This window comes from Cibotium barometz, chromosome 38 (assembly GCF_041138505.1).
Source record: "Cibotium barometz isolate CiBa-2024 chromosome 38, ASM4113850v1, whole genome shotgun sequence".
In the NCBI taxonomy this organism is placed as follows: Eukaryota; Viridiplantae; Streptophyta; class Polypodiopsida; order Cyatheales; family Cibotiaceae; genus Cibotium; species Cibotium barometz.
Genome location: NC_141083.1, coordinates 1,379,431 through 1,523,609, shown reverse-complemented (window position 1 = coordinate 1,523,609; position 144,179 = coordinate 1,379,431). Strand labels below are relative to the sequence as shown.

Genomic DNA, 144,179 nt, shown 5'->3' with positions numbered 1-144,179 from the left:
GGCAGCGGCGCCATTGAAGAGCAGTTCTCTCTACCGTGCAATATAGTGCTCATAGAGTACTACCGATCAACAAATGTGTTGAGAAACATAGTGTCAATCCGAGGACTCGACCCGATTAGCACATGAAGTCTTATCCCTTGCGGGAGAGCTCACATACACGAACCACCACTTGACGATTCAACCATTCAACACCTCAATCAATCTCTCAATCCCTTAAACCCACTACACTAATCAAAAGAACAAGCAATGCATGGCAATCTCTTAATCCCATTCAAACATTGATTAAATCTTAGCTTTCCCTAATGCCAGCAAACCCATAAGCGTGCATCTACTAACCCACAAGCTTAAGCAAGCATAGAATGTAACATTCACAAACCCACAAGCTCATAGAGAGAGTCTATCCATGAATAACTCATTGTTGCCAATGAAGTGGGCAAGAGCTTTGCATCAATGGAGACTACACACACACACACACTACAAGCATGCATACACAAGAGAAAGAAAGAAGCATTCAACTAATCATAGATTAATCTACTTCAATGATGCTAAAATAGATTAAGAGAAAGAAGTGGAGCTATACTCATTGGAGCTTGATGCTCATTAGAGTACAATAGAGAGAGTTAGAGAGTTGCCATAGCTTGAGCCCTCAAGAGCTTCACTCAATAGCTTATGAGAATGGCCAAAAACGTCCTCTTTCTTTAGCTAACATCTCTTTTATAGAGATGTCACTAACCCTAACCCTAGGCCTCTTTCACACATGGGCGAACAACCCCATAAGTGAGCCTTGCTTAATACACTTAGAACTCTCATTTAGAACCCACATTGGCCTAAAACAATTTACATTGCACTTCGGCACAAAAATATGGAAAAATTATGTGCGTCTTTATGTTCCCATGGCTACAATCCCGCTCTCTCGCATTAATTTCTTCCGGCCTCCTTCCATAATCCGTGTTCCCGTGAGTGTTCCCACGGAACAGTCTTATGTCGGAGATCGACGAGGGACATGGTTCACGAGGCTCATCCTCTAATTGAGCTTGACAGTCCTTGACCAACTCTTGAGCCGCTTTTATCCTTTCCTTCTCTTCAATGGGATTAGGATATTGAGCTAACTTTCGAGATAGATGGTTTGGGTATATCTGTCCTGCTAAAGGTAGTACTTTCTCCCCTTCAGACGAGGAGATTGACTCATGGGTGGTTGTTCCATTCTCATACCCACTCTCTATGACCACACAACTATCACCCTTTCCTGTCTTTGTGACTTTCTTCTTTCACAGCACCTTGTCACGCATGCTTGTTCCGAGACATCCTTGGGGGATATAACTTTTGCGTGTCGAGGGTATCCTTGATTTTGCGAGGTCGACACCTTCGCTATAGCCACATAATCTGCATCCCTTCTTCTATTTTTCATTCTAGTAACTACATTAAGAGGGCCGTATGGATGAAGCCATCTCGTACACTTGGCAAATTAATACTTGTGCTAGGGTTCATTTCATGTGTTTTCCCCATTGTGCTAGTTCTTAGTGGATAGTCCTTGTAAATATAGTCTATTCCACAACCTGTGTAGCATAAGGGAGTTAAGGTGGAGGTACTCATAAGAGTACTAGCCATTCTTTTTTTTATCAGACACTCAGCTACTCGGTGAGGTCCTATGCAATGATAGCATTGCATGGGTGGTCATTTGGCTATGTTATTCAAGTCCCATTCGCACAGAGTTGGGGTCGCTAGGTACATAGGGTACATCTGGTCTCCCTCCATCACATAGTGACTTAGGATCTGGGAGGGTGAATTGTTTGATTTGAAGGGCTTGAAGGTAGCCCCTTCTGTGGCTTCCCCCTCATCACCCTCTTCAAAGATTTTAGTATTGCAGCATAAGCAGCCATGGAGGGTAGTGCATCTTTGTCGAGGAGAAGGCCAAGAGACACAATAGAGTCTATGCTCTTGCACAATGTGAGGAGGGATGAGCATGACACTTGGCTTGGGATGCAATTTCATAAGGGATATTGGGTTTATTTGAAACCCAGTGCCACTGGACCCCATCGAGTTCCATGTCAAGATGTGGTTGAACACCATTGGAAGGGGTGTCTAAACTACTAGGTTTCAAGGAATCAAGGCATGATGGGTTGGTGGCCCTTGTACAACATGCGTACTCAGCAATGGATATTTCATTGTGGCCCCAATAGCACACTCCTCTTTTTCCTTTGTAATTGTATGGATTTATCTCTAGTAGGTTGGTTTACATGGGCTCTTGTTTTCAACCTCATTTTATTGATTTGTTTGTTCCCAAATATTTTCCCTTCCAACTTCATTGAGGAGCAGCTTGTACGAAGCCTAACAGGGACATTCTATGACGTTCATGTTCATATAGTGGATGGAATACTCTCCAACATTTCCCCTTCTTCTAACCTTGCTCGTCTCAGAAAGTTTTCTACTACGCACACAACTATGTAGTGCCCACTCCGACCAACAGGTTTGGTAAGCTTGAAGAAATCCCCTCCCCTCGCACTGAATGGACAATGCCTGATGTTTGGACTACGATTACTCTTAATAAGGAAAATATGGCTAGTGATATACAAGCCTCTTTGAAGTACATCAAGGCCTCAAGATCAATGGGTCTTACTTGGGCATGCCCTATGCATGTGTTTGCCCACATGTTTTAGGCCTTTGAGTGCACACAAACGCCCACCATGTACATGTGCAAGGTTGTGGGTGTTGAAGAGATGGTCAATTTACTTAGCCAAGGGTGGGACCTTGTGGAGAGGAAGCACAAATGGCAGAATGTAGTATAGTCCAGTGTCTTCTTTTGATTCTTGTGAGCGGTGGATGAGGAAGAAGGGAGCATGGTTTCCCTTACAAGATCAAGAGAAGGTTGCGGAGCCCATAGCTCTCTCAATATTCTTACCAAGTGTGGGGGTGGAGATTGTCCAAGCAAGCAAGCGTGGGAGCCTATTGAATGTTCATCACATCACCTACGTATCTTGGGGTATACGAGGGAATCAGCAATGCTTAGTTCAAATTGTAAGACAGGAAGGTAAGGGTTGTTTGCTCTTTAAACAAATGTATTTGCTCATAACTATCATAATTCACTCACAATGATGTGTGTTTTAATCGGTTGTTGGAAGGAGGCTAGAAGCAAGCACCAAGGTGTCCTCGGATTGGGGGTAGGATGATGTCACTTTGGCTCAAAGGACCTATGCTAAAAGTGTCCATTTTGTAATCTCACTCCATTTTGGGCAGATGTTTTGTAATCTCACTCCATTTTGGGCAGATGTTTTTGTTGCTTGCAAATGAAGATCAATACCAGGATGCAACAAAAACGATACTTAGGGCTCTTGAAAAGAGTTCCACTTTGTAGATGAATGTGGGAGAGGGTTTGATAATAATCCCACATGGGGACTTATGGGAGTCCTAGAATTTTTGTATAAAAGGTGGCTCATTTGAGAGCTTAGACACACTTTGGGCTTAGTTCATGCAAGAGCTCCTTTGAGAGACCTACTCTCCCTCTTCTCCATAGAGGTGAAGACTCTTCTCTCACCCCATCTACATCATTGTATGAGGTAAATCTCTTCATTGAATCATTAGCAATGTCATGAGTCTTTCTCATCCTCTTCTCTAATCATTTTACTCTTATGCATGCTTTTAGTATTTCATTTTTGAGTACATGGATTGATTTGAAGCTTTCATGGAAGCTTGATGCTTGAATGTATGCATGCTTGTAGGAAGATAGGAGTGGAGTGAGGTCTTTCTCTTTGCTTGAGTGCATAGTGATTGTATTCCTCTTGCTTGTATTTGTGAATGAATGGGTGTGTAGGAATGAGGACAAGTTGAGCTTGTGTGTATGCTTAGTCTAGTGTCAAGTGATGGTAGCCATGAGCATTCTCTCCATTTGTGGATAAGCTCTTGTGCACCGGTACGGGTCGAATCCCTAGCTCCGAAAGGGATGCAAATCCCATTGGAGTGAGCTTAGTGTGGATCGTACTCCTCTTACTACAAGAGAGAGAGTTTTCCGTCTCTCCATTGGCGCCGCTGCCGGGGAGAAGACTCAAAACCGGTTGAGAAGCTTGCATTACTACCACTATTTCTTTTTATTTTGAGGTTTAGGGCATTGAGTGTGTGATCTCAAAGGCGCCTTGTGTGTTTTTATTTTTTTTATGAGAAGCAAGAAAAAAAATTTTAACCCCATTGCGGTAGAGAAATCCCGCCATTATTCAGATTTAAGTACTTTCAGTTTTTTGCATCTTTGACGAGGTTGGCAAGAGGTAGGTAGTGTTGGAGGCGGTTTTTTTTTTTGGTTTTGTTTTTATTTTTTTTATTTTGTTGTTTTGTTATTGGTGGGGAGGCATCTCCATCAAGTGCAGCAAAGAAAAGAATAGGTATATATATATATATATATACTTGCAACCGTGGGCGGCCAGCTGAAAGTCTGCATAGAAGGCGGCCTTTTTCTTTTTAAAAAAACAAAAAAATAATAATTTAATCTATATATATATATATATATATATATATATATATATATTTGCAGCGAAAGACGGCAGCAAGAAGACGTCGTCGGCAGCGTGAAGACGTTGACGGCAGCGTTGACGGCGGCAGCAAGAGGACGTCGTCGGCAGCCGAGAGGCGGGTGGCTGGCGAGAGACGGCCAGCACTCTGGAGTAGGCCTGGCGAGAGGCGGCTACGTCAACTGGTCGTCAGCCAAGCGAAGGCGGCTGTTCTCTGCAGGCGGCTGTTCTCTGCAAGCGCTCAGGCGTCGGGTGGCAAGAGACGGTGAAAGAGAAGCTGCGTGGCTGGCGAGATAAGGTTGCGGCTGGCTACGCAAGCAGGCGGCGTCGGCAGCTGAAGGGAGGGCGAAGGCAGTGTAGTGAAGTCGCCTGCAGCAGTAGCTGTTGGCGTGTGAGAGGTGGTCGACAGCAGAAGACAGTGCGGCTGTTGACTAGCCGGTTGAAAGCGAGGCGCAGAGGAGGTGGAAGCGGCTGCAGAAAGAGTGGCCAGTGAGAGTGCGAAGGAGAAGGCGGCCAGTTGCAGGGTGGCTGAGCGAAGACGTTGGCAGGCGAGCACAGCAAAAACAAAAAAAAAAAAAAGACAGGCAGCGGAGCTACAAGGAGGCGTTGCAGGGCAGCTGTTGGCGTGGGGAGGCACAGCTCTTGTGAAGGCACCAGCAGGCGAGTCGAAGAGAAGCACGTGGGCGCATTGAACGCGAGCGGTGCGAGTGCGGTGCGGCAGCAACGAATCCGGAGAAGATAACGCAGGTTAGTATTTTCTGATTTTTTGATTTTTTTTAATATTTTTTTGTTATTTTGTTTTTATTTTTTTAATCATAAAAAAAACTATAATATATTAAATTTTAAAAAAAAACATTAAGTTCAAAAAAAAAACCATAAAACATTAAATACCAAAAAAAGGAAAGGGAGATTTTTTTTTAATTATTATTTTTTTTTTAAAAAAAAAATACAAAAATCATGAAAGTTTAAAAACAAAACAAAACAAAACAAAACAAAACAAAACAAAAGAAAAAAAAAGAAAAAGAAAAAAAGAAGAAAAAACAATTTTTATTTTGAAGTCATTGTTTATCATTTAAAATCTTGCATAATTAATGTAGCTTGCATTTTTTATTTTTTATTTTTTGTAATTACGTGCATAATTAGTAGATTTATAATTTTTATATTTGGCACGAAATTCATTCATTTTATTAAATAAAAAAAAACAAACAAACAAACCAACAAACAATAAAAACCAACAAAAGGAGGAAAAAACAAACAAAAGAAAATTTTTTGATTTTTTAGGAGTCAATTATTTTTTGCATATTTTGTAGTTCTTCATTTTTTTTAAAAAAAATTTTTGCATAATTAGTGTAACCTGCATTTTTTCATTTTTGTAACTTTGTGCATAGTTAGTATTCATAATTTTGTGTAAATTAGAAGAAAAAAAAAAGAGGTAAAAATCTTAAAAACATAAAATCATTTAAAAAAAACATTTAAAAAACAAACAATTAAAAAATAGGATAGATAGTTACGCCACACATTTTCTTTTTAGTTGCCGTTAGTGATTAGGTAGGGAAAAATATATATATATATATACATATATATATATATTTTTATCAAAAAAACAAAACACAAAAACCAAAACAAAAACACATAAAAACCCAAAAACCAAAACAAAATTTGACCTTATGCACTTACGGTCAAGACGTTGTGTAGATTCTGCCATAGGACCTAGGGCACCTTCTAGAGTACCTACGCAAGAAAGTGGGACCCAATCGGTAGGCAATTTGGCAGATATTGCTGAAACCCTATCTGAATCCCAATCCGATACCCTTTCTTCCAGAACAACTAGTTCATTGTCCATGGACAATCTAGTGCCGACAAATAGTCATCCCGTAGCCCCAAATAGAACACCCTCAAGATCCTTTAATCCATTTGAGGCTGACACCATGGGGTTAACACTCAATGTGCGACTCCAATATGTCTACACAAATGCTCAAGGAGCTGAGATCTTTAGGGACCCACAACAAAGGTACCTTGTTAAGATCGCCGACATATTCTCAGAACTTGATAGAGCACCTCTAGTCAATGACCAGGGTAACATGTACATGGGTGGAGATGGTGTTCGCTATGAAGTCACCTACCATCCAGAAAAGGTAGACAAATTAGGGGAGCTCTCTAAAACTGAGTTGTTAGACTATTCACAACTTTCCAGAGCAAAGGAGTCTAGAGATGACTGGCTCATCGAGCCGGACATGCCTGGACCTTCCAATGCCCAATCCTCAAAGCCATCCATAGATGATTTACTTCTTGTAGATCTCAATTTGGAAAGGGATAGGAAAGGCAAGTGTAAAATGGATCAAGGGGCTGAATGCCAATGGGAGTTTGTACGACAAATTCCTGTGACTAAGGTCTTACAGGATGACCCACTTCAAGAGGTCTATAAGGACTCGTTAGAGGGATATTATGCCACAACTAAATCGCCAGAGCTGGATCTTCCTCTAGCTTATGTAGTGGTAGTTGAGAAGTGTGCAGGACACATGAACAGAATAGTTGATAAATGGGCCAATGAATATCGAACGTTAGATTGGAAAGAGATTAGGGAACTCACGTGGAAAGGACAACCATTATTTATGGAAGTGTTCTCAACACATACAGCCAAACCAGGAGAGACAGCCTTTCTTGGAGAAACTGTTGCTCCTCCCCTACGAGAGTTCACTAGAGAGGGACCTTCAACATCTAAGTGGACCTCAGCTAGTAGCCCAACTCTGGCTCCACGATATCGTCCTACACCAAATGTGCGACCACAGGTCACACCACCACAACAACATCTTTCCCACTATGACAATCGGATGAGAGAGGAGCCAACTCGGCCTCATGCACCTCCTGAAATGAGGGTGACAAGATCTTTAGAGGGGTTTGGTGAGGCTGGTAATAGGGTACCCACACCAATTTTGGAAACATGTGGACCATCTTTCCAAAGAGAGGAACAATTCCCACTAAGGGTAAGAGGCCGTAGGCCTTACGATGAGTATTCACGACAAGTAAGGCCATCAACTCTTCAGAAATTGGTAAAGAAATATGAAGGGTCGGGAGACCCATACGACCATGTAGCAGCTTTTAGGCAAGCAGTTCGAGCTGAGCAAGTTGCTGATAAGCATACTCAAATAGAAGGGTTTGGACTCACTCTTGAAGGAAAAGCCCTTGCTTGGTTTCAGGCATTAGAGGCTTCAGACAAAACTTCTTTACGAGTTTTGGAAGAGAGATTCATTGCAGTTTTTTCCTTGATGGGAATTCAACATGACACGGTAGCACACATCTACTCTTTCAAGCAAGGTGAGAATGAGAGTGTTAGAGACTGTGTAAATAGAATGAAGCAGTACATTAATCGTTGCCCAGAAGATGAGAAGCCCGCCCAAAGTCGATTAATTTCTCTCTTCTTAAAAGGCCTCAAAAATTCGACACTGCATACACATCTCTATGCGAAGAAACATACAAGTTTCAATGAGTGTTGCCATGATGCTATGGATTTCACCGATAACTTCAAGTTCCAAGATGGTTCTGGCCCTGAGATGAAACCTAGAAATCAATGGGGTGATGACCAAAGTTCAGGGTCTAGCGCGCTGGTAAATCCAGATCAGATAGCCAACCTAGTACTAAGGAGATTAGGACAAACCTATCGTCCACCCATGCAGCCACAACAACAGCAGCAGAGAATGAGGAGTATACTTCCTACAGGTCCTCATCTTTGTGGAGCATGTGGCGGTGACCATAAAACAGAGGACTGTAATACCTTTTCTCCTCTAGTCACAAACCAACCCACAAAGAAGTGGTGCCAAGCCTGTGCTTGGAACTTTACTCATACCACCCAGGATTGTACTCGCATTGCGAGAATGAGACAGGAACGTGAGCAACCGAGGGGTGGAGTGGCTCCACAAATGTATCAACAATATACAAATTTTGAACGTAAGCCACCGATGACACAAGAACAAGCACGACCTGTTCTTGGTGCTCAACCTCCTGCTCCAGGGACTGCTCCTGTGAGGGTTGTCGACTACGACAATTCAAATATGTGTAGAGAATTGGTAAACCCAGGCTATGTGGAAGAAGAATATGTATCATATTCATCCAAAGAAAATATCTTTGAAAGTCCCGCATACCCAAGCCCAGCACTGGAGACTCAACCAGGGGAACAAAACTCTTTAATGTTGCTAGGCGGCTACCAACCTAGGACTCCAGGCCCCTCAGGTCAATGGCAGCCAAGGAAAGTAGAGACCAAACCAATGGGCCCCTGTTATGAGTGTGGAGAACCCCATTGGGCTCATGATTGTCCACATCGCTCAAGGCAAGCATCTAGATCCAATACAACAGTGCAACAGTTTCCACCAATAGAAAGATATTGTCTAGGGTGTTGTGTAGAACACTTCCCAAAAGACTGTCTGCTGAAACCACATGAGGAAGGCACCTCTCAACCAAAGGTTTCACTCAACCTTGTAGGTACAGTTCCATCCCCACCTTCATCTGAGAATGAGCATGTCGTGCCACTTAGAGTCATGACTAGATCACAGACACGACACGCTGAAATACAAACTGATGAGACACCTCGAACTAGGGACGCAAAGACAAATCTAGTGGACAAGACCCTACAGTCCAATAAGAAAAAAGACCACTAGGAGAAAGAAGAACCGAAACAAGCAAACTAAAAGTGCATCCACTTCTAGTTCTCAGGAGACCTCTAAACAAAACATACGGGATAAAACTTTTACATCCTAGGAAGTGCGTGAGGAACATCAACCTCAACCTGAGCCTAGTGCTAAACAAAATGAGGCTAGTACGACTGAGGATAGTTCTGGGGGTTCTATTTTTGTGGATAAAGTGAATGAGACTCTAGAGGCCATCATTGATGCTCATAGAAGTCGCATTGCAGCCTTATCTGAGCTACCCAAAAAGCTTCAAGAATACCCAAACCCTCGTGAGGAGAAGATCAATCTAGCTGTACATCAGCAACTCATTAGGGAAGCTCAGTCGATACTTGAGGGACCACCACCACCTATTCCTCGGGGCCCAACCTCTCTTAAGCCAACATTAGAAACTATACCGGAAGTGTCATCAAGTAGGGAAATGAAAAGTGAGTTCATTTCACAAGCTCAGAGCGAAAGGTCTGCACCAATTGACACTCCATTGAAAGAAGAAATTCTGCCATCACCCAGCCTTGTCTTCCCATGCAATGATGAAATTATTGATGCTAATGAGGACATGGCAAATGACATGTGGGCCGCTGTAAATGAGAAAATAAATGAAAACATGTCTTCTGTTAGTTCGCCTCCATTCTCTGAGGTGGATTTTACCAGAGACAGGGAAAACAACTTTGGACGCCCAAGCATCCAGGAGGAAGGTCAAACAATGGTTTCTCCTAGAAGTAAGCATACAATGAAAACCTTACCGTCCTATCTGGGAGAATATGAGAACTGTTCTCAAACCTTGAGGATACCCTCCATGCATAAAAGGTTGACTAAGGAGAAAGATATGAGTATGGTGCAAGCTATTTTGTCTGCACCAGTGGCTTGTAACTTACCTTTGCTTGAATTGATAAAGCTTAAACCTGAGTTGTGGAATGATATTGCCACATGTTTGTCAGAGCAGGTATTGCTACAAAAGGGTCACCATGAGTGTACTATACACCCTGAGACAAAGCATGTAATGCCAGTTCCTATCAACAAAGTAGGAAAATTTTGTGAAGACGATCAGGGAAATGCTACCCTCCCATTAGAAGTGCGAAAAGTATCTTCAACTGCAATACTTGATAGTGGAGCAGGAGTAGGCATTGTAACAAGGTCTATTTGGGAAAAATGGGGCAAACCAGCTATTAGGAGTACCAGGATGCGCTTGCAGCTAGCAGATGGAAGCTTAGAACATCCCCTTGGGCTGCTTGAGAACATATTGGTCACCACATGTGGGATTGAATATGAGCATACCTTTGCAGTAGTGGATTTTGGAAAGCATCCAAACTACGAAGTGATATTGGGTAGACCATTCATGCGACAATTTCAAATGATTCAAGATTGGGGATACAACTACTTGTACCTCCGACATGATTCTGTCATCACAAGGGTCAACCTATGTAATCACTCATATCGTGATGTAACAAGGTCTCCGATAGATGAGTTTGATTCTGCTTCATCCGAGGGCTCAAGAGTTACATTGTCAGATGGGCGAGAAGATCTGTGGATGTGTGGAGCCTCATGTAGGGATTTCAACACTGAGAGACTTAAGGGTAATCGAAGTGTATCAGACGAGGCATACATTCCACAACCCTTCCCTGAGCATTTAATTGATCCATTAGAATGGAGTCATGTCCTTGCAACATTATCGACATGTGCTTTACCGAAGCCAATTCAATTCTGTGACTCAGATGGATATGATATTGTTCCTATACGAATGGTACAACCACATAACCTTCGAGATGATTTGTACTATAGGAATGCATCCACAACAGCTATGCATGTCGAGGAAGTCTCAGTTGAGAATTTAACACTCAAATCTGTTAATGATGCTGATAAGAAAGAGACACAAGCTCCAAAACAAATGATGTGGATAATTGATGAGTACTCAAGTGAGGGCCATGGCTGGTATGTTCCAACTCATCTAGTTGCTGCTCAAAGAAGGCCAGGCAAAAAGGAATTATCAATGTGGCTACCCAAAGCTGCGTACAAACTTGTACCATCTAGTCCAGTTGCTAAGCCTCTTAAGAAGCACATCATTTCCAAGCCCAAATCTCGCATTGTTACTCGATGGATCCCAAAACGGGTTCTTAAAGCACAAGGTTATTATGAGGGTGCAACAACAATTTGGCTTCCAAAATGCCATGGATTGCTAAAGGTAAAAGAGTGTTTCAGAAAGGTTCCAAGAGCCTCCCTTAATTTTCCATATCAGTGGGTACAAAAGAAATCAACACAAACTCTTCAAGATAGGAAAGGTGGCTGTGATAGCACCTACAAAACTACTTGTGTTGATCTTCCTAAAACATGTATTGAAACACCTGTTGTCCCGATTTCTCCTTGTTACATAATTCAACCATCAACTGGTGTACTTAAGACCCATCCAACTCCAAAGGAGTCTCATTTGAGCATAGATTCTAGCATTTCAATGCCTAAATCCTCTTATCTTGCTCAAATTCCAAAACAATTGATAAAATTCGCACCCAAGAAGGACATACCTAAAACCAAAGATAAGGCATTAACACTACAAATGAAGCTCTTTGGTCGATCAATGTTTGAATAGTGTGGTTCCTTATGCCTTTAAAGGATTATGTTCTTTTTGAGATAATCTTCACCACCAGCGCAAGGGTAAGTTCAACGACTCCACAATAAGATCGACAAGCCAGGGCACTTTTCTCCCATTGGGTTTTTTCCCCTCGGCTATATTTGGTGATTGGCACCACTAACAAATTTTATTCTTTTGTTTTTTCTTTGTTTGTTAATAAAACTTTGTGCAGAGATCTCAGCTTAAGAAGAGCATCAGATACGCCCCTACAGTCCACCTATCGTGCACACAAATTAGGAAGGGGGGAGATATGCTATGCCTACAGGGATCAAGGAAAAGCAATCTGCACAAGATCAGCAATTATTCAAGGCAAACGAACAACATCAACAGGGCACTAAATCAGGTGTATGCAAATCTTAATCTTTATTTCTTTAAGTGCTCTTATCTTTCGAATATATGGTTTGCATGTACACAATATTGGCTGGTTTGAGTTTTTGATTTGTAGTTAAAATACGGTGAGTGAATTCTAGAGTCTTAGAAGACTTAGTAAAAGATATGTCTATCCAAAGACAATGTAGGATATATACCAAGGGAGTATGCCAAGTACTTATGTCTTCAAGGTATATTAGTTATCCCTAGTGGTAGTTATCTCTTAGATATGAGCTAGGTGCTACGAGTAATAAAAATTTATGAAAATATACCCTACAAAAATATATATACAAGGTGAATTGCGACATGAAGTGTCTACCGCCATGCGAAGTGCTTGGTAGGACCTGGGGATGTCTCAGCACCTTGGGGCCGATGCCTTGGTTTCCATGGGGTGAACACTGATGTCTAGAAGCTTCAATAGAGGACCTTTGAGGAATCTATCGCCTTGATAGATGTTGGTAGGACTCGGGGGTACACTATGGGCCCTCAAGACCGATGCCCTCATCTTCAAGGGGTACTCCTTAGGTCATAAAAGAAAGAAAAAGGGTCTGTCGCCCTTGAGATACTTAGCGGTCTTTAGATTCTCTTGGCGGAGGTCTCTTGGCCATTGCTTGGGTCTCATGGGGATAGAAACTTAATCTTTATCACCTTCCACACACATATCAAAAAAAAAAAAAAAAGAAACAACAACAAGAGAGAGCTCCAATCACCTTTGCTCATACTTAGAAGTAGGGTTGCCACTTAGGAGTAACTTACATACTGATAGGACATTGAGACTACGGTCATAACCGGTGGTGTACAAAGCACACTTGCCTTTACGTAGCACTATCTACTACTTAAGTCTCACTTTGACCAGTCTTTACTCACCAATTTTAGTACTCATTAAAACTTTAATCAGCCCTGCACTTGTATGCTCACGTGTGAAAATTATCATTGCTGATTTTTCTTTTCTTTTCTTTTCTTTTCAATAAAAGACTTCAATGTATCAATTGTTTTTGTTGCAGCTCTTGCTACTACCGCGCTCGAGGACGTGCGCAAAATAGGAAGGGGGGAGTGTTGCTTGCAAATGAAGATCAATACCAGGATGCAACAAAAACGATACTTAGGGCTCTTGAAAAGAGTTCCACTTTGTAGATGAATGTGGGAGAGGGTTTGATAATAATCCCACATGGGGACTTATGGGAGTCCTAGAATTTTTGTATAAAAGGTGGCTCATTTGAGAGCTTAGACACACTTTGGGCTTAGTTCATGCAAGAGCTCCTTTGAGAGACCTACTCTCCCTCTTCTCCATAGAGGTGAAGACTCTTCTCTCACCCCATCTACATCATTGTATGAGGTAAATCTCTTCATTGAATCATTAGCAATGTCATGAGTCTTTCTCATCCTCTTCTCTAATCATTTTACTCTTATGCATGCTTTTAGTATTTCATTTTTGAGTACATGGATTGATTTGAAGCTTTCATGGAAGCTTGATGCTTGAATGTATGCATGCTTGTAGGAAGATAGGAGTGGAGTGAGGTCTTTCTCTTTGCTTGAGTGCATAGTGATTGTATTCCTCTTGCTTGTATTTGTGAATGAATGGGTGTGTAGGAATGAGGACAAGTTGAGCTTGTGTGTATGCTTAGTCTAGTGTCAAGTGATGGTAGCCATGAGCATTCTCTCCATTTGTGGATAAGCTCTTGTGCACCGGTACGGGTCGAATCCCTAGCTCCGAAAGGGATGCAAATCCCATTGGAGTGAGCTTAGTGTGGATCGTACTCCTCTTACTACAAGAGAGAGAGTTTTCCGTCTCTCCAGTTTTGTAATCTCACTCCATTTTGGAGTTGTTTTGTAATCTCGCTCCATTACAGAGTTTTATAAATATATTTATTTTCTACAGTACTTTGGTTTGTTAAATAAGCATTTTGGTTTATTGAAATTATCATTTTGTGGTATGGTTGGCTTATTTTCATACTTGGTTTTTTTGTGTGCTTGGTCTCGCTCAACCTAGTTTTCAACTCATGCAATTAATCTCTACAAAAGAGAGGTTAGCTAAAGAAAGTGGACGTTTTTTGCCATTCTCATAAGCTATTGAGTGAAGCTCTTAAGCTCTCAAGCTATGGCAACTCTCTAACTCTCTCTCTATTGTACTCTAATGAGCATCAAGCTCCAATGAGTATAGCTCCACTTCATTCTCTTAATCTGTTTTAGCATCATTGAAGTAGATTAATCTATGATTAGTTGAATGCTTCTTTCTTTCTCTTGTGTATGCTGCATGCTTGTAGTGTGTGTGTGTGTAGTCTCCATTGATGCAAGCTCTTGCCCACTTCATTGACAATGAGTTATTCATGGACAGACTCTCTCTATGAGCTTGTGGGTTTGTGAATGTTACATTCTATGCTTGCTTAAGCTTGTGGATTAGTAGATACACGCTTATGGGTTTGTTGGCATTAGGGAAAGCTAAGATTTAATCAATGTTTGAATGGGATTAAGAGATTGTAGAACGGTTCTCTCTACCATGCAATATAGTGCTCATAGAGTACTACCGATCAACAAATGTGTTAAGAAACACAATGTCAATCCACAGAATCGACCCGATTAGTGCATGAAGGCTTATCCCATGAGGGAGAGTTCACATACACAAACCACCACTTGACGATTCAACCATTCAACACCTCAATCAATCTCTCAATCCCTTAAATCCACTACACTAATCAAGGCAACAAGCAATGAATAGCAATCTCTTAATCCCATTCAAACATTGATTAAATCTTAGCTTTCCCTAATGCCTGCAAATCCATAAGCGTGCATCTACTAACCCACAAGCTCATAGAGAGAGTCTATCCATGAATAACTCATTGCCAAAGAAGTGGGCAAGAGCTTGCATCAATGGAGACTACACACACACACTACAAGCATGCAGCATACACAAGAGAAAGAAAGAAGCATTCAACTAATCATAGACTAATCTACTTCAATGATGCTAAAACAGATTAAGAGAATGAAGTGGAGCTTCATGCTCATTAGAGTACAATAGAGAGAGAGTTAGAGAGCTACCATAGCTTGAGAGCTCAAGAGCTTCACTCAATAGCTTATGGGAATGGCAAAAAACGTCCACTTTCTTTAGCTAACATCTCTTTTGTAGAGATGCCACTAACCCTAACCCTAGGCCTCTTTCACACATGGACGGACAACCCCATAAGTGAGCCTTGCTTAATACACTTAGAACTCTCATTTAGAACCCACATTGGCCTAAAACGATTTACATTGCACTTCGGCACAAAAATATGGAAAAATTATGTGCGTCTTTATGTTTCCATGGCTACAATCCCGCTCTCTCGCATTAATTGCTTCCGGCCTCCTTCCATAATCTGTGTTCCCGTGAGTGTTCCCGTGGAACATTCCCCCTTCCTAAATCACACACGTCCTCGGGCGCGGTAGAAGCAAAAGCTGCAAAAAACAATGGAAGACAAGTAAAGCCTTTTATTGAAAAAAAAACCAGCAATGATAATCTCACACGTGAGCATACAAGTGAAAGGCCGATTAGAGTTTTAATAAAGAGTGCTAAAAGAGGTGAGTAAAGACTAGTCAAAGTGAGACTAAGTGGAATAGCGCTATGCAAAGGCAAGTGTGCTTGTACACCGTAGGTTATGACCGCAGTCTCAATGTCCTACAAGTGTTTAAGTTATTCCTAAGTGGCAACCCGGCTCTTAAATATGAGCAATGGTGATTGGACCTTTTTTTCTTCTTCTTTTTTCTTTTTTCTTTTTTTCTCCTTTTTTTTGTGTGTGTGTGTAAAAGATGAATAAAGAGGAAGGTTCCATCCCAATGAGACCCAAGCAATGGCCAAGAGACCTCCGCCAAGAGAATCTAAAGGCCGCTAAGTATCTCAAGGGCGACAAACCCTTTTCTTTCTTTTTGACATAAGGAGTACCCCACGAAGATGAGGGCATCGGTCTCGAGGGCCCATAATGTACCCCAGAGTCCTACCAACATCTATCAAGGCGATAGAGTCCTTGAAGGTCTTTTTTTGAATCTTTTAGACGTCAGTGTTCACCCCATGGAAACCAAGGCATCGGCCCCAAGGTGCTAAGACAACTCAAGGTCCTACCAAGCATTCCACATGGCTGTAGACACGTCATGTCTCGATTCACTTGCATATATTTTTTAGGGCATGATTTTTCGTAAATTTACCTTTGGTTTTGGGTATGTCCTTCTTAAGAGGTGGGAAGGATAGCAATTGTCAAGAAATTTGAGCAAGATAAGAGGATTTAGGCAGTGAAGTGCTAGAATCTATGCTCAAAGGAGACTCATGTAAAGTTGGATTTGTCTTAGGTACACAAGTTGATGGTGGAATTGTGTAACAAGGAGAAACTGGGACAACTGGTGATTCAATACATGTTTTGGGAAGGTCAACACAAGGAGATTTGTAGGTGCTATCACAACCACCTATCCTATCTGGATGAAGAGGTTGTGTTTAATTCCTTTGCACCCACTGATATGGAAAACCAAGGGTGGCTTCTGGAATCTTTTTGATACACTCTTTTACCTCTAGCAAACCATGACATTTGGGAAGCCAAAGTGCTCTTGTACCCTCATAATAGCCTTGTGCTTTAAGAACATGCTTTGGGACCCAATGAGTAACAATCTGAGGTTTAGGCTTGGAAAAGATGTGCTTTTTAGGAGGTTTAGCAACTAGGCTAGATAGTACAAGTTTGTACGCATCTTTGGGTAGCCAAATTGATAATTCCTTCTTGCCTGGCCTTCTTTGAGCAGTGACTACAGTAGTTGGAACATGCCAGCCATGGCCCTCACTTGAGGACTCATCCATTATCCACATCATTTGTCTTGGAGCTTGAAGAGCAGATGTTGAAAGTGGGTTGTGTAAGGTAGAACTACCACCCTTTTGACATGATAAAACTCGTGGAGCAGCAGATCCCAAGATGCAATCAGAATCAATTTGTAATTTGTATTGTCTATTCTTCCAATCTAATGAACAATTGGTAGCACTTAACCATGAACGACCAAGAACAACCTCTACCACTGCCTTGGCCTTACTAGCCACATAAAAGGGAGCTGACATTTGGTGATCCTGAATGGACATCATAATGACACATTTTCCCTCTATAGGGTTATCTTCACCTGAGAAGCTTCGTAAGTCAATAGGAATGTGCACAAGTGTTGGTTGTCCCAAGGCTATCCATGTGTCAAACGAGCATTATAATCTGCACCAGAGTCAATTAAGGCAGAGACAAAGTAGGTAGTCTCATGAAGATGAAGACACACTTGAATATTGAAAGGATCGACATATTGTTCATCAGTAGCCAACTGTAAGGCCAACATAGAAGCCTTGCGACGCTCCTTGGCTTTTGCAACTCTAGCTTTAGCCTCTTCTTGAGCCTGACGTTTAAGTAGGTCATGTGCTTGTTTCCGTGTGTGTACAGCATGCATTTGTTAAAGCATGGCTTCAGTTAATGGTTCATTGTATTTCTTGAGACGACTTCCATTAATGAAGTTAGGCATTTGCTCTCCTTCTAGTGTCTCTAAACGAATTGCACCACTTGGAGTAAGCTCATTTATCACAAACGGTCCTAAGCCACGTTTCTTGAGCTTTCGCTTATGCTTCTTAAGTGTGTACAAGAGCACAAGGTCCCCTTTTTTGAATCGGCCAGTTGTTACATTTCGATCATGCCATTACTTTTGTCTCCTCTTCTCGGCATACATCCCCATTACCGCCAAAATCGGGTCTCATCAAGATTTTCCAATTCATCAATGCATTGAGAAAGCTCATGACCAGTCCAGTCCAATTGTTTAGCAACTCTTAGAGTAGGTACAAGAAATTCAATGGGAAGAATTGCATCTAGCCCAAAAGCAAGCTCAAATGGAGTTGTGCCCACCACAGATGTTTTATAGGCTGTTCTATATGCCCAAAGAACAGAGTGCAACTTTTGCTCCCAATCAGTCCTATGTCCCTCAACAATCTTTGTGAATGCTGTGCAGAGAATCTTGTTAGTACTCTCAGCTTATCCATTGGTCTGGGGATGATAGGGTGCAAAATGCTTGTGAATTACCATAAATTCTTGAAGCAAAAACTCTATGACCTCATTCACAAAGTGCACACCTTGATCACTAATGATTTCAATAGGTAAGCCATAGCATGTAAACACGTACTCATACAAGAACTTGGTTGTGGTTCTGGCATCATTTTTAACTGTAGCCTTTGCCTCTACCCATTTGGTCAAATAGTCAGTTGTTGCGACTATAATATATTCGGCATGCGTGTGACGAGCTGGAGGTTTAATGGGACCGACAAAATCTATACCCCATTTGGCGAACGCACGTGTGCTTAACATAGGCCGCAATGGCATATTGTCCTTTGTGATGGGAGGTTTGGTCCTTTGACAATCGTTACAACGTTTCACATATTCTTCGGCATCCATTTGTAAGGTTGGCCACCACCAAAGCCCAGACCACCTAATCAACTTAGCTGTGGTATTGCCCGAAAAGTGTCCACCCCCAACACCTGCATGTGCATGAGTCAAGATTTTCAAGTAGTCAGCTTCACATACACACATGCGTAAGTTGCCATCCTTGCCCCTCTTGTAGAGTTGGCCCTCTATCAGCATATAGTTCACCGCTTCAACTTCAATAGCACACTTTCGATGTTTAGGAATTGTTTGATCTATATGACCATGCTTAAGATAGTCCACAATATACTTACTCCAACTTGGTGTAGTTGAAATTTGGAATAATGTGACATTATGAATTGGTTGTTGAATATGACAAGAAGCACAGTTACGAACAAATTTTTCAGCATCCGCAAGCATGGTAGACCACAATTGCCCATCCTGAGATATACGTCGCACACAAGTAGTAGCTGATGCATGGATTCCACCGATACCCTCATGTGCCCATTCCAAGATCTCCTCATATTGGTCAGGGTTAGGTATAAGCCGCAACACTCCATCCTTACCTTGACGATATAATCTCCCTAAGATTAACTTGAATGGTCGCCATAGGTCCACATTAGGACCCGCTAGTTGTATCTGTCCACTTGTCAAAATTTCTAAGATGATAGGAACTAGCATAACATGCTTTGTTTTAGTGTGTATAGTACAATGATGGTGACCCTTTTGTAGCAATACCTGCTCTGACAAACATATGGCAATATCATTCCACAACTCTGACGAAGCTTTATCAAATCAAGCAAAGGTATGGTACAAGCCACTGGTGCTGACAAAATAGCTTGCATGATACCCATATCCATCTCTTTTGTCAACCTTCTATGCATGGAGGGTATCCTCAAGGTTTGAGAACAGTTCTCATATTCTCCCAAATAAGATGGTAAGGTTTTCATTATATGCTTACTTCTAGGAGAAACAATTGTTTGAACTTCCTCCTGGATGCTTGGGCATCTAAAGTTGTTTTCTGTGCCCCTGGTAAAATCCACCTCATAGAATGGAGGTGAGATAATAGAGGACATATTCTCATTAACTTTCTCATGAACTGCTGCCTACATCTCATTTGCCATGTCCTCGTTAGCATCAATAACTTCATCATTGCATGGGAAGGCAAGACTAGGTGGCGGCAGAATGTCTTCTTTCAATGGGGTGTCAATTGGTGCAGACTTTTCGCTACTATGAGCTTGTGAGATCAGCTCACTTTTCATTTCCCAACTTGATCACACTTCTGGTATGGTTTCTAATGTTGGCTTAAGAGAGGTTGGGCCTCGAGGGATAGGTGGAGGTGGGCCCTCAAGTATTGATTGAGCTTCCCTAATGAGTTGCTGATGTACAGCTAGATTGATCTTCTCCTCACGAGGGTTTGGGTATTCTTGAAGCTTCTTGGGTAGCTCAGATAAATCTGCAATGCAACTTCTATGAGCATCAATGATGGCATCTAGAGTCTAGTTCACCTTATCCACAAAAACAGAACCCCCTAAACTGGTTGTACTGGCCTCATCTTGTTTAGCACTAGGCCCAGGTTGAGGTTGATGCTCCTCATGCACTTCTTAGGACGTAAAAGCTTAATCCTTCATGTTTTGTTTAAAGACTTCTTGTTGAGAACTACTGGATGCACTCTTAGTTTGCTTGTTGCGGTTCTTTTTCCTCCTAGTGGTCCTTTTTCTATTGGAATGTAGGGTCTTGTCCACTAGATTTGCCTTTGCATCCCTAGTTCGAGGTGTCTCATCAGTTTGCATTTTGGCATTTTGTGTCTGTGATCTAGTCATGACTCTAAGTGGCACGACATCCCCATTCTCTGATGAAGGTGGCGATGGAACTGCCCCTAAAAAGTTGAGTGAGACCTTTGGTTGAGAGGTGCCTTCCTCATGTGATTTCAGTAAACAATCCTTTGGAAAGTGTTCTACACAACACCCTAGACAATATCTTTCAATTGGTGGAAACTGTGGTACTGTTGTATTAGATCGAGCTGCTTGCCTTGGGCGATGTGGACAATCACGAGCCCAATGGGGTTCTCCGCACTCATAACAGGGGCCCATTAGTTTGGCTTCTACTTTCCTTTGCTGTCATTGCCCATTAGTTTGGCTTCTACTTTCCTTTGTTTGCTGTCATTGACTTGAGGGGCCTGGAGTCCAAGTTGGTAGCCGCCTAGCAACATCAAAGAATTTTGTTCCCCCGGTTGAGGCTCCAGTGCTTGGCTTGTATATGCGGGACTTTCAAAGAGATTTTTCTTGGATGAATATGATGCATATTCCTCCTCAACATAGCCTGGGTTTACCAAGTCTCTACACATATTTGAATTGTCATAGTCAACAACCCTCACAGGAGCAGTCCCAGGAGCAGGAGGTTGAGCTCCAAGTACAGGTTGTGCTTGCTCTTGTGCCATCGGTGGCTTACGTTCAAAATTAGTATACTGTTGATGCATTTGTGGAGCCACTCCACCCCTTTGCTGCTCACGCTCCTGTCTCATTCTTGCAATGCGAGTACATTCCTGTGTGGTGTGGGTAAAGTTCCAAGCACAGGCTTGGCACTTCTTTGTGGGTTGGTTTGTGACTAGAGGAGAAAAGGTATTACATTCTTTGGTTTTATGGTTACCGCCACATGCTCCACAAAGATGAGGACCTGTAGATAGTACACTCCTCATTCGCTGCTGCCGCTGTTGTGGTTGCATGGGTGGGCGATAGGTTTGTCCCAATCTCCTTAGTACTAGGTTAGCTATCTGGTCTGGATTTACTAGCGCACTAGACCCTAAACTTTGGTCATCACCCCACTGATCCCTAGGTTGCACCTCAGGGCCAGAACCATCTTGGAATTTGAAGTTATCTGTGAAATCCATAGCATCATGGCAACACTCATTGAAATTTGTATGCTTCTTTGCATAGAGATGTGTGTGCAGTGTTGAATTTTTGAGTCCTTTTAAGAAGAGAGAAATTAATCGGCTCTGGGTGGGCTTCTCATCTTCTGGGCAATGATTAATGTATTGCTTCATCCTATTTACACAGTCTCTAACACTCTCAGTCTCGCCTTGCTTGAAAGAGTAGATGTTTGCTACTGTGTCATGCTGAATCCCCATCAAGGAAAAAGCAGCAATGAATCTCTCATCCAAAACTCGTAAAGAAGTCTGAAGCCTCTAGTGCCTGAAACCAAGCAAGGGCCTTTCCCTCGAGAGTGAGCCCAAATCCTTCAATTTGAGTATGCTTGTCATTCACTTGCTCAACTCGAACTACTTGCCTAAATGCTGCTACATGGTCATATGGATCTCCTGACCCTTCGTACTTCTTTACCAATTTCTGAAGAGCTGATGGCCTTACTTGTCTTAAATACTCATCATAGGGCCTACGGCCTCTCACTCTCAATGGGAACTGTTCCTCTCTTTGGTAAGATGGTCCACATGCATCCCAAATTGGTGTGGGTCCCCTATTACCTACCTCACCAACCCCCTCCAAAGATCTTGTTACCCGCATTTCAGGAGGTGCATTTATGGGAGGCCGAGTTGGCTCCCCTACCCTTCGGTTGTCATAGTGAGAGAAATGTTGTTGTGGTGTGATCTGTGGTCGCACTTTTGGTGTAGGATAATATCTTGGTGCTAGAGTTGGGCTACTTGCAGTGGTCCAGTTTGATGTTGAGGGTCCCTCTCTAGTGAACTCTCTTAGGGGAGGAGCAACAGTTTCTCCAAGAAAGGCTGTCTCTCCTGGTTTAGCTGTATTAGTTGAGAACACTTCCATGAATAATGGTTGTCCTCTCCACATGAGCTCACGAATTTCCTTCCAATCTAAGGTTCGATATTCATTGGCCCATTTATCTCAACGATTCGGTTCTTGTATCCTGCAAGCTTCTCGACTACCACCACAAGTGCTAGAGGAAGATCTAGCTCTGGCGATCTAGTTGTGGCATAATATCCTTCTAAAGAGTCCTTATAGACTTCTTGAAGTGGGTCATCCTGAAAGACCTTTGTCACTGGAATTTGTCGTACAAACTCCCATTGGTTCTCAGCCCCCTGATCCATTTTGCTTTTGCTTTTCCTGTCCCTTTCCAAATTTAGATCTACACAAAGTAAATCATCTACGGATGGCTTTGAGGACTGGGCATTGGATGGTCCAGGCATGTCCAGCTCAATGAGCCAATCATCTCTAGACTCCCTTGCTCTGGAAGGCTTTGATAAGTCTAAGAACTCACTTTTAGAGAGCTCCCCTAATTTGTCCACATTCTCTGGATGATAGGTGACTTCGTAGCGAACACCATCTCCACCCATGTACATGTTACCCTGGTCATTGACTAGAGGTGCTCTATCAAGCTCTGAGAAAAAGTTTGCGATCTTAACGAGATATCGTTGTTGTGGATCCCTAAAGATCTCAGCTCCCTGAGCATTCGTGTAGACATATTGAAGTCTCACATTGAGTGGTAACCCCATGGTGTCAGCTTCAAATGGATTAAAAGATCTTGTGGGTGTCCTATTTGGGGCTAAGGGATGACTATTTGACAGCCCTAGATTGTCCATAGACAATGAGCTAGTTGTCCTGGAAAGGGTATCAGATTGGGATTCGGAAAAGGTTTCTACAATATCTGCCAAATTTTCTACCAATTGGGTCCCACTTTCTTGCGTAGGTACTCTAGAAGGTGCCCTAGGCCCTATGGCAGTGTCTATATGACGTCCCGACCGCAAGTGCATAAGGTCAAATTTTAAGGTTTTTTTTTAATAAATTTTTTTTTCAAAAAAATCCAAAAATTTTCAAGTTGGCTCAAACTTTGCCAGAACCCATTTTGAACCCCCTCGAACACATTTGGCCAAAAAAATAGCGTATTTTTTCAGATTGAAAATCGCCTAAAATTTACCGGTTTCCCATACTGACTCACTATGGGAAAATGGTTCCAAGACCGAAATTTCGACGATGGGTGTCATCTAACTCCTCTCGAAAAGTTAGATAACCTCCCAAATTTTTGCGGCAGAAAATGAAAAAATTTTCCAGACTTTTTTTTTTGCACCCCGTTATCCGGTGCGGTGGCAGTCTTTATGGTGTGGTGTGTGGGTCTCTCCGCGCGGTGTGCTGTTCACACACAACCGTCTTCTTTTTTATTATTATTATTATTATTTTTTGAAGTGCGTGTGCAGTGAACTAAATGCGTGTATAGCTGTGAGATTTGCAGCGAATTCAATACGTGTGCAGTGAACTAAATGCATGTGCAGCAAATTCGAAATGTTCAATCTTCATGTGTGTTTGCAGATTTCAGTTTCTCTACAGGTGCAAGTTTAACAGAGAACTAAAATGTAGGTTTAACAGAGAACTAAAATGCAAAAAATTAATGATGCAGAAAACTGAACTAAGCTAAGAATAGAAAATAAAACAAACATGCAGAAAACTGAAACTCTAAAAATTTTCCTTAAACAGAATGACAGAAATGCAAAAAATAGGCCTCTCTTTTTCGTACACAAATTCAAATTTGCAGGTTTAGCACCTACCTCCAATCCTTCCCGTGTGTTGAATCCTTGTCCTGACCTCGAGAGAGAAGTGTAGCCAGCCAATCGCACTCAAATTACAAGACAAATAAAGAGAATTTAACAGCAGATTAGTCTTAAATAAGTACCAAAATTAGTCCCAAAGCCTGCTCTCCTATCCAACAGTTTTGCAACCGATTGGAGTTTAATAAGGAGTGGTAGTGTGTGTACGGTGCCCAACTAATGTAGGCACTCGCTCCCCGGCAATGGCGCCATTGTAGAACGGTTCTCTCTACCGCATAATATAGTGCTCATAGAGTACTACCGATCAACAAATGTGTTAAGAAACACAATGTCAATCCGCAGAATCGACCCGATTAGTGCATGAAGGCTTATCCCATGAGGGAGAGTTCACATGCACAAACCACCACTTGACGATTCAACCATTCAACACCTCAATCAATCTCTCAATCCCTTAAATCCACTACACTAATCAAGGCAACAAGCAATGAATAGCAATCTCTTAATCCCATTCAAACATTGATTAAATCTTAGCTTTCCCTAATGCCTGCAAATCCATAAGCGTGCATCTACTAACCCACAAGCTCATAGAGAGAGTCTATCCATGAATAACTCATTGCCAAAGAAGTGGGCAAGAGCTTGCATCAATGGAGACTACACACACACACTACAAGCATGCAGCATACACAAGAGAAAGAAAGAAGCATTCAACTAATCATAGACTAATCTACTTCAATGATGCTAAAACAGATTAAGAGAATGAAGTGGAGCTATACTCATTGGAGCTTCATGCTCATTAGAGTACAATAGAGAGAGAGTTAGAGAGCTGCCATAGCTTGAGAGCTCAAGAGCTTCACTCAATAGCTTATGGGAATGGCAAAAAACGTCCACTTTCTTTAGCTAACATCTCTTTTGTAGAGATGCCACTAACCCTAACCCTAGGCCTCTTTCACACATGGACGGACAACCCCATAAGTGAGTCTTGCTTAATACACTTAGAACTCTCATTTAGAACCCACATTGGCCTTAAACGATTTACATTGCACTTCGGCACAAAAATATGGAAAAACTATGTGCGTCTTTATGTTCCCATGGCTACAATCCCGCTCTCTCGCATTAATTGCTTCCGGCCTCCTTCCATAATCTGTGTTCCCGTGAGTGTTCCCGTGGAATAGAGAGTGCTATGCATTGCTTGTTCTCTTGATTAGTGTAGTGGATTTAAGGGATTGAGAGATTGATTGAGGTGTTGAATGGCTGAATCGTCAAGTGGTGGTTTGTGTATGTGAGCTCTCCCTCATGGGATAAGCCTTCATGCACTAATCGGGTCGAGTCCTCGGATTGACATTGTGTTTCTTAACACATTTGTTGATCGGTAGTACTCTATGAGCACTATATTGCACGGTAGAGAGAACCGCTCTACAATGGCGCCACTGCCGGGAAGCAAGTGCCTACATTAGTTGAGCACCATACACACACTACCACTCCTTGTTAAGCTCCAATCAGTTGCAAAATTGTTAGATAGGAGAGCAGGCTTTGGGACTAATTTTGGTATTTATTTAAGACTAATCTGTTGTTAAATTCTCTTTATTTGTCTTGTAATTTGAGTGCAATTGGCGAGCGACGCTTCTCCCTTGAGGTCAGGACAAGGATTCAACACACGGGAAGGATTGGAGGTAGGTGCTAAACCTGCAAATTTCAATTTGTGTGCGAAAGAGAAAGGCCTGTTTTTGCATCTCTATCATTCTGTTTGAGGATAATTTTTACAATTTCAATTTTCTGCATGTTCGTTTTATTTTCTGTTCTTAGCTTAGTTTAGTTTTCTGCATCTTTAATTTTGTGCATTTTAGTTCTCTGTTAAACCTGCACCTGTAGAGAAACTGAAATCTATACACACACATGAAGATTGAACATTTCGAATTCGCTGTAAATCTCACAGCTGCACATGCATTGAGTTCCCTGCACATATATTGAATTCGCTGTAAATCTCACAGCTGCACACGCATTGAGTTCACTGCACACGCACTTCAAAAAAGAAAAAATAATAATAATAAAAAGAAGGCGGTTGTGCATGAATAGCGCACCGTGCGGAGAGACCCACACACCGCACCATAAAGACCGCCACCGCACCCGGATAAGGGGGTGCAAAAAAAAAAGTCTGGAAATTTTTTTCATCTTCTGTCGCAAAAATTTGGGAGGTTATCTAACTCTTCGAGAGGAGTTAGAAAACACCCATCGTCGAAATTTCGGTCCCGGAACCATTTTCCCATAGTGAGCTCAGGATGGAAAACTGGTAAATTTTGGGCGATTTTTGATCCTGAAAAATACGCTATTTTTTTGGCCTAATGTGTTCGAGGGGGTTCAAAATGGGTTCTGGCAAAGTTTGAGCCAACTTGAAAATTTTTGGATTTTTTTTGAAAAAATAAAATTAAATTAAAAAAATAATTAAAAAAAACCTTAAAATTTGACCTTATGCACTTGCGGTCGGGACATCATATAGACACTACCATAGGGTCTAGGGCACCTTCTAGAGTGCCTACGCAGGAAAGTGGGACCCAATCAGTAGGAAATTTGACAAATATTGCTGAAACCTTTTCTGAATCCTAATCTGATACCCTTTCCAGGATAACTAGCTAGCTCATTGTCTATGGACAATCTAGGGCCGTCAAATAGTTATCCCTTAGCCCCAAATCGGACACCCACAAGATCTTTAAATCCATTTGAAGCCGACACCATGGGGTTACCACTCAATGTGAGACTTCAATATGTCTACACGAATGCTCAAGGAGCTGAGATCTTTAGGGATCCACAACAACGGTATCTCGTTAAGATCACAGACTTTTTCTCAAAGCTTGATAGAGCATCTCTAGTCAATGACCAGGGTAACATGTACATGGGTGGAGATGGTGTTCGCTCTACGAAGTCACCTATCATCGAGAGAATGTAGACAAATTAGGGGAGCTCTCTAAAAGTGAGTTCTTAGACTTATCAAAACCTTCCAGAGCAAGGGAGTCTAGAGATGATTGGCTCATTGAGCCAGACATGCCTGGACCATCCAATGCCCAGTCCTCAAAGCCATCCATAGATTATTTAATTTTTGTAGATCTAAATTTGGAAAGGGATAGGAAAGGCAAGAGCAAAATGGATCAGGGGAAAGGCAAGAGCAAAAGGGATCAGGGGACTGAGAACCAACGGGAGTTTGTATGACAAATTCCAGTGACAAAGGTCTTACAGGATGACCCACTTCAAGAGGTCTATAAGGACTCTTTAGAAGGATATTATGCCACAACTAGATTGCCAGAGCTAGATCTTCCTCTAGCACTTGTGGTGGTAGTCGAGAAGCTTGCAGAATACAAGAACCGAATCGTGGATAAATGGGCCAATGAATACTGAACCTTAGATTGGAAGGAGATTCGGGAGCTCACGTGGAAAGGACAACCATTATTCATGGTAGTGTTCTCAACAAATACAGCTAAACTAGGAGAGACAGCCTTTCTTGGAGAAATTGTTGCTCCTCCCCTACGAGAGTTCACTAGAGAGGGACCCTCAACATCAAAGTGGACCACTGCAAGTAGCCCAACTCTAGCACCAAGATATTATCCTACACCAAAAGTGCGACCACAGATCACACCACAACGTTTCTGTCACTATGACAATCGGAGGGTAGGGGAGCCAACTCAGCCTTCCATAAATGCACCTCCTGAAATGTGGGTAACAAGATCTTGGGAGGGGGTTGGTGAGGCAGGTAATAGGGGACCCACACCAATTTGGGATGCATGTGGACCATCTTACCAAAGAGAGGAATAGTTCCCACTGAGAGTAAGAGGCCGTAGGCCCGATGATGAGTATTCAAGACGAGTAAGGCCATCAACTCTTCAGAAACTAGTAAAGAAGTACGAAGGGTCGGGAGATCCATATGACCATGTAGCAGCATTTAGGCAAGCAGTTCAAGCTGAGCAAATCTGACAAGCTACACAAATTGAAGGATTTGGGCTCACTCTTGAGGGAAAGGCCCTTGCTTGGTTTCAGGCACTAGAGGCTTTAGACAAATCTTCTTTACGAGTTTTAGAAAAGAGATTCATTGCTGCTTTTTCCTTGATGGGATTCAGCATGACACAGTAGCAAACATCTACTCTTTCAAGCAAGGCGAGACTGAGAGTATTAGAGACTGTGTAAATAGGATGAAGCAGTACATTAATCGTTGCCCAGAAGATGAGAAGCCCACCCAGAGTCGATTAATTTATCTCTTCTTAAAAGGACTCAAAAATTCAACACTGCACACACATCTCTATGCAAAGAAGCATACAAATTTCAATGAGTGTTGCCATGATGCTCTAGATTTCATAGATAACTTCAAATTCCAAGATGGTACTGGCCCTGAGGTGCAACCTAGGGATCAGTGGGGTGATGACCAAAGTTCAGGGTCTAGCGCACTAGTAAATCCAAACCACATAGCAAACCTAGTACTAAGGAGATTGGGACAAACCTATCGCCCACCCATGCAGCCACAACAACAACAGCAACAGCGAATGAGGAGTGTACTACCTACAGGTCCTCATCTTCGTGGAGCATGTGGCGGTAACCATAAAATCGAAGAATGTAATACCTTTTCTCCTCTAGTCACAAACCAACCCACAAAGAAGTGGTGCCAGGCCTGTGCTTGGAATTTTACCCACACCACACAGGAATATACTCGTATTACAAGAATGAGATAGGAGCGTGAGCAACAAAGGGGTGCAGTGGCTCCACAAATGCATCAACAGTATACTAATTTTGAACGTAAGCCACCGATGGCACAAGAGCAAGCACGACCTGTACTTGGAGCTCAACCTCCTGCTCCTGGGACTGCTCCTGTGAGGTTTATTGACTACGACAATTCAAATATGTGTAGAGACTTGGTAAACCCAAGCTTTGTGGAGGAGGAATATGCATCATATTCATCCAAGGAAAATCTCTTTGAAAGTCCCGCATATACAAGCCAAGCACTGGAGCCTCAACCGGGGGAACAAAATTCTTTGATGTTGCTAGGCGGCTACCAACTTGGACTCCAGGCCCCTCAGGTCAATGGCAGCAAAGGAAAGTAGAAGCCAAACTAATGGGCCCCTCTTATGAGTGCAGAGAACCCCATTGGGCTTGTGATTGTCCACATCGCCCAAGGCAAGCAGCTCAATCTAATACAACAGTACCACAGTTTCCACCAATTGAAAGATATTGTCTAGGGTGTTGTGTAGAACACTTTCCAAAGGATTGTTTGCTGAAATCACATGAGGAAGGCACCTCTCAACCAAAGGTCTCACTCAACTTTTTAGGGGCAGTTCCATCGCCACCTTCATCAGAGAATGAGGATGTCATGCCACTTAGAGTCATGACTAGATCACAGACACAAAATGCCAAAATGCAGACTGATGAGACACCTCGAACTAGGGATGCAAAGGCAAATCTAGTGGATGGGACCCTACATTCCAATAGAAAAAGGATCACTAGGAGGAAAAAGAACCGTAACAAGCAAACTAAGAGTGCATCCAGTAGTTCTCAAGAAGTCTCTAAACAAAACATGAAGGATCAAGCTTTTACATCCCAAGAAGTGCATGAGGAGCATCAACCTCAACCTGGGCCTAGTGCTAAACAAGATGAGGCCAGTAGGAGTTCTGTTTTTGTGGATAAGGTGAACTAGACTCTAGATACCATCATTGATGCTCATAGAAGTCGCATTGTAGATTTATCTGAGCTACCCAAGAAGCTTCAAGAATACCCAAACCCTCATGAGGAGAAGATCAATCTAGCTGTACATCAGCAACTCATTAGGGAAGCTCAATCAATACTTGAGGGCCCACCTCCACCTATCCCTCGAGGCCCAACCTCTCTTAAGCCAACATTAGAAACCATACCAGAAGTGTGATCAAGTTGGGAAATGAAAAGTGAGCAGATCTCACAAGCTCATAGAGCGAGAAGTCTGCACCAATCGACACGCCATTGAAAGAATCCATTCTGCCACCACCTAGTCTTGCCTTCCCATGCAATGATGAAGTTATTGATGCTAACGAGGACATGGCAAATGAGATGTGGGCACAGCAGTTCATGAGAAAGTTAATGAGAATATGTCCTCTATTATTTCACCCCCATTCTCTGAAGTGGATTTTACCAGGGGCACAGAAAACAACTTTAGACGCCCAAGCATCCAGGAGGAAGTTCAAACAATTGTTTCTCCTAGAAGTAAGCATACAATGAAAACCTTACCATCTTATTTGGGAGAATATGAGAACTATTCTCAAACCTTGAGGATACCCTCCATGCATAGAAGGTTGACAAAGGAGATGGATATGGGTATCGTGCAAGCTATTTTGTCAGCACCAGTGGCTTGTACCTTACCTTTGCTTGATTTGATAAAGCTTCGTGGAATGATATTGCCACATGTTTGTCAGAGCAGGTATTGCTACAAAAGAGTCACCATCATTGTACTATACACCCAGAGACAAAGCATGTTATGCCAGTTCTTATCAACAAAGTAGGAAAATTTTGTTAGGATGATCAGGGAAATGCTACCCTCCCATTAGAAGTGCGAAAAGTAGCTTCAACTGTAATACTTGACAGTGGTGCAGGAGTGGGCATTGTGACAAGGTCCATTTGGGAAAAGTGGGGCAAACCAGCTATTAGGAGTACCAAGATGCGCTTGCAGCTAGCAGATGGAAGCTTAGAACATCCCATTGGGCTACTAGAGAATATATTTGTCACCACATGTGGGATTGAATATGAGCACACATTTGCAGTAGTGGATTTTGGAAAGCATCCAAACTATGAAGTGATATTGGGTAGACCATTCATCAGACAATTTCAAATGATTCAAGATTGGGGATACAATTATTTGTACCTCCGACATGATTCAAGATTGGGGATACAATTATTTGTACCTCCGACATGATTCTGTCATCACAAGGGTCAACCTAAAGAATCACTCATATCGTGATGTAACAAGGTCTCCAATAGATGAGTTTGATTCTGCTTCTTCATCTGAGAGCTCAAGAGTTACATTGTTAGATGGGCGAGAAGATCTATGGATGTGTGGAGCCTCATGTAAGGATTTCAACACTGAGAGACTTAAGGGTAATCGAAGTGTATCACATAATGCATACATTCCACAACCCTTCCCTGAGCACTTAATTGATCCCCTAGAATGGAGTCATGTCCTTGCAACATTATCGACATGTGCTTTACCTAAGCCAATTCAATTTTGTGACTCAGATGGATATGACATTATTCCTATACGAATGGTACAACCACGTGACCTTCTAGATGATTTGTACTATGGGGATGCATCCACAACAGCACTGCATGTAGAGGAAGTCTCACTGGAGGATTTAACACTCGAATCTGCTAATGATGCTGATAAGGAAGATGGATGGGACTCTGATTTTGATAATGATGTGATAATCCCCGAGGAAGAGTTAGGAAAGGCACGCCTACTCTTGAGAGGAAGGGAGGTTCAAGTAGAGATCCCTTGAAGCCAACCTAAACATAAATGCTGTAAGAGCCATAAGAGAATTCGTAAACAAGATGAGAGGGAACGATGTGAGAGAATACAAAAAGAAGACGAGGAGTTTAAGAATGAACACTCTCGACCACCACCTCACTTCTCAAGAAAGAATGGATATCTATACTATGTCCAAGCACAAGATAAACGATCAGATGGATTCCAACCAGGAGAAAAGCTAAAAACTGTTAGCAAAATTCACAAAAAAAAAAAAGAAGAAACCAAAACCAAAACTCAAGTCTCAAACTGATTCAAAAGAGAGTGTCGGAAGTGCAAAGATAACGGTTGAACAAAAAACTCTGATGCAAAATTGCAAAAGAGAGCTCAAAACCACATGGTCTTCAATTAGTGATGACTCAAGTGGACAAGAACAAGGTCTCAATGTTCCCCCCAACTTCACACAGCACACTCTTCAAGATCGGAAGATTGTTCTTCATCAACAGTCCATGCGACAAAAGCCAAGCATGCCAGGGGTTTCATATGATGGTCCAGAAGATGCAAAAAAAATTGATATCGCTAAGCTAGGAGAAGAGCCTCACTATGTGTGGATTGCCACAGACTTGTCCTTAGATGAGGAGAAGTTATTAATTCAAACAATAAAGGAGTATCGCGATGTTTTTGCTTGGAGTTATAAAGACCTCAAAGGAGTTGATCCAAGCATATGTCAGCATACAATTCCATTGCGTGAGGATGCAAAGCCTTCCAAGCAACGTCCTTATACTTACAATGAGAATTTTGCACGAAAGATAAAATAAGAAATAGACAAGCTCTTAGAGGCAGAATTTATCTATGAGATTGAACACACTGAATGGGTCTCCCCTATTGTAGTGGTGCCCAAGAAAAATGGAAAACTTCGAGTATGTGTAAACCTCAAGAAGGTAAATGCAACTACTGTACATAATCATTACCCACTTCCAATCACGGATCATGTTTTGGAACGAGTTGCAGGGAAAAAGGCATATAGTTTCTTGGATGGATTCTCCGGTTACAATCAAGTGTCAATTGATCCAAAGGATCAACACAAGACAGCCTTTGCTACTAAAGATGGCATCTTTGCCTATCGTGTTATGCCATTTGGTCTAACAAATGCACCTGCAACCTTTCAGCGGTTGATGAGTCATGTATTCAAGGAGTACCTTAGGCTATTTCTTGAGATCTTCATGGATGATTTATGTGTTCACTCACAAGAGTGTGATGATCATATAGAACACCTCAGACTTGTGTTTCAAAAGTGTCAAGTTTATCGTATATGCTTGAATCTTGACAAGTGCAAATTCATGGTAAGACAAGGAAAAATTTTGGGCCATATTGTTTCTCCTAATGGGATTTCAACAGATATGGATAAAATTGATGTCATTGTCTCATTACCTCGGCCTATCAACCCTAAAGGGGTACAAATATTCATGGGACATTGTGGCTATTATCGTCGATTCATCTACATGTACGTTGTCCTAGCCAGACCATTATATGCTCTTCTTGTAAAGTTTAATTGGACTGACGAGTGTGAGGAATCCTTCAAAAAGTTGAAGCAAGCATGACTGCACCCATCTTACGGGCACCAGATTGGAACCAAATCTTTCATGTCCATATTGATGCTTTAAACTTTGCAATTGGATGTATTTTGGCTCAATCGGGAGAACATAATAAGGATTTCCCAATCTCATATGCTAGTCGACACTTGAACAATGCTAAGAAGAATTATACCACAATAGAAAGAGAAGGTTTGTCCATGATATATGCAGTGAAAAAGTTTTGCCATTACCTTTTGGTAAACAAATTTATATTTTCTGTGGACCATCAGCACTGCTATATTTGGTGAATAAGCCTTGTGCAACTGGAAGGATTGTGAGGTGGTTTGTCATCCTTCTTGAGTTTGATTTTGAAGTGGCAGTCCGAAAAGAAACAACTCATCTTAGGGCAGATCATTTGTCTCAAATCACCTCTGGCGAAGCTCTTGTGGGTGTGGATGATGATATGTTAGATTCAACACTTTTTCTTGTAGATAGCTCCTAAATGGTCTGAACCCATCTTAGAAATTTTGACAAGTGGGCAGATACAACTAGCGGGTCCTAATGTGGACCTATGGTGACAATTCAAGTTAATCTTAGGGAGATTATATCGTCAGGGTAATGATGGAGTGTTGCGGCTTATACCTAACCCTGACCAATATGAGGAGATCTTGGAATGGGCACATGAGGGTATTGGTGGAATCCATGCATCAGCTACTACTTGTGTGTGACGTATAACTCAGGATGGGCAATGGTGGCCTACCATGCATGCGGATGCTGAAAATTTTGTTTGTAACTGTGCTTCATGTCAAATTCAACAGCCAATTCATAATGTCACATTATTCCAAATTTTAACTACACCAAGTTGGAGTAAGTATATTGTGGACTATCTTCAGCATGGTCATACTGATCGAACAATTCCTAAATATCGAAAGCATGCTATTAAAGTTGAAGCGGCCAACTATATGCTGATAGAGGGCCAACTCTACAAGAGGGGAAAGGATGGCAACTTATGCATGTGTGTATGTGAAACTGACTACTTGAAAATCTTGACTCATGCACATGCAGGTGTTGGGGGTGGACACTTTTCGGGTAATACCGCAGCTAAGTTGATTAGGTGGTATGGGCTTTGGTGGCCAACCTTACAAATGGATGTCGAAGAATATGTAAAACATTGTGACGATTGTCAAAGGACCAAACCTCCCATCACAAAGGACAATATACCATTGCGGCCTATGTTAAGCACACGTGCTTTTGCCAAATGGGGTATTGATTTTGTCGGTCCCATTAAACCTCCAACTCGTCACATGCATGCCGAATATATTATAGTCGTAACTGACTATTTGACCAAATGGGTAGAGGCAAAGGCTACAATCAAAAATGATGCCAGAACCACAGCCAAGTTCTTATATGAGTACGTGTTTACACGCTATGGCTTACCTATTGAAATCATTAGTGATCAAGGTGTACACTTTGTGAATGAGGTCATAGAGTTTTTACTTCAAGAATTTATGGTAATTCATAAGCGTTCTGCACCCTATCATCCCAAGACCAATGGTCAAGCTGAGAGTACTAACAAGATTCTCTGCACAGCACTCACAAAGATTGTTGAGGGACATAGGACTGATTGGGAGAAAAAGTTGCACTCAGTTCTTTGGGCATATAGGACAGCCTATAAAACATCTGTGGGGGCACAACCCCATTTGAGCTTGCTTTTGGGCTAGATGCAATTCTTCCCATTGAATTTCTTGTACCTACTCTACGAGTTGCTAAACAATTGGATTGGACTGGTCATGAGCTTTCTCAACGCATTGATGAATTGGAAAAGCTTGATGAGACCCGCTTATTGGCAGTAATGTGGATGTATGCCGAGAAGAGGAGACAAAAGCAATGGTATGATAGAAATGTAACAACCGGCCGATTCAAAAAAGGGGACCTTGTGCTCTTGTACACTTAAGAAGCATAAGAGAAAGCTCAAGAAACGTGGCCTAGGACCGTTTGTGATTAATGAGCTTACTCCAAGTGGTGCAGTGCGTTTAGAGACACTAGAAGGTGAGCAAATGCCTAACTTCATTAATGGAAGTCGTCTCAAGAAATACAATGAACCGTTAACTGAAGTCATGCTTCAACAAATGCATGCTACCCACACAAAAAGAAGCACATGACCTACTTAAACGTCAGGCTCAAGAAGAAGCTAAAGCTAGAGTTGCAAAAGCCAAGGAGCGTCGCAAGGCTTCTGTGTTGACCTTACAGTTGGCTACTGATGAACAATATGTCGATCCTTTCAAAATTCACGTGTGTCTTCATCTTCATGAGACTACCTACTTTGTCTCTGTCTTAATTGGCTCCGGTGCAGATTATAATGTTCTCTCATTTGACACATGGGTAGCCTTGGGACAACTAACACGTGCACATTCCTATTGACTTACGAAGCTTCTCAGGTGAAGATAACCCTATAGAGGAAAAATATGTCATTATGATGTCCATTCAGGATACTCACCAGATGTCAGTTCCCTTTTATGTGGCTAGTAAGTCCAAGGCAGTGGTAGAGGTTGTTCTTGGTCGATCATGGTTAAGTGCTACCAATTGTTCATTAGATTGGAAGAATAGATAATACAAATTGCAAATTGATTCTGATTTCATCTTGGGATCTACTACTCCACGAGCTTTATCATGTCAAAAGGGTGGTATTTCTACCTTACACAACCCACTTTCAAAATCTTCTCTTGAAGCTCCAAGACAAATGATGTGGGTAATCGATGAGTCCTCAAGTGAGGGCCATGGCTGGCATGTTCCAACTACTCTAGTCACTGCTCAAAGAAGGTGCAGACTATAATGTTCTCTCATTTGACACATGGGTAGCCTTGGGACAAAAGCCTTGGGACAACCAACACGTGCACATTCCTATTGACTTACGAAGCTTCTCAGGTGAAGATAACCCTATAGAGGAAAAATGTGTCATTATGATGTCCATTCAGGATCACCAGATGTCAGTTCCCTTTTATGTGGCTAGGAAGTCCAAGGCAGTGGTAGAGGTTGTTCTTGGTCGATCATGGTTAAGTGCTACCAATTGTTCATTAGATTGAAAGAATAGACAATACAAATTGCAAATTGATTCTGATTGCATCTTGGGATCTGCTACTCCATGAGCTTTATATCATGTCAAAAGGGTGGTATTTCTACCTTACACAACCCACTTTCAAAATCTTCTCTTGAAGCTCCAAGACAAATGATGTGGGTAATCGATGAGTCCTCAAGTGAGGGCCATGGCTGGCATGTTCCAACTACTCTAGTCACTGCTCAAAGAAGGCCAGGCAAGAAGGAATTGTCAATTTGGCTACCCAAAGATGCGTACAAACTTGTACCATCTAGGCTAGTTGCTAAACCTCCAAAAAAGCACATCTTTTCCAAGCCTAAACCTCATATTATTACTCATTGGGTCCCAAAGCATGTTCTTAAAGCACAAGGCTATTATGAGGGTGCAACAGCACTTTGGCTTCCCAAATGTCATGGTTTGCTAGAGGCAGAAGAGTGTATCAATAAGATTCCAAAAGCCACTCTTGGTTTTTCATATCAATGGGTGCAAAGGAAATCAACACAACCTCTTCAAGATAGGATAGGCGGTTGTAATAGCACCTACAAATCTACTTGTGTTGACCTTCTCCAAACATGTATTGAATCACCGGTTGTCCCAATTTCTCCTTGTTACACAATTCCACCATCAACTTGTGTACCTAAGACAAATCCAACTTTACATGAGTCTCCTTTGAGCATAGATTCTAGCACTTCACTGCCTAAATCCTCTTATCTTGCTCAAATTCCTCGACAATTGCTATCCTTTCCACCTCTTAAGAAGGACATACCCAAAACCAAAGGTAAGGCATTAACACTACAATTGAAGCTCTTTGGTAGATCAGTGTTTGAATGATCTCACTTTTACTAATGTGGTTCCTTCTGCCATTACATGATTGTGTTCCTTCTTCCATTACAGGATTGTGTTCTTTTTGAGATGATCTTATCCACATTGTTTTTGATAGGGATTGTAATGATGGATATGAGTGTATAAAGTTTGAAGTCTCTAAATTTCTTTGTTCTACGTCCAGATACCTCCTGCTGATGGATACTTGGCGAGATACATGTCCACCATGCATTGACCCTGATAGTTCTCAACCTGAACATTGCGGGGGTTATAGTGCTCCTCCTTTTCAAACTCATTCTAGGTACTTTTATGCTCCCTTAGGTGAAAATTACTGTGGGCATCACTTTGTCACTTTATTCTATCAACAGCATCATCCATTTACACATTGTTGTCAAGAGTGTGCACGACTCGTATTAGGAGAAGCTTCACACATTTGCTAGCTATGCCGCTCTTACTTTCGACGATATGACACGGGTTTAATGAAACAAATTGTGGAAATTACACCCCAACGCCATAACCTTCTTGATGTGAGAGTACCAGACCGAGGACCAAATCAATGTAGATTATATGAGGAGGTTCAAGCACAACAATGGAGGGATACATACATAAATGACTTGCAACCACCTATCTTGCAAGCCCTTCTTCCCCCAGCCTCAACATGTCAATTTTGGATCACTATGAGCACCTATATTGAGCAATTCCAAAATCGGAATTGTCTGCTTAACCTTCCCATAGAACCAATGCCATATTTTAGCGAGGAAGCACTCCTTTCTCTACCACCTTCTCCAGAAGCCGGCTTTTGCACAGGGTTGTCCTTGCATCTTGAAGTGATTGATACCATCTTTCCAGCAGAAGTGGACACGGATCCACCACCAGTGCAAGGTTAAGCTCATCAACTCCACAATAAGATCAACAAGCCAGGGCACTTTTATCCCACTGGGTTTTTTCCCTCGGCTATATTCGGTGATTGGCACCAATAACAAATTTTATTCTTTTCTTTTCTTTTCTTTTCTTTTCTTGTTTGTTAATAAGACATTTTGCAGAGATCTCAGCTAAACAAGAGCATACAAACACGCCCCAATAGTCCACCTACTGTGCACACAAATTAGGAAGGGGGGAGACATGCAATGCCTACAAAGAGCAAAGAGAAGCAATTTGCACAACGAGCACTATAACAGGTGTATTCAAATCATAATCTTTTGTTCTTTATGTGCTTTTAACTTTTGCATATATTGTTTGCATGTTCACACACAGTTGGCTGGTTTAAGTTTTAAATTAGTTGTTACCATGTGGTGAGTGATTTCTAGATTCTTAGAGGACTTAGTAGAAGGTATTTCTACTAAGTTGTTACCATGTGGTGAGTGATTTCTAGATGCTTAGAGGACTTAGTAGAAGGTATTTCTATTTGAAGACGGTGTAGGATATATGCCAATGGAGTATGCCAAGTTCTTATGCTCTCAAAGTATATTAGTTATCCCTAGGGGTAGCTACCTCTTAGGTATGGGCTAGGTGCTACGATTAATAAAAAATTTAGAAAAATAATGCCCTAAAAAATATATACAAGTGAATCGAGACATGACATGTCTACAGCCATGTGGAATGCTTGGTAGGACCTTGGGTTATCTTAGCACCTTGGGGCCGATGCCTTGGTTTCCATGGGGTGAACACTGACGTCTAAAAGATTAAGAAGAAGACCTTCAAGGACTCTATCGCCTTGATAGATGTTGGTAGGATTCTGGGGTACATTATGGGCCCTCGAGACGGATGCCCTCATCTTCATGGGGTACTCCTTATGTCAAAAAAAGAGATATTTAGCGGCCTTTAGATTCTCTTGTTGGCAGAGGTCTCTTGATCATTGCTTGGGTCTTATTGGGATGGAACCTTCCTCTTTATTCATCTTTTACACACACACACACACCTAAAAAAAAAAGAGAAAAAAAGAAAGAAAGAAAGAAAAGGTCCAATCACCATTGCTCATATTTAGGAGTAGGGTTGCCACTTAGGAATAACTTAAATACTTGTAGGACATTGAGACTGTGGTCATAACCTATGGTGTACAAGCACACTTGCCTTTGCATAGCACTATCTACCACTTAGTCTCACTTTGACTAGTCTTTACTCACTTCTTTTAGCACTCTTTAAAACTCTAATCGACCTTTCACTTGCATGCTCACGTGTGAGATTGTCATTGCTGGGTTTTTTTCAATATAAGGCTTTACTTGTCTTTCATTGTTTTTTGCAGCTTTTGTTTCTACCGCACCCGAGGACGTGCGCAATTTAGGAAGGGGGGAATGTTCCACGGGAACACTCACGGGAACACGGATTATGGAAGGAGGCCGGAAGCAATTAATGCAAGAGAGAGGGATTGTAGCCATGGGAACATAAAGACGCACATAATTTTTCCATATTTTTGTGTCGAAGTGCAATGTAAATTGTTTTAGGCCAATGTGGGTTCTAAATAAGAGTTCTAAGTGTATTAAGCAAGGCTCACTTATGGGGTTGTCCGCCCATGTGTGAAAGAGGCCTAGGGTTAGGGTTAGTGACATCTCTATAAAAGAGAGGTTAGCTAAAGAAAGTGGACGTTTTTTGCCATTCTCATAAGCTATTGAGTGAAGCTCTTGAGCTCTCAAGCTATGGCAAGTCTCTAACTCTCTCTCTATTGTACTCTAATAAGCATCAAGCTCCAATGAGTATAGCTCCACTTCATTCTCTTAATTTGTTTTAGCATCATTGAAGTAGATTAATCTATGATTAGTTGAATGCTTCTTTCTTTCTCTTGTGTATGCTGCATGCTTGTAGTGAGTGTGTGTGTAGTCTCCATTGATGCAAGCTCTTGCCCACTTCATTGGCAATGAGTTATTCATGGATAGACTCTCTCTATGAGCTTGTGGGTTTGTGAATGTTACATTCTATGCTTGCTTAAGCTTGTGGATTAGTAGATGCACGCTTATGGGTTTGCTGGCATTAGGGAAAGCTAAGATTTAATCAATGTTTGAATGGGATTAAGAGATTGTTATGCATTGCTTGTTCTCTTGATTAGTGTAGTGGATTTAAGGGATTGAGAGATTGATTGAGGTGTTGAATGGTTGAATCGTCAAGTGGTGGTTTGTGTATGTGAGCTCTTCCTCATGGGATAAGCCTTCATGCACTAATCGGGTCGAGTTCTCGGATTGACATTGTGTTTCTTAACACATTTGTTGATCGGTAGTACTCTATGAGCACTATATTGCACGGTAGAGAGAACCACTCTACACCAACCTACTGACCTATCTAGTTCAGCTGAATGATCTGACTTAGATCTTTCCACTTATAAATCCTCTAAGGCTTAAAACCTTCCAAAACCTTAATCTCACAAAGATTTAGCTTTATAATCCTCAAACTGACATCAGCTATCTTCCAGTTGACTCTGTTAAATATCCTTCAGTCTCCACAAACTGTTTGACTAACTTCTGATTGTCAAACTAGACCCAAAATAGCTTCCTCTCAACTCAAAAAGACTGACTCTATTCTTCCACACCCTCTACTGGTTCTGACACACTCACCTGACCGTGTCAGGGACACTAATGACTCTCAGCTGGTATCTGACTCAACATACTTCAGATCTTCACTCACAAGTGTTTTTATGTTGAAATATATAAGTGAATGGGTGGGTGCAAGAACAAGCCCTTAGCAAGTGGCTGTAAAAGAGAGTCTATAAATGAGTGGGTAGCAGTGAAAAGGTGAGAGGCATCTACTGATGAGAGAATCAAGGGTAGCATGAGTGAATATAGGGGTGTGGAAAGATTCTAGGAAAAGGTGCCCCCATATGTGTAGGGGAGGTGGCACAAATCAAAAAGAAATCAGTGGGATTAGATGCTTGGCATCTTGTGGATGTAAATCCTATAAATTGAGGCATTGGCCTAATGAGTATTTGGTCTGGTTTTTGAGTATCCATGCCTACATTATCCTATTAGCTTAATTGCTCACTAATCTCATCTTAATCATCATCTTAATTACATGCTAATGATGTTGATTCTTGCATTTGATCTACCATAGCTCATCACCTTACTTGCATTTTATCATGGTATCACAGCTAAGCTTAGGATTCATCCAATTTTTGAGCCTAATTATCTTGCTAATCACCCTATTAATTATAATTACAAGATAATCACTTTTTTAGTCTATTTTCAACTAGTTTTTGTACCCCCGACGACTGGTGGAGGAGCTCTCTCTCACTCCAGCCATAACATTAGCCAAAACCCTCTTAGCCACACTTGAGTAGACTCCCCATGCTTTAGTCAGCCATCTCAAAACGCCAAACCGCCATGCAGGTATGCAAAAAATTGTGATTTCATCGGCACTCCATTTCTGAAGGAAAACCAAGATCTACACTTAGTCCCAGGGGTTTTCAAGGGTGCTCTACATGCTGGTGATCTCATACTTGTAAAATTCCTTAAGGAGAAGTGGCATCAAGCTCTACATCAAATATGAGTGACTTTGGTAAAACAGAGATTAAGCATTCAATGTTTGGTCAAATCTTTTGTTTCTTAGCTTAATCCTCTACTAGACTAACTGCTATTGATGCCTTTGAAAGGAGTTGAGCTCATTTGAACTCTAAGGCCCCAGATCTAGTCTCCCCATGGCACACTCTATTTTTTGCACACAAAACATGGGATTATTTCACTAATCAATGATTAATCAACACTAATCACTACATTTTGGTGCAATTGAGGGATAGATCGGCAAGTAGGGATGGAAAGCTAGTAAAGTGGAGAAGCAAATTGAACAAATAATTTACTGAGATAATCAATAGAGTAAAGACAATGGCTATAGAGGTGGTGCGAGAGAGCGTTGTAGTGGCCAAGAAAACCCATGTGTTAAAGAAAGAAGGCTCTACTTTGCAAGGATTTATTTATTCAATCACCATTTCGCAGTTTCCTTCATGTTCTTGTGAGAGGACTTCACACAATAGGATGCAAGTAAATTGGCTTACATGCCATGCAAACATTTATACTATGTGTTCATTAAGATCTTGGGACTCAATGAAATGGTGTATCAATTCATCCACTAGGTAAATTGGATTACATGCCATGCAAGCACCTATACTATGTGTTCATTAAGATCTTGGGACTCAATGAAATGGTGCATCAATTCATCCACCAGGTAGCTCTATCAAAGTTGGAGTTATCCTGCTAGGCATTGCTTCAAAGAAATATATGAGATGGAGTGCCACGTATCTCACTTGCAAAATGCAACCTTGCCTATTATGCCTTACTAGCTACATCGTATGCATCTTTTTGTGTTTTGAATACTAAAGTGTAGCTTGCTAGTGAGATTCAACTAGGTCAGTCCATCTTGGATGTTTTGCCTTCTACTTTCCTGTATCAAGAATGTGTTTTTGTATCAAGAATGTGTCATGTTCTTGGATAATAACATGTTAGATTTTAGTTCACAATACTAATATCTAAATAAAATTAAGGGTCCCCGATTAAGATGTGAGGTGCTCTCGGTAAAATTCCCATCAATATTTGATGCACATATCTAAATAAAATTAAGGGTCCCTGATTAAGATGTGAGGTGCTCTCGATAAAATTCCCATCAATATTTGATGCACATATCTAATAAAATTAAGGGTCCCCGATTAAGATGTGAGGTGCTCTCGGTAAAATTCCCATCAATATCTGATGCACATATCTAATAGCTAAATAAATTGTGAGTTATATATTTTCAAGTATTTTTTTGGTAAAGGTATCTTGCTCGTTTTTCTTTGCTCACTTTTTGGCCTCATTCAGTTTTCATCACTCGCCTTTTGGTAATCCTCCATTGTTATCCTCATAGCCATCCACTTTGAGACCATCTAAGTGCTTATAAAAAGCTCGCAAAAAGTGGTTTTTGTCCATCATTTCTCGGCTCTCCTATCCTAAAATCCCCTTGTATTGACTTGAGATTGTTTATCCCCTCCCACAAATCCCTCTTCTTTCTAAATTCGATGACATGTGGATAACTTGGCCAAAAGGGAGCTGAAACAAGGTACTAAGCTTGTTAAGTTCGATAGTCATGTTATTGCTACTATTAACAACAGATCATGGATAACATTACTTAAATTGCATTAATAAAAATATGATATGTAAAATAAATGAAATAGATTCAAGGAAAATGTGTTTGGATACACTCACATTTTGGAGAAAAAATAAAAAACTCATTATTCTTTTTATCTAGGTTCAACTATAAGTAGGATGAGATAGCTTCTTCACTTGTTAACCACTAAAAATAGAGGCAAATTCTCAAGCCAATGATAATTTACTAATTTAAACCAAAGACTTCATAGTAGACCTACACCATTATCAAATTTGGTCAACCGTGCCCTTATAAGATTTCATTGTCGTCAAATCTACCAAAATGCATGAAACCCACATATTTTCATTCAATTTTCCATATGGCATTTGCATTATTAACCCTCATGAGATTTGTAAGCACACACTTTGTAATTTGAAACCATGGATATTTTTGTAACATAAAAAGTTACTGAGCATAATTTACATAAGGTTGCTATAAACACATGACACTTAGTACTTCTTTGTAACTTTCTTGATGGGAGCTTGATGGTGGGTAGCACTTCTAGAGCTAGGTAAGATATATATGTATATATGTATATATACATGTATGTGTATATATATGTATATATATACATATATATATACATATATACATATATATATACCTATATACATATATATATACATATATACATATATATATATACATATATATATATACATATATACATATATATATACATATATATATATATATACAATATGTGTGTATATATATATGAATGTACATACATACATATACACACATACATATCTGTATATATGTATATATACAGATATATCTATATATATACATATATATATGTATATATGTATATATATGTATATATACATATATATATATATATATACAATATGTGTGTATATATATATGAATGTACATACATACATATACACACATACATATCTGTATATATGTATATATACAGATATATCTATATATATACATATATATATGTATATATGTATATATACATATGTATATGTATATGTGTGTGTGTGTGTGTATGTATATATGTATGTATGTATGTATGTATGCATATGTGTGTGTTGCTAGTTTAAAACATATACAATATCCACAGATGAATAGACAAAACTATTCATGAAGCCATACCATCTTGGTTTAAAGAAATGTTATAGATGAAACAAGTTCTACATGGTGAGGCTCATTTTGTTAGTTTCTATGACAAAAAATAAAGAAAATTGTTCATATTTGGTTATAAAAACTATTAGGTACATCTTATATCTTTACAGATCTTGCTATATTCCAACTCTATGTTCTACCTACTACTATGAAAAACTAGAGTTTTTTCTAGTTTTCTACAATGATGCAAATTTTGTCTATTCATCCATATAAGGCTTGTTTTGTTAGTTGTTATGATAGAGAAATAGGGAACATTGATCATATTTACTTAGCAAAATTCTTAGGTACATCTTTGATCTTTACCCAACTTGCTATATTTCTTTGTTCTACCATGAAAATCCAATGCTTTTTCTAGTTTTTCACAGTGATACAAATTCTATATATTCATCCATCTCGGCATGTTGTTAGTTAAATAAGTGTAGTAAAAGGTTACAAACTCATTTCAGACCCATTCTCTATATTGTGAAATTCTCTTTTTCATGTCATAAAAAACAATTAGTTTTTCAATGTGAAGTATTGATGGTGTTACACTTTTTTTTCACTTAGGGTCAGTAAACACCCCTATATACTGTTTAATGTTGATTTTCATGGACATGAAAAACACTAGTTTTTTATGGTTACCATGCATGATGTATTTCATCACATTGATGAGTACATATCATAAGTGGGCGGCACTAGGCATCTTTGTGAAAGTTGTTTTTGGTGAAGTTTGTTTTTTGATGTGAAAACGTAGGGTGTTTTTCATGGACATGAAAAACTACTCGAGTTTTTCACGGTTACGGATTCTTGGTTTCTTTGGTGGGTTAATAGATTAGCTAATATTACTGAATGTAATGAAATAATGCTAGTTGGCTAAAAGGCAATCAATTATGGACATGAAAAACTCACAATATTCACGACATGAAAAACCATGGATTTTTTTGAGAGTTAACATGAATTTTTTGATTATACACCCATGGGTTAGTGTGATATATATAAAAATAAGGGCTTTGGCTACATTTTAACAATTTGGGTCCATCGAATTCCTTAGGCATGAAAATAATTTAGGTTTTTAGGTCAAAAAATTGGCCTTAGAATGGTCAATTAGGTATTCTAATTAGAGTATGGTGCAATCAATTTTTCCATTGGGCCATTTTAAGAGAAAAATGTTGTGGGCATGGAAAAACAAGTCAAGGTTTCCATTGGGCATGAAAAACTTGACTGCTTTCATGACTGGTCATGTTTGTGCATTTTTAAACTTTTCTTGGGGGGGATATGGTACTTAGCTAAGTTATTGTATCCATGAAACTACAAAGATCATGTATACAAGTGATGACTTCTCAAGATGAGTGTTTCTTTTCTAGGGTAAAGTAGAGAAGAATGGAATACAATCATACAAGAGAAGATTAGAACACAAGAAATGGAATGGAAGAATTCTTAAACAAGAAGGAAATATTAAAACTATGTTTAATGTTTATTCTAGAATATCTATGTTGGTTTATCTTTCAACACTTTTGGCAATCCTACTATGATCAATTACTCGAGTTAATATTTTGAAAATGATGTGATGCCTGAGGGGGGTCACGACATGGTCCGGGCGGGTGGGGGTGACCTGTATGGATCTAGCTTGGGTGGATCATCTTGCCTTACCCTAGTTAACTTATGGATTTTTCACTATCTCCTAGGTTATCCTTTAGTTCCTCCTTGTTTCCAATCAAACCATGATGGTGTTCGTCATTCTATATTACACGTTGATGTGTTTTTTATGTGTGACAAAATGTCACCCATTTTGCATGTATTCATCTTGTTAGCCTATTTGTGGCATTGGATGATCAAGTCAAAGTGGTCACACTTTATAGGTGTTCCTCTTTGGGTATTTTGGAATGATTTCTATTTTCCTTATCAAGCCTATTTTCTCACTCATATGCATCTATTTGGTGCCTTTTTGAGTCAGTGTGCTTAATGTGGAGGATTTGCTTCTTTTAAAGGTGAGCATGGAAATGACTCGTATTAGGTTGACATCCGTTGTTTTACAATTCATGTATGATCAATCGAGAATGACATTACAATGCTTGCTAGGTCCGGAGAGTCTCTTGGAGGATGCGCCCATCGAAGAGGAATATATGGTTGTCAAAGAAGGCTATGAGCTAATGGAAGAGAAGGATGATCTTGCTAGTAAAATTGATGTCATAAAAAAGTTAGCAAAGCAGTGAGCATAGGAGAATCATTGACTGTAGTCGACCATTAATTAACTCAAACGCAGCTAGGAATATCTTGATTTCTAGACTTTTGGCCTGTCGGATTAGCTATGGATCTTCCTTTGACATGTCATTCGGTAGCTCCAGTCTAGTAGCTCCAAGTCTAGTTGGTTTTTCAACACCTTCATGTCCATCTAGTGTTGTAGGAGCATCTTTATCGTAATTTCTACCAATCATGGCTCAATGCGTATCCTTCAAATACCCAAAGTTTCATGGTAGGAAGAAGAAGGATCTAGACACACATATGTTGAATTTTAACAATATATGATTGGTTAATGGCATGCAATCTATAGTTCTGATAGTTTACAAGTGAAATGCATTAAGGGTCATGCGTAGTAGTATCACCCCAATCATCACTTCCCATCTTATGAGGCCTTGAATGATGTATTTCTACATCAATTCTCAAAGGATAAGACATCCTATCAGGTGCTGGAGAAATTACATTACTTGGGTTATAAAATGCTCTACAAAGTGGTTGCACTTGAGTCGTGGTTTCGACTAGGTCTGATCAAGCCAAAATCTAGAGCTTATAGAGCCAAATAATGGCATTGGTGAACACAACAGAATATGTCAAGGTTAACGAGCTCATAGCCAATGATGTAGATTTCTATGAAGCTAGGATGGAATAGCTCATGGAGGATTGCTATGTGACATCTACATAGAGTTGTTCCAATTTTTAATTGAATCCACATGCCAAGAAGATTCAAAGTTAGATGATACATCCATGGCAGGTAGATCTGGATGGGCAGGTGGATCCGAATAGTGGTAGTGGATGCAGAAAAATATCTAAAGGTTTATGAAATCATAGCCAATGATGTAGATTTCTTTGAGGGGCTAGGACGAAACAGCTCATGGAGGATTGCTATGTGACATCTACAAAGAGCTTTTCAAATTTTTAATTAAATTTGGATGCCAAGAAGATGAAAAGCTAGATGATACATCTAGAGCAAGTGAATCTAGAGGGGTAGGTCGATCTAGAGATATGTTAACAAAGGCCCTAGTGGCCCCAAATTTGCTAAATACACTTAATGCTAAATACACTAGAATTGAATCTTAATCATATGCAGGTTCAAGCAAGCAAGACAAAGGCAAAAAAGTAACCATCTAGCAAGATGATCTGTTAGCTCATACTCAATGGAAAAGTATAAGAGTATATCAAATCTTTCCACTATAATATAGTAATGTTGAGGTGGTAGCTTTAAAAATGTCTGACCAAGAGGTGGAGAGGAAGAATGTTGAGTTTCAAGATCAAGAAATTAAAGATGTAGAAAAGATTAATCAACTTAAAAAAGTGACAAAGCTTGACGAGTCTGAGGAGGACATTTGCAACCTTAAAGCAAACCATATAGAACATATTGAGATAATGAAGACCTAAGAGAGATACTTTTAGATGAAGAAGTTAAGGAAATAAAAAATTATGTTCATTTGCTGAAGAAGGAGATTGGATGAACAATTTAATGAAGTTATGTTCGTGTGCTAGAGAAGGGGATTGGAAAATGTGAAAATTTAATTGAACATGCAGATATTATAGGCCTACAATTCGTCCATTTCACCAAATTGGCATGTGGTGCAAATGATTGTAAAACATTTCAGTAGGGAAATTCCACCTCTCGCACCCACCATCAACCTCCCTTCCAACCTCCTCAGGTTTTGGATCATCCCTTTGGCTCTCGGCATCTTCCACTCAATAAAATTTTCTAGCTATTTGTGCTTCTCCACGTACTTGTACATAAATGCATGGCATAATTACTAGTCAGCATAAAACTTTAGAGATAGTATAGTGTAGAATGAAGATTCTATAGAATCTAGTAATTCAAGAGTATAATTTCTTTTCCCAATTATTTCTCTTCTCAATTAGATTCTTATAAGCAAATTTATCTTTATGCCCATGTAATAAATGTCAATTTTAAGCATCCATTAGACAAATCTAGACTTGATTGATCAAGATTCAAGTTCAGGCTTTGGATTGTCCCTCTGGCTCTTGACATTTGCCACTTCAGCCTCAACAAAACTTTTGAACTACTCATGCACAAAGACATGGCGTAGTTACCTTACTATATGGTCAACATAACAATTTGGATAACACAATATAGAATGAAGATTCTAAAAAATCTAAAAATTCAAAAGAACAATTTTTTCCCAATTATTTATCTTTTCAATTAGATTCTTATAGGCAAATTTATCTTTTTGCCCATGTAAATGTCAATTTTAAGCTTCCATTAGATGAATCTAGACTTGATTAAGTAAGATTCAAGTTTAAGTGTGTTTTCTCGCCAGGAACTTAAGCTCACCCTCTCCCTTGCATTCTTCTCAAATTCCCATAGAGTATAATGTAACAAGCTTGAAAACTACAATCAGTAAAGAATTAACCAAAAAATGAAATGGCTAAGAGGTTGATTGTGACCTCGAGAAATTGGATGAATCCAAATTGGTAACATTATATGGTTTGGTTGTTGTGTGAAGTTCCATTAGGAAAAAATGGTTCAATCAAAATGTTGAGGATAAGGAACTCAAGAAAGGGAACATAGTCCTTTTGTTTGGGGTTGGTTCAAATAATAAATGGTTCAATTAAATGGTTCAAATAATAAATGGTTCAATTAAAATGTCGAGGATAAGGAACTCAAGGAAGGGGACATAGTCAGGGTTGGTTCGAATAAGAAAAATTTTTGAAATATCAAGGTATGGGACCATTTAGAGTCTTGCAGAGATCACTCCACAAGGCTTGCTAATAAGTGAAACCCTTGATGGTGTGAAATTAGAAGGAGACATCAATGGAAGAAAATTGAAAAAGTATTCTTGTGACCTAGGACATGATGTTTGGTAGATAAACCAAAGTAAAGATTAGGGATTGAAAGTTAAACACTATTGTAATATAAAACATCAGTTAGGCATTCAAGATTATGCAATACACAGATTACTAAACATTGTAATATTTATGTAAGTATTACAATTCTGCACATAATACTTATGTAAGTATAATTCTACACATAATTGCAAAAGTAAATCACACATATGACTTTGTATTTCTATTTCTTCCTTTTATATATATTAACACTTAGAGCATTACATAAAATCTTGAATCAAGGAACAAAGCATCACCTTCGACCCTAGCATGACTATTCAAATCTTATTCCTAAGCTAACGTATAAATATAACAAGACTAAGGGTTATTTTCTCAGCTAGCACTTGGCACACTCGATGGGGTAGTCTACCCTATGGACAAAAGTCAAAACCACTTAATGATGAGTATTATTTAGATAAGTAAAAATAAATCTAGATTATGTAGCTTCTTGAATTTCTTCTATTGAAAAATGATAAGGCAATCCTTTGTCATTCATCAATGCATGAGAAACTTTTACAATATGGCTATTCTTTCTTTATATAACCCCATTTTGTTGCAGGGTATACCTATATGTATACTACCTTTTTATTCCATGCTCTCTTAAATAATCATTGAATTTATTTGACAAATATTATCCCCTGCCATTTAATTTAGGAATTTTATGTGCATGCCTTTATCTTTATTAACCATAGCCTTGAAGCTATGAAAGTGCATAAACACTTCAATTTTCTCTTTCATGAAGTACACCCACACCTTCCTATTGTGATCATCAATGAAAGATATATAATACACTTCATTTCCCCTCTTTCATAAAGTATAACGACACCTTCCTAGTTCGATCATCAATGAAAGATACATAATAGTGGCATCCTTTGATTAATGTCATCTTTGTTGGTACCTTAATATTAGAATGTAGCACATATAATGCTATGCTTAGACTGTTTCCCATTTGGCATGCTACACATACTTTGTGCATTCCATCCACTTTTACATTCTTATCATATGAAAATTCATGGTTTTATTTTAAAAAAAATTGGCATATTGCACATACTTTATTGCACATACTTTGTGCATCCCATCCACTTTGAACTTTGGCATAACAATACTTTGGGCTTGCATATTTTTCAATCTTCTGAATATTAATATTATAAATATATTTATGCCAAATGCCAATGTCTATAATTACACCTCTACCTTATGCAAGCATTAAAGCCTTCAATTTAGGCATATTTACATCCATTGTAAACATTCTTCTAATTTTGTTCCCCTTTGCAACCATGTGGCACTAATTATTGAAATCTTGTACATAACATCCATGAGGGTTAAACCTTACTTGTTGTAGACCCTACTTAACCATTTTTCCAAGAAAAACCATTTCCTTTTAGTAATGTTTAAAACATGAATTATATCAGCTAAATACTTTATTTTACCATCTTACATAGACAATAGCACCTTACCAACATGCACAATAGAATGCACAGTATCATCACTTGTTTTCATGTCCTTGGTTTCCATTTTTTGTATATTTCTAAACCACTCACTATGACTATCATGTGATTAGAAATACCTAAATCAATACACCATACATCTCCTAGATTCTATAAATCAATCATGGAAATAAGCATAGATAATGTATCATAAGCATAAAAAGGTGATCACTTTTATCTTGAGCTTGCTTGCTTGAAGATGCATAGTTCCCTTGTTGCTATAGCTTCCCACTTTTAATGTCAATCTACTTTTTATAGCACTCCTTTGCCATAGCACACAGTGATGGCACTCCACCTCTTCCACTTGTTTATGCATTTGATTCTCATTGTTATTGCTACCCATGCCTTTTTTTTCCAAAATAGCCTTTGCACCTTGACCTCTAGATGAAGTTCTACCTCTACCTCTACATGTGTTTGTGTAAAAAGCCTACTCATACATATTTTCAGAAGATGATTTACTCTTACATATTTTTAGAAGATGATGATTTACTCCTAACATTCATCTTGATCAAAAGGGATATAAGGTCTTCAAAGTTTGGGAAGTTTTACCAAGTTTGGATAGATATATGAAACTAATAATAGTGTTTTCTAAGCCCATTCAATGTGTCACTAAGTCATTGTTTGTGGCATTAACTAGAGGCTGACACCAAGTCATTGTTTGTGGCATCAACCAGAGGCTGACACCAAGTCATTGTTTGTGGCATCAACCAGAACTCCAATAGAGACGAGGGTGGCCCAAGGATATTACAAATGTAACACAAGAATTTGGATACCTAAAGTCATACCATCATTACCCCCAACTTTATCAGCCACCACCAAGGAAAGTACCACGGCAAAGTGGCAATGGCAAACCAAAAGCTACCAATGCTACTGGAACCTCATGCTCAGCCTTAGCAAACGGTAAGGAAAAGAGTGAGAATTTCATGGAACCACAAAACTATAGCCAAACACACTATTAATTCATGGAAAACAATAGCCAAACACATTATGAATTCATGGAGCCTTGAAACCATATCCAAACACACTATGAACAGGAGATTCACTCCACATCCACCTTAGAAGCTTATGTTGTAACAAAAAGCTATCGCTAGCTAGTGTCATTCTAAAGGCTATCTAGGTGGGCCAAACACAGTTACCTCACCCTTACAAGAGAAGAAGGGAACCACAAAACTATAGCCAAACACACTATTAATTCATGGAAAACGATAGCCAAACACGTTATAAATTCATGGAGCCTTGAAACCATATCCAAACGCACTATGAACAGGAGATTCACTCCACATCCACCTTAGAAGCTTATGTAACAAAAAGCTATCGCTAGCTAGTGTCATTCTAAAGGCTATCTAGGTGGGCCAAGCACAGTTACCTCACCCTTACTAGAGAAGAAGGGTACCCATCCCAAAAACCAATAAAAAATATCGAAGAAAGGAGTAAAATGAGTCGAAGAAAGCAGGAGTGACAAAGAACTATAAAGGAGAGTCCCCATGGAAGTTGAACTAATCATGTAAGTGGTTCTCCAATCATTATCATTCTAAGTACATCTCGAGATGGGGGGGCATGGTGGGTGAAAACCTAGTCCATGGCACAACCCATCTCTCGAATCACTAAATGATCAGAACACCACTAATTAATTGCACTTCCACAGGCATGGCCCAACATCACACCTACATATTCACTTAGGGCCTTTTGGCATGTAAATTTGAAAAAGTTTCTTGCATGCTTAAGTTGTTGCTTTCTATACATGCACGTTCCTTTCTATGCATGCATGTCCCTTTATATACATGAACATTCCTTGATATGTAGATACATAATTGTGTACTTTGTATGCACGTTCCAAGTGCATGCATGCACGTTCCATGATGTGCATGCACGTTCCAAGTTGTGCATGCATGTTCCTTGATGTGCATGCATGTTCCATGCTCTGCACACACATTCCATACTTTACATGCACTTACATCACTCTACGTATGCACATTCCCAAGAATGGTGTGTGTATGCATATGTTCCCACTCAAAAGCTATATAAGCTAGGGCCCTCCTCTCATTTTCCACTATTCACCCTATTTCTAGCAAAACTCTTGCTAATTTTATCTAGAAATTGCCCACACCTTCACAGCCCCCTTCAACTCTCTATCAATTCTGGCACAAACCACCATCATGGTAGTAGCAACATGTGCCTTAGAAACATCATCTGACATTGTTCTTCTCACACCCACCAAGAAGAGGAAGGCCACCAAGGTCAATAATCTCTTGGAGTATCAGGTTTCTACCATCATCAAGTTCTCCCCATAGCTCCACTAGGAGTAGAGCTACTGAGAGAAGTCAGATGGCATATGATTCACAACCAAATTCAGTCAGAGAAAAATATGGATCACCTACCACACCCAAGAATGCTGCCAAGTATCAAAAAGGCTTGAATTTATGGAGCATATGGAGAGACTGTGGGTCTTGATAGGTTGGTTTCTATCTTCCCACTTAGGGCACGGACTTGAGTACTTAATTCAGATTTATATCCTTGTACAACACCTATTCCTCTGTAGGCACTATTAGAGGTGCCACAAGTGTTGACTTGACATTGGCCCTCACTCTGAACAATGTCCCAGGAAGCCCTCTATCGAGAGCAACCAAACCATATCAAAAGCTTAGTGGTGTACAAGGGATGGTCAAAGATGTTATTAGATATCCTACCAAAATAAGGGATGGAGTGAAGTGGGGGGGGGCATCTCTCGCTTAGACTCAGCTCATTATGATCATAAACCTCATATGGATGGATAGATTTAACAGATGCAACCTCTCCCTTCTCGCCCTTCTTAAGTAAGAAATGGCAGTTAAGTGGAATTTCTTACTTCACCATGATCTGCACATCATCTACACCAACCCTAGGCTGACAACTTCCACCATGAGCTACACATCATATGTACCAATCCTGTAGGTGAATTCAGATCTGACATGATTCTCACCAAAGTCATATTTTATGCTATAGGTTTGGGAAGAGCTCCTTGAACCATACAACTACCGAGGTGCTATGAGCAAGCCCCTACCATAGCACACCTCTAGGCTCCCTCACCCCTATTGGATCTCCTCAACCCAAAAAGCCAAAGATGGATCAAGGGATGAAGGCCATTAACTCTTTTGTTGAACTCTTTTAGAGTCCAATCTCATTGACACACCCACAAGGCATGTGACAGGCCAAACCAAGTGGCACAGGCCCACAAGGAGCTTGCCCCATCATCAGGAGGAACCCGCTTTGACCATTTAACATTTATGAAGAGGTACCTGAAGGAGTCCATCATCACACATCCTACTTTTTTGGCACTAGATTCTTGATCCACTATGTAGCCACCTAAAAACTCATAGAAATCTATAGGTGGATTCATGAAGGCCACGCCACCTCAACGAAAAGTTTCTCACGAGAAATCCTCAACTCTCAAGGCTACCTCCTTAATTTCCTATAGCAGCATTCCATTCTCTATGTTCCACAACCTCATGGGAGTCAAGTTATAGCATTTATGGAAAGGCAAAAAGAGCAAATTGATGCGACCCAACACTCCTCCTTGACCAAGCTAACCATGCCCAGTTGGATACATATAGAGGAGTGCTACTATTGCACTTAATGACTAGTTATAGGTATAGGCTCTAGAGATTGAATTTAGGATTTTCCGCCTAGAGCAAGAGCTAGACCTTATGCACACAAAAGTGAGGGGGCTAGAGAGGCTAGGGGATAGACCCAAGAAGAGCTCATAAAACAAGGGCCACTATATCGTGCTAGCCAAAACCTTGGTGCACAACAAGCTCAAGCTCATGGATGAGTTCCAAAAAAGACTTTGTAAAGCAGTGCATGGATTTCAAGGGAGCTGTGGAATCCATAGATATGACCATTGTCAGAGCTAGAGCAACAAAACACATAGGCAAAATCCAGGCCAAAGTAGGAGCAAGTGTCCCTTGAAGCCAAAAGAAGGTTAATATCCTAATATAGTTCCCTTAATGAAATATTATTTTACTTTTGTTCTCCTTGTTGGGAGAAGCACCAGCTTGAATCTTTGTGAGTCCTATTGGATAGAGGGAGGGAAATTTTATGAGAATCACCATTATGGGTGTTGAACATTCTTGATACATAAGATAACTATGTAGATAGCTTAACTTAAAAGATGTGATTTGGTGTTTTAAGGGTTCAATATTGCAGGCACAAAAAAAATGTGTAAAAAATAGGATGTCTTTACCCTAGATGTGAGCTGCCTATATTGATTGTTTGAGCCACCTATGCTTATTGCTTTGAGCTGAGCTATTTGCTATTCTTAAATTCAATGTTGAGCTCACTTCATTTCAAGAAGAGCACTCAAAGACTCACTTGGTTTGAGCTAAGCTAGTTGATATCCTTAAATCCAATGTTAAGCTCACTTCATTTCAAGAAGGCCACTCAATGTTGAGCTCACTTCACTTAGAGAATCTTTAGATGCTTCAACTTACTAGTCTAAATTAATAAGAAAAAGTCACAGTCAACCTGGATGTCCAAGCCTATAAATGCCAAAGATTCACTGCTCTACTAGCCTCACTCAAAAAAGAGGATTGCACAAAATTAGTTTATTGATCATTTGGGATGAAGCTACACCCACCTAGAGCTATCTTTCAAGATTTGCAACTAGTTAAAATTAGTCCACTCTCACTCAAAGAATTAAATCTTACAGAGAGAAAAATGTTTGGTGGTAGCCTAGCTCCAAAAAACCAAGCTAGAGCTCCTCTTTACTCCCTCTCTTTCTCAAAAATATTATTAATGCAATGTTGACAATGTCCCTCTCCTAATCTCAATTAGTGCCATGGAATTGGAGATGTGAAATAATGAGAAATGCCTAACCTAAAAAACCCTCTAAGCTCTTCACAAATAAGGAATCCCTATCTCACCTGTCAAGACGCCTAACTAATGGAACCCACAAGTGCTTCACAAAATAAGGAATCCATATCTCATCTATCAAGGATGTTTAACACCCATAATGGTGATCCCATAAAATTTCCCTCTCTCAATAGTACCCAGTAGAGCTTCAAAAAGTAAGAAATCCCAGTGGGAGTGTGGGACCTTAGTGAGATCCATTGTCATGGGACCCTTTTGTACTTCTTGAAGAAATAATTAAAAACTCATAGAATATATTAAAAATTAAAACAAAGACTTGAATTATATTGAAATCACATAACATAGCATAACACAAGGCAAGAGAAATAGAATAACATCACCATTAAGACCAGATTGGGTGCACTCCCCCCCCATGTCGTGTAGCTCCACTTCCACGACATGAGTGTTTAGAGAATTTTATTCATAAAAATAGCCCAAGGAGCTAAGAATAGATGAGCATACAAATTGGGCTTGGTTTTCCCACTTTTGGGGGGTATTGCTTTACATATTTTTAATCATATCAAAATCCCTAAGGTTTGTACATATAAAAACCTTTGCCCAAATATAATTACTAATGGGCCTTGTTACATAAAATAAATATGTGTACATTTGCACATATGATAATCTTGTACATATTTGCACATTCCAGTAAACTGAATCTTGTACAAATTAAATTAAGTATATTAACTCTACGATTATTAATTCATCAAAAATATTATAAATATATAACCTGTAAACAGTCCTCCTATTTGAGGAAGCAACTATTCTCAGTTGTGTAATAAAAATGTCGAGAGAACAAGATTATTGATGTCATAACCTACAAGGTAAACTCAAAGGTTCGAACATGGCTCAGAGGTTCTTATAGAATACCAACAAAAAAAACTTGTGTGACACCAAAATTGGTGATCTTCACATTAATCATCAAATAAAAAATAACATGCATAAAAAGTCTAATGCATGATTCACAAAAGAAAAATGATCATCATCTTCACACCACCACTCAATCCACCAACCATACAACACCTCAATCGGTACCCTCGTATAGTGCGACACCTCAATTGGTACCCTCGCACTTCTCGTTGCTATACCAAACGCTATCCACATTAGTTAAATAATTAATTGAACACATCAATTAATCCCAACGTCATCTTGAGATATGGATAGCCCATAAGTATTCAAATAACAGCCACACACATGTTTGCCAAGCGTAAGTACCCCCCAGGAATCACCCCTCCATATACGAACCAAATTGAAACAAACAGTGGAGGCCCACAAGCATGCCATATATGAGCGTCCCCGATACACAGTTGCATAAACGCATGAGATGATGGTTTCATGATTGGTGTGGAAGACTAGATCGACACAAAATACATATGCAATGAACCAATCAAAATGAATGTATGTAAGACGAGTCTAAGTGTCCCATACCACATAGGCGCGTTGTACATTCATGCATCAGATGGTAGAAGATAGAAGACATAAATGTGTCTAGAATAAGTATATGAAACCAATCTGATGTCCCATACCACCAGATTAATCCCATACCACCATAAATGTGTCTGGAATAAGTATATAAAACCAATCTGATGTCCCATACCACCAGATTAATTACATACCACTTCCTTCATAATAGAAGTTTGAGGCGGAGTGGCCAGCTCCCTCTGAAACTTAAATTCCAACACAAATTTTCTCTATCTAGAAATTTTATTTAAGTTACTATTCTTAAACTAATCTTAATATTGAATCTATGGTTTATTAATTAGGTTCTTAGGTTAGAAAAATATTATAGAAATAGTTATGAAAAAGTTGTATAAAAGGAAGTGAATATATACATACCTCCATCGTTGTGGTATAATTGAAATAATCTGTGAAAAAAAGTAGAGGCATGAGAAAAATCTTTGTTGATCATTTCTATATTCACATGTAGAGAATGGCCCTAGGGACCATTTAAGAATTCCACAAATGTTGACACAAGAGGGTGATCAAGATCTTTTTGTATAAACCTTTATTTAGAAAGTGTTAGCTCAATAAAAAAAGCTCTCGTGAGAAATTTTAGGTAACATAAACACAAACACATGGGATAGGTTTGATGGTTCCAAGTACCATACTTGGGCCATCAAAATGAGAATAACACTAGAAGACAAGGTGTTCTAAGGTATTGTGAACGGTATGAAAAAAAATCCCTCAAGCAAGAACCAAGGCTTGGTGAGTAATTGGGAACAAGTGATTCAAAAGCACTTTCCTACATTATCAATGGCCTAAGTGATAATTAAATTCATCAACTAAGCTCATTTCCTAGTTTCAATGAGGCTTGGGTGTGGCTCAAAGACATCTTTGGATAGATCAATGTAGCAACAAGGCTCTTCTTAAGGAAGAAGAAGCTTTATAGGTTTGAGAAAGATGAAAATATATATGTTGCTTAATGGACCAACGTAGTGTAGAAGAGATCACTATCTTAATCGACCGACTTAGGGGAGGAGATGTCATTTAGAGAAGGAAGAAATGTATGTTCTCCTTTGTAGCATGCCTTCATCATTTGAGTAATTTGTAAACCAACCCAACTTAACTCTAATATTTGTATCCTCTTACCTCATTCAAGGAGATAAGGTTATATGGATCCAAGTCCTCTACTTTAGTAGGACTAGTAACCCTAGCTCTTAGTGAGCAAGAACTTGTCATGGACCACAACAAGAAGAACAAGACCCCGTGGTCTTGTTACTATTACAAGAAGAAAGGGTACCTTATCAAAGACTCCTTCAAGTAAAAAAAAGGATGAGGAAGAGAAGAGGACTCTTCTTCCAAGCATGAAGTATACTTAGATGACCATTCATTTTAGTAACGATGTGCTGATTATAGCCTAAACGGCTCATTGTACCTTTGTGGTTTATAACAAGGGTAATTTTTTTATGTGTGGATTTATTAGCACACTATATTTTTATGTGTATATATCAAGAGAGGGTGTTATGAAAATGGATCTACATACATGAGTTGTATGTTCATATATAATAATTTGTGATAGATTATAATAAATTACAGGCTAAGGTCTAAGGTACACACAATTGTGATTTGCTACCATGCAAGGGCATGGTTAACTTTGTTGAGATATCAAACTCAACTACTATGGGCATTGAGAACCACATGGGTGATAGCTTCCACACTTATGTCCAGGCCAAATTTGTTGAGATATCAAGCTCAAATAGTGTTATAGGACATTGATGACCCATTTAGGTGATAGATTCCACACTCGTTCCATTGGCATGGTTGGTGAGATTATAGGTGAGATGTCATAAGTGGTTTATAGTGCTGTGCGACAACCACTTTGGTGTATTAGAGTTATGGCATAGTTATTGTGTCATAGTAGTTAGATTTACACTATGAAATGAAGTTTGTATGTTATAGTAGAAGAGTACTTTACCTTGTAATATGTAATCTTATCTCTCTATGTTACGGTTGGAGAAGGGAAGAAAATTTTAAACCCTTGCTGAAGACCTCTATGGTGTCAATGCCGGCCTCGTATCATTTTCATCACCTTTGGGCCATAGGCATCGAAATGGCCAAAATTCACTTGAAAACCTTGTATTGTATATTTTACGTATGTTCTTGCTGCTTTTCTATTAAAGATGCACCACGGGATTATAGGTAGAGAGTACTATTCGTGGATTAGGTGTTTACATAAGCTAGAGTGGCCGAATGAGTCCTAGGTCCTAATTATTAACTTTGGCTGCTGCCAAGAGTGTAAACCCTAGCAGTAGCCACACATAAGAGACAAAATGTAATGTAACTCTCACAACTCATTCTTTTATGCTAATTCAATAGAGTGCTCTTTTTCTCTATCTCCTATCTTATGTTATTGCTTACTTACTTGTTTGAGCTCTTATGTGTGCTTGCTTGCTTATATGTGAGAGATTAAGCTGTGCAGAGGTTCAAGCTTCCATTGGAGTGCAACGAGACAAAGTGTGGAGGTTTTGGGTGCGGATACGTGGAAACATCATCTCCTACGAGAATCCCAGGAAATAAGCTTTCACGAGGTGAGTGACACACCCTGACTATGTATTTGTGTGCTAGGCCATGGTAAATTGGTTTCTCGGTTGAGCTGTTTGTGCTCAACCGAGAGTGGTTGGTTTCTTGGTTGAGCTGTTTCTCGGTTGAGCTGTTTGTGCTCCAGAGTGTGGTTGGGAAAAGCCCCATGACATTGGAATGTTCTTTGTGTTCTTTCTATGGCACACGGGCTTCCCATAAGTGGCATTGCTGTTAGGGAATATCCCCATCGCATAGCAACAATGCATTTTGAAAGCTAGTGAATGGTTAAATTAATCAAATTTCTAGTTTTTGCAAGAAAAGAGTAGATAGGAAATCTCAAAGGAACTTTGATTTTTCTATTCTTACTTTTGTTACATTCTTTTGTTATCTTAGGAATTGTGTGTTCAGTTTTTCATGTTGTCTTGAAATTGTGTGTTCTTTTATTTATGCAATTCAAGTTTTTTGTTCAATTTTTGCATTTCCTATTTTTTGTATTTTTTTTAATTTTGCACATAAAAATAGTAAATTGGGCTTTAAATTTAAAGAATTAGGTGTGAAATAGACCTTAAAATTGGTTTCGGTGAAATGAGAATAGAGGGGAGCACAAGAGACACACCTAAATCCTACTTGCTCTCATTTCATCAACATACGCCAAGTAGAGAAGCTCCGTAACTTTCCTTCATTGTAGTCCATAAAACACAATACATTTCCTAATGATAAGTTCACACTAAAATAAACCTAATGCTAATATCCACGCACTTGACCAGTTGGGCATGTCCATTACTATCCACACACATTGCTAGACTAGTGTCCACACACTACCGCTATCCCACCAATTCCCAATGAGCTTGCATTCTCAACACTCCTCCTCAACCTCACCATATTCACCTCATACTCCAAGCCTATCTCTAAAGTACTCAAACTTCTCTTTACCAAGTGGTTTGGTAAAGATATCTGTAACCTGCTCTATTTGTCCATCCAACACTTTCTCCCCTGATGAAATGATAGCGGACCTCTATGTGTTTGGTCCTCACATGATAAACCGGATCTCTTGCCAATTGTATGCTGCTCATGTTATCACAATGTATGGTAACTTTCCCATCACATTGCTGTTCCAAATCTTCAAGTAGCTTTTTCAGCTATACCACCTCACATATAGTAATAGCTGCTCCTTTGTACTCTGCCTCTATGCTACATAAAGCAAATGTGGGTTGTTTTTTGCTACTTCAACTTACCATTGAACTTACCAATGTGAAAACATAGCCACTAATAGATCTTATGTCATAAGAACTACTTGCCTAATCTATATCTGTGTATCCATGAACATCCATATCTTTGCCATACTCATAAAACATTACATAATGTTCTATAGCTTTCACATATCTCAAGATTCTTCTCACTGCATCCAAATGTGTTTTCCTTGGGCTTTGCATAAACTAACTCACAAGCCCAATTGCATAGAATAGATCCGGTCTAATGATAGTCATGTATATTAAACTACCAACCATCTTTCTATGCATTGTCACATCCTCAATCTCCATCACAATCTATCCTTAACTTTGCATTCTTCTCCAATGGTGTGCTCATTAGGTTGCTAAGGAAGTATATCAATTCTCCCAAGTCTTTCATGTCAAATTCACCACACAATGAGGCTTTCACATCAACAATATTCTTGCTTGAATCACATATCACACAATCAAGTCATCCACATAGATGACAATCACCACAATACCATTTGCTGTCTTTTTTTGTATATAATGATGAATCTGATGTTCTCACATGAAAACCAATGCTTATGAGATACCTGCTTATCTTATTTTTCCAATCATGTGGTGCTTGCTTTAGCCCATACAAAGCCTTCTTCAACTTACATACATGTGTGGGATAATGCACATAACGTTATGGCTGCTCCATAAACACCTCTTTTTGCAATTCACTATTTAGAAATTCATTCTTTACATCCATTTGATGCATTTTCCAATCTTTTGATGTAGCCAATGCAAACGCAGATCTCACTGTTCCCATCTTAGCAATGGGGCTTAATGTTTCATCATAATCAAACCATGTGTTTATGCATATCCCTTTGCTTTCTGCCTTTCTATTGATCCATCTGACTTACATTTCACTTTATACATCCATTTGTAACCAATGACATTCTTTCCACTTAGTAATGCAACCAAATCCCATGTATCATTATGTACTAAGGCATCCATTGCTTTCTCCCATACATGCTTTCTAATAGCTTATCCAAAACATGATGGTTCCACATGCTTCAACATTGATGTCATGTATGCATAATGCATTGCATACCCTTCATATGTCAATCTCTCCACTAGGATACATTATCCTTTGTGACCTTCTCAAAACCTGTGGATCACTTTGTACACCCTACACTCTAGCATGTGGAGGAACATATTTCTCTTGTCTTACACCTAGAGTACGTACGGTTGGGATGCCAAGTTCTTTATCTAGACTTTTTTCAAGCTAGATGACTCATAACATGTTATGCTAATTCCTTCAACCTTATTTTTGCCTTTGTCAACAATACTTCCACTTGTGATCACATACCATGTCTCAACCTTCCTGATCATGGGCTTATATTATCCCTTCCACGACATGTTTCATGTGGCCCAGATAATGAAGTAGAACTGTCTTTTGGTAAGTTCACATGCACATCTGCATCTATGTCATCAACCATAACATTCTCTTTGTTTTGTACCAACTTACCAACTCATCAAACACCACAGATGAGCACTTGTCTAGTTTTTGGATTGTAACATTTATACGTCATTATGTCTTGTGTATAACCAATGAATATACACTTCTCAGCCTTTGGGTCCAGCTTCCTTCTATTCTCATCTAGCACATGTACATTAGCAATACATCCAAAACCTTGAGATGCCCAATGTCTGGCCTAAAACCGGTCATCCTCATCTCAGGAGTACTCTCATATATGGTAGTTGAAGGTGTCTTATTCAAGATGTACACCACTATAACACATGCTTCTATACCCAATAATACAAAGGCAAACTCTTTTCATTCATCAATGCTTTTGCCACTTCATCTATCACTCGATTCTTTCTCTCAGCAATCCCATTTTCATGAGGAGTATACCTGCATGTGAGCTATCATCTAATACTATGCTCTCTCAAATATACCTAATACTAATGTCCACAAAACACAGCACATTTCCTAATGAAAAGTTTTCATTAAAATATACCTAATGCTAATTTCCACCAGTTGGGCACGACCATTATTATGCACACACACACACACACACACACACACACACACACAGAGCTAGACTAGTGTCCACACACTACCGCTATGCACCACCAATTCCCAATGAGCTTGCATTCTCAACATTCGGGACATAGGGTTCACCCTAATGTGGACTCCTTACACAGAGAAATTGGGTTAAAAATAACAATTTGGGGTAGGATTTGTAAACTAGATTAATTTCTGTGTTTGTAGGTTTTTTTTACATTTTTACATTAGTGCAAATTACATAGATTAACCTAACTTAATCCACCTATAATTTGGGTCACAAGTTGTAAGTCTTTTGGCTAGCCGCATTTAATACGATAGGCTTTAGGCCCCCAGTCAAAAAGGGAATCTTGGAAAACTCCAAAAACCATGACACTCCCTTTTCAAGTAGTTGTGGGTGAAATCGTGAAAACCGTAAACCAAAAACCGTAACCACATACCGGAAATCGTAAATCGCGAAGCAAAAAGTAAAAAGTAAAAAAGTAAAAGCCAAAAAGGGAAAAAAAAGGGGAAAAGGAGAAAAGTAAAAGGCCAATGGGAAAAAAAAGCCAGTGGTGGGCGAACAGAAAAGTGTAGAAATTTTTTGAAAAGTACACGCACAAGTTTTTCTAGTTTTAAGCAGTTACGGTCATTTTGATACAAGACACAAAAAATGTAATTTCCCATAGGTAAGAGCCCCACCTTAATAATAGAAAATCCCTGGTCGACCCAAAAAAAAGTGCATGCATAACCTTTCACAGAGTGTTTAAAATTTTCTGAAACCCATTTTGGGCCAAAACCGTCTGAAACATCTTCCTCTAGACCTAAAACCACTTGCAATGATATGTAGTTGTTGCGATCTCGGTGCATTTTAGAGATGAATTTAGAGGAAACCTTGTCGAGCCAAGTAGGCTCTTATCAACCCACTTTTATCTCAAGAACCTCTTCAGGAACGAGATTCAGTGTGGTATAGGGCCTGAGACTCTCAACCAGTGACACTTCCTCTCATCTATAATTGATGAAAAGGGTACCAAACCATGGGGGGAGAAATCCCCACTCAAACATTAAATTCTAGACCTACCCACTAGCTTAATAGGTCACATGACTAATTGCTTCACGGATTTGGCCTTGACTGTAATCTCTACACCTAATCAAGCAGCATATCAATTTAGGGATGAGGGAGTGGCTCCAAGGCCACACCTAGTGTTGTCGTACACATGAGCTCTATGCATATGGAAATCCTTGTCCACATAGGACCAATCCTAACTAGCAACCTGATGCTTGTAGACCAAAACTTCACCCAAACCTTAGTGCTGATTGGTAGGACCAAAGAGAAGGTACAAGAAGTAGAAGCCCTGATCCAAGCTACTAGGGCGAAAGAGAAAGAGATCTTACACTAAGCCCAATAGCTATTAGTGGCCCAAGCCGCACCAATTGGGCAAGCCATCCAAGCCTCATCGATTTCTCAAGTGACTAACAGCCTAGAGAGCACTGAACCACATGAATTTATATCCAAGGTGGATCTAGGTGTAAGATTCTCAGACTCATTATTGCAAACCAAAAGTTGGGAATTCGATGCCACCCAAGAAACCTTGACAGACCTGGCTATGGGCCTTATTTACGCTATTAGCTGAGAGGGAATCAAGCAAGCCGTTTCTACTTCCACATATGAGGAAGAGCGACTTCCAATGGTCATGGAAGGAATGCATTCATGCTAGAAAGAGAGGCTTAGACAGGGAATCACCATGCCCATGCAATTTCTCGTGACACGGGTTGGGACAAGCAATGCATGAGGCCCTACCTTGAGTGAGATGGAGACACCATTAAATAAGCCCTACTGATCCCACATACGTGAGAGCCAACTGTTGCTTTTTTCCCTCAAGGTTGGAATTCCGATACCACTCCCCACCTATCAAACTTATGTTACTCCTCCAGGATTCATGCCATTATGCCCGCATGAAGCACCCTTCGTACCACATATTGTCCTTGTTATACTAATACTTCTAGCAGGCAGCCCTCCCAAACTGATCCAGTAGCCTTTGCGTAAGCATTGGGGAGAGCAGTAGCTGAAAGTATAGGACCAATCATGAGAGATAACAGATGGAGTAGCGAGAGGGTGATCCTAGAAGATATCTCAAAGTCTTTGATCAAGTTTGTGAGGCCTTAGGTGAGAGGAATAAGCTTGCAAAGACCAATTCCTTTAGCCTTACATTAAATGGCAAGGCTAGTGATTGGTATCAAATTCTAAGAGGGGAAGAATGTCTAAACTTTACTGGGCTTTAAAGATTATTCCTAGAGAAGTTTATGAGTGAGGGAGTTTTGTGGAGTGTGGCTTCACAATTACACAAAGCTGAGATAGAAGAAGATGAGTCAGTGAGAGAGTTCATTAGTCGTCTCAAGCATTTGAACTCTCATTGTGATCGACATGAGTACTTCTCCAACAATCAAAAACTTCTTAACCGATTTATCCACAAGCTTAAACATGAAGATATCCATAATGGTTTGGTCAGTAGAGGTATCACCACTTAGGAGGATGTCACAGCTAATGCGATCCAACTTGAGGATAACTTGATGATAAGGGGAGGCAAAGCTTCAGATTCTGACTTTGCTAATGGTCATTCTCAAAACCTCTCCCAAGAGGAAATAAAGGCTAGCAAAGCTTCAAACAATGTGCACATGTACCCAAGGAGAGAGCTACATCGGTGTTCCATTTGCCATCAAGGACATACCACCAGTGAATGTCCAATTTTAAGAGCTCGTTTATGAGCATTATGGTCACAAAGCCTGAGATTGCCAAACAATAGGCTATTGCCAACACAACAAGACCACAAGTAGCATTGCCAACATTGCAACAAATGTTAGCCCTCATTCTTGTAACAAATCAAGTAATGGTTGAGCATCCCATGCAACAACTCCTTTCAAAGGGCATGCACAATACGCCCAATGTGCCATTACCTCCACCAACCGCGCAACCATCTCCACCTACATTGACACCTCTTAATCAAGTAAGATTTAAGGAGCCTACTGATTACCAAGAATATGAGGTAGATGTCAAACCCACCCCACACCTCTTTGAGGACCCCACAGAGCTTCATCCAACCTATTATGTAGTGGATGGGAGAGGAGTTTACCAACCTGCCACGATGGGAAGGGGTTAGTACATTCATGCAATGGGAAGGAGAATGCCTTTTCAATGTTACCACTATCAAGGTCCCCATGGAGTTTTGGAATGTCCTATAAAGTTTAACCAACTTAACCAAGTTGTGCCCTTAAACTTGCCACCACTGGCTACTTGTAACCAGTGTGGCATAGATCATTCAATTAAGGACTTCCCCAACAAGATTGTGGTGATAAGTCCACAGATGGGACCCATCATCACACCCCTAAACATGATTGGGGTATGTAATCAAAATCAAAGACAAATCTAGATCACACACCTTTGAATGTTATCACCTAGCTACAAGCCCAGAACCAACGTGTTCTTGAACAACGATCTATGGCCTCGGTAGCAGAGTTTAAGAAGAAGAAGGTCCATAGGAGAAAAAAAGTCGATTAAGAATGGGAAAATGAAGGAGACCAAAAAGATAAATCTGGGAACGCTTCAAGAGCCAATCTTTATTAGGGACCTAGATGAGGACTTGGATTCCTTGGACATAAAGGCCGATTTTGAAATTGCCATGGAAATACCACTAAAACCAAGATCACAGGAAAGGAAGCCCCATTGGAGCCTATAATTCTTGAAATTAAATCACACATGACAAAAATTGGCTCTTATCCTGATCCCCCTCAAAAGGAGATTGGGCAAGTCAAAGAATTTAGTGATTTAGTTACGAAAACACAAGAGGATCTTGAACCAAAACCCAAGCAAGTGAGAGTCTCAAATGCTATACAAGCTAGTAGCTTAACTTCTACTAGTGAGATTCACAAACCTCTAGATGTGTCGAGTGTCATCATGGAAGAGACAGGCCTCCATGACTCATAGTTTGATGCCTAATTAGTTTAAGGGACAACTACCATATGGAAACCTTGAGCCCATCTCGAAGATGGATTTTCCAGTCTCACCGACACCTTTTTTACAAAAAGAAGGTCATGAATGCGCCACTAAACGTCCCCAAATTTTAAAAATTTATGCCCTCACAAACAAGTACAATGATAACCACTCGATTGAGTGGAGATCTTGAATTGTTTGAAGCGGTGAGAGCTCTCCTTAATGGAGAACTCAATATAGGATTGGGCATTCAGAAATAAATTTATAAAACTCGAAAGAGTTAATGGTCTTCTTATACGACTTTTCTTGGTTTACTTGTTAAAGAACTTGTTTTTCTTGTTGGATCTAGATATGTCTTATCAATCAGTTTGTAGGAAGTGTTAATGTAGCTTAAATTGATAAAACTTATAATATTTATAATGATATCTTGTTTCACCTATTGTAAACTCACTTATAATTGGATGTGGCACTAGGTTCTTGTAAAATACTTGCTTGGTTAGATAGTTAACAATTGAAATCTTGTAGATAGTTGGATAGATACTCAAGTTGGACTTGGACTATTAAACATTGACCATTTGGATTTTTTTTAGAATAAAAAATTTTTCATCAAAAAAGTTTTAAATTTTATGTACGTCTTGTAAAGAATAGCAAATTTGACAAAAAACACTATACTTTGATCCGAAATCCTTGCCAAGTTAGCTTAAAAACACCTAAAGTATATTTTCTTGAATAAAATTTTCATAAATTCTTTTACCAATCATAAACATGAGATTTTTGTAATTTTTTAATGCTATAAAAAAGAGATAACTAAGATCAAAATTACAATAGTGAAGCTAACTCAAATAAGATGTAAAATTATTACTATTAATTTTTTTAAGATATCACTAATAAAAATTTAAACTATCTGACTACATAAGATAATAAAAATTTAAACTGTCCGACTACATAAGATAATAAAAAATCAAAATATGATGAAACCCACAAAAAGACATGGGCTCATAATGATGGGTCAATAAAAGAGACTGGAAACAAAATAGGGTCCAAACATAGTCAAATTATAATTTATAGGGCAGTATTTAAATGAAGAAAAGGTTGCCTAGATGCCAAAAAATAATAAAGCTTGGTTAAATAGTAAAAAATGATGTGAAAAAGCTTATAATTTTTTTGGGTATTTTCTAGCATATGTATATTTTTCTATATATTTTTAGACCCTATTTAATATTTTTAGGAATTAAAAATAGTCAAATTTTGATTTAGGACCCTAAAAAAATACTAAAAAATACTAGTAATTACTAAAAGTTTCTAAATTATCTTTAGCAATAGTTTGGAATGCACGTAAATTTTTTTTTGTCTAGTCTCTAGGTGAAAATCTCATTTTCGAGTCAAATTTTGGGCTAAAAATTTTACTACAAATTTGTAGAAACGTTTATGATCCCTAAAATCTCTCATAAAAAATTTCAAATGTTTTTATAGATTTATTTGGGGTTTTTCTAGCAAATTTTAGGCATTTTCGAGCTTTAAATGGCCATAAATTGTTATTTTGGGCTCATAAAAATACTGAAAATTCACCCAAATTTTATAAAATTATGGAAACCTTTTCTACATCTATGTGGAGCTCCCAAAAATTTTAAACACTCAATTTGGTCACAATCAAGCTCTAAAACTGACTTTTTATGAGCTTTTTGCATAAAAGCTAATTAAGCTTATGCTTATTAAGCTTAAACTAAACATTTTTCCACCAACGTTGAAGCAAAGAAGCTAAAGGTCTTATTGAGGTCACCTTAAGCCATCCATTCATGGGAGAAAATAATCTTTGAAGTTTTAATGCTCTTTTAGAAGCCTTCAATGTTTGTTAATTTCATCCCTATGCTCCGATGAAGAAGATGATTAAGCATGAGAAAGATGGTTTTGAGATTTTGGGTGGTTTTGAGTAGAGAACTTATGGTTTTCCACCCAATTTGGAACTTTGGATAATATCCAATGGGTAAAATTATCTCAACTTCTCAAACCTTTGGTTTTGCCTTGATTCTTAAACCTATGTGAAGGCTTTTACTATTTTTTATTGTCCAAGAGTCCACAACCCTTGAAAAAAATGTTATACTCTTTACAGATGGGTTTGTAGGCTTTTTGAAAGCTTCTATAAATTTTAAAAAACTCTTACGAATTTATCCAACCAACCAAACATATGACGGAAAGCATACCTAGCTTTTGCAAATAATTCCAAAAACCTTTGATTTTATTTCTCCAAGTCATGCTCTTGCTCTCTTTTTTTTTAAATAAAGCTCTAATACCACTGTCAGGGATCTTTATACCAAGTAATTACGTAACCTCAAAATTATTACAAGAGTATGCTTTCAACTTCAATTATTAACCTCACAAAATAAAGCATAAGACAAAAGCATGTAAAAGAACAAGAACAAAACCAATAGGTGTAATCCCCCCCTCTTCATGCATGGCTCCACGCTTCTTCATGAGAGTATTTATAATCATATTCCAAAAAATAGCCCTTGGAGCCAGTACTTCCAAAATTGGACTTGCTTTTACAAAAATAGATATGCATATCTTTTCACCATTGTGCAATACATTTAATTGTCCTCTAAAGCACGTGCAAACCTTTACCACTCAAAAATGAATGCACATATGAAACCACTCCCAAGCTATACAAATGAGCATACAATATAAATAACAAAATCTGGCATATCGCCACCATAAACAAATAAATTGGTAAATTGGCTTTCACATGCTGCACACAATCCACCATTCGTACAAATCCTTATAGTCAGAGATTGTGCACAACTCATTACCTATAACTCACAAACATTACCCACATAGTTAAACAATTAATTGAAATCACATCAATTAATCCCAGTGTAGTCATGAGACATAGGCACCAACATAATATCAAAATGAAATACCAAATACTAAGGTGTCAACATAAACACATGGGAATCCGCCCACACATGGAAATCACATCCACCATTGATGCCAATATCACATGTCTGATCTCACTATTTTCAATCATGGAAATCACCCAGAATACCAACTCAACAAACATGGCTAGTTCACATAGACATTCCCATTGAGAACTAAAGAAAAATATGTCCCCATGGTTAAACCACTAGACCACATAGCATCCTCCCTCCGATACTCTTACTTGCACCGCATGCTACTTTATTTTATGATGCATACAAGCACGTAGGTGCTTGCATCATTCAAGCACATGCCATTAAGCACTCTTACTTGTTTCAGCCCATGCACATGCATTGCCATCGACATACATATAGCTCTAAGTATTTCTCTATGCATGTCTCTATGTATTACTTTATGCATTGCTCTACGCATGGAGCTTTATGTATGAGCTCTATGCATACATACATAGAGCCGTGTAGCTCTATGTATACATATCACCTTGTAGCTCTATACATGCATGCATAAAGCTCTTATGTTCATTGCATTCATATGGCATTGTATTCTTATGTTCATTTTACCTTTAGATGTAGTAGCGATATTTTTTATGATATAGACTATGTGGCCATGGGAGGATCTTAGCAGAGTTTGAAGTACTCCGGAACCACCTTGGCATTCTTGATGGTGGCCATCATTGGACGATTGCAATTGGAGCGGCTCTCACAGTTGGTCGCTCGTTTATCACACCTCGAGCACCCATTCTCACCCCCACTTGCGGCGCTAGTTCCTTCTTGTATGTCGTAGTGGGCCATCTTTTACTCGTTGCGATTCTCCCACTCCCCATTCTTCTCATGCACCTACTCCACGGCATTTATGAGACCTCCTTGCATGACAGGAGATTTGGCTCTTCTCGTTCGCGTCGATCCAAGGATGGGGCAGAAGGTTGTGGCAGTTATTTTGGAGGTGGTAATAGATCCTCATAAGGTTCCCTAAGTAATCGTTCTTTGATTCTACAACATCACGAGTGGATGATCCTACACTGCCATACGATCCCGCTCAGCTTTTTACCATGTAAGGAGATCCGATGGGAGCATCATTGAGGATCACCAAGGGAAGCATGCGATAGCACACATGTATCACTTGCTAAACCTCAAGTTTAAGCATATTTGGGGCATTGATTGGCGAGTTAAATACAATTCTAAAAAGGAGTATATTTTGAGTGCATTGAAGATAGAGTACACAAAGGCTTACAATTTAATGAGAAGAAGATGCTTGATCGCATGTGGGGGCATGTGAGGACGTCACAAATTACTAAAGCCATAAAGTGTGGTGAACTAAAGCCGGCTGGTTGTTCAAACTCAGATTGGAAGAAGGCAAAGAAGATGTATCGGGATAATCCCAATGTATGCAAGCAAGAAAAAGAAGTAGGCCGAATATGACAAGAAAAATGAGAGGCTTCTCACCTTGGATCACGTGGGATGCCATTTGTTCTGGCATCGTTCATAAGTATTTGTCAAACCCTTCACCTCTTCTATACCAAATTTGGTCATTTAAATAACTTATGTTAATATAAAAATCTTTCTTTAATTTTATGTGTATCTAAATATATGAAAACATGGTAGGGCAATGGGATCTCAGTGACATGGAATTGGTTATGTAAACAGGGTGTCAGGCTGAACTATGATGCCATTGTGCGTGTAAGTAACTTGTTTAAGTTGGTTTTTTAAATATGTAATTTATTATTTATTCACTTCTAGCTATGTATTTTGTTTGTATTTTAAATATCTTGCTTAATCTTGTATGATATAGGAAGATGATGAAGAGAATGAAGATAAAGAGGATATGGAGGAGGGGGATGATGATGACGTGACGATGAGTAGTAGAGAGGCCTTCCCCCTGTCTTCATTTAGTTGTTGGCTTTTGTATACATTCGTTTTTTGAGGAACGTGTTACTTGTAACTTAGTTTCTACGGCCGTTTTGATATAATACAAATAAATTTTAGATTTTGATACTTGGAACTTGGCTTCTTTCATGGCCATTTCTATTTAATACAAACAACTTTATCCATTTTGGTTCCCATCAAGATTGTTTTACCATGTGTCATTCAATTGTTCTTGTTTTACCATGTGTCATTCAATTGTTCAAACTTATATTATGCTATTATTTAAACTGAAATGAGGTAGATTGAGGGCAACCCCCCAATCAGCCTGAAAATATATATATTTTTTGAGTTCTAAGGCACCGATGAGCTATTTATAGTGACACTTAAGCGACGATATAATCGCTGATAAAATGCTATTGAACGATGCAGAGATTGTCAAAAAAAATATTGTCGCCTATAGTGATCGTCGAAAAAATACCGTCGCTTATAGTGACGCTTCGACCCACCCCACCTAGTTTTTTTTTTTAATGAAAAACTTGCCGTGACATACAACTAACGGCAAAAACCCTAAAGTTGTGTTGAAAAGGAGCTAGAATCCCTATTTTAGGCTGCCATGCTCATGGAAGGGTAGTCTACCTTGTCCAAATCCCACTCACCCTGAAAAACCAACTGTTTTTTTTTTAAATTTTAATATTGGAAGATTGTTCTAACCGAGTACCTCTCAGCTGAGATCTCGAACCAGCTGACAGCACATAAAATTTGCGGAATATATACGTTCCGAATAATCGTGTACAGAGAGTTTTGCGTTCTAGAGCATGGACGAGCTTAAGATCACGAAGCATGTGGAGTACATCAAATCTCTTGACAAGGTTAGCTCCCTTACCGTGCACAAGAGAGAAAGCTTTCGTCAATGCATTCATTCTGGTTTTGGGAATGCATGGATACCTTAGAAGTGTGTTGTTTACGCGATTTATGGTGTTGAACAGAAAAAGGATCTTGACTCACTTGTGACGGAGCATCTGCGTATGAGTGGAGCATACTGGGGGCTCACAGCCATGGATTTGATGGGACACCTTGCAGACATGGAAGAGGAAGCCATCATCTCTTGGCTGCTGCAGTGCCAGCACGACTCTGGTACCTAATCATTCTCTTCAAAAAAATTCATCTGGTAGATAAGTATTTACATCTCATACAAAATAGTTCATATTAAATTCGCTCAAAGCGCTCCATATGGTCTTGAAGTAACATTCCTTTTTTTTAATTTCGCATTTATTTTCTTCTCTTTATGGCTTGTCTCGATGAAGTGTCCAAAGTTGCATCTTTAAGCATGGTGTCAACACCCCCAATGATGTTTGAGAAAGAGCTTTCAGTAGCCTGATATACCACCTGTCATAAGAAGAGGTTTTAAGATTCATCAGACCAACTGGAGGTCTTGGGTTGAATTCTTGCTATTCTAAGGCCGGGTGTGACATCAAACGTGGGGGGCGGGGGGTGGGGTGGTGTTGTTGGCTAATGTTTGCGTGGGCGTGTGTAAAAAATCTCTTAAAAACAAAAGATTCATTAGTCCAGTTTTCGATTGCATCCATTTCATAGGCCGGGGATGTGTGTGTAACACAGATGCATTGTAGGCATTTCTAATGATGTGGCTTGTTAAGTGGAGGAGAAAGCTTCTAGAGCTTCCTCATGTTGTTTTATTGAGTAATTTTTAGCTCAGGCGATTTTCCAAGACATGTTGAAGACTTACTTCACCATCCAAGGTTGGAGAGACCAGAAACTGTTCTTGCAAATCAGAGGGGTAAGAAAAGCAGCAAACATTGTAGAGATTGAGAGCTCCTTGAAGTGGCAAGAACAAAAACCAACTTTAAAAAAAATCTGTTTTCATCATCATCAGCAGGATTGGTTTCAATGCCAGAAATAAGATGAAAAAAGGGATGATCCAGGTGGAGCATTGAAGTCAACATTCTGGCCTACTGTGTGAAGTTAAGGATGAGGGAATGTTACATGCATGAGGCCTCAGATGCACGTGTCATGAGTATCTAGACCATGTACAGTGATGATTTGGTTAAGAAGTGTTTGCCTCTCCTGTTTGGTTGTTGCTCAACCTTCTTGCTAACCTTGGGTTGATATGTTATGCTTGGTGTTAGGGGTTTGTCGCGACCAAACCCTCTCCAAGATCCCCTAAACACAAGTTAAACACATGGTTGATTCAAATTAGATTCAGTAGGCTTAGGCTCACTACCCAACAACCATTGATCCAGGGGTCATGGCTCCGGTCCGTATAAGCCATACCAGTGAGCCTTGGTGTCCCATACCACCAGGACCCATCCTAGAGGGGCTATCGGCATACCGTTTGCATCACTATGGACTGGAAAGAGTGGGTTAGCACTCATGGCCCAAGTACTTTACCATCATAGTAGAAGGCTACAACAATATAATATTCCACTTCACTCATAACCCTCACTTCTATAGCTTTTTCCGATAAAAGCCATACTTACGGGATTATTCACTTATAACTCACTTGTGAATTATTAATAAGCCTTGACCCTTGTAATCAGCCTGTCAAACAAGAAATCTCTAGTCACATCTAAGTCATATTGGAGGTGCATCTCATGCTCCTCAAGAGAATGGTGATGGACCAAAATATCATCTTAGAATACCACAACAAATTTTCCCAAACAATCTCGAAAGAGATCATTCATCCTTTGTTGGAATGTTGGAACATGGCTGGAGCTTTTGTGAGCCCAAAAGGTTGACACATAAAACTCATAATGTTCGTATTGTGTATGGGAGGTTGTTCTTAAAGACATTGGTAACCAATTTGCAAGTCAATCTTCCTAAAATAGAGTGCTCCTTGTAATCTACAATCAAGTCACCCGCTTTGGGAAGGGGTGCCTGTTCTTTATGGTAACTTTATTCAACCATTTTTTGTTCACACACATTCTTCAACTTCCATCCTTCTTGTTCTCCAAAAGCACAAGTGCTCCTCAAGGAGTTTTACTCTCCCTATCCTTGCCGCGTCAGCACAAAGACCTGCAAAGAAACTTGTAGTCAACTGCCACATCATCAATGCCACATCACCACCACTAGCGTAGAGACTAGAGTGCTTGTGTGTGTGTGGCTTGCCGCTTGAAGCTTGAGCAATGAGCAAAGAATCAAGAGACTTGAACTTCCTTGAAGGCTTGAAGGTGTGTGAGGAAGTGTGTGTGTGTGTGGTTGTTCTTATATAGATAGGCAAGAGAGAGAGGCAAGACTCAAGAGAAGAGGCAAGGGCCAAGGGCCAAGGCAAGAGGGCCACTATGGGCCCTTGTGACTATGGGCCAAAATGGCCCAAACACGCCCCCAAGACGGTGTCCCCCAACAGCCAAAAAACGGTTAGAAAATTGGTCGTTGGAAAGCGCAACGGCTAGATGCTGTCCCCCATAGGAACCGTCATGGCTCAGAGCCGTCCCCGTCCCCCCGTCCCTTGTGAGGGACGCCTCCCAAGGGGATGTCCGTCCGTCCCCATTTTTGCCGCATCCCGGAATGGTGTCCCCGCGTCCCAGACTCCTGTCCCCTGCGTCCCCTGTGACTATGACCACTGCGTCATCATGTGACAATGCCATGTGTCACTTGCGTTGTTTGACTTTGCTTGCTGGTTGCAATTTGATGTCTGATTGTGCCTTGCATACTTGTAGGTGTGTCACATTTTCCCCTACTTGCATTGCAGTTGTCCTTAGCTGTACGGTGTTCATATCAGGTGCCCTTCCGTAAAAGGAAAAGATCCAAGCAAAGCTCATCCGGGATACCCAAGATCCAGAACATTGCGAGACTACTTTGCATCCATTGCGAAGGCTCACATTTTGCCCTCGCCACGTCAACACAAAGACCTGTAAAGAAACCTGTGGACGACCAACTTCCATCGGATCATGCACTTTCCGTTTGTCCAACCATCCATGAAAAAACACTATTCTTTGGTAGTAGCCCGCGAGAAGAACACTCTAGAGAATGGCGGAGCAAAACTTTGCTATCCAAACTCCAGCCACTAATGCATCGGCTTTGATGGAGCACAGGAACTGCTTGCATCGGCTCCAAGGCACCATGAAGGAAGAAATCAGAACCAAGAACAATACTCCTTAGAAACGCTGCACCAAATCTGGATCCATTAGTATTGTTCGGCACTTATGTGTCTAAACCACCTATGTCTTGTGTGGAACATACTCCAAGTAATACATTCGTTGATACACCGAAGTCATAACTCTGGTTGTTGGTACAACTCCAAGAAATCTGTGTACTGTAAAGATACACCAAGTGGCCTATCCTCCTAGGATGAAGATAAATTTGTTGATATGTCCTCTTGTGGTGCCTCCAAGACATGAGAGTGCAGATACTCCACCCAATGCAAACAGTAGGCGAGAAGAGTCCTCCTGAATGACTCCATAAACTGAAGTGACCGTCACTGAAGCCAAAGATTCTCCACTTAGTGCAAATGGCAATTGTGAAGACTCTCCCTCAGAGACCTAGCTGAAAACTTTCTTTGTTTGTACTTGTGGCTCAGCGCTATGAAGCACCCTGGTTGTGTGCTCGACTTGAGAAATGAAAAAAGCTGAGACGCGCACACATGCATCTCCATCTTCCGGTCTTGTAGAAGCTTGCTCCTTGGACTGGTCATCTAGTTTTGAAGAAGCCCGTGTGAGGGCAAAAGAACGAAAGGACTAGATGCATGAGAGATCAGAGCAAAACCACACAGCATGAAATATGTGAGTGAAATATATATAATATATATATATATATATATATATATATATATTATATAAGGGTGAGTGCAAATATGTACAAGAGCCCTTTGATATGAGGTGACTCTGAGAAGAAAGACCAATGCAGAAGCAGAGATGATGTTGGAGCTGAAGCACGGTCGGTGACGAAGGCTCGCGTCGATATGAGGCAAGGCACTCTGAGTGGTGGTGGGTGTCGAAAGCTCGCGTCGGTGGAACCAGAGGCACTCCGAGGTGGTGGTGGCAGCGGAAGATGAGGTGATGTAGGCTTTGATGACAAGGGTGCTGTTGTACCTGAGGTGGTAGATGAAGAGCAGAGAGGGCCGCCGTCCTGAGTGGTGGTGGTGGTGGTACAAGCTCTGATGACAAGGGTGCCGTAAGACCTGAGGGGTGTAGGCTCTGATGACAAGGGTGCTGCGTACCTGGAGAGTGCAAGCTCTGGTGACAAGGGTGCTGTGTACCTAAAGGGTGAGGAGGAGCAGAGAGGGCTGCCGTCCCGAGTGGTGCAAGCTCTGGTGACACGGGTGCTGCGTACCTGAAGTGGAGAGGAGCAGAGAGGGCTGCCGTCCCGAGTTATGCGAGCTCTGGTGACACGGGTGCTGCGTACCTGATATGATGTCGATGATGAAGATAAGCAGAGAGTGGGCTGCCGTCCCGATGGTGTGATGTAGCAGAGAGTGGGCTGGTGTCCCGATAGTGAGAGCTGAGGCAAAAATGCTGATATGCTCTATGTATAGCAGAGGGGGCTGCTGTCCCATGGGCTGTGGTAAAACACAGATGATATGCTGATGTAAGCATTGATGTGAGCCCTGATGATGTAAGCGCGTGCTGATGTAAGACTGAAGATAAACGCTGATGTCAGCCCAGATGTAAGCGCTGAAGACAGGCTGATGTAAACCTGATGTGAAACTCTGATGTAAGCGCTGCTGTCTGCTGATGTACACCTCATGTAAACGCTGAAGACAGGCTGATGTAAACCTGATGTGAAACGCTGATGTAAGCTTGATGTGAAACACTGATGTCAGCCTGATGTGAAATGCTGAAGTCAGCCTGATGTAGGCAGCCTGTACCAGCAGATGTAAAACGCAGATGATAGCAGAGAGGGCTGCTGTCCCATGTAGCAGAGGGGGCTGCTGTCCCGGGTAGTGGCCATATGGTACCGGATATGACAATGAAGTGGTACATGAATGATGAATGATAGGCAAGGCTGGTCGGTCAACCTAAAAGGTGTAGGCCAGCAGCCAAGACAAAAAAACCCCAAATAAAACATAAAATACGCAGAAAAATCCCTTTTTAGGGCTGAAAAAATACTGTTTTCTCACAGCCTCCTCCTCGGATTGCTCCTCTGACAATCCTCTGCGATGTGCTTGGTGGAGTCACAATACAAGCATTGTCCAACAGCCATCTTGGGGCGACGTTCTTCAGGGGTGAGGCGAGTCATCGAGGCTCCTCCATTTGCCTTGTCCTTATCATCCTTGGCCTTGGATTGGCTACCCTCGTCTTTGTCTTTTCGCTGGCCCTGTTGTTGAGTCTTAGACTTGAAACTCTCCTGCGTCTCGAGGGTTGTAGCAAGACGAACTGCATTTGAAAGATCATGGGGCCGATGTGTACGAATGTGTGTGTGCAAAGATGATTTCAAACCATCCACAAATCACTCAACCTTCTCCGATTGTCGTATGGTCCTTGGGAGCATGAGCAAAGGCTTCCAAAAACGAGCGAGATAGTTGGCTTTATCTATTTGCCATGTTTCTGCATAAAACGCTCCCATTGTTTCTTCAATTCACGCTGGTAATTGTAGCATGCAATAGGTTGATCGTCGTAATGCACAACAAAGCCTTCTTTAAACTTGAGTTTATGCAATTCCACTTTATTTTGAGAGAGAAGAGAACAGAAGAGAGAGAGAAGGTAGAGTCGACACAGTATTGGCTCCCAATTACTCATTGAAGCCCCCCCAACCCCCCCTTCCCTTCCTTGCGGCCTCCCTCCTGCAAGCAAGAGTATTGGCTCCCAATTACAGTATTGGCTCCCAATTACTCACTGAAGCCCCCCCAACCCCCCTTCCCTTCCTTGCGGCCTCCCTTCTGCAAGCAAGAGTATTTCCTTGTATTTATTTGGAGAACTTTGTACAATGAGTATGAAAGATGACTAGGACTGCCCAACGCAAGGATGAAGTAGACCGAATGCAGGCTGAACCATATGCTGTCTAGGCTCCCTTGAATAACTCTTTAATGACCACTATGCAAACCTAGAACTGAGGGATGCTCATATGCTGGCTGAATGCTAAAGAGGATCTTTGCGGAGGCCTTGGGACTGTAGCACAGTAAAGTGTTGAATGCTGATTGTGTGCGCAAGGTCTGGAGGCTCTAGACACACATCATTGCTCTTTGACTTCTGTTAGACTGATTTGTGATGGATGTTTTTTGCTGTGAAATAAGCGCTTGCTTATATATGGATTTTAGTTGCTGGTCGGTTTTCACATATGTTGTCAGCCTGTTCATTGGACAAGGAAAATGCTATTTTAATAGCATTAAATGCTGTGCATCATTCCCCATGTTGTCTCTTGATGCTGGCCAACTGTAGTGCTGCCCGACTGCATGCTTGGCATGTCTTTATGCTGGCTGACTACTGTATGGAGGCTACTGTAGGTTGCCGACTGGCTTGCCATGGCATCCATGGTGCTTAGAAGGTGGCCAACATGGTGAATAGGCTAGCCATGGTAGCCGACATGCCTAGGAGAGGTGGCATAGGGTCCTTAGACCTATATGCAAGGCAGCCCCTATGATGGGGTGCCTTATGGGCTGGCCCATGTGCATATGCCCCTATAATGCTTGCTAATGCAATGCCTAATGCTAAGGATGACCTCTACATGTACCTATCTGATGAATTCTCCAAGTGGGTAAAAGGACTGACACATGCAGATGCTCTATGGCTTTGGAGACTGACCTACGTAGCCCGTGCCTGACATGTCCCGGATTGGGGCTCACAATGGGGCCATGGCATACGAGTCATGACAAAATATTCCTAAAAAGGTAATCCGACTGTAGAAATGTTGCACTGATGTAGAGCCAATGTGTCACATAGCACTCCAGTGTGGCAATGTAGGGTGCATGTGAAAGTAACCTACAAGAATAAACTGCTTCAAGACCACCTTGCGGCAGTCATCTTAGCAAGTCACGGAGTGGTGCCTAAGGTGGTTGTCCCACCACAAGAGAGTGGCACCCGTCAAAGCCGTACACACCAAATAGAGCTGAAAAATATCCGAACCACTTGGTGTTGCCAACTGTTAGGGTTAGGGTTGCACACAAACAGAGACACACAGACAATGAATAGCAAAATATGTGAAGCTTGGGGGTTGACTCCACAATATCAAAATACAGTAAGTGTGGTGTCCTCTCACACCTAATATCCAAGGGGAAAAACTCAAAGGGAGAAAAGTGCCCTTGGTTAGTCCATGTTCACATGTGGCACTACTCATAGTATATATGCCAATAAATCCTCCCCATAGTGGCAATGTGAACCTGTACAAGGTTTGGAGATCACTCTCTGTAGGAGAGTAAGCCTAAAGCTTTGCGGAAAGCTTCAAACTTCTCTCGAGGCAACGCCTTCGTGAACAGATTTGCAACATTGTCTTGTGTAGAGCAGTAATATAATGAGATCTCCCCTGCATGAATCCTCTCCTTGACATAGTGATAATGAATCTCTATGTGCTTAGTACGTGCATGAAACACTAGGTTTCGTGCCACGGCTACAGCACTTTGACTGTCAGTGAGTATGGTGGTGGGTGTGTGCTGACACTCACTGTCAAATGCCCAAAGGATCTCCTCGTAGAACGGTCCCGGTTCGAGACTCGAAACCTGCAAACAAACAAATAAACAAGAAGGGGGTGCAGGCCGACTCACCTCCCAACCACGACAGCTGTGGGCAAGCCCACAGTCTTGACTGTCCCCACCAAGCCACGAGCTGAGCTAACTAGGTTGACGTACCGACCAATCTCTATCTCGCGACGTCCCATACCGCCACGAATGTGAGGATTATGTTGTTAATCCCTCATAGTGTGTACTAATTACTACTTAAGTACTTAACTTAGAGAACAAGAGACTTCAGGAGAACACTTGAGAGAAGATTGAATTGAATTAAACTGAGTACAATAGGTCTCTTATATAGGAGATGAAGAGACACATTTGAAGAGGCATGTCCTTTGGCGAAAGGACATGACCATAGACGAAAGGATACAACTTTAGGCTAAGGGATGTGTCTATTCGATGTAGAGGCACAACCATTCATCAAGGGATACAACCATTCGTTGAAGGGATGTGGCTATTCGATGAAGAGGTACATCCTTTGGCGAAGAGTCGCAACCAATGGAGGGTAGGGGTTCCCTTGGCTGGTTACTCTTTGCATCTGTAACAGGAAGCAGCAATGAAGAGAGTATCTGATACATACATACGTCACAATCGTGACATTCCCTCCCATTTAAAATAAAACCCATGTGTCAAATGATAGACATCCGTTTGTCAAAGAACTCCTGAAGAAGATTAGGGTAGGGGTTCCCTTGGTTGGTTACTCTTTGCATCTGTAACAGGAAGCAGCAATGAAGAGAGTATCTGATACATACATACGTCACAATCGTGACATTCCCTCCCATTTAAAATAAAACCCATGTGTCAAATGATAGACATCCGTTTGTCAAAGAACTCCTGAAGAAGATTAGGGTACTGCTGCATTTCTTCATCTGTTTGCCAAGTGGAATCAGACTCATCCAAATCCATCCACTTCACAAGAAATTCTGTAGTCAACTTTCTTCTTGTTTCCTTCTATCGCACGTCAAGAATTACTTCTGGAACAAGGATAATATGGTCATCTTCAATTTCTGGTACATATGAAGATAAGTCTGGAATAGGGGAATCTCCTTGAACATACTGTTTGAGCCAAGAAATGTGAAAAGTCGGATGAACCTTCCCCCATGAAGATGGAAGTTTCAACTTGTAATTGACAACTGAATTTTTCTTAAGAATCTTGAAAGGCCCATAGAAGCGAGGTCGCAACTTTGGAAAAATTGACTTCATTGTTTTGTAGCGGTGAGGTGCCACATATAACAAGACCAAATCTCCTTCTTGAAAATCTGCATGACGATGCTTGTTGGCTTGTTTTTGATATGTTTGTTGCACATGGACCAATTTATCTCGAACTTGCACAAGCACATCTTGCATCTCCTGAACCAACTGATTTGCCAACGCCACTTTGTGTTGTAAAACAAAGTTTGTAGGCAGAAGAGGAGTATCCCCATATGCTGCTTGAAATGGAGTTAATCCAATTGCCGAATGATGGGAATTATTATAAGCAAATTCGACGAGTGGCAAATAATCTTCCCATGATGCCAAACGGGATTGAATGTAATGTCGAATTATTTCTTCCAAAATCTTATTAACTCTTTCAGTCTGTCCATCTGTTTGAGGATGGTAGGCTGAACTAAACAACAAATTCGTGCCAAGAGATTTGAACAAGGACATCCAAAAATGTCCAGTGAACTTTGGATCTCTGTCAGAGATGATGGTCTTCTTCAAACCATGCAATTTGAAGACATGTTGCACGAACAATGACGCCACATCTGGGGCTGAAGCAGCTTTCTTGCAAGGAATGAAATGCGCCATTTTGGAAAATCGATCAACCACCACAAGAATTTGAGCATTGCCTTTGGATGAACGAGGCAAAGTGGTAATAAAATCCATACTGATACTTTCCCATCTCTCATTGGGAACTGGCAACGGTTGAAGTAACCCTTGAGGAAGTTGTCGAGAGGCTTTCATTATCTGACATGAATGACAAGCTTTGACAAATCTTGGTGCATCTGAGGCCAGAAGTATGTAGTAGACAAAAGCCGATATGTCTTGTTCATACCAGGATGAGCAGCATAAGGAACTTCATGATGCTTTTGAATGAGAATCTTCCGCAGTGAAGTATTGTGAGGCACACAAATGCGATCAGAAAAGAACATCAACATACATGATGGTGTAGGCTGCAAACATGTTCATTTCTGCAGGACTGGGATAGAAGATTTGAGAGCACGGAACGCATCTCCAAAATCTCTATCAGTCAAATACTCATTTTTGAAACAAGCAGGGATCTCCATTTGTACATCTGCGATGGCAAAATTAGTGGCTCAAGGCATGTGGCTCAAAGCTCTGCAACCACATTCTGAAGACTAGGAACATACTGGATAATCATGTGGAAATTAGCCAAGAATTCAACCCATCGGCCTTGTCGAGAGTTCATAACAGGTTGAGTGAAAATGTACGTGAGAGATTGATGATCTGTATGTACAACTGAATTTGCTCCAAGAAGATAATGTCTCCAAGTCCGATAAGCATGCACGATTGCCAAAAACTCCTTGTCATACACAGGATACCTGCTTTGAATGGCTGAAAACTTCCTGCTGTCAAAAGCAATGACACGATCATTCTGCATCAAAACTCCACCAGAAGCACGATCTGAGGCATCTGTCATTACATCAAAGGGCTGGGTGGGATCTGCAATGGCCAAGACTGGGGTTGTCGTCAAGGCATGCTTGAGATCATTGAAGGATTGCTCAGCTTTAGAAGACCACTGAAGTTTGTCTAGCTTTGTCAATTCTGTCAAAGGGGCAACAATCTCTGAAAACCTATGCACCTTGTTGTGATAAAAGTTCGCAAGTCCCAAGAAAGATCGAACATCTGAAATGGTGAGAGGTAAAGGCCAATCCACAATCGCCTGAATCTTCTTAGCCCCAATCTCATCCCCAAAAGTAGTGAAAAAAACAGGGGAGAGGCCATCCTCCCCTGGACACTTACCATGAGGTAAGGCATGAAGAGCATGACTGAACTCCTGCATAGAAAAAGGGGCATCCAGAGCGGCACACATCTCCTCAGTGATCAAATGTGGGAATGCATTCCAAACCTTCCTTTGTGCCCTGTGTCTCAGATCAGAATGCGGCTTAGCACTAAGAAGCTGGCAATAGAAATTGGTGGCAATCTGTCTAACCATGAGAGGATCTGAGTGAAGAGTGCCATGTGAATCTTGCAACTGCTTGACACTATCTCTGGCATGAGATGGGCCGTGAAAAGCAAAGAAATGTTTGTTACATTTGCCACCCATCTGTGTCCAAAAGGATTCCTGGGCATGGAAACGATACTCCGCGCGCTGCTCAAGAGAGTGATGAAGTTCTGCTCTAATAGTACATAAAGAATTTGCAACCCATTGAGCATGAGGATGTTTCTCGTGCTCTTTCTGCAAGGCAGCCAATCTACGTCTAATAGCCCTTTCTAAGTCCAAGGCCTTTTGCCTCTTAGACAAGGCACATGTGTGATAAAAGTCACTAATATCACAGAGAGCAGAGGCCAGGCTTTGAGAGGCCTGTAAGAAGTCATGAGATCTCCAAATATCAAGCATACGACGCGATAGTTCTGCATCTGAAAACAAATGATCAGGGATGCGTACATGGGGTGCTGATCCATGGCAATTCGGATCTCTAATACATAAAGCCACTGGGCAATGATTTGATTTGGAGGTGCCTGTAGCAATCAAAGTATGTCCACCTCTGTCAAGCACCCAATCATCCACATGAAATCTGTCTAACCGTGCATAGATACATCCTACATCTCTTCTCCTGTTAGACCATGAATAAAGAAGAGTGGATGGACTCCTCAAAATGTCATCCTCATGCCAACAATCTCTACCATGAATGGAGAGTATAAACCTCTCCCAAGACGCTCTTTCAAGAGGATGCACCAAGCCCTCATGTCCACCTCTTTTATCCGTTGGCATCTCAACCATGTTAAAATCCCCACCAATAATCCAATGGTCGGCAAGAGGCATCAATGTAGTGAGCGATTTCCAAAAGGCAATCCTCTCACCTCTATGGTTAGGAGCATAGAGGTTGAGAATACCAATGCGTGTAGTACCCTGCATAAGAAGGATCCACTGCGCTCTCGCAGGCAAAATGACACCATGTCCAATGATGCAAGGCAAGATCAAAGCTGAAACAGAGATACAAACACCACCATTGGTACCAACAGCCGGTGACCAAAAGGTGTGTCCCGAGAGAAGCTTGCCTGATCTCCCACATTGACTAGCATCCAGTTTATGCTCTTGCAAGAGCAATATATCCATAGGTCCACATGTGACTGCACAATGAAGCTGGGTTTTTACAATTTGTTTCCATCGACGCGGGAAAAAACCCCCAAGACCTTGCATGTTCCAAGAGACAATCCTCATAAAGACTCAGACTAGGAACGACGAGATCTCGTGGTTGACGAAGGACCCCCTTTAGAGGTGGAAGTACGTCTCGCATAGGTAAGGGAGGGAAAATCTGACGATGTAAACCTTACCTCTCTCTCCCACTCCGGGGAAAAGCCAGGGCTAGTCCTCAGAACTGGAGGCATACTTTGTTTTCATGACCATGCATCACAAAACCAATGGGCTGATTTACATACACTTCTTCCTGCAAATCCCCATTGAGAAAAGCTGATTTTATGTCCAATTGATGCAGTTTCCATCCATGATGGCCCCCAATGCAACAACACATCTAACTGTGGCCATCCGGGAAGTAGGTGCGAAAGTCTCGTCATAATCAATGCCCTTTTTCTGGGCATAACCTTTGGCCACTAGCCTGGCCTTGTACCTGTCAATGGTATCATCAGACTTTCTTTTCAACTTGTATACCCACTTTGTGTCAATGGGCTTCTTGCTTGCAAGTCTACCAAATCCCATGTGTTGTTTTTATGGATAGAATCCATCTCATTTTGCATGGCTTGCATCCAATGCTCATGCTCATGAGCCTCTTCAAATGAATCTGGCTCATCTGCATCACAAAGTGTACTCATGCAAGCAACATCTTGTGTTCTCTTGCATTATCTGAACCAGCCCGAGTCTTGCTACCAAGTGGACCTGAAAGTTTGCTCTCATGTAAAGTACGGAGCAGCCAACAAGGCACAACTCTAGCCTCTTCCGCTCTCGCTCCACTGCTTCCTCCACATTTTGAGGTGTAATGAGCTCATTCATGGGCTGATTTTGAGTATCCAAATGTTGTCCATTAGGCAAAGTTGATGGCTGATCCGTTGAGCCATCAATTCCCAATGGGAGAAGTCCTTCAAACATGTTAAGTGGGCCCGAAGGTGGCTGTCCAAAAAATTCAGCCAATGGTTAGTCAGAATTTTTAGCAAATACAAGTCTCTGCTGTCCAAAATCCTTTGTGTGGAAGAATTAAAGAGACGGTAGTCTTCATTGCCACTGCTATAACCCACAAATATGCACTTAGTTGCTTTGTCGTCAAGCTTACCTCTCAATTGCTGAGGTACACGTGCATAAGCTATACATCCAAAAACTCTAAAGTGATCAACTTTAGGTTTCCTTTCGTGCTAGGCCTCACATGGCGTTATGGTTTTCAATGCTTTGGTAGGGCATCTATTCAACACATGTAGCACCATTATTGTCTCCATTCAAAATTTGTGAGGCAAGCCTTTGCCTTTTACCATGCATCTAGCCATTTTCATTAAAGACCTGTTCTTTCTCTTAGCAACACCATTTTGCTGAGGAGAATATGGCATCGTGCATTGATGCTTTATGCCTTTTTCTGCCATAAAAACTTTGAAAGTAATGGACATGTATTCCCTCCCTCGATCTGGACGGAGGGTTCGCAATTTGCAACCTGTTTGATTTTCAGCTTGTGCCACAATGCTGAAAACATGCAAATACATCATATTTTACTTTCAAGGGATTCACCCAAGCAAATCTAGAGTATTCATCGATAAAGGTTACAAAGTATAGATGCTTTCCAATTGATGGTGTCCGCATAGGACTGTTGGGGTAAAGGCGTTATGCCCACCCTTATATTGTGTACAAGCCCATAAGTTATAGTACATAGTACACTTAGTACTTTTAATGTACTAAGTGCACTATGTGTACTAGTGCAATATACATGTGTGATAGGGGAGTCACACACTCATGCTATTCCCATGAGTTGACTTATCCCCACAACTCTCTCTCTCTCTCTCTCTCTCTCCCTTGTTCTCTCTGTGTATGTCTCCCACACATGAATCTCTAACCCTAATCCTCATCTTCTCCCATTCAACTAGTATCAGAGCTGGAAGGGAGTTTCTCCACCTGGGTTCGGACCACCTATGTTTCAGCAATTTCCATCTGCCTATGATTTGCCTGTAAGTACTTCAGGGACTGGATTAAGCACTGTTGCGAAAATAGGTATCGGGGTGGGAATACCAGTGCTGTTTCTGGTAGTCCTTGCGGTGGGTGGCTTCGCTTGTTTACAGAATCGGCGTAGGCAGTGTAAGCAGCAAGGCGCTGGTGGCCACAAAGCGTAACAAAGAAGCGAGTGGCGCTCAGCAGCGAGCGAACACAGGCGAAGCAGAACCAGGCGCATACCCCGCTACCCCGCTACCAGCAATACGTGAGTGCTAAGCGTAGACTGGCTACCGGTCGTAGGCGGCGTCAACAAAACACACGTTTAGTGCGAAGGGGAGGTAGGCGAACGTGGGCAAGCGTGTCAGCGTATCGTAGCGAACCACTAGGCGAAGGCGTAAAACCAACTCTCCCATTCAACTCGACAGCACAACTAGCCGTGAGACGTCACCTTCTCCAAGGCGCCGTCTACTGTGTAGCACAGCAACGAGTGGCGCCGTCAACAGCACATTCTACGAGCACCTGCAATCAGCAACGAGCATCTGCAATCAGCAACTCCCGGCGCCCATCAACAGCACATTCTACGGGCTTCTGGGCAGCGCTCGTAGAAGGCCCCAGGATAGGCCGTTTTGTCGTGAATGGGCGGCCAAGCAAGCTCCACGTCACCTTCTCCTCTACGGCAAACATCACCAGCAGCTAGGAGAAGCCTTGTACGCCTGCACTTGCCCATTTCTGCAAAAGCAGCAGCAGCATCTCAACCCCTTTTTCCTGCAACAAAAAATCAGAAATTACAAGGTATCTTGCTTCAATTTTTTTTTGGGACTTGCAATTGAGCAGATACAATCATCAATTGAGCAGGTACAGGTGCCGAATTGCTCAATTTTTGAGCAAAATTGGCAAAATTGGGTGACATTGGTCACAATCAAGATCAATTTGCAAGAAATTGGATGTCGAAATTTGGGGCTTTTGATGTATTTGTGCAATTGGGCATTCATACATGCTGTATGATGTGAGAAATCGCACATTCGGGTAAAATTGCAGCAAATTGCAGTGCAAATCAAGGGGCTTTTGTGCCGATTGGATTGATTTGCATGTAGGCAATCGCATTTGATGCTGTGGATAATGTGTTGATGCCTTACAAGCACTCAATGTGCCTGTAAATCAAGGGGCTTTCATGTATTGGATGTATATGTGGCCAGGGGGAAGCATCGTGAAGACTCTGGATGCCTTCATGTGTGTCAATGTATCATGTATGATCAGCAATTGATCTTAAATCAAGGGGCTTTTCAAGATTTTATGCTTGTTGAGCTTGGCAAAGCAGCAGGCAAGACTTTTATGCCTTGAATTCTCAGAAATCAGCTTGCAGTCAAGGGGCTTTTGCCCAATTTCTGTTCGGAACTGTTGTATGCAGTGTTCGGGACTGTAAAAGTCCGATTTTCACTCATTTGGACAGCCAGGAGAGCATTTATTGCTACTGTACTTGCTGGTACAGATTTGGCACAGCTTTGTGCAAGTTTTGGCATGGCTGTACACTGATTTGAGTGAGGAAAAGGTTCAATTTCAGTTGCTGTACTTGCCGGTACAGGTTTGGTACATCATTGGTGAGCACTTAGTACTGCTGTACAGTACTTTGGAAGGGCAACAGAGCACATTTAAGGTGCTGTCCTAAATCTGCAGCAACCAGATTTTGGTGATTTCATCACATAAAGTGGGAGAAAAGTTGCATTTGTGCTTCCGCAGTGGGAGATAAAGCTTGGGAGAACAACTGTGAGCACTTTGTGTGCTTTTGGTGCAGTGTTTGCACATTTTGCACGGAGTCAAGCATTGTTGCATATTGCTATGGCAACCACAGGCGAGAGCTCTTCATTGCTTCACATCAAGAAGCTTGAAGGCTCACATAACTATGATATTTGGCAAACCCAGTGCTATAATGTGTTGCTCCAGAAGAAGCAGCACAAGCCTATCAAAGAAAGGGGTGTAATGCCCGCTTCTCTTACTGCTGAAGAGTGGGAAGATATGGATGAGCTGGCAAGATCTACTATCATGTTGTCTGTGTCAGACTCTTTACTTTTCAGCATTCGTGAAGAGAAGACAGCTTGGGGAATGTGGCAGAGATTGCAGGACTTGTATGCCCAACAAAGTGCCTCAAGCAAAGTGTATTGGTTGAAGAAACTCATAGGTCTTCAGATGAAGGAAGGGGTGTCTATGACAGCCCATCTAAATGAGTTTAATGGTATTGTCAGCCAGGTCATTAATCAAAAGTTGGCGATGGACGATGAGTTCAAAGCCACTTTTCTGTTATGCACTTTGCCAGAGAGTTGGGACACATTCAGGACAGCCACTAGCAATTCGCATGCTATGCTGTCATATGCAGTTGTTGAGGGTGCTCTTCTTCAAGAAGAGATGAACAGGAAAAACAACTCTGTTGGAAAGTCCAATGCAATGAATGCACGTGGGAGATCCAAGCAAAGGGGAAAAAGCCAAGAACGGGGAAGGAGCAAGTCTCGCTCCAAAAAGGACTGGGAATGCCATTATTGTGGCAAGAAGGGACACATTAAAAAGCAATGCTACAAATGGAAAAATGATCAAAAGGAAAAGGGAAAAGGCAAGGACAAAGACAAAGATGAAGCCAAAGATGTAAAGCCAAAGGGCAAAAGTGGAGTCAAGATTGAAGAAATCAATGTGTCACATGCAGGTGACAGTGAGGATGAGGTTCTATTTACGTCTTCACTTGATGCCCATTCACTTCTTACAGGTGGTCATGGTATGCACTCATGGATCATTGATTCAGGTGTCTCCTTTCATGTCACAGGTTGTAGAGACTTGTTTGTTAGGTATATAGCTGGCAATGAAGGAGTGGTTTATTTCACTTGGCTGACAACATGATTCTTGCATTGACCAGCAGCCTGAGAGGGTATATAAGGAACCCATTATTCATTTAGAAGAACAAGTGCCGAACATGTGTGCCTAAGACTTCAGTCTTTTGCATGCATAATTCTTAGCCGAGCACCAGTACTTCAGTAGTCCAAAGCTTTGCTTTAGCATTTAGCCTTCAGTAGTGCATCTCCCTCAGTTGATCTGGGAGTGCATAAGGCTATCCAAAGTGGCTTCAAAGTTGCCTTCAACCCACTTGATGGTTCAACAGATGTCCGGTCTACAACGTCCTTGCGTCTGGCATTCTCCGTCAATCATACTTGGTAAGTTCTCTGCATTGTAACAGAATCTCTCCAAAGTAATAAGAAAATTCTCCTGCTTGCGGTAGGGGGCCCTTCAATGGGTATATTGGGAACCAATCTGGTGTCATCTCTGCTCTCTCTCTCTCTTCAGCTCTACCTCATGTATATAAAGATAAAAGTGGATTGCTTCATGTTCACTGATATAAAGGTATAAAGAAGGTCTTGGTTTGCGTTACACAATCAAACCAGTTGCATGCTACACATCCAGTACACGATCAAACCAGTTGCATGTTACACATCCAGTACATCCTTGCCTGCATCCAAGGGAGTGTAAAATCCTCCTCAAGAAAGTTTTTCCACTTCGTCCTTGGAATTTTCCAACACTTGCTCTGAAACACATGCCCTTGTAGATTCTAGATCGGGAATACTAGCTGCTCAAGGTGCCGACTCCATCTTGTCGAGATGGGCAGATATAGCCTCCATTTTAGCTGCCTGCGTGTCCATGGATGCCTTCATGCTGAGAAGCAAATCACTGTGAGGGGTTTTAGCCCTGTGCGATGAGGTACGGGTTGCGTGGGGAGTAGGCAGCACAATATATTCTAATTAACCCAGGTGCAATGAAGCACCTTCCTAGGTAAGGGTTTGGTAACCCAGGTGCGATGAAGCACTTTCCGAGGTAAGGGTTTGCTGGGGCAGGGAAGCACAATATACCCCAAGGTGCAATGAAGCACTTTCCCAAGTAAGGGTTTGGTGGGGTAGAGAAGCACATCATACCCCTACCTAGGTGCAATGAAACACTTTTTCCCAAACTTTTCATGTGCCTGCACATGGACATGCTCATCCTAGGGCTAATCCCTGAAGGGCAACAGATAAACAGAACATTTAAGCCTCGAGCAGGGCATTGGAGGACCCTAGAAAAGATCCCTTTGGATCAGGACCCAGTCGGCAGGGTACTCAAGGCATTGAAGGAGTCATCGGCTGCACTTCGTCTTTTTGGTGTTTTTCTGCTGGCCGACCTGCTCAGTTGGGAAAACTTTGCATTGGCAGCTCAACCAAGCATCGTGTTAGGCATTTAGTCCTTTAGGGGTTGGGTCTTAGACTAGGACTTCACGGAGTCGAGATCACCTTTGTAGTCATGCCTAGGGTGGCCAAGAGTTTGTACCTTTTTGTACATTATGAATAAACTGAAAATACAGCTCTCTCTCTGTCTCTCTCTCTCTTTCCTCTCCATCTCTTCTTTGCGTTTTGCATCTGTGTTCCTATGGAAAGGTGTTTAGGGCTGAAAGAAGACACAGAGCTTCCGCGCATGTGACATTGGTATGAGAGCTTTAGGTTCAACAATGCTAAACAGTGACGGTGTCCAAGATGAAGGTGCACATTCCAAGGAGAGTAATACAGCATGTGTCAAGAACGACCCCCCCCCCCCCCCCCCCCCCCCCCCCCCCCCTTCTCTCTCTTAGCTCATGCAACCCCAACAGGAGTGTTTCATGAGAGTCGGTAGCCACATGGGGCTGCCCGAGAGGTTGCTATGGAGCACTCCAAGGGATGACGATCATCCAAGGGGTGGAGCTAAGGATGCCCGAGACCGGTCTTCAAGAAGAATTCATGTTTGTGTTTAGGGAGAGGGCAAGAAGGAAAGGGGACAAAGTGGAATGGATGCATAGATCTGCATTGGATTTCGAGTGGAATTGAAGACAGGGAAAGGCTTTCAGTGAAAAGGTTGTCAGGGAAGGATGACAGGTTTGGGAGTCCATGAGGAGACAACAAGATGATGACAGTCATCTAGGGTCAGAAGTTGGAATCTCGTCATCAAGTTTAGGAGAAGGGGATGTCATGTGCATGCACATGGACATGTTCATCCCAAGGCTAATCCTTGAAGGGCAGCATATAAACAGAACATTTAAGGCTTGAGCAGGGCATTGGAGGACTCTAGAAAAGATCCCTTTGGATCATGACCCACTCGGCAGGGTACTCGGGGCATTCAAGGAGTTTTTGGCTGCACCTATTCTTTTTTGGTGTTTTTTTGCTGGCCAACAGCAGGTCAGTCAATTGGGAATACTTCTCATTGGCCTAAAAAAGGCTCAGCTGAGCATTGTGTTAGGCATTCAGTCCTTTAGGGATTGGGTCTTGGACTAGGACTTCATGGAGTCAAGATCACCTTTTTAGGCATGCCTAGGGCGGCCAAGAGTTTGTACCTTTTTGTACATTATGAATATACTGAAAATATTGCTCTCTCTCTCTCTCTCTCTCTCTCTCTCTCTATATATATATATATATCTCTTGTTTGCGTTTTGCATCTATGTGTTCCTATGGAAAGGTGTTTAGGGTTGAAAGAAGACACAGAGCTTCCGTGCATGTGACAGAACTTTTACACTCTTGGAATCTAAGTGCTCTACCCTAACCAAGCAGGCAACACATAGGGTAGGGAAACACAATATACCCCAATTAATTCAGGTGCAATGAAGAGAATCCAAATATTCACTTTTCCCAAACCCGAATTTGTCCACTCTTAGACTCTGTAGGCCTAGAGCGGGGCGTGCAGTGACAGACTCAACCACGTGTCCAAGAGATAAAAATATAAAGAGAGAGAGGGGAGGGAGAAAAGGGAATGAGGATCTTGCATAGTACACCACATTAACAGGCCCCGCCCCCTTCCAGGAATTTATTCAGGAACAATCCACGGGCACGCTGGCCAGGATCAATACAATCAGTGAATACAAAACAAACAAATATGCTGATGTAGGATATCCAAGTCGATGTTGATGTTGACGCACAAGATCTCTGATGTTGCGGGGATGACCCACAAGTATCTCTCACCGGGCTAGTACCAGATCCAATGGATCCCAAGTCCAATGACTCCAAACCCAAGTCCAAGTCCAAGTTCAAATCCCAGTCCAAAATCCAAGCTCCATGTCTAAGCTCTGTGTTCCATGTTCATGTCCAAGTTCTTCATGTCTATGCTCAAGTTCAAGCTTCCATGTCCAAGCTTCATGTTCCATGTCCAAGCTTCATGCTCCATGTCCAAGCTCTATGTCCAAGTTCCATGTCCAAGCTCTAAATCCCATGAATAATCTCCACAATTCCTATAGCCTTGTGAATGAAGAAAATCCTAGAGAAGCTCTTTCTGGCAAGAAAACTGATATAAAACCTGTTTTAATGATTTTCGGGTGATAAAAACCTCCAAAAAGCAGTTTTTAGGGTTTTTTTGAGTAGTTTTAGGGTTTTTGGAATTTTCTATCCGCACAGTCCATACAACTGTACGGATCCGTACAGTCGCACGGAAAGATGGTGACGTGGCATTGCAGTTGCTGGAGGCACTCTGAAATCAGGGGCGGGTAGCGATGAAAAACTCCATGATTTGGTTCATAGATGATGACAAAGAAGATAATCTCCATGCGTGAATGAAGATGGCAATGCGATGAAGGTTCTTCTTCAACTTGATGCTCAAGAGGCTCATGCTTCTTTTATACTTGGGGAAGCCTTGCTTTTTGCCAAAAAGTAATGCTTTTGTCTTTTTATTAAATATTATTAATAATAGCCAAAGTTCTTGATTTGTGCTTTTACAACTTCAGGGTCTTGCTTTTTGGCCCTAGAGTTGCTTTTTGAGAAAGCGGCTTTTAGCTTTTTGGTCTGGCTTAGTCTCCTCTTTCCAATGGTGCCCTTGGCTCGTGGTCAACCATGTTTGACTTTTTGCTTTTTCTTGCTTTTTGACCAAGAATGGTGCTTTTTCTTAATCAATCCTTATGGACCCTATCCCCATGTCTTCTTCCACCTGTTTGGTGTTCGGGCATGGATTTCATCATGTGAAAAAGAGCTAGGAGGACCATATAGTTACAGACTAAGTGCTCTACCCTATCTAAGCTGTGAACGCACACGGGTGTGCGAGGAAAGAAAACAATTTGCAGGTTTCCTAGGCTCCGATACCAATTGTAGAACTGCCCACTTTTGGTTGCCCTTTTCTCAAGCCCTTGTTTTCCTTTTTGGGGAGCTTGGACCAGATAGGTACGGGCTTTCCACAGCCCACCAACCCAAGGTATCTGTAACTATTTGGCTCTCCTAGCTCTTTTTCACATGATGGAACTCATACCCTGACACATGGACAAGTTAATGAAAGCATGGAAACAAGATTTATGGAGTTGGCACAAGAAAAAGCACCAGTTTTGGTCGAAAAGCAGGAAAAAGCAAAAAGTCAAACTAAGTTGACCATGAATCAAGGGCACCATTGGAAAGAGGAGACTGAGACGAACCAAAAAGCTGAAAGCCGCTTTGCCAAAAAGCAGCTCCAAGGCCAAAAAGCAAGGTCCTGAATCTAGAAAAGCATAACTAAATAACTTTGATTAAAGTTGAGTAATATTCTATTATTAAAAGTAAAAAAAAGTCAAAAGTAGAGTAAAAAAAGAGAAAAGCAAAGCTTGGCCCACTTTTTGGCATAAAGCAGGGCCTCCCTCAAGTATAAAAGAAGCAAGAGCCTTCCTTGATGGATCACCTATAAGGTGTGGAGACCCTCAAGAGAAAGGAGTTCATGATCTTCATCTCTCTTCCACCCGCCGGTTGATTGGCTGGGCTTCCACCTTCGTTGGCCTCTTCCATCAGCGCTGTTGCCAGCTGTGCCACCTGCGCCGCTAGCTCTGCTTGGCCTCAGCCAGCATTGTGCCACCCTGTCGTTGCATGTTCTGCCAACGCTGTGCCACCCTGCTCCACTTGTTCCGCCTGCTTCAGCCAGTAGCGTCGCTTGCTCTACCTGTTTCGCTTTCACTGCAGCTATGCCTGCAGATAGCAGTACGGCCAATGCCAGTGCGAGCCAGCTGATGCTGCCACCAACCCGCCAAGAGCTGCTTGTTCCAGCACCGCCGCTAGGTTGTCAACTACGTGAGCATCTTCCTCATAGATGCCTGTGTGCTGGCTGTCTACTGAAAGTACCCGTGCTACTCCATCAGTACTGCTGTTCAGTTTTTGGACAATTTTTGTTGGGGGCTGTTTCTTACTCCAACCATACATCGGAGCATCAAATACTTTGTCGAATTCATTCATGATATTGGATGTGGTACTAGCTGGGTGAGAGATACTTGTGGGTCATCCTTGTGGTGTGCTCGGCATCAGAGATCTTGTGCCTTGACACCAACTTCGACCCAGATTTCTACATCGACATATTTGTTTGATATTGCATTCATTGATTGTATTGGTCCTGGCTTGGAAAAGCCCGTGGATTGTTCTTGAAAGGGGGTGGGGCTTGTTCCCGCTCAGTGTGATGTACTATGCAAGATCCCTTTGCCCTTCTTTCTCTCCCCCCTCTCTCTCTATCTCTGTAACTCGTGGACACGTGGTTGAGTCTGTGTCATTGCACGCCTTGCTGGGCTTAGAGTATCCATGGCTCCTCTTTTGGGTTGTTAGTACCACAACTAGTGGATTCACACACAACTGACAGCTCAATCCTAACTTAAAGACTATAGATTGGCTGTCTAGGCACCCAACCATGGGCCTAACAAGTGTCCAATGGCCTTTGTACATAATTTACATATTGCAAGTGGGTTACATCTTGTGTGTGAGACTTGCACATTTTCTTGACACTGACTTGACCCTAAGACCTAGATGGAGCCTATTGAATTGTCCTTTGACAAGGGCTCACAACATGCATGGTGCCCAGCAGAAAAGGTATCTTGTAAGCCCAGTGGGGCGTGCCATGACAAATTCAACCATGTGTCCAAGAGATAAAGATATAGAGAGAGAGGGGAGAGAGAGAAGGGAATAGGGATCTTGCAGAGTACAACACACTAAGTGGGGAACAGGTCTCGGCCCCTTCCAGGAATTTATTGAGGAACAATCCACGGGTACACTGGCCAGGATCAATACAATCAATAAACACAAAACAAATAGATATGCCGATGTAGGATATCCGAGTCGATGTCGAGCACAAGATCTCTGATGCTGAGCACACCATGGGGATGACCCACAAGTATCTCTCAAGTGTCACTGGACTATTACCAGATTCAAAATCCAAATCTAAGTCCAATTCCAAGTCCAAGTCCAAATCCAAGTCCAAGTTCCAAGTCTGTTCCTTGTTTCCACATTGGAAACACTTCCCTTCATTGGCATATTCCTCACGTTGCTTGAGGGACAATCTTCTTCGAAAGAGTGGAGGTTTGTCCTCACTCCGCTCCTTCTCTTGAGACTCGGCTCTTGATGGGGATCAGTCTTTAAACTTCTTTGAGGTGGATCCTAGTTGTCGTTCTTTGTCTTGTTGTCCATCCAAGGCATATACAAGGCCTCGGCATTGCATAGCATCTTCATGTGTTTGCTTGCAAATTGAATTTGCATGCTATTTTCATGCTTGCTTGACCAATGTGAAATTCTTGGATTTATGAAAGACGAACTACTGCAAAAGCATTTGCCAAGGATGTTTTCATTAATCAAGAACGAAAGTTGGGGGCTTGAAGATGATTAGATACCGTCCTAGTCTCAACCATAAACGATGCCAACTAGGGATTGTGAATGTTACTTCGATGACTCCGCTAGCACCTTGTGAGAAATCAAATTTTTTGGGTTCCGGGGGAAGTATGGTCACAAGGCTGAAACTTAAAGGAATTGACGGAAGGGCACCACCAGGAGTGGAGCCTGCGGCTTAATTTGACTCAACACGGGGGAACTTACCAGGTCTAGACATAGTAAGGATTGACAAATTGAGAGCTCTTTCTTAATTCTATGGGTGGTGGTGCATGGCCGTTCTTAGTTGGTGGAGTGATTTTTCTGGTAGAATGGAACCATTGCCATTCCTCCTAGAATGTAAGGGAGAATGCCATTCTTCTCTTCAAGGTGATGGGAGACCTTGAGAATGGTACTATCGTCATTTCTCCTCGAATGTAAGGTAGAATTGTAGTGTTGCCATTCTCCCCATCAAGGTGATGGGAGGCCTTGAGAATGGCACTACCATTCCTCCTCAAATGAAAGGGAGAATGGGAGTGGTGCCATTCTTCCCAACAAGGTGATGGGAGGCCTTTAGAATGGCATCATTGCTATTCCTCATCGAATGGTGAACCTGCGGAAAGATCGTTGACACACATCCGAGAGAACACCGTGAATCGTGGACGTACTGTCGAGGGGCTACGCCCAGAGGCCTGGTCGCCCGCGCCTCGCCCTAGTCCCGGAGCCGAGAGAGAGTGGGCGAGGTGTTGGGACGGGGATGCCCGTATGCCGCATAACAGGGTGTGGGGAGAGGGACGCCTCTCCCCGCCCCTGTATGCCGCATAACAGGGTGTGGGGAGAGGGACGCCTCTCCCCGCCCCCGTCGAGCGGGCGTCCCCCTCCCCTCGTGTCATTGGCATGGGGCCACTCGATCTTCCGCCCCCCCTCGGGAGCGCAAGGCACCATAGCAAAGGAGCGCTGGATTGAGACCCTTCCCTACGGGAGGATCAACTTATGTAGCAATGACTCTCGACAACGGATATCTTGGCTCTTGCAACGATGAAGAACGTAGCGAAATACGATACATAATGTGAATTGTAGAATTCCGCAAATCATGGAGTCTTTGAATGCAACTTGCGCCCGCGGCTCGACCAAGGGCATGCATGCCTGAGTGTCCTCACGACCCCCACACCCCCGCCCCCCACCTCCTCCTCGAAGCGGGGGCGCGCGGCGGAGTTGGCTGTCCGTGTGCACGCCCCCCTCCCACCCCACGAGGCGACGGCGGGGTGATCATGTCATGGTCGGCTGAAACGCATCGATGGCACCACGTGGCGAGGCATCGCAAGGGTGGTCCGCTCCCCCCTGGCTTGTCGGCGGGAGGATCGGCATTTGCGGTCGCGTTGCCCGATGGTGCGTGCGGCGAACCGGGCTCCCGACGAGGGGCAGCCATGTGGTGCGCCACGGGTTGTCCCCTTGAACGAAAAAACCGAACGGACCTCAGATCAGGCAAGGCTACCCGTTGAGTTTAAGCATATCACTAAGTGGAGGAAAAGAAACTAACGAGGATTTTCCTAGTAGCGGCGAGCGAACCCGAAAGAGCCCAGCTTGAGAATTGCGTGGCCTCGTTGCGCGAATTGTAGTCTGGAGAGGTGTCCTCTACAACGGACTAGGCCCAAGTCCCTTGGAAAGAGGCATCGGAGAGGGTGAGAGTCCCGTCGAGCTTGGACACTATCGCTCCACGAGGCGCCGTTGACGAGTCGGGCTGTTTGGGAATGCAGCCCTAAGTGGGTGGTAAATTCCATCCAAGGCTAAATACGGGCAAGATACCGATAGCAAACAAGTACCACGAGGGAAAGCTGAAAAGGACTTTGAAAAGAGAGTTAAGAAGTGCTTGAAATTGCTGGGAGGGAGGTGAATGGGGGCCGTGGGTGCGCCTCGGTTGGATGTGGAACGGCGCGAGTTGGAATGCCGCTCGACGCGGGGCGCTGGTCAACGGGGGCTGGCACAACAGGACAAGAGCGAGCTCTAGTTGGCCCGTCTCGATGCCGTCGCGCCAGCCGAGGAACAAAGCGTGCCACTCGTGGCGGGCTTCACGCACCTGCGCACTTGAGACGCTAGCGCTATGGGCTTTCCATCCAACCCGTCTTGAAACACGGACCAAGGAGTCTTAACATGTATGTGAGCCGGTGGGAGGCAAACCCACAGAGGCGCAAGTAACTTGACAGGTGGGATCCCCCTCGCAGGGTGCACCATCGACCGACCATGATCTTCTGTGAAAGTTTTGAGTGGGAGCTTACGTGTTGGCACCCGAACTATGCCTGAGCAGGGCGAAGCTAGAGGAAACTCTGGTGGAGGCTCGTAGCGACACCGACGTGCAAATCATTTGTCACACTTGGGTATAGAGATGAAAGACTAATCGAACCATCTAATAGCTGGTTCCCTCCGAAGTTTCCCTCAGGATAGCCGGAGCTCGTTGTAGTTTTATCGGGTAAAGCGAATGATTAGAGGCATCGGGGGTGTAACACCCTCGACCTATTCTCAAACTTTAAATAGGTAAGCAACCGGGGTTGCTTTGTTGAACCCCGGTGCGGAATGGGAGCTCCAAGTGGGCCATTTTTGGTAAGCAGAATTGGCGATGCGGGATGAATCGAAAGCCGGGTTACGGTGGCGAATTGCACGCTAACCTAGATCCCACAAAGGGTGTTGATTGATTAAGATAGCAAGATGGTGGCGAAAATGGATGGCGCTGAAGCGTGCGACCTATACCCGGCCATCGGGGCAAGTGCGAGGCCCCAATGAGTAGGAGGGCATGGGGGTCGTGGCACAGTCCTAGGCGCGAGCCCGAGCCCGAGTGAAATGGTCCCCAGTGTAGATCTTGGTGGTAGTAGCAAATATTCAAATGAGAACTTTGAAGATCGAAGTGGACTCTGGAGAAATGTTCCATGTGAACAGCAATTGACCTGGGTTAGTCAATCCTAAGGGTTGGGGCAGTCTTGTGTCAAGAGTGCATTGCGCGCCGCGCATTGAAAGGGAATCAAGTTAATATTCCCGAACCGAAACGTGGCGGTGGACGACGACGTCACCGAACCCGAAGACGCCAGTGGGGGCCTCGGGAAGAGTTCTCTTTTCTTTTTAACAGCCCGCCCACCTTGAAATCGGATCACCCGGAGGTAGGGTCCAGCGGGCTGGTAAAGCACCGCACGTCTCGTGGTGTCCGGTGTGTCCCCGACGGCCCGTGAAAATCTGGAGGAGCGAACGCCGATCATGCTTGGTCGTACTCATAACCACATTAGGTCTCCAAGGTGAATAGCCTATGGTCGATAGAACAATGTAGGTAAGAGAAGTCGGCAAAACGGATCCATAACTTTAAGAAAGGGATAAGCTCTGAGGGCTCGGTCTAGGGGTCTGTTCTTTGACCCCGGGGGCTGTGGAGGGTCTGCCCGAGCTGCCCCAGCGGTGATAATGGGTAGGAGGGAAGCTAGTCTGCGCGCGCGCGCGCGCGCGCACACACACACACACACACACACACACACCCACAACCTCAAGCACAGAGAAACGTGAGAGTGCTGGAAAAGATGTACTCAATAATGATATGAAATGAAAGTACAAGTGAGTACTAAAAGGCCTAGGGCAAAGTGCCCAACACACATAAGTGTGTTCACAGGGGGAAAAAACCTGTCCAGTCACAGGGAAAAAGTGCCCGTGAGTAAGCTGGGTTCACACCTAAACTAGCGGGGAGTGGACATGACCAAGAAAACCCCCTTAAGTGAATGGTGTGAACGGGTAGCAGCAGAGTGATAAAGCTATGAATGCTGCCCTGCACTATGCTCCGCAGTAAGAGTGAACTGCAGTGCCAATGGAAAAAGCAAGCACTATATGACAGGGAAAAGGAGAATCCCTAATGTCATAGTGCTAATGCTAGAGCACAGTAGTATATAAATGCATCACCACAAATGCATGGCAAAGATCATGTGGACATCAACTGCATCAAATCAAGAGGCATCGCATAATACCCCTCTGAAGCAAATGCCAAGCTGAACTGCATGTAATCCACATCAATGCTCTGTAACTGCACCAGTGATAAGCATAAGAAGAGGTAGCAGATATACACGTGTAAAGACAACAGGATCCAGAAGTCATGCCTGTGAGACATGCAATGTAAGCTGCAAAAGAGAAACTCATCAATGGAGGATCCGATGAGGAAAAATCAGCAATGGTAGGACTGATAAAGGTAAAAATTCAGCAATGGAAAAAGCTGAAAATGGGGAGAAAAAGTGAGGGTTCGAGGCGGGCATCAGCCAATGCTATGAGAGGATAGGTAAACTCTCAGCGATGCCATGATCAGTGGCATGTATGGTGAGTGTAAGATGCATAATCCCACAATGAATAATATACATGTGACATGTCAAAACCATGAGAGCAAGCCAACACTGGCCAAGTGTGTAAAAGGCACTCCCAATAAACATCACATGTGAGAAAGTGACAATGTCAACACTGTAGAAACAATCCCGTTGCAAGGGAAAACAGCATAAAAGGCATCTCCAGTAGACATCGCATGAGAGAAAGCGTCTAGCATAGACCAGCATATGGGTCAACAAGCATAAGTGACCATGAGGCATCACCAACTGCATGTGGGCAAGTAAAACCCCCCCTTGAAATGCATCTGCCAGACAATGCATACCATGGAGTACAGACTATAAAGCATAGTCATCAGAAGACATCTTTGCAGGCAATGAAGATGTAAGTGTCAAGGCTGACACATGTGTAGCCAAATTGGCGTGATCTGCACCTGTGAAAGAAGATGCCAGCTGCTTCTTTTTTTCACTCTCAATACGCCTCCTGCATTCCTCTATGGTGTGGTCTGTCTTCCTGCAATAGTTACAACGCTTTTTCTTGGGAGGATTCGATGGGCTAGGTTTAGGCCTAGATCTATTCCCACGAAAGGGAGCAGCCATTGCTGACTCAGCAGACATCATGTTGTTCCTGTTGGAACGAGATTGCTCTTCACTGAGCAAGAGAGTCACAAGGTTGTCAAAAGTGACCGCATTAGGTGCATTGCCAGCCAACAACCGCAAAGTGGTGCTAAATGTCTGATAAGAGTCAGGCAAGTTGCGCAAAACTGTCTGAACAAAATAGCTATCTGTCAAGACCTCATCAATGTTAATGAGCTGCTCTTGTAGGTCCTTCACATGTGTAAGGTACGGATTGATAGAGTCACCTTCAAGCATGTGGTCAGTCTCAAGCTTGCCCCGAAGGTAAGCTACACGAGCCTCATTGTGACCTGAATACAATGCCGCCAAGGTATCCCAAGCACCCTTTGCAGTAGTGCAAGAACGAATGTGCGGAATGATATGCCTGCGGCACAAGAGAGCAATCAATGCATGGGCCTGAGCATCCCTAGCATCCCAAGTACGCTGCTGCTGAGTAGGAGGAAGACGAGGAGGTGGACCTGCAGGAGGATGAGCGGGAATCACTTCACCTTCCGCTGGAGCAGGTGCAAGAGGACGCTTCTCAGTGCCATCCACATACATCCATACATTTTTGGCAACCAAAACATGACGCATCATATAAGCCCACATAGGGTAGTTGTCCCCATTGAGCTTGTCCTCTTGAGATAGCATTCCAAAGAGGTCATTATTACTGTTGGCCATGTTAGCACAACAAATCTATCACAAGTCACCAAGAGTAGGCAATGCCCAGCAAAACCGTAAGAATGCGGGAGATAAATAGCAGGATAACCAATGGACTGAAAGGGAACTCCTTCACCTCGAGAAATACATATGCATGTCCCAAATTTGCAAGTGTATTGCACGATGATGCAAATCTGTCAAAGTGTCCACAATGGCATACATATACTGTAGCAAACCACAAATGTATACATGTGCCGTGAAAAACACAATCAGCTGACACCTGTAAGAGCTGCGAGTGCTCAAATCCTGGCAGATCAAATGTAAATTGGTCGAATGCTCCAAAAATGGGCTCAATGTAGACAAGTTAGGCAACCAATTAGACCAAATCTAAACCGGATCTGCACCTGTAAATTTGCTAATGCGATTGTCACCTGTACCAAGTGCTGCAATGCCCAAAAATTGGGGGAAATGTCCCAATGCCAACCAAATGTGCATGCAATACCCAAAAATTGGGGGAAATGCCCCAATGCCAACCAAATGTGCCTGTAATACCCAAAAATTTGGGGAAAATGCCCCAATGCCAACCAAATGTGCCTGTAATACCCAAAATTGCTTGCAAATCGTGCCAATTTTTGCAAAATAGTGCCAATTTTTGCAAAATCGAGTCAATTTTTGAAAAATCTCCAAATTTCTAGTGCAATTATGCACCAAATTTATTGAAATCAATGCCAATGTGTGCCAATGTTGTAATTGCAGGCTCAATTGTAAAAAGTCCCAAATTTGAATAGGCAATGTGTGCAATTTCAAGTCAAACCTTGCAGATCTGGAATTTGAAGTTGCTTTGGGTAGTGCAGAGCAGGCACAATTGCAGGTACAACCGTACGATACAGGTGCAGGTATGGTCGTACGGCAGTACAGTTGGTACGGGGCATGGTGCAGGGCGGCGTAGGCAGCGGCTGCCTGGGCGGAAGGCACAAGCTGCGGTAGGTACGGGCACAGATGACAGCGGCGCTGGGCAGATGATGGGCGGCACAGATCTGAGGGCGGCGATGGCAGATCTGAAGGCGGCAACCCCAGATCTGGCAGTTGTGAAGCCGGCGGCGCACGGATCTGGTAGCTACAGTCGACGGAGGGGGTGACGGGTGTAGGCAACGGCAGAGGCGGTGGCGGCGCTGCGAACTAGGCTGCGCAGAGGGCGACGCTCAATGCAGAGGATGCAAAGGTGTACGACACAGATCTGGTGGCGCATGCAGAGGGCGGCGGCGGCATGGTGGAGCTGAGGGCAGCGGTAGGGCGGTACAGTACGGCATACGGACAGAGCGGCGGCGGCGTGCAGAGGCGGCCGAGGGCGACGGCAGGGTGGCTGCAGGGCGGTTGAAGGCAAAACCCTAACCCTAACCCTAACCTAATGTAGCAAAACCCTAATGCCTTGATGCGTGCAATAGGCTCAAGCTTTGACGGGCAGCAGGGGGCAAACCCTAATGCTAACCCTAACCAAGCTCTGATACCAATGTTGGGTAGGAGGGAAGCTAGCCTGCGCACGCGCGCGCGCACACACACACACACACACACACACAACCTCAAGCACAAAGAAACGTGAGAGTGCTGGAAAAGATGTACTCAATAATGATATGAAATGAAAGTATAAGTGAGTACTAAAAGGCCTAGGGCAACCCAACACACATAAGTGTGTTCACACGGGAAAAAACCTGTGTCCAGTCTCACAGGGAAAAAGTTCCCGTGAGTAAGCTGGGTTCACACCTGAACTAGCCGGGAGTGGACATGACCAACAGGTGAGGGTGGGCCTCCGCGTGCCCACTAGGCGATGGGCATAGAACGTCGCCCCTCGCGGGGGGGGCCCTCCCTAGGCGGTGAACAACCGTCTCAGAATTGGTACGGACAAGGGGAATCCGATTGTTTAATTAAAACAAAGCATTGCGATGGTTCCCACGGATGTTGACGCAATGTGATTTTTGCCCAGTGCTTTGAATGTCAAAGTGAAGAAATTCAACCAAGCGCAGGTAAACGGCGGGAGTAACTTGACTCTCCTAAGGTAGCCAAATGCCTCGTCATCTAATTAGTGACATGCATGAATGGATTAACGAAATTCCCACTATCCCTATCTACTATCTAGTGAAACCACAGCCAAGGGAACGAGCTTGGAAAAATCAGTGGGGAAAGAAGACCCTGTTGAGCTTGACTCTAGTCCGACTTTGTGAAATGACTTGAGAGGTCTAGAATAAGTGGGAGCCTTTGGCGCAAGTGAAATACCACTACTTTTAATGTTATTTTACTTACTCCGTGAGGTGGAGGCGGGGCTTGGCCCCTGCTTTTGGTCTTAAGGTGCACTCGCACGCCGATCCAGGCGGAAGACATTGTTAGGTGGGGGTTTGGCTGGGGCGACACATCTGATTAAAGATAACGCAGGTGTCCTAAGATGAGCTCAACGAGAACAGAAATCTCGTGTGGAACAAAAGGGTAAAAGCTCATTTGATTTTGATTTTCAGTATGCATACAAACCATGAAAGCACGAGTCACTAATTCAGTACTTAATATTCTTGGTGGTAAAGAGAAAATGAGCTGAACTTTGAGGACAGAACAACAATTTCTCTTGGGCTTCTTGCAATGTTTTCGGTCCAGCCATATAAACTGCTTGCATAAGCTTAGGTTGCAATCCATTCACAAACTTACGCATCTCCATTAGTGGTGAAATGGGAGTATATGAAGTAAATTTCAAAGAAACTGTTGAAAAGTTGTTAAGGTAAGATGCCACATTCTCACCAACTTTTTTCTTTACCTCATCCCATTCCTTTTGCACATTTGCTTCAAAGTTTGCGGGTAGGAACTTCTTGTTGAACGTAGTCTTGAAGGCGGTCCATGTCTTTGGCTCGGTCCCTTTCCACTTTAAGCCACCAATTCAAGGCAACATCCTTCAAATCCATACGAACCATTCGAAGCTTTGACTTTTCGGAGTAGTCGTCTCCTCCAAAAGCGGCATCAAACTATTTAACAAAAGATAATGCTTTTTGTGTATCCTGCTTTCCACGAAAAGCATCAAACTTGACGCTCTTCTCTCCCGGTTTGAAGTCCAGCTGGCCGGTTGATGAAGGCTGGTAGCTCTGCATCCTTCTGCAATGGTGACTCCTTTGGCCCGAAGATAGGCTTTGGTGGCTGCGATGGCTTGATTGTTGATGAAATTTTCAAACATTCAAGCCCTTCTTTGGTCCTGTTTCTTCTTGGTTCTCCAAGCTAGGAATTCTTCATCTTGGAGAAACTGTCTAAACTCTTGAAAATCTCTATACTCTGCCGATGTTATGGCTGCTGTCTCATAAGAAATAGATTGTCGGCCTTGGTTCCCATCTTGAAGTCCTGAATTGGTCTCATAGTTGTTCCCTTCATTAGGCCCTTGGTTTCCCTTTGCTCTCAACATAGTCCAAGTCCAAGTCCAAGTCCATGCTGAGCACACCACGGGATGACCCACGAGTATCTCTCACCGAGCTAGTACCAGATCCAAAATCCAAATCCAAATCTAGATCCAATTCTAAAGTGGTCGCGGGGAATGCTCTGGACTTCTCTCTTGTGGGAGGGCTGAGCATGCATCACTCCCTTCCTCACTTAGCTCTCACTTAGCATGTACACAAGTAGAACTACAACATAATCATTCACTACAGAGTAACAGTTGACACGAAAAGGAAGAGTAATAACAAGTGTGTCTTTTGATGTATTCCAGAAGTATTACAAAGTGAGACAGAAGACATTTGTAAGACTCTGACACATTACATGCTCCATGACATGACAATCAATTAACATTGCAAGCTTACAAGGCTACACTGTAGTACACAGACCATGAGTCTACACACGCACACGCCAGTGCACTCTCCTCATGCATCTCTCTTTTCTACAATAGTTAATCACTCTTTTAAGTTGTGCCTTCTTGATCTTGGCAACGGCTCCAAGGTGGTTACAGTCTGCCGCCTCTACACGTGTGACACCGAGGTGGTGCTTAGGTCGTGCGTTGTGGGTTGACTGCTCCGCCAACTGTCACTGACCCTTCCGCTGCTATTGCATCGCTAGGTGCAACACTCACGCCCAGTGATAAAGCTTCTACATCCGGACTAGTTCCCTTGATAAATTTTTGCTTGAACTTGCAGAACATCTGTGGGGAAGTGTGATCCAGAATGTAAATTTCGTCAGCGCAGGTGGTGCTTTTTTGAATCTTTTTCATCTTCTCTGCATGTTTTTTTGAACAGCCTAGACTCCTGTTGGTTGCTTGTGATGTCTTTTCATCAAAAAGTCTTACCACTGGTCTGAGTGGAGTTTGCCCCAGAATCTTCTTTTCTGCCATTGGTATTGGTCTCCACTCAACCTGGGCGGGCTCCTCGTACTCTTCCGGATTATTTGAAGAAGGGCTTTTTGCTCTTTCTGCTACTACTTCGATGCTCCATTCCCATGTGTTGATACTTGCGGGTGGTTGCATTCTGGTGGGAAGCATTCTCTTTCCCTCGGGTGTCTGTGAGAATAAAAATTGGGTGCACGGGTGCTCTAGGGGGAGAGGTTTCCGGGTAAGTATAGACTTTATTCTTTCTGCATTTTTAAAGTACTGCGGCAACTCTATATCCGCCTTCAACAATTCAAAAAACATTACGTGACATGCCTCAAAGAATGGGCTGTCTATGCTGGCCCATGGAGCTAAGGAACTGTTGACCAATCTATCTTTCAAGCGTTCATTTTCTTTGAGTAAAGCTTGGTTGGCATCCTGCAGCTTCCGAACCTCAACCAGCAGTTCACCTCTTTCCTTTTTGGGCACACTGGGTGATAGCATCTGTGTATTTTCAGCGCTCAGCTTCGCATCTGCTCTTACTTTTGCATTCTTTGCTTGGAGTCTAGAAATTTCCTCCTTTGCTTCCTTCAGCTCTAATTTCCATTGTAGCCTTGTTTTCTGGGTCTGTTGCACTTTTTTGGCTACTTGCCGGGCTTCTTCTATTTGCACCTCAAGGGCAGCTCTGTAACTTTCCCAGTCTCCGCGTCCTTCCTTCCGAAGCTGGTTTTCATTTTCCATGCATTGTTGCAATTTGAGTTCTAGTGCATTTAACTCCTTGACGGCATCCATTTCAAATTTTGTGCTTTTTTCCAACTTCTGCTTGTATTCCTCTGCTTGGTCTCTTGCCTTGTCCCTTTCCTGAAGTGCATCTCTTAGTATATCTCCATACTCTTTTGTGGGCATGACCTCTTGCAACTCTTGCTGCAATAACTTATTCCCTTCCACCAACTTCTTTGCTTCCTTCTCCCAATGTTTCGCCTTCCATGTGGTGGACTTTAGTGCCTATATTAGACTCTAATCTTCAACTTCTGTTTGTTTCTCTTTTCCAGAGGTACCGGTTTTGCGAGATTCATGGCCTGTTGGCTGTTGTTGTTGTTGTTGTTAATGCTGTTGGTGTTGCTGCTGTTGTTGATGTGTTTGCTGTTGCTCCCCATCATTATCATTGTCATCCTCTAGGTTATGGATGACTTGTTGGGGCTTGCAAGACATTTGTTCCTGGATCTCCACCAGAGCTTGCAGCGCTTGATCCCATACTCTGCTTAATCTGGCCTTCGCTGGTCTAATTACTGCTGCATTGGCATCCAACGAAAGACACATAACTTCTTCTTCTTTCGGGTTCTTTAGGGCTATGGCCAATGTGGTTGTGCTGTCTAGCACCTCGTTCTTCAGACCTTGAATTGTGTCAGCCCAGACTTTGGCTGGCTTCTTGGCCTCTTCCAACTCCGCTCGTGGCCTTCCTATTTGTCACTAGAATAATTGCCTGTCACTAGTAAGGGCTCTGATTTTTCCTTCACGCAATTCCTTTTGGTCCACCAATGACCTTTCCGCCATGGCTATCTTCTTCTGCAACTCCTCAATTTGTTGCGCCATCGACTGTGACTTGAGCTCTAGCTCCTTGGTCTTGTTTGTGGCACTCATTAGCATACCATGCTACTTCTGGTTAAGTGCACTGAGCTGTGTGATGGTACTCTGGGCCTTTGTTTCATATTCCTCTAATGTAGAGAGAGTATGTGAGAGGATCTTTTGGGCCATGGTTAGCAACCCCTTGTCCCTGTGAAGTTGCTGGCTGGGGAGTTCTGCTTCCAAATTTTCAGGTAATTTGTCCGAGTGACTTGGTCCTTCTTGTGCCTTCTAAGCCAATGCTGTTATCCATGGTTGTAGTTATGTTGGTATGATGAGCTCTGTCCTGGCAGGCATTTTCCCTTTTTGGGGTGCTTCTTCCTTCTTTTTCTGCTGTTCCCCTTCCTTCTTCTTCTTCTCTACTTCCTCCTTCCTTTTCCTTTCTTCTTCCTCTTTTCTTTTCTCCGCGTCTTCAGCTTTTTTCTTTCTTTCAGCTTCGGCAGTAGCTTCTTGTTTCTTCTCCTCCTGTAGTTCTTTTTTCCTCTATTCTTCTTTAGCCTTTTGTTTCTTGACCTCTTCCAAGTTAGACAACAGTTCCTCATCAACTCCATTTTTCCTCTTTTTACTTGCTTTCTGGGCAATCTTTTGCCACTCCTCATCGTCCACATTGTCCTCAAACGAGCTGAATGTTACCTTGGGTGCTTTCGAAGATCCTGCGGCTCGGTGTCTACCATGTCTGTGAATGTGACATGCATGTATCTTGGTAGACACCTAATGATGCGATGATAATAAAGCACCATTCCTCGTTTATCCGAGCCTCTGTTCATATCGAAGCACAGCTGCTTTGCATCATATCCATCATATCTTTCCTTTGGTTGATCGATGAGAACTATGATCAACTTCAAAAATCTTATGGTAGCCACTATGTCGGGATCTGGTATTCTACGCCATGCTCGTATCCATGTCAGCATTTGATTTCTTTGACTCGTTATATCCTGGAATGTTGATGGCAAGAATTGAGGGAAGTTGTAGCATTCTTGGAAGTTCCACTTTTTTGCTTCGTGTAACTATAAAGGATTGAGCCTTTGCTTGATCAGTAGGTATAGTGGGTCCACTCTCTATGTTGGTAGGGAGCACTGGTACTAAAAACTATATTCTCGCAATGTGAGATACTCCTTGAGCTAGTCAAGTTGTAGTCCAAAGTCCACCAAGCGGGGGTTGGTATTATTTGTTACTATTGTGGTATATCCACCTTGTGTATGCACTGGATGCTACTTTCGCCACCCACGGAAACAATGATTGATCATAAATGTGACGATGTGGATCTCCAATAGGTCAGCTAAGTGTGGGTTTGCCAATTTGGTGTGTCGTGCCACATTTTCCCATAAAGTTCCTTCACATTCCATTGGTAGCAGCTCTTCTAAGTCTGGCATTGGGCTCGGAGAGGATATGGCACATATGGTTGCCTTCATGTTGGTATCTAGAGCGCCATCAATGGGTAGACCCAACACATGGTGCACTGCGTTTTCTGAAATTTTTATTGGCTCCTTTCCCTCCACATGCACAGTGTTGGTTTCCAAGAACTAATTGATGAGATTCGCTCCGTATTTTGGATCCTGTTCAGCTCTCACTTAGCATGTACACATGAGAAGAACTACAACATAATCATTCACTACAGAGTAACAATGACACGAAAAGGAAGAGTAATAACAAGTGTGTCTTTTGTTCCATTCCAGAAGTATTACAAAGTGAGACAGAAGACTTTGTAAGACTCTGACACATTACAAGCTCCATGACATGACAATCAATTAACATTGCAAGCTTACAAGGTTACACTGTAGTACACAGACCATGAGTCTACACACGCACACGCAAGTGCACTCCCTTTGAGATTATCTATGGTAAACCATTGTTGTTGCCCATTCTAAAGACCAAGGAAGAGATCTTCCATGCGAATGAGTTTTGAACAAGGGGATTGGGTCTTATTGAGATTCGAAAAAGCCAGACTCAGACAGTTTAAAGCTAAGGAGCACAAGGAACCCAAGCTTGCCCCTGGATATCAGGGACCTTTTTAGGTTATCGAGAAGATCAACGATGTATGCTATCGATTGGACCTTCTAGATCATTGGAGGATACATAATGCCTTTCATGTCAGCTTATTGAAACCATATATGGGACTACTCCTAGAGGAGCCTGTATTGGAAGATCCACTAGAGGTGGAAGAACAAGAAGAAATTTTGCAACCGGAACAGATTGTATTCCATTCCGTGAGAAAAAGAGGAAAGACAGTGGTCAGAAAGTTTCTCTTGAAGTTTAAGAATTACTCGCCTTTAGATGCGAAATGGATGCCAAAAGAGTACTTCAAGGACTATCTAGAGATACTTCGAGCTTATGGGGAAGTGGTTGGTCCAGATGTATTGAAGTACATGCATAAATGTCTTGTGAAGAAGACATTTAAGAGGGAGAGATTGTACCTCTAGCCTTCTTTATTGTATATATTTATATTGAATGGAATTGATCATTATTTGGCTTATGTAATGGTTAATTGGACATGCTCTAGTTTTGGGTGGCATTGATGCTTGATAGTCCGAGGAGCAAGATATGTATATGGGAGGCAATGATGCAAGATGACCCATTGGATGACAACTATGCAAGATATATTGGTTTTCATAGTCGGACGGCCATTGTGACCAAATGGCCCAGATGACTATTGGATTTCACAGTCGGGCGGTCATTGCGACCAGATGGCCCAGATGACTGTATTGAATTTCATAGTCGGGCGGTCAATGCGACCAGACGGCGCAGATGACTATTGATGAATTCTTGGGCGGTCCTAGTGACCAGATGGCCTTGAGCGATAGTTTGAGCAGTTTCCCTTGGGAGCCAGATAGCTCAGCACGGTTTTCGATGAAACTAGACGAGACAATCCATGAACAGGAGGATCATTACTTGTGCATTGAATACCAATGTATGTTTGAATTTCTTCGACTTTGTGTGCAGTTTTTGATGCATGGACAATGCTTGGATTCATGGCATGTGATAGTCCATTGGGTTCCAGACTACCTGGCCAGTACCTGGAGTACTTAGTAGACGCGAATGATGCATGCTTTTTTGTTGACTAGCTTGTGTCTAGTTTTTGTAGACGGTAAGTAGGCATTTATTAAATCTAACACATGTGACATGCCTTGAAGATATACCATCAAGAACAAGGACATCGGTCAAAGATAAGGCATAGAGATGTTGCTAGAAGAGCAGAAGACACCACATATATGAGGAAAGACCAGATGCACAAGATCACCAGATGGGGCTAGTACTAGGAACATATGGAACATTTGTATCTCACAGTTGAGGACAACTGCGATATAAGAGGGAGGGATGCAACTATTTGGCCTTTCTAGGTCTTTTTCACATGATGGAACTCATGCCCTGACAACGGATAGGTTAATGAAGGCATGGAAACAAGATTCATGAAGTTGGCACAAGAAAAAGCACCAGTTTTGGTCAAAAAACAAAAAGTCAAACTGAGTTGACCACGAACCAAGAGCACCATTGGAAAGAGGAGACTGAGCTGAACCAAAAAGCTAAAAGCCGCTTTTCCAAAAAGTCACTCTAGGGACAAAAAGCAAGGCCCTGAAGCTAGAAAAGCATAACCAAAGAACTTTGATTAAAGTTGAGTAATATTCTATTATTAAAAGTCAAAAGTAGAGTTAAAAAAGAGAAAAGCAAAGCTTGGCCCGCTTTTTGGCATAAAGCAGGGCCTCCCTCAAGTATAAAAGAAGCAAGAGCCTTCCTTGATGGATCACCTTTAAGGTGTGGAGAACTTCAAGAGTGCGAGACCCTCAAGAGCAAGGAGTTCATATGATCTTCATCTCTCTCTCCACCTGCTGGTTGATTGGCTAGGCTTCCTCCTTCGTTGGCCTCTTCCATCAGCGTTGTCACCAGCTGTGCCACCTGCGCCGCTAGCTCTGCCTGGCCTCAGCCAGCACTGTGCCGCCCTGTTCTGCCAGTCACCGCATGTTCTGCAAACGCTGTGCCACCCTGCTCCACTTGTTCTGCCTGCTTCAACCAGCAGCGCCGCCTGCTCTGCCTGTTCCGCCTGCACTGCAGCTATGCCTGCAGACAGCAGTACGGCCAATGCCAGTGCGAGCCAGCTGATGCTGCCACCAGCCTGCCAAGAACTGCTTGTTCCAGCACCACTGCCAGGTTGTCAACTACGCGACCATCTTCCTCATAGATGCCTGTGTGCTGGCTGTCTACTGAATTCATATTGTCAAGGCAAGGACAAAATGAAAGATTCAGTTGAGCTTCAATAGAGAGCTCAGGGCAACCAATGCCTTGACTTCATTTTGTGAATTTTCTTTTGTTGAGTGCCAAAGGCAGTCTTAGTTGGGGAGAGAGTGATGCACGTCCAACCTGTGGTCCCCATCAACAAGTTTTGCAATGGTCTTAGTTGGGGAGAGAGTGATGCACGTCCAACCTGTGGTCCCCATCAACAAGTTTGCAATGGTGTTTTGGAAGGTAGGCAGGTAGCCTCTGCCATGGGCTGACCACAGGAGTGAGGTCGGACAACAGATTTGGGCAGCTGGAGAGTAGAGTTGGGTGCTCGGTCATGGCTGCTAGTTAAGAATAAGGGGCACCTTATGAATGTATGGGTATGCATACAGCAGTTGGGGGTTATTTTGTTCAAGAGCATTTATAATAGTTGGTGATTTCAACCTGCATAATAGTTGCAGCAGCTTTGTTTACTCTTGTTGCCATTTGAAAATAAGCCATTTTCCTGCAAATCTTTACCTTGCACTTGTAAACGTAAGCAAGTCACTACCTGGTACACTTTTGTAAAGGGACAATGGTGGAGAGTGATTGTGAGGACAGAGGATGCACATAGGTAGACTAATTGCATGGGTTTCCAAGTCCTTGAGGCACTGGCCTAGAGGCTTGGAACAATTGTAGCAATCCATAGCCATATGATGGGGTTCATACTTCAGCATGAACCGGTATATCCATATATGGGCAGGTTTTGTGTCCATACTCTATGGCCCCACATCAGCCCTGCCCAAAAGGCCCAAGGTCCCTGCCTAGGGGCTGGGCATGTTTTATGAATATGCGTGCTAGCTGTACTTTTGATGTGAGAGGATGCATGGCTAGGCACATGACTCATAGCCAGGTACATGAAAGGGTACTTAACATGGTACATGATTAGATACAGAAAATGTCATTTCATTAGTATTTGCTGCATGTGGTTCATAACTGATGAGACTGGGTGGACATGACGAATGATGTATTCTTGATCTTTTCATTCGTCTAAGAATCCCTCTTGATTGTGCTTTGCTGATATGCTTATTCACACTGTTATTGTTCATGCAGGGGGGTTCAGCGGCAACATTGACCATGACCCTCACATTCTATATACTGTAAGTGCTGTACAGATTTTAGCATTGTACGATAAACTCGAGGCCATTGACAAAGACAAAATAGCCTCATGTATCTTCAAGTCGATATGCATGCAATGCATATGGAGGCATGACCAACATCTCGAAACCAATGGATTATTATTATTTTCTTTATTGTGGCTTGCCTCTAGAGGATGCCCTTAATTAGAAGACAAATGAGATTGATTGCTTGTGGCTTAACATAGATGAGTTATGGTTTGAAGCTTTGTGAGTAGATGGTCTACTCATGGAGTCAAGATTTCTCTTGGGTTCTTGTTGAGATTTAGAAATAACCTGGCCTTTCGGTTGGTATATATAGATGGAAATGCATGCAATTGCTTGTTTACCATGTATGTGCATGAGTGCATGATCATTTCAAGGGTGTTTTTTTGCCTGTGCTTTATCATGTATGAATGATGACTGTTGCGTGTTTGCATGGGCATTTAAGTATCCATTTTAGCAACTTGTCATCCTTCACAAGTCAATCAGACATCTCTCAGTTGCAGCAAGAAGACGGGTCATTCGCTGGTGATGAGTGGGGAGAGATTGATACAAGGTATATACACTAAGTGTATACCATCTATCTGAGGTTGTATCCAGCATGCTCAATAGCTTGATAAAACAAAGGCTTGTTCCACAGGTTCTCGTATTGTGCGATTTGCTGCCTTTCGATCTTAAAACGTTTGGATAAGATAGATCTCAAAAAAGCCGTTGACTTTGTGGCTTGCTGCAAAAATTTTGATGGTGGTTTTGGTTGTACACCCGGAGGAGAATCACACGCTGGTCAAAGTAAGCGAATTTGGCATGAACCCTAGCCAAGTATCAGGCTGTTAATCCCTAATCCCGGGGCTCCCTAACCTCGCTGGATTAGTGTCCATTGGTAAAGATAAATATTTCATGAAGCTTAGGGTCTTTACACATACAGCCTGCATTATGTACCTGGGCTTGATCGCCCCTCCATGAGCTGCAGTACCTGCGCTGTTGTCAGATTCTCTGACAGCAGGCACGTTGTCAGATTCTTTGAGAGCGGGGACTTGAGCTGGCTGTATGGTAAAGGCTTTTGTGTAGACCATTTACTGATAACGTACTCTACAGTTTTCTGTTGTGTTGGTGCCCTAGCTATTGCAGATGCCCTGCATCATGTTGATAAGGATATTCTGGGCTGGTGGCTTTGTGAGCGCCAGGTGCCATCTGGGGGTCTGAATGGACGACCTGAGAAGCTACCTGACGTAAGTTCGACTGTCTTGAAACTCTATTGCATATGTAACTATGTTGCGTGTGCATGCCAATGCTTGCGTCTTCATCTAGTTCCCCCCCCCCCCCCCCCCCCCGCGGGGCGGGTGGACCATTACATGTGGCTTTCCAAACTGTTCACAAGTTTTAGCTCTGCACATCTCCAGGTATGCTACTCATGGTGGGTGCTATCAAGCCTCGTGATGATAGACCGTGTACACTGGATAGACAAGGACAAGCTCAAGCAGTTCATCCTTGATTGCCAGGTTGGAACTTTAATGATTAAAAACTTGTAACCTGAGAGTGCTTGCAGCGAAACAATCATTTTATATGAAGATTCTCTCTCTCTCTCTCTCTCTCTCTCTCACACACACACACACACACACACACACACACACACATAGGAGGGACCTAGCCTTCTTAAAATGAAGATTCTCTCTCTCTCTCTCTCTCTCTCTCACACACACACACACACACACACACACATAGGAGGGGCCTAGCCTTCTGCCACCCCTTCTTTTGATCAACAAGGAGCCTGTTCACACATAGGCTGCCTCTTGACCTGCCCCTGCCAAACAAAAAACCAATTTAGTGAGGGCGTTGGCAGCCAACAGCTCGAACAGAACCCTACCTCCACATCTGTGGAAGACGAGGTATGCTGTCCCTGGGGTGCGCCTTCGTGGGAGATCACACCACTGCCTTCTTGTCCTCCTTGCAATGAGGCTCTGGCGGCACTCGGGCTCAACATTGCAACTATGTGGCCAGGCTGAATGTCGCTAGGTAGGAGAAAGCGCCCTCCTGTGTGGCCAGGCTCGATGTTGCCATGTAGGGTAAAGCACCCTCCTGTGTGGACGGGCTCCAACTCTTGTAAAAAGGGCCTTAAAATTGAAGAACATGGCAGGACAAGGAGCGTGGCGGCATATCAGATAGCCCAGATGATGCTGTGGATGTATTTCATACTTTTTTTGGGATAGCAGGTATAATACTACACTAGGCACCACGCAAAATCAAATGAAAGTTCTATATTTGTAACCGCACAGTTTATCTACAGCAAGGAGAGAATGTGCTATGGCCCATACTACTTGCATTGGCTTATCCCAGATGCCTAATTTGTGCAGGGCTGTCATTATTGGAGTATGCAGGCTTAAAACCAATCGATCCGGCGTATGCTTTACCGGTGGATGTGGTTAATAAAGTATTCTACACTCATAAACAGCAACCAGGGCAGTAAATTTTTCTCTGACACACAGAACATCTCATATTTCTTTTCATCTTATTTATCCATCAAGTCTTAGGTATAACCCTTTGCCTTTGGAGCAAGCATGGGAAGGGATTTTTTACTCTTATTTTTTAGAAATCCAGGATTTCTTTTTTGAATACAAAGGGTCAATGGAAGGGATTTTTTCCTCTGATTTTTTAGAAATCCAGGATTTCTTTGTTCTCTCCTCTCCTCTTGTGCCTTGGTTGTACATGGTTAATAGATAGATAGACACGACAACTTTGAATTGCAATGACACTTTGTTGAAAACTTTCATTACACAAGAAAGACAATATTGTTTCAAAGACACCATAGCCTTGAGAGGGGGTGGTAGGGTATAGTTCCAACATCGTTAATTGTGCTCATGTGTAGAAGCTATACTTTTCTTAAAGACTAAAGGGGTTCTCATTGAAACAAATGTTGAGTTTTGTGGATTTGTAGAAAAAATTGCATTTGTAAGGCGTTTTATGAAATTAAAATTTGAAAAGAATTGTATATTTGGTCCAAAAAAGGGTAGTTATATCACCAGATTTAGAGAAGAGCTGTATCTAAAATGCCAATATCATTAAGGGGTTATTATAATATACCTATAGAGAACACATGATATATAGGGTTTCTCTTTGAGGTCAAAGATTGTCTCTATTTTAAACAACACAAATATGTAGAACATGTGGGTGTGACGATCAAGACTAGAGAGGTTCAACACATTTTTATTAGTGGATGTTACTTCTTTGTGGATCACCATATGCCATTAAGGAGATTAAAGAGGAAAAGAGACCGATCCCATTGTGACGAAAAGTCTAGCATGCCTTTATAGAGCATGTACTTCTCTGGGAAAGTGTTTTTTGGTACTCTGTGGAGTTGAGACGGACCCCCCACTATAGTGGTCCGGCGTGTCTTTGAGGAGCATGTATCGTTCTGCAAATGGATCTCACTGTTGTTGAGATATTGAGCTTGACTAGCGTGGATGTAGGTGATATGTCATGATGACAGCTTCCTACTTATGCCACTGGCGTGGTTAGTGAGATCATGGGTAATATGCTGCGAGTGGTTTATACAATCACTTTGGTTTACTAGAGTTATGGCATACTTATAGCGTCAATTCATGTAGTTGGGTTCACACTATGGACCCACCTTATATATTTTAGTAGAAAAGTATTTTTTTAATAGTATGTACTCTATGACGTTATGGAATCGCCTAGTATGTTTTAGTAGGAGAATACTTTTTCTTATAGCATGTACTCTGTGACACTATGGAACCACCTAGTATGTTTTAGTAGGATAGTACTTTTTCTTATAGTATGTACTCTATGACACGCCACGATGATAGCTCTATAGTTAGTGAGATTATAGGTGTGTGATAGCCACTTTGGTTTACTAGAGTTATAGCATAGTTATAGTGCCAACTCATGTAGTGGGGTTCACACTATGGGCCCATCTTGTATGTTTCAGTAGGAGATTACTTTTCCTTACAGTATTTTCTCTTATTTTTATGCTATGGTTGTAGAGAAGACAAGAGAATAGAAGAAAATTCAACCATCCATCTCTCTTGTGTGCTTGTTGTCTACCCTTGTTTGTGTGTTTGCTTCCAAGGAGCTCAAGCTCACTCTTTACCCCATATTCTTCTCATGGTATCTGAGTGTCAGTTTACGTGAAGAGCAGAAGAGAAAAGAAAGAGGCAAGAAAAGGAAGTGAAACGCGGGGTAAGGGTAACACCATCCCTTATGCAAACAAGTATCTTGCTTGCTAGTCAATAGCAGTAAGTAGGCGCAACAGTAAGGTGCATTGCCAATTCTTAAGCTACCCTTTGCAGTGAAGAAGAGGGGAATTTCGAGTCCCTATGGAAGTGTCGATTTTGACGATGTATGCCCAATTTTCTAGTTCGGTGCATAGTTGCAGCAAAAATTTCGGTTGTAAAACACTTCATGTAGAGAATTTGAGATTTACAGGTTATTGAGATGGATGCATGTTTATGTGACTAGTTCACATACAGTGGTAATATAATAGTTCTATAGTACTACATGATGTACTTATATTGTGCAAGTTTGTTGTAAGTGCATAAGTTTTTGCAAATACTGTTTGGCAAGTTACTGTAGGTAATCATGTGTTTGATAGTGTTTGGTAAATAATCATGTATTTGACAATGTATTCGAGATTATGAACGAGAAGCTAGACAAGAACAACTTCCAAGCTTGGAAGGATGAGAAACTTCTTTATGGGAAAATGATATTGGAAGTTTGTTTTTAGGTGATAAGAAGAAGCCGAAGCTTTTGGAAGAAAATGTTAATCCTCAATAGGTCCATGACTTTAAGACATAGTATGGCATGAGTAAGTCAGCAAAGTGATGTATTGGTTGTCTGTTAGTGTGTCGAGGATGCTTGTTATGAAGGAGTTAATTCATGGAATATATATTCTCATATTTTTAATTATTTATGGATTAGATTTATGAATCCTCCTAGATGGGTTTAGATTGGAATGCCTTTCTAAATCCGGGTGATCGTAACTTAATTTATGCGTACATGGATGAATCCGTATATGTGTGGGAGTATTAGTTGCATCATCTTGATGATATGAAGTTTCGTATAGTTGTTTATATTTTTAATCAATTAATTTATTACTTGATTGGCTTGGTTGATGCAACTGAAGATCATTGGATTGGATAATGGAGGCGACATGGTGGTGGTTAGGAATAATTTGAGATAACCAATTTTGAGTGTCGACAAATAATATTCGATTTTGTGACAACAAGCATCATTATTCATTTTGGACGCTATCCATATTTATTAGCAATGTATGTATTATTTGAGACGTGAAATCTCCCTTGTGCATATTTGGTTTTTCAAAGATATGTATTTCAAAGCTATCTCAAGAAATATATTTAAGTACACCAAGAGGAAGCATGGTCTCACTCTTGTGTGGGGACGAATTGGATCCAATCTTGTGTCTTGAGTAATTCTTTATTCTATTTGTGCTTGCTATTTTATATTGTTATAATCATTAATTTAGGTTCATGTTAACCTCTCGAGCTGTGGTATCAGAGCCAAGAGTGATTGCAACTAATTGAAAGCAGTGAAGAGCTATTGGACTAAGAGGTGGAAGAGCTTGGCTAAAGGTAAATTTTTAATTACAAGCATAGAGAGAGTCTAGTTTTAAGAAAGGCATTCTTTTGTTCATTGGGTAAAAAAACCCACAATTCTTTTACCCAAGAGTCTCTATAAGGTAGAAAGCCACTTACAAAACCACCCAAAAGCTCAAAGAAGTAGTTTTTTTGATTTTAAACCCAAAACCACCCAAAAGCTCAAAGCAGTTTTTTTAATTTTAAACCCTCTTCTCGATCGGCCACCAACGATGATTTTCCCCCATCTTGGAGGCCACATAACCACCTTTCTTGTAATTTTCGGCTTCACTTCATCTTCACCTTCTCCTCAATAGTGTGATGGGGTGATCTCTTTTCCTAAATTACGTAAAATTTCTGCTCTCAACCCTTCAGATAAACCTCCATAGATTTCTCCCAATTCTCAAAATTTTCCAAAAATTCAAATTTATTTCTTCCTTCTAAAACTCATTCTTCTACCCAAAATTTTCTTTTTTTTTGAGCTCAAAATTTCTCGAAAATTCCTAGAAAATTACAGAAAGTTTCTCGATTTTTTTTAAAATTTGGAGAGTTTTTTCAAGTAACTGAGCAGAATTCCAACCATCTAATCCGACCAATTCAAGCCTCTTCATCTTAAACCCATGGATTCGGGTGTCAATTTCAATTATAATAACACTACCAATGAAGATGCGGACGATCGAGATGACAGATTTACAAATTCTCCACTTCCATGACGAGAAGCTTTTGAAGATCGTATTCAACTTCTTGAGAAACTACTTCAAGATTAACAATAAAAGCACCTCGTCCTCGAACACGACTTGATGGTAATGAATTCTTTACTCCTCCTTCTGAAGACACACGCATTGCCAAAATCATGAAGGCTACTTTTGCGCTCAACAAACAAGAAAAGATGTAAGATTAGCTGTCATAGTTTATCTTTTATTAGATTTGATAGTAAAAATGATACTTGTCTTGTGCTGTCATGGCTAAGTCAACTGGATGATTATTTTTTTGAGGATACCTTTTTCAAAAAGGGATAAGATAAAATGTGTTGCCAACCACATGGTTGATCGTGCATTGTTATGGTGAATTTTCTTCGTAAAGCTTGTGACAAACCAACTACTTGGGTGGAATTTCAATGTAAACTACAATTAAGCTTTTTTCCACCCTAATTCTCTCAAAGCACATTTTGAACCGGATACTTTGACTATGTTCGATTGTGAGACGATACCATAATACACAGAGAAATTTTCACAAACTGTACTTCAACTCCATATGCTCAAAGAAGTACCTTGAAGATACAATTCAACATTGTTACGAATCAGGCCTCGAAGAGACTATTCAAGTAGCAATAAACATGTTTAAACCTACTTCACTTGATGAAGCTATTTCTTTAGCTCATGATGTAGAATGTAAAAGAGGTTTGCATAAACCCCCTTATCAATTCAATATCTCTTTATCCAATAACTCACAAACCTCAGGTTTCAATAATAATTATGGTGCTCCTACTGGACCATGCTCTTTCAACAATCTTAATGCAAATATAAAGCCTTGGGTAGCACCTAGTAAGGTATGCACAAATTCTAATCAAAATATAAAGATTAATAATGATCAAAGCAATGTATCTCAACCCAAGTCTATTAGTGACAACACTAATACTGTAAAGAAACCTCGCCCTACATGCTACAAGTGCAACCAACTAGGCCTCTTTGCTATTCCATGCTGAAAGATTGTCAAACCATGAACCGTCAACTTCACAACATCGAAGAGGTACCTAACAATGATGGGGACTATGCTCTAGATTGGTCTGCGCTACAGGAGGATGGACAAGATGATGGTAACCCCTACGAAAGAGTTATGCCTGGTAACCTATTTCATTTTATTCTTTGCTTAAGATGAATGATAAAATTAATGGTCTTGATATTACTGTGTTGCATGATGATGGTAGTACACATGATTTTATTTCGGAATGTGTTGTTAAGGAGTTGCAACTACTTAATAAGGTTAAATCTACATTATTCCAAGGTACATGTTATAATGATACTAAGGAAATTAGACAGTGAGAGATTGTTATTGGTCCTTCTAAAGGCAAAAAAGATTTCTTAATTGCACCACTGCATACCACTGATATCATTTTAGGCATGCTCTTTTGTTATCAATTCAATTCTCAAATTGATTATGACACACATATGATGTGGATCACACATCTGAATGAAAATTTACCTCTTCACAATGATGCTATACATGAACTTTTTCCATTGCTATCACACACTTAAGCCAAACGTGCTTTAAGAAAATGAAACAAAGCTTACATGATATATGTTAATGAAATTGAAGCGAATGACTTTTCACCTAGTCAATAACTTTTTCTAGATCAATTTAAAGACTTTTTTGCTGATAACCTATCCCCCAAGACTACCTATATCTCGTCCAGAAGACCACACAATTGAGATTCTCCCTGGTAGTCAACCACCTGATAAGGCTCCTTATAGATAAAATTAAATTAAACAAAAAGAAATTCAATGACAAATAGAAGAACTTTTAGATCGTGGACGTATATGACCTAGTAGTTCTTCTTTTGGTGTCCCAGTACTCTTAGTTTAGAAAACGAATAAAATCTGCCGCATGTGTTTTGATTATAGAGCTTTGAATAAGATAACTGTAAAACCACGTTTCCTATTCCTTGTGTTGATGACTTACTAGATAAACTTCATGGTGCATATGTATCTAGTAAGATAGATTTGAAATTTGGATATCATCAAGTTCGTTATGTATTATTCGTATACAAGACTGCTTTTTGCACTCTATCTGAGCACTATGAAATTCTTGTTATGTCTTTTGGTCTTACTAATGCACTTGCAATATTTAGTAGAATGATGAATCTTATTTTCTTGAAACACCAAAATTTTATCATTGTTTTCTCTGACAATATTCTTGTTTTTAGTTAAAATGAAGAAGAGCAAAAACAACATCTTGCCTTTGTCTTCAAACTATTAAAAGAAACTCAATTATAGGTTAATCCAGAGAAAAGTTCTTTCTTTCAAAAGGAAATTGAATATTTAGATCACATTGTCTCAGCGGAAGGTACTAGATTAGATCCGAAAAAAGTCCACACTATTAAGACTTGGCCTACTCCAAAGAATGTTACTGAGGTTCGTTCTTTTCTAGGTCTATGTAGTTATTATAGAAAACTTGTTTACAATTTGTCATTGATTATGTTTGTCCCTTGACTATGCTTCTTCATAAGCACACTGATTTTTATTGGGGTGAACACTAACAAAAATCCTTTGACATGCTTAAGCATATTTTGACACATACCTATGCCCTTTAATTACCTAATTTTTCTAGACATTTCTTTCTTGTCGGCACTGATGTTAGTGGATCCGATATTGGTGCTGTCCTTATGTAGAATAATCATTATCTTGCATATGAAAGTCGTAAACTTAAATCCTCTGAAACTAAATACAACACTTATGATAAAGAACTTCTTCGCCCTTTGTATATTGAAACAATATTTAATGGGTTCTGGGTTTCTCATTAAAATAGACCAACAAAATATAAGACATCTACTTGCCCATATCTGATTGTCACATTAAATGGGCATCGTTTATTTAAAGTTTTCATCCTGTCATTCAATATCGACCATGAAAAGAAAATGTTATAGCTCATGCACTAAGTAGACGTTCTTCCATTGAAAATATTTCTAGTCTTGACATGCATTCTTTTGATGCTATGCGTGATACATATAAGAATGATCATGATTTTCATAATGTATGGTTGAAAAATTTATTCTAAAAATCGTTTGTCTATTGATAATTATTCTTATCTCATGATAGATTCCTTTTCTTTAAAAAGCGTTTATGCATAACTCTTCCAGTTAGACAACTGTTTCTAGAAGAATTGCACAATCCTCCTACATTAGTTATAGAGGAATTATTATTAGTCAAAGAAGTGATAGATGATTTTTATTGGTCTAACGTAAAGAATGATGTTTCCAAATTTGTTTTCAAATATGTTATTTTCCAACGAGTCAAGCGATATCATGGAAAAGAACATGGCTTACTAATGCCTTTACCTATTCTTAATGGTCGTTGTTGGAAAGAAATATCTATGGATTTCATTACTGATTTACTTGTTACTTTTGCATGAAATGATATGCTTTGGACTATTGTTGATATATTTAGTAAGCAATGTTGCGTGACGAGTGGACGAGTGAAGATCAATGCAAGGTTGCAACAAAAAGATGCTTAGGGCTCTTGTAAAGAGTTCCTAGTTGTAGATGAGTGTGGGAGTGGGCTTGACAATAATCCCACACGGGAACTTTTGGGAGTTTTAGAGTTTTTGTATAAAAAGTGGCTCATTTGAGAGCTTAGACACATTGGGCTAAACTCATGTTTGAGCTCCCTTGAGACTAGCTCTCCCTCTTTTTCCATAGAGGTGCAAGCTCTTCTCTCTCCCCATTATGGTATGAGCAATGTTCTTTTTTTTAATTCAATGCAATGAGTGATGTTTGTCTCTCTTCTCATGTCTATTCTCTAGTGTGCATGTTTCTTGGTTGATAACTTCAAGGTTTGTGTGCATGCTAGGGAAGTAAGTGTTTGAGAATGAAGAATGCTTTGATCTTGTGTATGCAATAGCTTAGCTTTCTTCTTGTATTGGATGCATGAATGAGTGCGATGATGAGTGAGTGAGCAATGGCAAGATTGAGCTTGTGTGTGTGTTAAGTCTATGTCAATAGTAGTAGTATTCTTAGCATTCTCTCCATCAAATGGATAAGCTTTTGTGCACCGGTACGGGTTGAATCCCTAGCTCCGAAAGGGATGCAAATCCCATTGGATTGAGCTACACGTGGATCATACTACTCTTGCTACAAGTGAGAGAGTTTTCCGTCTCTCCATTGGCGTCGCTGCCGGGGGGAGAAGACTCAAATCCGATTGAGAGTGTGTGGAAAACCATTGGTTGCAAAACCATTGAGTGATTAGGTTAAGTTCGGGTGTGCGATCCCGGTGTGAGTGGATAAGGTTAGGATAAGAAAAACCCATTGAGCGGTTGAGGTTTCTCCTGCATTGTTTTTTATGTTTAATTGCTTTTATGCTTTTTTAAGTACCGTTCATTAAGCTTATCTTCATTGTTTTTTGTCATTTCATGCACATTCTCCCATTATTGTGCAAATTCCTCGTGCTTTTTGAAGCACTTGATGGGCACGTGGATGAATCCTGCGGTCCTTAGTAGATGGTGGGATAGGTTTGAGTTTAATGATTAATTCATGGAGATTACTTGTATAACCTCTCTCTCTCTCTCTCTCTCTCTCTCTCTCTCTCTCTCTCTCTCTCAGAACGTAAATCAATAGCCTTTAAACTAGCCATTATAAAGTTAAAAAAAAAACAAACAAACACAACCGGTGGCTGTTGGCTGACTGGTTCGAAGGCGGCGAAGGATTGACAAAGGCCGTGTGGAGTATTGTGGGGCGGTCAGCTCTGCTCTGCTGGCTAGCGGAGAGACAAGCAGACGGGCGAAGGCAGCTGAGAGGAAGGAGACGAAGAAGACTGGCAGTTGGCTGCAGCAGCTGTGTAGAAGAAGAAGGCGGGGAGTCGACTGGCCGGGCCACAGCTGAAAGCAAAAAAGGAAGGCGGCTGTTGACTGGCCGGCGGCGGCTGCGGGAGAGGTGTGGAAGGCTGGCCGCAAGAAGAGTGTTGACGGCAGCTGCAGCTGGCCACAGATGAAAGCAAAAAAGTCAGGCGAGGAGGGCCGAGGGGCTTGGGCTTCTCAACGGCAGCGTCCGCACAGCAGGGGCTGCCACCTCGGCCGCACGGACAAGTAGAGCGGGGAGGCGAGAAGAAGTGAAAGCAAGGCTTCAGCTAAGGGCCGCGTGGAACGGGTTGCGAAGAGCCGTAGCGAAGGCGGCTGTAGTAGCTGGGCACGGGCGAAGGTGTGGAAGGTGGCTGTGACTGCGAAGGAAGCGGTGGCTGCGAAGGGAGGCGAGTGAAGGCCGGTGGTGTGGAGACGACTCAGGTGGTGGCGTGGAGAGTGGCCAACGTAGAAGAAGAAGGTGACAAGGGCCCAGTGTGGAAGGAGATGCAGACGCCTGCACAGCAGCTGGCGGTGAAGAAACCTGAAGAGAGCAGGCGAGTGGAGGCGATGGCAAAGCATTGAAGACAGAGGTGCAGTTGGCTGCAAGCTGTGCTGCAGAGAACGTGCGGCGGCGAGAAAGAAGGCGCATCGACCGAAGATAAGGTTAGTAATTTTTTATTTTTTTATTTTTAATTTTCATTTTTTTATTTTTTATTGAAAAAAGAGAGAGAAAAAATAAAACAATAAATTTTTTAAAAATAATTAAAAAAAAGAGAAAAGAAAGAAAAAAATAATAAAAAAATAAAAAAATTTATAAATTATGTGTCTTTTTTAGGAGTCCAATTTTCTTTGGCATATTTTGTAAATTTTTTTATTTTTTAAATTTCTGTAATTGTTTGCATGATTAGTGTAACTTGTATTTTTTTATAATTTTTTTATAATTTTATGCATAATTAGTATTTTTTTAGCGTAATTCATATTTTTATGTAATTAGAAAAAAAATAATTAAAAAAATCAAAAAAAAAGGAAAGATAGTTACACACATATTTATTTTAGTTGCATTTAGTAGATAGGTAGGATTTGAAAAAAAACAACAAAAAGAGAAAAAAATATACATATATATATATATATATATATATATATATATATATATATATATATATATATACATATATTTGTAAAAAAAAACAAAAACAAAATAAGAAAAAAAAAAATTGACCTTATGCACTTGCGGTCGGGACGTCTTATAGACTCTGCCATAGGGCCTAGGGCACCTTCTAGAGTACCTACGCAGGAAAGTGGGACCCAATCGGTAGGAAATTTGGCAGATATTGCTGAAACCTTTTTCGAATCCCAATCTGATACCCTTTCCAGAACAACTAGCTCATTGTCCATGGACAATCTAGGGCCGTCAAATAGTCATCCCTTAGCCCCAAATAGGACACCCACAAGATCTTTTAATCCATTTGAAGCCGACACCATGGAGTTACCACTCAATGTGAGACTTCAATATGTCTACACGAATGCTCAAGGAGCTGAGATCTTTAGGGATCCGCAACAACGGTATCTTGTTAAGATCGCAGACTTTTTCTCAGAACTTGATAGAGTACCTCTAGTAAATGACCAGGGTAACATGTACATGGGTGGAGATGGTGTTCGCTACGAAGTCACCTATCATCCAGAGAATGTAGACAAATTAGGGGAGCTCTCTAAAAGCGAGTTCTTAGATTTATCAAAGCTTTCCAGAGCAAGGGAGTCTAGAGATGATTGGCTCATTGAGCCGGACATGCTTGGACCATCCAATGCCCAGTCCTCAAAGATATCCAAAGATGATTTACTTCTTGTTGATCTAAATTTGGAAAGGGATAGGAAAGGCAAGAGCAAAATGGATCAGGGGGCTGAGAACCAATGGGAGTTTGTACGACAAATTCTAGTGACAAAGGTCTTACAGGATGACCCACTTCAAGAAGTCTATAAGGACTCTTTAGAGGGATATTATGTCTTGATAAAAGGGCCAATGAATACCGATTGGAAGGAGATTCGGGAGCTCACATGGAAAGGACAACCATTATTCATGGAAGTGTTCTCAGCAAATACAGCTAAACCAGGAGAGACAGCCTTTCATGGAGAAACTGTTGCTCCTCCCCTACGAGAGTTCATTAGAGAGGGACCCTCAACATCAAAGTGGACCACTGCAAGTAGCCCAACTCTAGCACCAAGATATTATCCTACACCAAAAGTGCGACCACAGATCACACCACAACAATGTTTCTCTCACTATGACAATCGGAGGGTAGGGGAGCCAACTCGGCCTCCCATAAATGCACCTCCTAAAATGCGGGTAACAAGATCTTTGGAGGGGGTTGGTGAGGCAGGTAATAGGGAACCCACACCAATTTGGGATGCATGTGGACCATCCTACCAAAGAGAGGAATAATTTCCACTGAGAGTGAGAGGCCGTAGGCCCTATGATGAGTATTCAAGACAAGTAAGGCCATCAACTCTTTAGAAACTAGTAAAGAAGTACGAAGGGTCGGGAGATCCATATGACCATGTAGCAGCATTAAGGCAAACAGTTCGAGCTGAGCAAGTGATTGACAAGCATACTCAAATTGAAGGATTTGGGCTCACTCTTGAGGGAAAGGCCCTTGCTTGGTTTCAAGCACTAGAGGCTTCAGACAAATCTTCTTTACAAGTTCTGGAAGAGAGATTCATTTGCTGCTATTTCCTTGATGGGGATTCAACATGACACAGTAGCAAACATCTACTCTTTCAAGCAAGGCGAGACAGAGAGTGTTAGAGATTGTGTAAATAGGATGAAGCAGTACATTAATCGTTGCCCAGAAGATGAGAAGCCCACCCAGAGTCGATTAATTTCTCTCTTCTTAAAAGGACTAAAAAATTCAACACTGCATACACATCTCTATGCAAAGAAGATGAGAAGCCCACCCAAAGTCGATTAATTTCTCTCTTCTTAAAAGGACTCAAAAATTCAACACTGCATACACATCTCTATGCAAAGAAGCATACAAATTTCAATGAGTGTTGCCCATGATGCTATGGATTTCACAGATAACTTCAAATTCCAAGATGGTTCTGGCCCTGAGGTGAAACCTAGAGATCAGTGGGGTGAAGACCAAAGTTCAGGATCTAGTGCGCTAGTAAATCCAGACCAGATAGCTAACCTAGTACTAAGGAGATTGGGACAAACCTATCGCCCACCCATGCAGCCACAACAACAGTAGCAGCAGCAACGAATGAGGAGTGTACTACCTACAGGTCCTCATCTTTGTGGAGCTTGTGGCGGTAACCATAAAACCGAAGAATGTAATACCTTTGCTCCTCTAGTCACAAACCAACCCACAAAGAAGTGGTGCCAAGCCTGTGCTTGGAACTTTACCCACACCACACAGGAATGTACTTGCATTGCCAGAATGAGACAGGAGTGTGAGCAGCAAAGGGGTGGAGTGACCCACAAATGCATCAACAGTATACTAATTTTGAACGTAAGCCACCGATGGCACAAGAGCAAGCACGACCTGTTCTTGGAGCTCAACCTCCTGCTCCGGGGACTGCTCCTGTGAGGGTTGTTGACTACGACAATTCAAATATGTGTAGAGACTTGGTAAACCCAGGCTATGTGGAGGAGGAATATGCATCATATTCATCCAAGGAAAATCTCTTTGAAAGTCCCGCATATCCAGGCCAAGCACTGGGGAGGCTCAACCAGGGGAACAAAATTCTTTGATGTTGCTAGGCGGCTACCAACCTAGGACTCCAGGCCCCTCAGGTCAATGGCAGCAAAGGAAAGTAGAAGCCAAACTAATGGGCCCCTGTTATGAGTGCGGAGAACCCCATTGGGCTCGTGATTGTCCACATCGCTCAAGGTAAGCAGCTCGATCCAATACAACAGTACCACAGTTTCCACCAATTGAAAGATATTGTCTAGGGTGTTGTGTAGAACACTTCCCAAAGGATTGTTTGCTGAAACCACATGAGGAAGGCACCTCTCAACCAAAGGTCTCACTCAACCTTGTAGGGGTAGTTCCATCGCCACCTTCATCAGAGAATGAGGATATCGTGCCACTTAGAGTCATGAGGAAGGCACCTCAACCAAAGGTCTCAATCAACCTTATAGGGACAGTTCCATCGCCACCTTCATCAGAGAATGAGGATATCGTGCCACTTAGAGTCATGACTAGATCATAGACACGAAATGCCGAAATGCAGACTGATGAGACACCTCGAACTAGGGATGCAAAGGCAAATCTAGTGGACAAGACTCTACATTCCAATAGAAAAAGGACCACTAGGAGGAAAAAGAACCGCAACAAGCAAACTAAGAGTGCATCCACTAGTTCTCAAGAAGCCTCTAAACAAAACATGAGGGATCAAGCTTTTACATCCCAAGAAGTGCATGAGGAGCATCAACCTCAACCTGGGCCTAGTGCTAAACAAGATGAGGCTAGTACGACCGAGGATAGTTCTGGGGGTTCTGTTTTTGTGGATAAGGTGAATGAGACTCTAGATGCCATCATTGATGCTCATAGAAGTCGCATTGCAGCTTTATCTGAGCTACCCAAGAAGCTTCAAGAATACCCAAACCCTCGTGAGAGGAGAAGATAAATCTAGCTGTACATCAGCAACTCATTAGGGAAGCTCAATCAATACTTGAGGGACCACCTCCACCTATTCCTCGGGGCCCAACCTCTCTTAAGCCAACATTAGAAACCATACCAGAAGTGTCATCAAGTTGGGAAATGAAAAGTGAGCACATCTCACAACCTCATAGGTAGCGAGAAGTCTGCAACAATTGCCACCCCATTGAAAGAAGGTATTATGCCACCACCTAGCCTTGTCTTCCCATGCAATGATGAAGTTATTGATGCTAAAATGAGGACATGGCAAATGAGATGTGGGCAGCAGTTCATGATGAGAAAGTTAATGAGAATATGTCCTCTATTATTTCACCTCCATTCTCTGAGGTGGATTTGACCAGGGGCACAGAAAACAACTCTAGACGCCCAAGCATCCAGGAGGAAGTTCAAACAATTGTTTCTCCTAGAAGTAAACATACAATGAAAACCTTACCATCATATTTGGGAGAATATGAGAACTGTTCTCAAACCTTGAGGATACCCTCCATGCATAAAAGGTTGACAAAGGAGATGGATATGGGTATCATGCAAGCTATTTTCTCAGCACCAGTGGCTTGTACCTTACCTTTGCTTGATTTGATAAAGCTTCGTCCAGAGTTGTGGAATGATATTGCCACATGTTTGTCAGAGCAGGTATTGCTACAAAAGGGTCACCATCATTGTACTATACACCCTGAGACAGCATGTTATGCCAGTTCCTATCAACAAAGTAGGAAAGTTTTGTGAGGATGATCAGGGAAATGCTACCCTTCCATTAGAAGTGCGAAAAGTAGCTTCAACTGCAATACTTGATAGTGGTGGAGGAGTGGGCATTGTGACAAGGTCCATTTGGGAAAAGTGGGGCAAACCAGCTATTAGGAGTACCAGGATGCGCTTGCAACTAGCAGATGGAAGCTTAGAACATCCCCTTGGGCTGCTTGAGAACATATTGGTCACCACATGTGGGATTGAATATGAGCACACCTTTGCAGTAGTGGATTTTGGAAAACATCCAAACTATGAAGTGATATTGGGTAGACCATTCATGCGACAATTTCAAATGATTCAAGATTGGGGATACAATTATTTGTACCTTCGATATGATTCTGTAATCACAAGGGTCAACCTAAAGAATCACTCATATCGTGATGTAACAAGGTCTCCAATAGATGAGTTTGATTCTGCTTCATCTGAGGGCTCAAGAGTTACATTGTCAGATGGGCGAGAAGATCTGTGGATGTGTGGAGCCTCATGTAGGGATTTCAACACTGAGAGACTTAAGGGTAATCGAAGTGTATCAGATGAGGCATACATTCCACAATCCTTCCCTGAGCACTTAATTGATCCACTAGAATGGAGTCATGTCCTTGCAACATTATCGACATGTGCTTTACCTAAGCCAATTCAATTTTGTGACTCAGATGGATATGACATTATTCCTATACGAATGGTACAACCACGTGACCTTCTAGATGTTTTGTACTATGGGGATGCATCCACAACATCACTGCATGTAGAGGAAGTCTCAGTGGAGGATTTAACACTCGAATCTGCTAATGATGCTGATAAGGAAGATGGATGGGACTCTGATTTTGATAATGATGTGATAATCCCTGAGGAAGAGTTAGGAAAGGCACGCTTGCTCTTGAGAGGAAGGGAGGTTCAAGTAGAGATCCCTTGAAGCTGACCTAAACATAAATACTGTAAGAGCCATAAGAGAATCCGTAAACAAGATGAGAGGGAACGACGTGAGAGACTACAAAAAGAAAAGGAGGAGTTTAAGAATGAACACTCTCGACCACCACCTCACTTCTCAGGAAAGAATGGATATCTATACTATGTCCAAGCACAAGTAAAACGATCAGATGGATTCCAACTAGGAGAAAAGCTAAAAACTGTTAGCAAAAATTGTAAAAAAACGAAGAAACAAAAACCAAAACTTAAGTCTAAAACCGATTCAAAAGAGAATGTCGGAAGTGCAAAGATAACGGTTGAACAAAAAAATCCGATGCAAGATTGCAAAGGAGAGCTCAAAACCGCATGGTCTTCAATGAGTGATGACTCAAGTGGACAAGAACAAGGTCTCAATGTTCCCCCCAACTTCACACAGTACACTCTTCAAGACCGGAAGATTGTTCTTCAACAGCCCATGAGACAAAAGCCAAGCGTGCCAGGGGTTTTATATGATGGTCCAGAAGATGCAAAAAAATTTGATATCGCTAAGCCAGGAGAAGAGCCTCGCTATGTGTGGATTGCCACAGACTTGTCCTTAGATGAGGAGAAGTTATTAATTCAAACAATAAAGGAGTATCGCAATGTTTTTGCTTGGAGTTATAAAGACCTCAAAGGAGTTGATCCAAGCATATGTCAGCATACAATTCCATTGCGAGAGGATGCAAAGCCTTCCAAGCAACGTCCTTATACTTACAATGAGAATTTTGCACGAAAGATAAAGGAAGAAATAGACAAGCTCTTAGAGGCAGAATTTATCTATGAGATTGAACACACTAAATGGGTCTCCCCTATTGTAGTGGTGCCCAAGAAAAATGGAAAACTTCGAGTATGTGTAAACCTCAAGAAGGTAAATGCAGCTACTGTACGTGATCATACCCACTTCCAATCACGGATCATGTTCTGGAACGAGTTGCAGGGAAAAAGGCATATAGTTTCTTGGATGGATTCTCCGGTTACAATCAAGTGTCAATTGATCCAAAGGATCAACACAAGATAGCCTTTGCTATTGAAGATGGCATCTTTGCCTATCATGTTATGCCATTTGGTCTAACAAATGCACCAGCAACCTTTCAGCGGTTAATGAGTCATGTATTCAAGGAGTACCTTAGGCAATTTCTTGAAATCTTCATGGATGATTTATGTGTTCACTCACAAGAGCATGATGATCATATAGAACACCTCAGACTTGTGTTTCAAAAGTGTCAAGTTTATCGTATATGCTTGAATCCTGACAAGTGCAAATTCATGGTAAGACAAGGGAAAATTTTGGGCCATATTGTTTCTCGCAATGGGATTTCAACATATATGGATAAAATTGATGTCATTGTTTCATTACCTCGGCCTATCAACCCTAAACGGGTGCAAACATTCATGGGACATTGTGGCTATTATCGTCGATTCATCTACATGTACCCTGTCCTAGCCAGACCATTATATGCTCTTCTTGTAAAGTTTAATTGGACTGATGAGTGTGAGGAATCCTTTGAAAAGTTGAAGCAAGCATTAGTGACTGCACCCATCTTACGGGCACCAGATTGGAACCAAATCTTTCATGTCCATATTGATGCTTCAAACTTTGCAATTGGATGTATTTTGGCTCAATCGGGAGAACATAATAAGGATTTCCCAATCTCATATGCTAGTCGACAGTTGAACAATGCTGAGAAGAATTATATCACAACAGAAAGAGAAGGTTTGTCCATGATATATGCAGTGAAAAAGTTTCGCCATTACCTTTTGGCAAACAAATTCATATTTTTTGTGGACCATCAAGCATTGCTATATTTGGTGAATAAGCCTTGTGCAACTGGAAGGATTGTGAGGTGGTTTATCATCCTTCTTGAGTTTGATTTTGAAGTGGCAGTCCGAAAAGGAACAACTCATCTTAGGGCAAATCATTTGTCTCGAATCACCTCTGGTGAAGCTCCTGTGGGTGTGGATGATGATATGTTAGATTCAACACTTTTCCTTGTAGAGACAGCTCCTAAATGGTCTAAATCCATCTTAGAAATTTTGACAAGTGGACAGATACAACTAGCGGGTCCTAATGTGGACCTATGGGGTGACCATTCAAGTTAATCTCAAGGACATTATATTGTCAGGGTAATGATGGAGTGTTGCGGCTTATACCTAACCCTGACCAATATGAGGAGATCTTGGAATGGGCACATGCGGGTATCGGTGGAATCCATGCATCAGCTACTACTTGTGTGCGACGTATATCTCAGGATGGACAATGGTGGCCTACCATGCATGCGAATGCTGAAAAATTTGTTCGTAACTGTGCTTCATGTCAATCAACAGCCAATTCATAATGTCAGATTATTCCAAATTTCAACTACACCAAGTTGGAGTAAGTATATTGTGGACTATCTTCAGCATGGTCATACTGATGAAAAAATTCCTAAACATCGAAAGCATGCTATTGAAGTTGAAGCAGCAAACTATATGCTGATAGAGGGCCAACTCTACATGGGGGCAAGGATGGCAACTTATGCATGTGTGTATGCGAAGCTGACTACTTGAAAATCTTGACTCATGCACATGCAGGTGTTGGGGGTGGACACTTTTCGGGCAATACCACAGCTAAGATGATTAGGTGGTCTGGGCTTTGGTGGCCAACCTTACAAATGGATGCCGAAGAATATGTGAAACATTGTGACGATTGTCAAAGGACCAAACCTCCCATCACAAAGGACAATATGCCTTTACGGCCTATGTTAAGCACACGTGCTTTTGCAAAATGGGGTATTGATTTTGTCGGTCCCATTAAACTTCCAACTTGTCACACGCATGCCGAATATATTATAGTTGCAACAACTGACTATTTGACCAAATGGGTAGAGGCAAAGGCTACAGTTAAAAATGATGCCAGAACCACAGCCAAGTTCTTGTATGAGTACGTGTTTACACGCTATGGCTTACCTATTGAAATCGTTAGTGATCAAGGTGTGCACTTTGTGAATGAGGTCATAGAGTGTTTGCTTCAAGAATTTATGGTAATTCACAAGCGTTCTGCACCCTATCATCCCCAGACCAATGGACAAGCTGAGAGTACTAACAAGATTCTCTGCACAGCACTCACAAAGATTGTTGAGGGACATAGGACTGATTGGGAGCAAAAGTTGCACTCAATTCTTTGGGCATATAGGACAGCCTATAAAACATCTGTGGGCACAACCCCATTTGAGCTTGCTTTTGGGCTAGATGCAATTCTTCCCATTGAATTTCTTGTACCTACTCTACGAGTTGCTAAACAATTGGACTGGACTGGTCATGAGCTTTCACAATGCATTGATGAATTGGAAAAGCTTGATGAGACCCGCTTACTGGCAGTAATGGGGATGTATGCCGAAAAGAGGAAACAAAAGCAATGGTATGATAGAAATGTAATAACTGGCCGCTTCAAAAAAGGGGACCTTGTGCTCTTGTACACACTTAAGAAGCATAAGAGAAAGCTCAAGAAATGTGGCCTAGGACCGTTTGTGATTAATGAGCTTACTCCAAGTGGTGCAGTGCGTTTAGAGACACTAGGTGCCTAACTTCATTAATGGAAGTCGTCTCAAGAAATACAATGAACCATTAACTGAAGCCATGCGTCAACAAATGCATGCTGCACACACATGGAAAGAAGCACATGCCCTACTTAAACGTCAGGCTCAAGAAGAGGCTAAAGCTAGAGTTGCAAAAGCCAAGGAGCGTCGCAAGGCTTCTATGTTGGCCTTACAATTGGCTACTGATGAACAATATGTCGATCCTTTCAATATTCAAGTGTGTCTTCATCTTCATGAGACTACCTACTCTGTCTCTGCCTTAATTGACTCTGGTGCAGATTATAATGTTCTCTCATTTGACACATGGATAGCCTTGGGACAACCAACACTTGTGCACATTCCTATTGACTTACGAAGCTTCTCAGGTGAAGATAACCCTATAGAGGGAAAATGTGTCATTATGATGTCCATTCAGGATCACCAAATGTCAGTTCCCTTTTATGTGGCAAGTAAGTCCAAGGCAGTGGTAGAGGCTGTTCTCGGTCGATCATGGTTAAGTGCTACCAATTGTTCTTTAGATTGTAAGAATAGACAATACAAATTGCAAATTGATTCTGATTGCGTATTGGGATCTGCTACTCCACGAGCTTTATCATGTCAAAACGGTGGTGTTTCTACCTTACACAACCCACTTTCAAAATCTGCTCTTGAAGCTCCAACACAAATGATGTGGATAATCGATGAGTCCTCAAGTGAGGGCCATGGGTGGCATGTTCCAACTACTCTAGTCAATATTTTCTCTGCCTTTATTTTGAATTGGTTTTGTGTGTTGGTGGTTCAGGCAATTTTGGGATCTTCCAACATAGTTGTGGTTATGTAAGAAAGGTCACTTATTTATGCACTATGATATAGATCGATTTTGTGTATTGGTGTTCATGCAATTTTGGTGTCTTTCGACAGGTTTATGGTGAGGTATTATGTAATTCTGTATGTCTTATCCTCATTGGAGTGGCAAAAAATGAAGCACTATTTTCTAATTGCATTTGTGTTGTAAAATTTAGTCTAAAAAATATAATTTTTTTGGGGGGTTTATTGCCAAGTTGGGCTCTAATTTTCACCTTGCTCGAAGAAGGTTGCTTGGAGAATGGGATTGCTCCTTACACTCAGCCCTTGCATTCCTGAAGCAAGAACCATGGTTCTAGCGTTCTAGCGTCCGAGCCTCTATCCTCCACTGTATACAAGGAGGTGGACATACATGCTGAATGGACATACAAGGAGGTGGACATACATGCTGAATGGCTGGAGAGGATGGGGCTAAAGGAGTCCGCTGAGCTGCCCTGGGAGGAGCTATAACACAATTACAAGGCTACGGAGTAGCTGGAGCAATCAAAAAGACTGACACCATCATGGAGAAAAGGGTGTTCAATCCCCTATATGTTCCAGAGGTCTTCAAAGTACCGCTTGAAGGAGATGGAGAGATCAAACTAGCCGATGAAGAAGACCTAATTAAGGAGTTTGGCCCATTGGAAGGTAAGGCCAAACAGTTCAAAATCACAAGAACTCCAGACGAGGATAAGCAGAAGCGTATGCGCTTTGTGGTGGAGATGATTAAGCTCACCCACAAGTCATATTGCATGTTCAGAAAGGTCTTTGGTTTGGTAAAGGCAATAGAGGCATGAGAAAAGGTGGCTTGGGTGGAGGTGTTGTATATAATAACCTAAAAGACTAGATCAAGAAAGTCACCCACCCAAACACCAAGACAAAGATCAGTCCCTACTTAACAGCTCTCTTCAAAGCACAACCAGCAGCAAAATAGCGAATGAGGAGGAGATCCAAAAGGAGGAAACAAGCATCAAGAAAGATGCAAGACAAAGGGAGGAGATAGAGGCAAGGTCCCAACAAGAGGAAAGCTTCGGACAGGCCATATCCGAAAATAAGAGAACCTTTGAGTTTCGAGAAAAGAAGAAAGGCAAGAAGGGAAAGATGGTGGAGGAGAAAAGCAACAAGAAGGGGAAGATGGTGGAGAAAAGCAACAAAAAGCTAAAGGAGGACTTCCCTGATATCGGCGAGTCAATACTTACAAAGAGGCTGGAAGAGCGATAGGAAATAACAACTGTGGAACACCCTCATCTCGTGAACAGGCACAACAGGAGGCTGTAGACACAGAATGATTGCAACTAGGGCAGGCACAACCCCTATAAGTGGAAGCACAAACTAAACTCCCTGCACCCCATCTTGCAAAGTTTTCAGATGCCTTTGCACAAACTAAACTCCCTGCACACAGATTGGGTGCAGGGATGCCTCTTATAGAAGTGCATGGTAGATGGACTTAAGGAGATCACCAAACTGCAGGTTGTGGTCAAGGAACATGACAGAATCATCCAGACCATGAGGAGCCAATAGGAGCCTCTATAAGAGGAGTTAAATAGAAGGAGGACAGAGGTAAGCAAGGTGGAAGAAATGCAGAATCAGCTGTGCTGAAATTCCAGAAAGAGGAAGAAGAAATGAAAAGGGAAATGGCAATAATAAAAGGAGCGCTGGCCAAGAACAAGGAGGCCAACAGGTAGCTGAAGGAGGAGATGGACAGAGCAAAGAAGAGCCAGGCCAAGGTGGATGGCCAAATCCTCTTGATCAGAGAAGAACATATCAAAATCATAAGAGAGGTGCAAGCTAGGGCAGATAGAGACAAAGTGGAACTAGTCAAGGTAGAAACCTGACTTGCAGTCTTCGACGCCGAGGAAGAACCAAAAGTGTATAAATTGGATGCAGAAAAAATGGAACAATGGGAAGGCCATGCCATGGAGGACCTAAAGGAGGTGGGGTGGATATTTGGAAAAACTGACAGTGGTAATGCAGCCCCCCACACCTACCTGCAGGCAAATAGTCCCCTTCTAGAGACAAGACAAAAATCCGGAGGGAGATTCTAGAAATTCAGGTGTAGGAAAGCTGACATGATATTTCCCCATAAGAGACCTAGAGACTACTACCCATAGCCAAGGAGACAAGGAGGCAAGATCCACTGGACCAGACTTCAGCAACAAGGAAAAGGAACTGCAAGCACAAAATGAGCAACTTAGGTTGGAAGTAGAGACATGGAAGAAGAAGTTCACCCAGCTGAAAGGAGATGGGAAGAAAATGCAAGAGAAACTTGAGGGGAAAGGAAAGAAGCTAATATTATACACAACGGATCATCAATGAACATAATCCCCAATGATGAGCTATGAGAGCATGCCTGAGCAATTACAAAAAGGCTAGAAGAAAGAGCTGGAGATGAGGCTGCCCCTCAGAGCATAGATTGAAGATCTGGAAGGGCTAGTGGCAGAGGACAAGGAGCAACAAAGGCAGGACGGGTTGACAATAAAATCCCTCAAGAAGGAGATTGAGTCCACAACCCCTACCAACAAGAACACAAGCGGGAAAAGTGACGATCAATGAGCTGAACGTCGCCCTGATGATGTAAGATCCCTATTCCCACCGAGCAACGGATTCGGGGTACTAGCAGCGGAAGTAGCACTTCTCGCGCGGGACAGGGGTCCAACACTCGGGGCCTCGCCCACGGATATCCGGACAAGAGACTAATCCGTCGGTTTGTCCAAAACCGAAACCGAAAACACTTCCTTTACCTGGAAAGCACGGGCGATTCCACCAGGATAACGTAGTCAAGATCATTACTGATCAAATTGATCTGACTGCACCTTTAACGGTACTTGGTCAAATCAAGGAAGAACTTGCACTTGGATCATTGGGATCAACGCTTTTTTCCCCATCAAGAGGCACAGCCGTTGATTCCTATCCATAGAACAATTTCTATCCGGGATTTACTTCATCTATCGTAATAATAGAAATTAAATCTCGATTTACGGATCCATCAGTCCAGCCTAACCCCATCCGATCCCATGGGTTAGCCAACCGCCCAACCACTGTAGTGATGGGATCCAATTTTGGAATTTGGTTAGGTTTTGTCCCGGGTACCAAGGAAAAGAGTTCCAAGGCCCCCTAGCCGGAAGTTCATGCAAACATAGAACTAGCCACACCACTTACACACCCAATATGAAATTTCCTTTTTCTTAGCATCAACTAACTTTAAAACAATCCTTTAATGAAACCATAGTACCACTGATCATAATCTTCCAATTTATCCGGTTGATTCATAATTTCCCATCATTCCTTCATCAGAGTATTTATGGCATCATTGGCAACTAGAACGCTCACCACCTGTCCACACAGGGGGCCTTTTCAATAGTTCCTAGCCCATAATACTCGGCAATATAATCACTTATAAAAATCAAGATGGACTCTCATTGAAGATCAGCAAGATCAACCAACAGATCCATATAAAGAGCCATGGACTCATCCATTGAAGACCAGCAAGGTCAATCAACCAGATCCATGCCCGGTTTCACAAAACAACTCTTACTCCTTGTTCCAATATCTTCCTCGACGCACGCGTGGGTATCCTGGGTGACCCAGAGCCCGAGCACCGTATGGTCAGCACCCTCTAGGATCCTTCGCAGGTGACCTAGCGCTTCACTCATAGGCGGCTTCCTTGGTCCCTCATCCACCGTACCGGAAGCTCACCATTTAAATCGAACCGAGGCTGGTCAAGACCTCGGTCGACCTTGCTACGCGAGACGTCCTCCATTGACTCTCCGTCAGCAGTTGCAACTTTAACAGTTAGGTCTTCATGACCTTAATCCACAAGATGGTCAAAATGCTTCCCCAGCATTCTTGACATAAAACAGTCATTTACAAACAGTCACAAAATACAGTTTCTAAATCAAACTCTCGTCTTTCCACATTATCCCTCCTTAGTCCACATTACTTATTCCACATTCCATTCAATGTGTACTCATTCTCATCCATTTCCTCATATCGACGACACATTAATTCACATTCACATTCATACATCCACATTTACATGGATACATCCATTTTCACATCCTCATTTATACATCCACATCCCATATCCACATTCATACATACACATCCATATCCACATCCATACATCCACATTCACATCCACATTCACATTCACATCCACATTCACATCCTCATTTATACATCCACATCCACATCCATACATCCACATCTACATGCATACCTCCATTTTCACATCCTCATTTATACATCCACATCCCTTATCTACATTCATACATACACATCCATATCCACATCCATACATCCACATCCACATCCACATTCATATTCACATCCATATATCCACATCTACATGCATACATCCATTATCACGTCCTCATTCATACATCCACATCCACATACATACATACATCCACATCCACATACATACATACATCCACATCCACATTCCCATTCACATCTATACATCCACATCTACATCCACATACATACATACATCCACATCCACATTCCCATTCACATCTATACATCCACATCTACATCCACATTCACATCTATGCATATACATCTTCATGCATACATCCATTTTTACATTCATACATCCATACTCCCATCTCCACATCCACACATCCACATACATACATCCATTTTCACATTCCCATTCATGTAACCCCATATGTCTTCACATCTAATCTTTTACATCACATCCATTCTCGCCCTATCACAACCCATATACATCCTATTCTATCACATACACTTCTTACCTCATCCCATACACATCTTATCACATCCTATCACTTTCCATACGCATCTTATCAATTCTTATCACATCTCATACACCTCTTATCACATCTTATCACATTTCATATCTTTAAAAAAAAAAAAGAGAATTCTTATATTTAATATAAGATTTCTCTACACATTTATTTATACATAAATTCCATTTAAGGAGACTAACACTTTCGAAATTAAAATCAATCTTTTATGCATCTTCTTATGCATAAATTCAGTTTGGTAGGAAATTACACTTTTAGAATAAAAGAATTTCTCTTATGCATCTAAGTTAAGCATAAAATCCATTTATGAGGAAAATCACACTTTTAGTATAAAAAGAATATCTTTTATGCATACCTATATGCATGAAATCCAATATGATAAAAGTAACACTTTTGATATAAAAATTTTTCCTTTATGCATACTTCTATGCATGAAAATTAAAAATGATAAAAGTAACACTTTTGATATAAAAAATTTTCCTTTATGCATACTTCTATGCATGAAAATTAAAAATGATAAAAGTAACACTTTTGATATAAAAATTTTTCCTTTATGCATACTTCTATGCATGAAAATTAAAAATGATAAAAGTAACACTTTTGATATAGAAAATTTTCCTTTATGCATACTTCTATGCATGAAAATTAAAAATGATAAAAGTAACACTTTTGATATAAAAATTTTTCCTTTATGCATACTTCTATGCATGAAAATTAAAAATGATAAAAGTAACACTTTTGATATAAAAAAAAAATTCTTTTATGCATACTTCTATGCATGAAAATTAAAAATGATAAAAATAACACTTTTGATATAAAAACTTATCCTTTATGCATGATATTAAAATTCAATTTCTCCATGATTGTAATGAAATTCTTTCAATTAATCTAGGATGATAATTCCTAGAATATGGTAGGAAGTCCTCTTTTTATGCTTTGAATGAGATTATTTTATGCATAATTTTTATAAAAATTTTGCCATAGCTCCGCTGCTATGACTGATAAATCTCAATTTTTCTAAGGGATAATGCTTATCATTAAGGAATAATTAAAATAATCTCTAATTGGATTATTAATCCATAATGGATTGAATCATTAATATACATAAACTAAAAGCACAGAAAAAAGCCAATAATTTGGCCTCAAGCATAGCTTAATCTTGGGTTAAGGAAAAGCTTTATGAAAAGCTTGATTTGGATTGAGAATGGGTCATGAGTATGACCATTTCTTGAGTGAGAGAGGGAATTTACATAAAAATCATTAGAATTTAAACATAAATGAAAATTAACTTCAATAGCATTATGTAACTCTTCACTACTATTCAAACTTCATTAGCATTTAAAAAAAAACCATACCAATTAAACTTCTCAAGCTTGAGAGGGGTTGAGAAGAGAGAAACATTGAGAAATTATAGAAAGATCAATATTCACTAATTACCTTACAACTTGCTTGATTCTTTGTTCACGGTAGAGGCCCCCAACCAATCAATTGGTTAAGTATGTTGATGGAGCCACTAATGGGGATTGAAGAAAGAGGGAAGCTCCAAAAACTAGTGAATTATTAAATGAATTCACAGTTCTTGGCTTAGGTGGAGTAGAGTAACGATGCATAAACACTATATATTTTTCAACAAGGGGGAGGCTTCTATTTATAGGAAAAATTGAGCTCCTAACCAAACAAACTGATTCTAGAATTTTCTAAATCAGTTTGGTCAATATTTGACCATTTTTAGGTCAGTTAAGCTAACTTTTTGGAACTAGACTTAAATGAGGAGAGAGGAGAGATGAAATATCTCAATTTTTATGAGTTTAAAACTCATTCAAGCATGTGAAATATGCACCTCCTTTAAAGAACTCTCTTTCCTTACATATGTGTCATAATGGAATCATTTTAATATTGCTCATAGTTTTTTACTAATAAACCTTGTACATTTTCAACTCTTCATCTTATGTGAAATATGCACATCCTTTAAAGAACTCCCCTTCCTTACATATGTGTCATAATGGAATCATTTTAATATTGCTCATAGTTTTTTACTAATAAACCTTGTACATTTTCAACTCTTCAACTTATGTGAGCATTTAAGGGACTCCCCTTCCTTACATATGTGTCATAATAAAATCATTATTCTCAAAATATCTCATATTTTTAATATTGCTCATAGTTTTTTACTAATAAACCTTGTACATTTTCAACTCTTCACCTTATGTGAGCATTTACTCATTTTTGGGTATCTTCTTTTTTACAAATTGGATTTATCTACTCCCTACACATGGATTGATGCTATTGGCCCATAGGAACCTTAATTGGACCATAGTCTAAAGATTTTTGAAAATCTAGACCCTTAGACTAAGGTTCTTTATACCTATTTCCAATTAATTCCAATTGCACATTGGAAAATTCTTTTTGAATTCCTGTTTCCGGGGAACTCATCTGAATTATAAGAGATATTTTTCTATCCAAAAATATTCAAAATCTGAATATTCTCTCTCTAGAATATTTTCTCTCTCTCTAGGCTAAAATAGTTAGAAACAAGGTCTTTATATTTCTGAAGAAGGGTTGATTTACAGGGGAAGATACTAGACATCAAAAAGGGGTTGGGAGAGGAATCTTACATTCTACCCCACTTAAAAAAACGCGAGATGCCCTCATCTCGCAAACTGGGGGTAATTTCGCAAGATGCACAAGTATGAGACTGAGAGAAATTTTTTTTTAAAATTAAGATTAACCACCAATTAAAAAAAAAGTCTCAAGAGAGCAAGATTCAAGATAAGAACAAGATTTAAACTTTATTCATTCTCGGAACTTATACAGTAAAGATAGAAGAACTCTTTACACTTCCATAAGTCCGTCCATCATATGATCACAAAAGCAGTCCTCACAAGCTGCACAAGTATAAGGTAACTCATCTATGGGAATGATTCTGTGGGTTATTGCTGCGCCTATCTCAGTGGTATGAGGTGTTCTAACAAAAGGACCTCTGAGAGGCAAGCCAAAAACGGGGTAAAGGCATATCTTCTCATGAGGAAGAAAACACGCCAGTAAGAAGACCCGCTCAGAAAACCCAGGATGCCTTGATCTCATGACGCAGTAGTATCGGGGACCCAAACCCAAAGCTTCGATAACCATGGCCAAGCGGACATTGTTACAAAAGTGCTGCTGACCCCAGGGTGTTACCCTAGTTATGTCTTGATAGGTCCGCCATTTGGTCTGCGCTACAGAAGTTCCTAGGTGAGGAAAAAGTGAGCGCTCATACTGTTCTGTAAAATCCTTCTTCACAGACTCACTTGCGTCTTGAAGGTGAGGAATCATTATGGATAAAACTAATTCTTGTTGCCAAGCCATGAAGGAGATTAAGAAAGAAAGGAGATCGATGGGAGTAAGATTACTGTGAACGATAAGTAAAAGTTACGACTTATATAAAGGAAGGAGCTAGCGTAACTTAGAAGCCAACGGTAACTTGCCACTGAAGTTTTACCGTCTTTCCATGATTTGGGTTTGGCATATTTTTCTATAGAAGGCATTTAGAACTTTGAGATGAGGAGATAAAAGAAGTTCGTAAGCTAAATCACCTACTTTCTTTGGTCCACAATATCTGGGAGATAACTTCTTATACTTCCCAAGAGATAAAGAACTTCTTTTGGGCCGTACTCGAATGAAGACCAAAACCTTGATATCCAAAACATCGATTCTCACTTCTGAACTCATTGTTCTGAATCTTAAAACAGGTGGGACTCTTGAGAAGTATTCAGGGAAAAGATTCTTCCTTTTTTAAACAGAATCTTTCTTTTATTTTAGAGAGAGAATAATTATAAGATCAGAAAGGGAGATTCTTACTCCTGTATACCTCGAAGGCTGGGGGAGAATCTTACATTCTACCCCACTTGAAAAGTGCGAGATGTCCTCATCTCGCAAGGTAGAGGACAACTCTTTTTCTTAAGATCCAATTTATTCTGGGGTTCCTTATATTCTGGTCAACCCAACAGAATACGGGGATAATTATCCCTTATATAGAACTCATCATTAAATAACAATTCATTCAGATCATATCATTCATATCTTTAACACGATAATGGTCCATTAGTCTGAAAATTTTCCTTCTGAACATTCCTCCACAGGAATTTTAGTTAAGCAAGTTCTCAATTTGTCATCCCTTAACTTGATCTACCGTCTCAAGTATTAACAGTAGCAATTTGACAACATAATCCACTAATCTCATAGTGATTTGCTGAAATCATTATCATCATTCCAGTTATGAATATCATCACTGGGACTCGTCCCATTCATCCTCATTGTGGTTTCGCTCAGCTTATTACATTTC

General features: G+C 41.4%; 1 protein-coding gene, 1 non-coding gene and 1 pseudogene across 4 annotated transcripts; all 3 read left to right on the top strand.

Annotated features, from left to right (window-relative positions):
- Window positions 1-72,262: 72,262 nt before the first annotated feature.
- LOC147616223 (geranylgeranyl transferase type-2 subunit beta 1-like) lies at window positions 72,263-115,839 on the top strand. Of its 3 annotated transcripts, XM_086777232.1 has the most exons (9): window positions 72,263-72,616; window positions 72,734-72,881; window positions 113,119-113,235; window positions 113,673-113,739; window positions 113,824-113,972; window positions 114,279-114,412; window positions 114,584-114,682; window positions 115,318-115,393; window positions 115,535-115,839. In XM_086777232.1, exons 1-9 carry the CDS (start codon window positions 72,563-72,565, stop codon window positions 115,645-115,647), a joined length of 957 nt encoding a protein of 318 aa, XP_086633358.1. In that variant the 5' UTR covers window positions 72,263-72,562; the 3' UTR covers window positions 115,648-115,839. The 3 variants fall into 3 exon arrangements, with proteins under 3 accessions (XP_086633358.1, XP_086633361.1, XP_086633360.1); XM_086777235.1 differs by lacking the exon at window positions 115,318-115,393 and having other exon boundaries at window positions 115,535-115,797; XM_086777234.1 differs by lacking the exons at window positions 115,318-115,393; window positions 115,535-115,839 and adding an exon at window positions 115,246-115,302.
- On the top strand, window positions 97,268-97,420 carry LOC147616225 (5.8S ribosomal RNA). Its single transcript, XR_015262570.1, has one exon. It is a non-coding gene; the product is annotated as a 5.8S ribosomal RNA (ribosomal RNA).
- On the top strand, window positions 97,759-99,562 carry LOC147616224 (25S ribosomal RNA; annotated as a pseudogene).
- Window positions 115,840-144,179: the final 28,340 nt, after the last annotated feature.

Bases quoted from the DNA above. Each gene is read 5' to 3' on its own strand.
- LOC147616223 (XM_086777232.1), top strand. From the start codon at position 72,563: ATGGACGAGCTTAAGATCACGAAGCATGTGGAGTACATCAAATCTCTT. The intron at 72,882-113,118 runs GTACCTAATCAT...TTGTTCATGCAG, and splicing joins GCAGTGCCAGCACGACTCTG to GGGGGTTCAGCGGCAACATT. The intron at 113,973-114,278 runs GTAAGCGAATTT...CGTACTCTACAG, and splicing joins AGAATCACACGCTGGTCAAA to TTTTCTGTTGTGTTGGTGCC.